The sequence below is a fragment of the Schistocerca gregaria genome, chromosome 10, assembly GCF_023897955.1.
Source record: "Schistocerca gregaria isolate iqSchGreg1 chromosome 10, iqSchGreg1.2, whole genome shotgun sequence".
In the NCBI taxonomy this organism is placed as follows: domain Eukaryota; kingdom Metazoa; phylum Arthropoda; class Insecta; order Orthoptera; family Acrididae; genus Schistocerca; species Schistocerca gregaria.
The window spans coordinates 200,921,110-201,065,288 of NC_064929.1; the positions used below are offsets into that span (position 1 = coordinate 200,921,110).

The 144,179-nt window shown below is 41.4% G+C and overlaps 1 protein-coding gene across 5 annotated transcripts; it reads right to left on the bottom strand.

The window, feature by feature from the left end:
* Window positions 1–31,612: 31,612 nt before the first annotated feature.
* Window positions 31,613–103,973, bottom strand: LOC126293632 (F-box/LRR-repeat protein fbxl-1-like). Of its 5 annotated transcripts, none has more exons than XR_007552327.1 (9): window positions 103,364–103,770; window positions 100,230–100,679; window positions 90,687–90,888; window positions 82,126–82,430; window positions 66,589–66,774; window positions 62,658–62,837; window positions 57,392–57,507; window positions 38,562–38,876; window positions 34,549–34,635 (listed from the first exon to the last, which is right to left on the bottom strand). XR_007552327.1 is itself a non-coding variant. In XM_049986907.1 (8 exons), the coding sequence occupies exons 2-8, from the start codon at window positions 100,601–100,603 to the stop codon at window positions 34,389–34,391; spliced, it is 1,719 nt and encodes a 572-aa protein (XP_049842864.1). In that variant the 5' UTR covers window positions 100,604–100,679; window positions 103,364–103,973; the 3' UTR covers window positions 31,613–34,388. The 5 variants fall into 5 exon arrangements, 3 of the variants coding, with proteins under 3 accessions (XP_049842864.1, XP_049842865.1, XP_049842866.1); XR_007552326.1 differs by having other exon boundaries at window positions 57,283–57,507; XM_049986907.1 differs by lacking the exon at window positions 38,562–38,876 and having other exon boundaries at window positions 31,613–34,635; window positions 57,283–57,507; window positions 103,364–103,973.
* Between the last annotated feature and the right edge of the window lie 40,206 nt (window positions 103,974–144,179).

The window sequence follows — 144,179 nt, forward strand, 5'->3', positions numbered from 1 at the left end:
GCTGTGTCAAGAGGTGTGGCACTGCACTTTGGCAAAATAAGACAAAACAAAATGAACTTTTCACTCTGCAGCGGAGCGTGCGCTGATATGAAACTTTCCTGGCAGATTAAAACTGTGTGGCGGGCCGAGACTCGAACTCGGGATCTTTTCCTTTCGCGGGCAATTGCTCTACCATCCTTTTTTTTCCTAAGGTTCTAAATAATTCGTTGCGTTTTTGGTCTGGGCGGACGTCACAAGACATCCGTTCAAGTTGATCGTTGATTCCGATCGAACACACTGAGCTACCGTGCCGGCGTCATCTGAGCTACCCAACCACAATTTACGACCCGGCCTCACACTTTTAAATCAGCCAGTATCACGAAAGGCAAAGGTCTCGAGTTCGAGTCTCGGTCCGGCACACAGTTTTAATCTGCTAGTAAGTTTCACAAGACCAAATAGCATATCTTACATTTCCTCAAACATATATGTATTCACCTAGTAGTGCGTGGAAAACCGCCTGAAAACCACATCCAGGCTGGCCGGCAGACCAGCCGTCGTCGTTAATCAGATGGCTCTGAGCACTATGAGACTTAACATCTGTGGTCATCAGTCCCCTAGAACTTAGAACTACTTAAACCTAACTAACCTAAGGACACCACACAACACCCAGTCAACACGAGGCAGAGAAAATCCCTGACCCCGCTGGGAACGACGTTATTCCGCCGGGCGGATTCGATCCGGGACCGGTGCGCTTACCCGAGTCCACGAAGCAGCGCGTTAGAGTTCTCGGCTACCATGGCGGGTGTACATAGGAAGAAACGATAACCATTATATAGTAAGGGAAATCAGAGCTCGTACGGAAAGATATAGGTGTTCGTTCTCTCCGCGCACTCTCAGAGATTGGAATAATATAGAATGGTGAAGTTGGTTCGGTGAACCTTCTGCCAGACACTTAAATGTGATTTGCAGAGCATCGACGTAGATGAAGATGTAGACGAACGTCGACCGAAAAACCCAACACAGAAGCCAACAGGCCGTTTGTCAACAAGTAGCCAAGAAAGCCTTAACATTTTGTAATTGTTTTAAGTTTCTGATTTATTACTGTTACCATAATTTCCTCCCTCATTTATTATTTCGTAGAAATTGCAGACAAATCTGTAACCTTTTAAGCAAACGAGGCATTGTACTTCATTGCTATGTGACATTATAAAAACATTTCCAGGCTAGGGTTGGTGCTATTCTACAATACAAAGGTTGTACCGCGATGATATCGAGAAATTACCTAATAGACCACGTGGGGGGAAACTCTCGCACACTGCACGCACCCGCCTACCTCAGGCTGAGTTCTCAATGGCACCGACAACAGTTGTCAGACGCCGTCGCCAGAAGTTGCCCAGTAACATCAGCCAACAGCTTGGTCACTGTGCATCCCATCTCATTTGTTAGTTTTTGACGATATCGAGGAGGTTCGGTTAGGTTAGGTTAGGTTTTGCGACTTTTGCTATTAAATGATGCATGTAAATGAGCTATACAGGGTCATTCACGAAGATATGCAAATATCCTTCTGAATCTGCTTAGTGTATTCATCTCTCGGTCTCCCTCTACGATTTTTACCCTCCACGCTGCCCTCCAATACTAACTTGGTGATCCCTTGATGCCTCAGAACATGTCCAATCAATCGATCCCTTCTTCTAGTCAAGTTTTGCCACAAACTCCTCTTCTCCCCAATTCTATTCAATACCTCCTCATTAGTTACGTTATCTACCCATCTAATCTTCAGCATTCTTCTGTAGCAGCATATTCCGAAAGCTTCTGTTCTCTTCTTGTCCAAATTATTTATCGTCCACGTTTCACTTCCATACATGGCTACACTCCATGCTGGAAATTGTGAGCTTCGTTGAAACCCAATGCACAAGGCTGATCTTCTCAATCTTTTCTGCCAGCTTCTATTCTCTTCTTGTCCAAACTATTTATGTCCACTCTTCACTGCCGTACATGGCTACACTCCATACAAATACTTTCAGAAACGACTTCCTGACACTTAAATCTATACTCGATGTTAGCAAATTTCTATTGTTCAGAAACGCTTTCCTTGCCATTGCCAGTCTACATTTTATATCCTCTCTACTTCGATCATCATCAGTTATTTTGCTCCCCAAATAGCAGAACTTCTTTACTACTTTAAGTGTCTCATTTCCTAATCTAATTGCCTCAGCATAGCCCGACTTGATTCGACTACATTCCATTATCTTTGTTTTGCTTTTGTTGGTGTTCATCTTATATCCTCCTTTCAAGACACTGTCCATTACATTTAACTGCTCTTCCAGGTCCTTTGCTGTCCCTGGTAGAATTATGATGTCATCGGTGAACCTTAAAGTTTTTATTTCTTCTCCATGGATTTTAATACCTACTCCGAAATTTTGTTTCCTTTACTCCTTGCTCAACATGCAGATTGAATAATATCGGGGATAAGCTACAACCCTGTCTCACTTCCTTCCCAACCACTGCTTCCCTTTCATTTCCCTCGACTGCCTTCTGGTTTGTTACAAATTGCAAATAGCCTTTCACTCCCTGTATTTTACCCCTTCCACCTTCAGAATTCGAAAAAGAGTATTCCAGTCAACATTGGCAAAAGCTTTCTCCAAGTCTACAAATGCTAGAAACTTAGGTTTGCCTTTCCTGAATCTATCTTCTAAAATAAGTCGTAGGGTCAGTATTGCCTCACGTGTTCCAATATTTTTACGGAATCCAAACTGATCTTCCCTGAGGTCGGCTTCTACCAGTTTTTCCATTCGTCTGTAAAGAATTCGCGTTAGTATTTTGCAATAATTTTCCAATAAATCTGCGATTACAGTCCGTAGATTCCGAACTGTATCTGTGTTATGATGAGGATGCCACAAACTTCGCCTTTGACTAAACGTATCAGTTTCTCATAGTTAATGTTTCGTGTCGTGTCGGGTCGGTCATTATGACCAAGAAAACAAACTGATTTGAATTTCAGCGATTGTCGCCCGAAATGTGTACGCTCGGACGATGAGATCGGCTACATTGTGGCGGCACACGTAGTGGCGTACTGATTTGGAACGATAAGCTGTCTTCGACCGAATCCGGAATATATCGATGTCGGTGTCACTGTGACCCAGTGGCAGATACAGAAAACTTCAAGGAGGGGGCGCTCCAGATTCCTTGAGCTATCTTTACTTTTAAGTTGATAAAAAATAATCAAGTCACATGCAGAGTTTAAGAAAGTTTTATTTCAACTGATTATACACATGCCGTATACAAATGCAACACTAGTACACTTATCACTAAAACACACACTCCGCGTATTTCTAATATCACAAAGAACAACACTGACTGAAGTCCGTGGTAATAGCCAACAACCGCAGTTGTTCACTTTTTATCACGTCGTAGTTTTTGCGACGATTGTAGCTTCCAAAGTGACAACCTGGCAGCGACTCTGCTTCCCTTATATTTATATGTGGCTCGGTTGTTTCGACAACATTCGCTGCCAGAAATTTCGCTTCCAGACTTTTCTTGAGTGTGAACAAATACCTACTGTGAAAGCGACAAGTCAATATGTACCTTATGACGTAAGATATAAGGGCGAGTTTCCAACGATGACGTCATCTGGCAATTTGTGTATGTGAAACCTTTATTGTCAATTCCGTTCCTTTCTAGTGTTTTCAGTAGAGGGCCTGTATAGTAACAATGCGTTTTTAGTTATCTTCTCGGGAGTCACTATTACTGGAGATACAGGGACCAATAGTTTCCCATATTTAACTCGTATGACGAGTTAGGTGTGGGAAACTATTGTTACGTTATTAGTAAAAATATTGTTACGACTCTCACTCTTGACTAATCTTCACACCTGCACTTCCTACAACTAGGACTTTTTACTTATTCATTCTTCAGTCTTACTGAATGTAAACTAGCTTCCTATTCGGCAAATTATTATAAAGCTACGTATCGAAGGTTCTCTGTACAAGCAAACAGTAGAATATTCGCGACTTTTCTCGAACAAATGCCAGACAGAAAAACGTACCGAGATCACTAGAATGGCCGCGACTTTTCTCGTGGGTATGTGTTAGCTACCTCTGTGGCAACTTGATTCAGTGGAGTCGATTGACAATAGAAGATTGAAACGAACCAATAGCGCGTGGCTGACTGGCGGGGGCGAAGCGGGTGGCAACGCTGGCGGCCACGCAAAAAAAGGGGTTGTGGCGGGGGGGGGGGGGGGGGGCAGCAGCTCTCCACGCGTCCTGACCCCCCCCCCCCCCCCCCCATGCATCCGCCAGTGCTGTAACCGCAACCTGAAGTCACGACACACACCAGCAGGGTCATTATTGTCTTAGCAATGCACCAATCCTTATGCCGTGTGTTTGTTACTTGTTTCTGTTGGCATTGTTATTAAAATAGTACTGATCGCTTTTCTTTATTTTCTGTAATAACTCACTATTTCAAACCAATACAAATTTTACGAATAAAAATGACAGCTTTTTTTAGAAAAAGAAAGGTTTATTTGAACCGAAAAATCTTAGCGGTGCAGCTATGGCTAGTTGATATTTTATTCAATTATTAGTACAAAATAGAAAATGTGTAACTGAGACCAAACACATACCGAAAAATACCAGTTATTCAAAACTAAAATTCCAGTACCGGTTTTAGCATATCGCTTTTTTCCCATCTCTATTTTGCAGCCATTGTTACGGTTGCTGCGATCCAAGCCTATATCAGTGACACTGTGTGTTATTAAACTGATGGTTTTAATGCTTTGTGGTCACCTTCACGCATTTAAGCCGTTGCACCCCGAAAAATGACTTGCACCAATGTTTACAACAGTAATCGTTGTGTATTCATATTATTGGTTGTTTCTTTTTGTTTTCTGCCTTCCGTCATAGAACCATTTCCCATTGACACACATGCTCAACGGGTCATATAACATCTATGAACGTTTAGTTTCAAGTTTTACAATAGTAATACAACAATTGAATCATTGATTGGAAAAAAGAAGAAAGTCCATTTTTTGTTTTCGAAAAATAAGCTGAGATATACATTTAATTTTAGAACTGTTCACTCATTTATAAGTGGAAACGGGAAGAGAAAACCAATAATAATACGGAAAGTACAGCCTTTTAAAGTTTGTAATTAGTGGAACGGAGAAGAATGTCGGGACATTCATCCGTTTCCCACTCACTAGTGTAAGCAACTTCACCAAATGTCAGGCAAAGAATCTTGCAACAGTGGCATTTAAACAGTCTTTCAGTTTCACTGTCCCACATTATTGTCAGTGTGTTCTTGTATATTGCTGTTTGTAGACTCGTAGCATAATGAGTGAAACTTCATTCAGGAATGTAGATTTATTTTTGGCTAGGATCTTCTCACAGGCAGAACATACATCTACTTCTAGGTGACTGAATCTATAATCAAAATTTTCATTGAAGTATTTGAGATAATATTCATACATCATTGTCAATTCTGGGATTTTATCACAAAACAAGTCGTGCCTCTTTTTCACATTTAAGTTTGTATTCAAATACGAGCGTCCAATAGTTTGGCCACTGTAGTGTGATTGGTGGGTTGGGAAAGATCGAATATGAGCATCAGTCTTATCAATGACGTCAGATCCCACTGTATTTCCCCTGTTAATATACTATCCTCTACAGTCATCTGGAGACTGACCATTAACAAAGAGCAATGTTAAGCATACAACAGTCCTGTCACTCACAGCATGCAAGCTGCAAAATGCTCTGTGACAGACCAGTATTCTTTCGGCCTGACAAAGAATCTGTATATAAGTTTCTCCACAAATATCAGATTTTCTTTTCTGCTCCTTTTCAGCATCACTGACCGACCATTGTTAGTCGAGTAGCGGTCATGTACCAAACAGTTTTATCTTGTGACTTCGGTTTTACATATCTTATGGAAAAGAATGACCATGAGAGTAGTTGCTTTTTATTTTGTGTGACAATGATTTTATATCAGATGGGCTGCCTCATGTATTGTTATATCCAAATGGGTTATAAATGTTAATCTACATTCAGATCCGATGGTGGCACCTTTAGTGTGTTGAAACCAGTTATCCAGTAAACAGTACTTAAGCAATCTTAGCTTTTGAATTATTTCTTGTGCAGAATGCACACTGATTTAATTATGCCAACCACTGTGTGTGTGTAGTTTGAGAATGAATAGGACTGCTCAGGACTTGGAACTTCTGTGTCATCATTCCAAATGCGCATTCTGCAGATTTTCTTCCTCTGCTTACTCTGTAATTATAAATTCTCTTCACATTATGAAGTGTCCTTTGTGGATACAGTCGCATCAAGTAATGTAATAATGGAAAAGCTTCACATTCTACGAAGTAATAAGGGAAATCATGTTCATTTCCATCATCTTGTAATCTCGAAGGTAATGGCAAGTTTAATCTTCCATTTATAATCCAATGTTTGGCTGCTGTAGCTCGAAACATCCCTCCATCATTATTTCTACCTGCATAATAAGTTTCAATGATACCGGTAATAAACAAATGATCAGCATAACTGCATTTCAGCAGCACTATAATGGAGTTGCACAGTCTATAACTGAAGTTACCTGAGACCGTCCCACGTAATTTTTCAATGTATGGTATGCTCCCTGTCCAACAAACCCAGCAATTAGGCATATTCCATACTGAATAAAAACACTGAGCTATCATTTTGCACTGCTCTTAGTTCGTAATAGGGATGTAGGTTTGATTCAAGACGACCCAAATTGTTATGATAGTTTCACGGCTGATGTGTGTAACTGTACTGTGCTCTCTGTCAAACTACAGCGAGAGCGATGCACTGCATCCCGTCGCCAGGTACTTGCAAGAAACAGCACAGTTGTGGTACAGTAACATCCAAACCATAGATACATGTGTGTGTTTCTATTTGACGATGTATGAGTGTACTGCCATATTTTACATCGGTTATTAATCATTACATTATTTATTCATTATACTCTCCCCCCTCCCCCCCCCCCCCCCCTCAAGGAAAAGTGGCAAAAACTACAATCCGTATTTCTACGCCATCTGAAGCCCATTTTTCAGTGGTTCCAGTAGAAGTAAGAAACCATACATTATTTTTATTTCTTTTTCTTATTCATTTTTGTTGGTAGTGGGAAAATATTCTTTCAACTAAATGCAAATACACTCCTGGAAATTGAAATAAGAACACCGTGAATTCATTTTCCCAGGAAGGGGAAACTTTATTGACATACATCACATGATCACACTGACAGAACCACAGGCACATAGACACAGGCAACACAGCATGCACAATGTCGGCACTAGTACAGTGTATATCCACCTTTCGCAGCAATTCAGGCAGCTATTCTCCCATGGAGACGATCGTAGAGATGCTGGATGTAGTCCTGTGGAACGGCTTGCCATGCCATTTCCACCTGGCGCTTCAGTTGGACCAGCGTTTGTGCTGGATGTGCAGATCGCGTGAGACGACGCTTCATCTAGTTCCAAACATGCTCAATGGGGGACAGATCTGGAGATCTTGCTGACCAGGGTAGTTGACTTACACCTTCTAGAGCACGTTGGGTGGCACGGGATACATGAGGACGTGCATTGTCCTGTTGGAACAGCATGTTCCCTTGCCGGTCTAGGAATGGTAGAACGATGGGTTCGATGACGGTTTGGATGTACCGTGCACTATTCAGTGTCGCCTCGACGATCACCAGAGGTGTAAGGCCAGTGTAGGAGATAGCTCCCCACACCATGATGCCAGGTGTTGGCCCTGTGTGCCTCGGTCGTATGCAGTCCTGATTGTGGCGCTCACCTGCACGGCGCCAAACACGCATACGACCATCATTGGCACCAAGGCTGAAGCGACTCTCATCGCTGAAGACGACACATCTCCATTCGTCCCTTCATTCACACCTGTCGCGACACCACTGGAGGCGGGCTGCACGATGTTAGGGCGTGAGCGGAAGACGGCCTAACGGTGTGCGGGACCGTAGCCCAGCTTCATGGAGACGGTTGCGAATGGTCCTCGCCGATACCCCAGGAGCAACAGTGTCCCTAATTTGCTGGGAAGTGGCGGTGCGGTCCCCTACGGCAGTGCGTAGGATCCTACGGTCTTGGCGTCCATCCATGCGTCGCTGCGGTCCGGTCCCAGGTCGACGGGCACGTGCACCTTCCGCCGACCACTGGCGACAACATCGATGTACTGTGGAGACCTCACGCCCCACATGTTGAGCAATTCGGCGGTACGTCCACCCGGCCTCCCGCATGCCCACTATACGCCCTCGCTCAAAGTCCGTCAACTGCACATACGGTTCACGTCCACTCTGTCGCGGCATGCTACCAGTGTTAAAGACTGCGATGGAGCTCCGTATGCCAAGGCAAACTGGCTGACACTGACGGCGGCGGTGCACAAATGCTGCGCAGCTAGCGCCATTCGACGGCCAACACCGCGGTTCCTGGTGTGTCCGCTGTGCCGTGCGTGTGATCATTGCTTGTACAATCCTCTCGCAGTGTCCAGAGCAAGTATGGTGGGTCTGACACACCGGTGTCAATGTGTTCTTTTTTCCATTTCCAGGAGTGTAGTTCATCTAATAACAGATAATCATCCTCTGTGACTGTGACTGTAACTGTAACTGTTAGTGTAAACCTCTGAAGTTGTCGCACAAAGTATACATCCGTGTCTCAGTGACCTGCATATATTTGCTGGAGAAATATTTTGCAATAAAATTGGACTCTCATGAACTATATTATTTTATTTTATATCTTTCCTCTCCCCACGAACCATGGACCTTGCTGCTGGTGGGGAGGCTTGCGTACCCCAGCGATACAGATAGCCGTCCGTAGGTGTAACCACAACGGAGGGGTATCTGTTGAGAGGCCAGACAAATGTGTGGTTCCTGAAGAGGGGCAGCAGCCTTTTCAGTAGTTGCAGGGGCAACAGTCTGGATGATTGACTGATCTGGCCTTGCGGTGCTGGTATTGCGAATGGCTGAAAGCAAGGGGAAACTACAGCTGCAATTTTTTCTGAGGGCATGCAGATTTACTGTATGGTTACATAATGATGGCGTCCTCTTGGGTAAAATATTCCGGAGGTAAAATAGTCCCCCATTCGGATCTCCGGGCAGGGACTACTCAAGAGGACGTTGTTATCAGGAGAAAGAAAACTGCTGTTCTACAGATCGGAGCGTGGAATGTCAGATCACTTAATCGAGCAGGTAGGTTAGAAAATTTTAAAAGGGTAATGGATAGGTTAAAGTTAGATATTGTGGGAATTAGTGAAGTTTGGTGGCAGGAGGAACAAGAGTTTGTCAGGTGAATACAGGGTTATAAATACAAAATCAAATAGGGGTAATGCAGGAGTAGGTTTAATAATGAATAGGAAAAGAGGAGTGCGGGTAAACTACTACAAACAGCATAGTGAACGCATTATTGTGGGAAAGATAGACATGAAGCCCACGCCTACTACAGTACTACAAGTTTATATGCCAACTAGCTCTGCAGATGACGAAGAAATTGATGAAGTGTATGATGAGATAAAAGAAATTATTCAGATAATGAAGGAAGACGAAAATTTAATAGTCATAGGTGACTGGAATTCGGTAGCAGGAAAAGGGAGAGAAGGAAATGTAGTAGGTGAATATGGATTGGGGCTAAGAAATGAAAGAAGAACCCGTCTGTTAGAATTTTGCACAGAGCATAACTTAATCGTAGCTAACACTTTGTTCAAGAATCATAGAAGATTTTTGTATACATGGAAGAATCGCGGAGATACTCAAAGGTATCAGAAAGATTATATAATGGTAGGAAAGAGATTCAGGAACCAGGTTTTAAGTTGTAAGACATTTCCAGGGGCAGATGTGCACTCTGACCACAACCTATTGGTTATGAACTGCAGATTCAAATTGAAGAAACTGCAAAAAGGTGGGAATTTAAGGAGATGGGACCTGGATAAACTGACTAAACCAGAGGTTGTAGAGTGTTTCAAGGAGAGCATACGGGAACAATTGACAGCAGTGGGGGGAAAAAGTACAGTAGAAGAAGAATGGGTAGCTCTGAGGGATGAAGTAGTGAAGGCAGCAGAGGATCAAGTAGGTAAAAAGATGAGGGCTAGTAGATATCCTTGGGTAACAGAAGAAATATTGAATTTAATTGATGAAAGGAGGAAACATAAAAACGCAGTAAATGAAGCAGGCAAAAAGGAATACAAATGTCTCAAAAACGAGATTGACAGGAAGTGCAAAATGGCTAAGCAGGCATGGCTAGAGGACAAATATAAGGATGTAGAAGCTTATCTCACTTGGGGTAAGATAGATACTGCCTACAGGAAAATGAAAGAGACTTTTGGAGAAAAGAGAACCACTTGTATGAATATCAAGAGCTCAGATGGAAACCCTGTCCTAACCAAAGAAGGGAAAGCAGAAAGGTGGAAGGAGTATATAGAGGGTCTACACAAGGGTGATGTACTTGAGGACAATATTATGGAAATGGAAGAGGATGTAGATGAAGATGAAATGGGAGATTCGATACTGCATGAAGAGTTTGACAGAGCACTGAAAGACCTGAGTCGAAACAAGGCCCCCGGAGTGGACAACATTCCATTAGAACTACTGACGGCCTTGGGAGAGCCAGTCCTGACAAAACTCTACCATCTGGTGAGCAAGACGTGTAAGACAGGAGAAGTACCCTCAGACTTCAAGAAGAATATAATAATTCCAATCCCAAAGAAAGCAGGTGTTGACAGATGTGAAAATTACCGAACTATCAGTTTAATAAGCCATAGCTGCAAAATACTATCGCGAATTCTTTACAGACGAATGGAAAAACGAATAGAAGCCAACCTCGGGGAAGGTCAGTTTGGATTCCGTAGAAATGTTGGAACACGTGAGGCAACACTGACCTTACGACTTATCTTAGAATAGAGATTAAGGAAAGGCAAACCTACATTTCTAGCATTTGTAGATTTAGAGAAAGCTTTTGACAATGTTGACTGGAATACTCTGTTTCAAATTCTAAAGGTGGCAGGGGTAAAATACAGGGAGCGAAAGGCTATTTACAATTTGTACAGAAACCAGATGGCAGTTATAAGAGTCGAGGGGCATGAAAGGGAAGCAGCGGTTGGGAAGAAAGTGAGACAGGGTTGTAGCCTCTCCCCAATGTTATTCAATCTGTATATTGAGCAAGCAGTAAAGGAAACAAAAGAAAAATTTGCAGCACGTATTAAAATCCATGGAGAAGAAATAAAAACTTTGAGGTTCGCTGATGCCATTGTAATTCTGTCAGAGACAGGAATGGACTTGGAAGAGCAGTTGAATGGAATGGACAGTGTCTTGAAAGGAGGATATAAGATGAACATCAACAAAATCAAAACGAGTATAATGGAATGTAGTCGAATTAAATCAGGTGATGCTGAGGGAATTAGATTAGGAAATGAGACACTTAAAGTAGTAAAGGAGTTTTGCTATTTGGGGAGCAAAATAACTGATGGTAGGGTGCAAAAAAGGGCAGCTCGTTTTGTATTATCACGTTATAGGGGAGAGAGGGTGGCAGATAAGATACACGAGTTGGGATGGAAGTCATTGAAATTTCGTAAAAAGGTCTCGCTGCGACGAAAAACGTCTATGCTTTAGTCACCAACTTTCTCTTCCGAATGCGAAAATATTTTGTTGAGCCCAACCTACATAGGTAGGAATGATCATCAAAATAAAATAAGAGAAATCAGAGCTTGAACAGAAAGGTTTAGGTGTTCGTTTTTCCCGCTCGCTGTTCGGGAGTGGAATAGTAGAGAGATGGTATGATTGTGGTTCGATGAACCCTCTGCCAAGCACTTAAATGTGAATTGCAGAGTAGTCATGTAGATGTAGATGTAGATGATCGAAGTAGAGAAGATATAAACTGTAGACTGGCAATGGCAAGGAAAGCGTTTTTGAAGAAGAGAAGTTTGTTAACACCGACTATAGATTTAAGTGTCAGGAAGTCGTTTCTGAAAGTATTTGTGTAGCCATGTATGGAAGTGAAACACGGATGATAAATAGTTTGGACAGGAAGAGAATAGAAGCTTTGGAAATGTGGTGCTACAGAAGAATGCTGAAGATTAGATGGGTAGCTCACATAACCAATGAGGAGGTACTGAATAGAATTGGGGAGAAGAGGAGCTTGTGGCACAACTTGATGAGAAGAAGTGACCGGTTTGTAGGACATATTCTGAGGCATCAAGGGATCACAAATTTAGCATTGGAGGGCAGGGTGGAGGGTAAAAATCGTAGAGGGAGACCAAGAGATGAATACACTAAGCAGATTCAGAAGGATGTAGGTTGCAGTAGGTACTGTGAGATGAAGAAACTTGCACAGGATAGGGGAGCATGGAGAGATGCATCAAACCAGTCTCAGGACTGAAGACCACAACAACAATATCTTTCATGTATTTTTCAATCAATATTACCATTAATGCACCCAAAACTCGAGAGTAACTATAAACTCAGGGTGAGCTGAGCACATGCACCACTTCCCTACTTTCTCATTCCCACTGCTTCTCCACTTCCCACCCCTCACCTCAGCTTGCAGTCAGTGCTGCCACCACTTCTTGCCGCCAGCCTAGCAGCTGCCGCTGAGAGGCAGTGAGGAGTGGTTTGTTTGGATCTCATTCTTAGAGACTGTAGAAGCAGTGGCTGGAGACAGCAGTCACGGATGCATGTGTTGTGTTCGAGTGATTGTATGAATGTGTGTGTGCTGTTGTTTTCTGACAAAAGGCTATGTTTGAAAATTTAGTTGTGAGAGTGTTATTGTCTTTCCTATGCATCTGTCTGTGGCTAAGTGATCATCTTTGTAGTTAGTTGCTACCTATCCTCATTATTACTGATAACTTATGTGCACAAGTTATCTGTTGCATGGATTGATCATCGTGGTCCCATTTTATCAATGTGCTGTCCGTGACTCCTGAATAGCTAGCCACACTAGCAGATTTCCGCAACAGGTCAAAAATGCCAGACACTTCTGCGGGTATCTCTTAACGGAATGTGCCTGCTGATCTGAAGCCCTTCGTTTCCCATCATTGTGTAGGTCCTGCCGATCAGATGTAGTATCACCAGCCTACCCGCAGGCCGGTCTGTTTGTGTGTGGCTTAATGCAGTGGATTTTAATGATTTATCCGTGCACCCCGGACTGCAGTGCTCCTCGGTAGGCCAGAGGCTATGGGAATGAATTTCAGAAATTCTGACTGTCTCACCACAAGTATGTTGCAAGGTGTCGCATTTTATAGACATTTACTTATTTAGTTCGTTTTGGCTTTTAGAAAATAATATATATATAAGAAGAAGAAAATTGTGTCAGTTGTTGGCAGTTTGTATGCTATGTACTCAAATATTCCTCAAAAGAAAAATCACATACCTGTAAAATAATAGCTGTCACACAGTGAGTTATAACAGACAATAATGAACATAAAACTTCCTGGCAGATTAAAACTGTGTGCCGGACCGAGACTTGAAATCGGGACCTTTGCCTGTCGTGGGCAAGTGCTCTACCAACTGAGCTACCCAAGCATGACTCACACCCCAGCTTCACTTCTGCCAGTATTTCATCTCCTACCTTCCAAACTTTACCGAAGCTCTCCTGCAAACAGGTCCCGAGTCCGAGTCTCGGTCCAGCACACAGTTTTAATCTCCCAGGAAGTTTCATATCAGCACACACTCCTCTGCAGAGTGAAAATCTCATTCTAGTAATGAACATAGTAGAACCAACATTTTATTGGCAGTCACCTATATTGCTGGTTTACCCAACTCTTTCCCCCCTTATACACCCCTTTCAAGTGCCCTTTTTTTCTGTGGTTATTTCTGAAGTCGGTAAAGGTATTTGAAATCTACCTTGTGACTCCAAGGAAATGCGTGTTTTTGTCGCCATATTTGTTTCGTTTTGTTTCTTTTTTAAATAAAATAACATCAGTGCTCTGAATCACACACACATACCATTTGGGTTGCTTTCTCCATTCAGAAACAGTTCATTGCAAAAGATGTTGATGTCGGTACTTAAGATTTTTGCCCATTTTAGGAAACGCCGTCTGCTTGAAAGTTTTATTTTGGGGATACTTGTGGGAACTGGGCAGCTGTCATGGGTGCTCTTCAGTGAAGAAATCTAAAAGTGTTGCACATCTGTAGACCTTAGTTGCAGTTTAATTAGATGAAGATGCTATTCATTTATGAAATGCACATATTACATGAGTATTTTGAAGTGTTACTAGTTATTCATTAATCCATTCATTAATTACTTCCATGCTCTTGGAATATGGACTACAGTATTGTGGCAATAGCCCGGCCTGTTGTATTAGGGAGTGCTGTGTTCAAACAATGACCATTCTTACCATGGACAACTGTATTTTCTTCATTACTGTCTGAAGATTTGGTAGACTGATCAGTTTTGCTAGTGTCCATAACTGCTGCTAGAGCATCAGCTTCAGAATCAGTTTCATCACAAAAATGTTACTTTCGTAACTGAGTTGTTCTAACAGCATATAGCATCTCTCATTAGTAAAATGTCATTCCTCCATGCCATTTTCACATAAATGTGCTTCACATTCGGTGATTGGTAGTTACACAGCGCTGTCAAATTAATTAAACAACAGTGTCTCACAACTTTGAACGTCCATCCTCTACTAGATTTCTCTGAATGCTGAATTTACATTGTTAGTGGCGGCTTGTGTATACACAGTGCAACAGGCTCAGTAACAAACAAGAAATTCAAGGGTGTACACTGCTAGGGTTATTAATGAATAGTAAGATACATTGTAATGTAAATTTCATAATAGCAAAGAGTCTTTTGCAATCCCAGTATTACAATAGATAGCTTGTAATGGTGCTGTGCCAGCATACAGATGTGAAGTACAAATGTAACATACAAGTATTATGTGGAGAGTCTTTGGCATTGGGCCTCAGAAACTTGCCAAAGGTCAAGAACTGCACCATCCCCACATCAAGTGATGCTTAGCATATCAGTATCAGAATTGAGCAGAGATCTACATATAAAACTACACAATTCAACACATCTTCACACTGCCACAAGTAACTGACAAGAAGCCAAGCTACTTCCTTAAATGCTGATCAGGATCCAGATTTGACTGAAGCAAATTGTGTATGCTCACAATGTGCACTGCCAAACACCTACAGAAAGGTAAATACTCGTGAGCCTTAACAGAAGAATCACTTAAGGAATACAAATTTGGGTGAAGATGCAATGGTTTTTACTCTGTCCAGTTCTGCTGCTCATTTTTTGCACATGGATTAATTAGGTCATTGTGCACCCATCTGTGCTGTTTCTCCTTAGCAGTCTTCATGAAATTGAATTACTGGTAACGCATTGTTTATTAGTCTGGCAGTATGTGCTGCACTGTTGTAACAGAAGTAGTGCAAACACTTGACCGCTTTGACACTGAATAGGAGTAGAGCAACATTCATGAGAGAATGAACAGCATCAGTCCAGCACTGGAATAGGCCTTTACTTCTCTCTGCAACTCATTGCAAACCCTCTGTGCTGATATTTCTTTAATACCCCAGCATCTTATGCTGTTCTTAAGACAACCAAGACTTTTTGTTGCTCCCTAGTCATAGTGCAAAGACAGAGTGAACCTGTCCACTTGTGGAGACTAGGCTGATACATCATTACTTATAATTAGAACATACTCTCTAGCATCAGGCTCTTTACATTGTGGAATATATGTGCTCCATTCTATGGTTGCAAATAACGACCGGGTCATATGATAATAATTGGATACCACACCCATCATGTATGGATGTTATTATCCTATTGATGTCATCTACATACCAGTTTCCCTTATTGAAGCACCTGGCTTAGTATTTTCATTCTTTGCTGCCACCTCAGCTGTCCTATCCTACCTTAACATGTCTAGACCTTCAGACATCATACCTTATACCTTCTCTGTGCAAACCCTCTGAGAAATCCTAGGTGCATTTTGAAGTCCATTAAGCAGTTCATTAGCACTGCTCCTTTCCTTTTCAGAACAGGATGTATTGGACTCCAACTTGGTCCATCCACTGCATCCAGGTACCATTCACATATGTTTGCACGTAACTCACGATGTCTCTATATCCATACTTTCTCTACCTCATCATCAGGGGAAAGGAGGGGTAGCCCCTCATGTACTGTTTCAACCACTTTGGATTAGTGTGGATTACCCTGTCTCAAAGTAGAATCTTTCAGAAATCTAGATAGGGCATTTCTGTAATTCATCAATTTGTTGGAGATACATCAATCAAAAGTCTTTACTGTACTCATGTAGATTTCCCCCCCCCCCCCCCCCAAGCAACTAGACCTCTTGTATCACAGCCCAGAGAGGGAAGGCCATAATAGAGGTATGCAAAGTCTAGTGAAATCCTGCCCGGTAAATCCATCAGTTCTTCTTGCCTTTATTTGTCTATCACCACAGTCTGTAATTGCAGAGTCCAGCTTGACAGATTTGTCCCCATATCTTATGTCTCTTACATCTACATATCTTTCCTTGTATGTACATCTTGCAACTTCATCACACTTTTTCCCCTTCGTCTAGGGATATATACAATAAGTATTCTTCCCTTGCCTCATCACTGTTGTAGAACCTTCTTCCTCAGTGTACCTACAGCATCCCCCCCTCCCTCCTTCCACTGCCCACGTTGAGTCATACATACTTATACTTGGCAAGTAAGTACAAGAGTTTGTGTGGTTTCATGTTGTCTTTATGTTCTGAGTGACCTTCTATATCATATTTACGTAGTCTTCAAAGTTCTCATCTATGTAATGTATGCCAGCAATCCTTGTTATTAATTTACTTCTTGTAAACTAATATTAGCATGTCATAATGATATTTTATTTTTAATTAAGATATTGATGATAGCACATCATAAACTATGCTTTCAGTCAGCAACCTTGTCAGTGTGACACTGCAAACATCAGACAAATATCTTGCTTTCTGTATACTTATTAGTGTCACATTCTAGCATACACACTGTGTGTGAAAAGTTATAACTTCGGACGACCTTTTCCATCAGCAACCCTGCAAGTGTCTAAAATTAAACTGTATAATGTCTAAAAATTAAAGACTAGTCTTTATAGATAAAGCTAGGTAAAGAAGATCAAGGATTCTACAGCTGAGGTATGGCTGCCAAATATCCCCAAAATGTGACACCTTAAATATTGTCATCAATTTTGTGGTTGTGTATCCTTTGATAGAGGAGGACAGGCTACTTGCAAAAAGTGCAAGAAGACAGCACAGCTGAGTCTGATACTACAAATTCTTGGCCATATCCATGTGGTCTCATACAAGTTTTCAGAAAACTCACAATGTCTGTGTATCCATACCTTCTACAGCTCATAATTAAACAAACCACTTTGATGCTGTCCCATTCTATACATTTGTGGGTGGCTCCAACTAAAATGTTACAGAAATGTAGAGCTTTCCTGTAATTCATGAATGTGTTGAAGGTACTCCAGTCAACTCTTATTCACTGTACTCTTGTGTATGTCTGCCCTTACAATTAGATCTCTTACATCACATTCTGAAGAGGTATGCCACTCGTCAGGAACTGCTAGAATGCACCTCATACTGTTTCAGTTTTTTACTGTGTTTGATGAATGTCACTATTATGCTCAATTTTTTTTAATTATTTTTATTTATTTATTTATTTATTTATTTATTTATTTATTTATTTATTTTTTTGGCACTGACAAATTCATTTGCCACAGAAGTTGTGGAGAATTTCCATTCTAATCTGTTATGTGATTGTGTTGTTGCTGGTCTTGGTGTGTAATCCAAAAACTTCATCATTAGCTGAATCCAAGAGTTTTGTGAAATAATGTTTGCAAAGACAAATGGCAGATTGGAAACTTAATCCTTTGGAATATTGATGGACAGAAGTTTTTATCACCTAGTGGTGCATAATGTCCACTAGCAGCCCATAACACGTTCCTTATCTTTAGTTGGAATGGGATGGAACATTACCTGCCTGTGTGAGTGAAAAGATAAAAAGCAGTCTACGTTTATGTTTGGCCATGCCCACCAACTTCTGACTGGGTATAATGTTATACTGGAGGATTTGACTGGGAGACAAAATGACTTTAAAAGGTGGATTCCAGAACACATTTTTTTTTAAATATTCATTTTTGTTTGTAGAGGAAAAGTGTCTACAACACAAGTGCAGATACATCATCTAGTGTAAGATGATTGCCCTCTGTGCACCCAACGTTATCATAGGTAGGTTGCATTGTAACTACGATAATAGTAAAGTGTGCCCCTGTGACCCAGAATTTATCGTAGATGGACTTTAAAGTAAATACCATAATCGCAGTATTCACTGTAACCATAACTCTCTGAATATAGTATGTCTAACTATTCCTGCCTTAATTGTTGACATATATTGATGGGTTGGGTCTGTCACATCCACCATGTTGATGTCTCATTTATTTGAAAGCCCTCTATACACCCCGACTTTTGCCATATTCTGCCCGTAGACAAAATTGTGTGTGGAGTTGTCTACCATCCAACAGGTATCAAATGTAATTGCCATAGCATATAAGTGCAATGTGGAGACAGTTCAGCTTCAGGCAACAGATAATCATGCCCAAGGTCAGGAACACAAGCCTGCCTAGTTACCTAGGTGCAAATCATGTGATAATTACCACATGAGTATTAGCAATGTGCAGATATCTACATGTCATACTAACCAATTCCATACGCTTTCACACTGCCACAAAGTAACTGACAACAAGACAAGCTCCTTGCTCATATGCTGACTTATAACATCCAAATATGTAATCAATTTGTGAGTATGTGAAAACAAATCTCCTTGTATGAAGTACATCCAGCAGGTCATTAGGACTGCACCTTTCCCTTCCTGAGTGTCATAGTAAGGTACAAAGCATCCACCTTGGCCACATCACCAGTATCCGGATACCATTCACATATGTTTCCAGAAAACTTACAATTTTTGTTTATCTGTACTTTCCTCGCCTCATCATTGAGGTAAGGGAAAGGTGACTCTTCATGCACTGTTTGAACAATTTTGACTCCTGGAAGTTGTACCCTTCTACCCATTTGTAGTTCGGAACTATTGCCTTTAGCTATAATGTTACAGAAACTTCTGAGAGCTTCCCTATAATTGGTGAATCTGTTGAAAGTACCACAATTCACCCTCTTTACTGTACTCATGTAGAGTTCTCCACTTGCAAATAGATTTGTTACATCGGAGAGGAAGTTGTATCCGGGATTGCTAAAATGCCCTCATACAGTAAAACACTTTGTATCAGGTGGTACATTTTGTTGTTCAATGGCATTATTATGTTCAGTTACAGGGTCTTCGGTGTGCACTGAGAATTTCACTTCCAAGAATAATTGGTGAAAATTTTCATTCTAATCTGTCGTGTGATTGTATTGCTTTTGTCTTTGGTATGTAGTATGAAATCTTTAATAATATTATGAAAAATTATTGAATGCAACTCTGGATATAGAGGAGATGTTAAGTCATATACATGCACAACAAAAAGCGTGCTATTCACGAAAAAGTACATGTAAATTTATGGGGAACAATTTATGGAAAAAGAACATACAAAAATTTACATTAATGCATACAAAATTGTACAAAAAACTGTACAAAGAATAATACTTGGTCATACAAGACACAGTAATATAACTTTTTCTACATGTATACTAACAGTATTGTAACTGCATAGTCTGCTGTAAGGCTTTACTTTTGTCTTCCCTGAACTAAAATCCGTTATATTCACTACAATAATTCAGTAAATATTTTACCATACTCAACATTTGTCCATCAGCTATACAAAATTAACAGAAACTTTAGGGTACCAAGTAAAAAGTAGAAATTGTTTAAATCTGACTTTAAATCTGTCTTCATCTTCTAACTTTCTCATGTTGGCTGGCAGTATGTTGTAGAGTTTTATACCAACATGGCTCACATGCCTCTGTGTGTGTGTGTGTGTGTGTGTGTGTGTGTGTGTGTGTGTTCTTTCTGTATGCTGAGTATGGAGTGCTGTGGTATTTCGGGTATTGTCGTTATGCAAGTTAGCATTTGTCTGAAAATCTAAAAGGTGGGCCCTAACATATAAAACCTATTTGTATATACACAAGGAAGATATTCTTAGAACTTTGAGCTTGTCGAATAAGGATTTGCATTGTGTCTGTGACTGACTGAGAGGTGTTATTCGGATAGCTGTCTTCTGTAACAGAAACATTTGTTTTACATGGTGGAACACCAAAATATTATTCTGTTAGGTGCAAGAGACTGAAAATAGCCAAAATATGCCATCCTGCCAACCTCTGAAATGTAAACATTTGCAATAATTCTAAGAGCAAAACAGGCTGAGTTAAGTCTCTGCACAAGTTTCATTACATGGTCATTAAAATTAAGAGTTTCATCTACATGAATCCCCAGCAATTCTGTTGATGCCACTGTGTGTATGGCCTTGTCACCAAACTACAGATCAAGACATTTGGGAGGACGATGGTTCAATCCCGCGTCCAGCCATCTTGATTTAGGTTTTCCGTGATTTCCCTAAATCGCTCCAGGCTAATGCCGGGATGGTTCCTTTGAAAGGGCATGGCTGACTTCCTTCTCCATCCTTCCCTAATCCGGTGAGACCAATGACCTCACTGTCTGTTCGCCTCCCCCAAACAACCGAACTGAACCGAACACATAAAGATCTTCATTTTGAGTGTGTATGAATTCCTAAGGGACCAAGCTGCTGAGGTCATCGGTACCTAGACTTACACACTACTGAAACTAACTTATGCTAAGAACACACACACACACACACACACACACACACACACACACACACACACACACACACACACCCCTGGCAGGTTGATAGACACACAAACACACACACAAAATTCAAGCTTTTGCAACCAATGATTGCTTCATCAGGGAAGAGGGAAGGAGAGGGAAAGGATGTGGGTTTTAAAGGAGAGGGTAAGGAGTCATTCCAATCCCGGGAGCGGAAAGACTTCCCTTAGGGAGAAAAAGAACAGGTGTACACTTCTTGTGTATGTATGGATGGATATGTGTGTGTGTGTGTGTGTGTGTGTGTGTGTGTGTGTGTATACCTATCCTTTTTTCCCCCTAAGGTAAGTCTTTGCACTCCCGGGATTGGAATGACTCCTTACCCTATCCCTTAAAACCCACATCCTGTCATCTTTCCTTTTCCTTCCCTCTTTCCTGACGAAGCAGCCGCCGGTTGTGAAAGCTCAAATTCTGTGTGTGTGTTTTATTCATTGTGCCTATCTACTGGCGCTTTCCCGCTTGGTAAGTCTTGGAATCTTTGTTTTTAATATGCAGGACTCGAAACTTATATATATGCCCGAGGCAGGACTCGAAACTTATATATATGCCTGAGGCAGGACTCGAAACTTGGGTGGGAGGGGTCGTGCAATCAGTGACATGGTGCCTCAAACCGCATGGCCATTTTGACATATTTTCCCAAACTGCATATAATTTGATTCATTTGCATTTAATGTCAACCGGTTTGCATTGAACCAAATGTGGACTTTTGTATTACTTGATCAGAAGTTGTTTTGAGCATTTGCTTTGGCACACCTATTATCACACTAGTGTCATCTTTGCTGCAGCATTTGAGGTATGAATGTCATTTATGTAAAGGAGAAACAATAAGGAACCTAGAATACTGCCTTCTGGCACTCAGATGATACTAAATTTATTTTGTGGTTGGTGTAATCTGACATCAGTTCTACAATCTGTGTTCTATTTTTCACACAAGTACATCCCACACATAAATGACCAGTGTCGCCACCCTTGAGTTGTTTATCAGAATTTCTTCTCTTTGGTGTGCAGCCACCAGCATGACATGGTTCCTAGGTGTACTGCACATTCCAGATTTCTTGGATTCCTGCATTGAATCTTTTCATCTCGATTCTAATGGCCTATTCTCATGACAGGGCAGTGGGTGCTTGACACTGAAGAGATCCTCAGCTTCCTTACCAGAAGGAAATTGGTGCCTGGTGGATGCATACCTGACCGTAGCCCTAAGGCCAGCAGCTACTGATTTTCCATTTTGGATTTCACATCAGCTTTATATGGAAAAAACATGAGCTACATTTTGAGATTTAGGCACTGAAGGAAATGAACCTGGAAGTGGCTTAAAAACTTTCTCACATGGCAGATATTTTGGCTGCACTGTGGGCTGTGACTTGACAGACTATGCTTCAACTAACAGTGCTAGAGTCATAAATCTGTGACAACATCTGTGAGGACTTCCAGAATAAGTAAGTGCACAGCAAGAAACATTATGTTGTCAGTCATCCCTTACTGGAGGGAGAATCATCATTCTGCTCTCTTGGTTCACCAGATTTGCAGTACTGTGTGACTGTGGAGTGAGCATTTGCTATTACACTGGTGGCCGGCTGCGGTGGCTGAGCGGTTCTAGGCACTTCAGTCCGGAACCACATGACTGGTATGGTCGTAGGTTTGAATCCTGCCTCAGGCGTGGATGTGTGTGTTGTCCTTAGGTTAGTTAGGTTTACGTAGTTCTAAGTCTAGGGGACTGATAACCTCAGATCTTAAGTCCCATAGTCCTTAGAGCCATTTTTTGCTATTACACTGTAGGACACGGAGTGACATTAGCATGACAGCTAAACTGCTTTCTAGTATGCATTAGCAGCTTTGCAGACACACTATCCTTCGGCAACTGTGTAGGCACAACAGTTCATTTCTCTATTTATGCATTTAGTGTGCCTTTGTGTTATTTGAAGGTGCTCAATGCTGTGCTTCTAAAAAAAATCAGTAATTTTGCATTACTTGTGACTTTTCTGTTTTAAATGCTTGGAGAGAAAAATTTTCTATAATGCCATCAAAATTTTGTACTTGTGTTTAAAGTTGTTTGTTTAATCACACTGTAATACTGTGTCCTCATCATTGAATATGTAATTGCATTATGTGAGTAACGATTAAGTACAATGACATTAATCATAGGAACAACAATAATAATACTAGTCTAGTGAATGGTCAGTAAATTGGGAACTATTTCTTAATTACATCAGACAAGTGACTTGTTAATTAATGTAGTGTAACCATGCCTTGTTTGCCATTTGAGCTAACTTCAAATGAACAAGATAATTATATTAAACAGTTAAGTTTTAGTGTACAAATTTGTTACTGCAGCAGTATTTCTATATTTCCACAACTATATTAAATAAAATTACATAATCTAATTGTCTGTTTGATGGAATTGTGTATTCATTTGGGAGTACACCATTTCTTTAATATCTTGTTTGAATATTTGTTACTAAATCAATTTTTATCTTGGCCTTGCACTCGCTGTTGTCAAACTTGTTTGTAATTTGGTTTTGAAAGGGGGACTGGTAGAGAATTCACAGGTTGCTTGTGTTTAATGCATTGTGTAAATGTTAGTATATCCTAGGCATCAATAATCCTGTATTTCCAATCCAGTTTCTCTTTTTCAAAGTTGTACTCTGTGTTGGCTTGCAGTATTTGGTTTTCCTCTGTAATATGTATATATTGATTTACACTTATATACCTCTCACTTATTACTTTGTTCATGACCAGTGATTGTATGTACTTATTAAACTCTTTCTACATGTATATTTTCTATTTCTGCTGCAAATAAGTGTCCCCATTGGCAGAATTATCTATGTAATCATTCAATATGAAATAAAGTACTGTTTGATGCGCACAGCTGTTGTCATTCCATTATACTGTCAGCACAAATATCTGGGGTTTGATTCCTAGTTAGTATTTTTAGATGTCAGTGATCACTTCTTTCACATCTGGGAATGTTTATTAATGCGGTGAGATAATCTGGTAACAAATGTCAAGGTGCAAAACAAACCATTGTAGTATTTTTGTCCATAACATGTAATGGACAAATGCCTCTGTTACATACTAGAGCAATCCCAAAAGTAAAGTATTTTGGATATACAAACAACCATTTATTTTCTATATAAATTATATCAGTTTCAAGGTTTAAGAATAATTTATTTCTCTTTATTATAGCCATTTTGGTTCATTTTTGTAGATGCTGTGGCAGTATTACAATGCCCCTGTCATACTAGTTCACCTCTGTGTCCTTCACAAAGCACTGAACCTCACCTTTCACCTCATCACTAGAGCAGACTTGCCATCCACACACATTTTCCTTCAACATAGGGAACAGGTTGTAGGCACTTGGTCCCAAGACTGAACTATAAGGTGGGCTGATATTGACGTTCCAGCCAAAGTTTTTCAGTAGATCAGCAGTTTGACAGCTGATGTTTGGTCAGATGTTGTCATGGAGAATATTTACACATTTGCTCTTCTCCAGTTTGAATTAACTTTACTTGCCTTTTTTCCCCAGAGTACCTGTCACCATTTATTGTTGTCCCATCAGGCAGAAAGTTGACTAGCAGTACCACCCTCTGGTCCCAAAACTCAGCTGGCATGACTTACCGGCAGATTATGTTTGCTTGAATTTTCATTGCTTGAGCAAAGAGGGCTGCCACCACTCATGGGAATTGTAAAGTGTGATGCTCAGGTTTCATCTCCTGTGATAATCTAGACAAAGACAAGTCTGTGAAAAAATTTGCAGGAAGAATCAACTCACCATTTATGGTCTTCTGTCAGAGTACGTGGTACATATCTTGCACACATGTTCTGATATTTCAACTCTTCCATTAACATCCTGCGGGACCCTTAGGATACAAAATCCAAAGTGTGTCCAGAGTGATCCTCAAATTTAGGCCCATCTCATCAGAAATTGAGAGCCTACCATGCCTTCCTTTGTTGCGAATTTCGGTATGTCCAGCTGTGACCTCTCTGCATTATTTGGAGATGTTTTGACATCTGTGCACAACTGTCCATATGCTTCTGTCAATTTGTGATTAATTTAAACCAGTTTAACACGTTTTTATGTTCAAAGATCAAATGACTCTGTGAACTTCATACTTGTCGGTAGTACTCGACGGAAGCTGCACTCTGAATGGTTGCCAAACTGAGACTGAGCATTTGAGCAAAGCACACGTGTGTTTGCTTGGGAACAGTGAAAGTGCTAATCACAACAGTGTGGCCACCAACTGTATTAACTGTATCTCTGCATCGCCAAAAAACAGGAGACTTTACTTGTGGGGTTTCCCTCATACTAGCATACACAACCATGAAACACTGGTATTTGTGTGATTAAATGCTGCATTAAAACAGATTTTCCCAGTGAGTAACCCAATCTTTTTCAAAAACATTCTCAAATAAAATTTCCTCAGTTTCCTCCCCACATCACAGCACAGAAACAATTTGAGCTTTCGGTGACTTTCTCCGTAGTTATTGTCAGAAGCTGACGGTCATAACTAATCCAATGGAGGTGTTTTACACGTGTAACAGGTACATATAAAAGACCATGACAGATATGACAGGCAGCTCCTGGCGGTCAAAGAAAAGTTGAAATCCAATGGGGAAAGTAAACCTTGGAGACAATATCTAAGGTTTTTGTTATCGTTTTAATTTGTTTGTATATTAGTTTGGAGCAGTTAATGAGAATTTGGATTTTAGGAGTTTTATTTACACTGGCACAGTACAGAAACTGTGCTGTAGTAAGTAAAAGGATGCTGATGTCCGTTAGAGTGGCAACCTCTTTGCAGTCACGTACAGTGTTCTGTCGCCCTGCCCATTTGTAGGGTGTAGATGCTGAAGCTTCATGTGTTCCCTCACCAAAGAGAGCAACTGAGGCACAGGCTGGCCCACCTGGAGCAGGTACCATCTCTGCTGCCATTCATCTTACTCATTAGCTTGTCTCTCAGGGGAAGTTTATTATGCATTGCACCCGGGCTTGTTTCACCCAGTAGGTTCCTCTCTTTCTGAACATTAAATCTAATGGCGTGATTACAGCAATGGCAAGCAGCACATCAAGAGGAATCCTACTAAATACGCCAGTGAGGCATATCGACACACACCTTCGCATTTGCCTCACAGCCAGCACCTGCTCAGCCTATGGGCCTAGACACTCGCAACGTATACTGCAATTGAAACCAACAAGCTGTAGTGATATATACAGTGTGTACAGAGTGGTAGTCCAAACTGCTGCTGTGATATTTTTGCACCTTTTTTTAAATAGTGTGAGTGCCTTCTCGTATCCACTTTCTGTGTGCTTCCTGTAGCACCTGGACTTACTGACAAGGCCTCAGAGATACTTTGTTACTGGCTCCTAGTGTCCCTATCCAACCCCTATTTGCAGGGTCAGATCTCTGTCAAGTCATCCCTTTGAGAACATAAGCCATCCTTTCAGGACACAGTTTACACTCTTCCACTACAGATGTAGGATGTGAAGCATATCATTGCATCTCTGATTATTATAGGCTTGGACCACCAGTAATATGTCATGAGCTCATGCAACCACACCCTGCAGCTGCCGGACTCTATAAGTTCAGCTAGCGCAGGTTTTAGCCCCATGTCCCAGAATATTGGTCTGCAGACCGGTCACTATGGACATCCCTTTTAAACACTTCTGCACTATCAGCCCAGGCCATTGCTGCTTCCTAAGGCTGTCGAACAGAGCTGGCCCCTGTAGGTTATCAAAAGCCCTTGTGATATGTACATACTGGGCTGCTGCTTCATCTACTAGAGCCATTGCTTTGTTTACCATGTCTTCTGTGGACAGTCTTTTTCTTGAAGCCAGTCTGGGCTCATACTGATGATTCTCCTTTGTTGTTCTAGGTGTGAGCACAGCAGCTTTCCTTGTGCCTTCGCGGTAGTATTCAGTAAGCAAATCGATGTGTGTGACTTTGGTATAGCCTCATCTTTTGTTGTTGCCCTTCTTTACAAGAACTTTGTTTGACATTTTATATATATTGGGCACTCAACCCTGTTTCAGGTGTGCATTCAGTGATGTTGTCTGGTATAAGGCTTACGTGTAGTGTGTGAAGAGCCTCCACAATGATCCTATCCGGTCCTGTCGCTTTCTTGTGGTGCATTCTGAGAATGGCCAGTGTGACTTCATGGTCAGAAAATGGTTCCACAGGGTTAGCATAGCTGTCAATAAGCCTTTACTGCAGAACCCTACAGTTGTCATCTTCACGTACCGTGTTGTCTTCAGACAGCAGCATGCCCCGAAGGACCTTCTCAGATTCACCCCAGCCACTGGTATACGAACCGTCCTGTTTCCTTAGGATGTACGAGACAGTAGATCTTATTTAAGATGCTACTCTCTTGTAGGGCGTGACCCACAGGTCTAACTTTAACTCTGTGCTCACAAAATTTTCCCAGCATTCCTCTATTACTGCCATCAGTTTTCACTCAAATGGAGCTTTCACTTCTTTTTATGTGGTGCAAGTCGTACTTACCCTTCATCACCTATCTGGTAGTGTTCACGAGATCTCTTGCTAGTGTACCGAGCGAGGTGGCGCAGTGGTTAGCACACTGGACTCGCATTCGGGAGGACAACGGTTCAAACCTGTCTCCGGCCATCCTGATTTAGGTTTTCTGTGATTTCCCTAAATCACTTCAGGCAAATGCCGGGATGGTTCCTTTGAAAGGGCATGGCCAATTTCCTTCCCACATCCGAGCTTGCACTCCGTCTCTAATGACCTCGTTGCCAATGGGACGTTAAACACTAATCTGCTCCTCCTCCTCCTCCTCCTCCTCCTCCTCCTCCTCTCTTGCTAGTGGTTCTGGGCCACTCCATTCCAAGTGGCCCGACTATCGGTACAGTTCCATCTGCAGTTTGGTGGGTTGCTGCTATCAGTCGCCATGCCTGCACGTGTGTGTTCACTGTTTCTCAGGCCAGTTGGGCCCAACCTTTCTTTGAAGCTATCCTAGTTTGCTTTATGCTGTTTGTATCTCTTTGCATTGTCCATCTCTCCTGACAGAAGTGCTTCCTCTGTGACTGTGGACAGTTTGAAGTTAATCGGGTCATGTTCACCTGAGGTGACCCAGCGTAGTACTCTCCAGTTATGGACCTACTTGTTCCCCTTTCTATGTGTCAAGGTTACATCTAGGTTTCATTTGCCACGGTATGTTTTTGGGAAGTTGAGACACTTTTCCACTGTCAGTCTTAACTCACAAATAACTTCTCGTAGGCTTTCATCTCTCTGGACTGCTCTTCTTCCTGCACACCGGTTGAGCTCATTGTACCACAGCTCAGAACTCACATTGGCATCCATCGTGCACATTGACATTTTGTCATCACAGGTAACTGTGCTGCGTCATTGGTCAACAAATCTGTCTATAGTGTAACAATAGTGAAAGCACATGTTCAGAATGAAGATGTCCGAAAGAACAGATACCATCTTCATATAGATTAGGCGTACTTGCCAATGATCTTCTTGAGTGTGAATGCACTCACATTGCCTGAACTCTTACGGGAATCGGTAAATTGACTGTCATAAGTAATGAGTATAGTGGGCAGGGGCACTACAAATGTTGTGTGTGGACAGTGAGTTGGAAGTGTGGGTTTCTCTGCTTGTGCCAGAGATAAGTCTCTGTAATTGCACTATCCTCTGTGTCCTCAGATAGAGCGTCTGCCATGTAAGCAGGAGATCCTGGGTTCGAGTCCCAGTCGGGGCAACATGTTTTCAACTGTCCCTGTTGATATTTATCAACACCTGTAAGCAGTTAAAGGTCTGGATTTCATTGTAATTTTATGTTCCAAAATTTGTTCTGTCCTCTAGGCTGGGTTAAGTATGACGATGGTAACTTTCTGTTGGCACCACTTGCACTCTTGCTGGCATATATGATATTTTTCCGTTTCTTTCCCACGGTTACTGTAGGCGAAGTATGTCCAAGTCCAATTTATTCACAAGGCATCTTGCCTCTTGCACTGCTGTCTGACTGCCCACAGTTCAATTGTCTATGCTTACTTCAACCTCAACTGCTGCACCTGTATGTTGGTGCCTTGTGGGGTGTTGGACTCGTGCCCGGCTGACTGTTTCTGTGGTAACACCACTCATGCAGCCATTTATATTTCTACTGGCAGAGCTGGGGAGTGCCACTGCAAGGAATATAATGTCTTCGGAGTAATTCATAAGTCGGGCAGCCCGGACCAGGAGATGCTTGTGGCGGCTTTCCCTGGCTTATACAGGGTATGCACATTGATAGCAGTTTGCTGTCCTTTCTATTGGTCCTCAGGTGGCTTCCCTCTCAGCACTGCCCATACACCACTACCGTATCCAGTAGTCTACACCATTTTACTGTGGGTGATGGTGGCTAGTGTTTAACGTCCTGTTGACAACGAGGTCATTAGAGACAGAGGGCAAGCTCGGGTTAGGGAAGGACTGGGAAGGAAATCAGCCATGCCCTTTCAAAGGAACCATCCCTGCATTTGCCTGAAACGATTTAGGAAAATCACGGAAAACCTAATCAGGATGGCTGGAGACGGGATTGAACTGTCATCCTCGCGAATGCGAGTCCAGTGTGCTAACCACTGCACCACCTGGCTCAGTTTTACAGTGGGACTAACATCCTGGCACTGATTGAACTTTTGACAGCACCAAGTGGTCATTTATTGCCATAAATTGGTAAGCCATACATATTTGCTTCTGGTGGAGCAGTGTGCACCTTAATTTATTTCTTGCTTCGGTTATTACTTATGACATACTTGTCATGCCTGGCCATCCTATACTTCGGAATGAAGACCTCGGAGAACTACTCCTCCGATAGTACACTTCCAACCTCATTTTGTGCCTTGACATTGTGTGCAGCTTGTTTGTGCGACTATCCTTTGGGAACTTTCTAGGTTACCAAAAGCAGATTTCTCTTCTGCTGTACTTCACATATCGTGTTTTCACTCAGCAACTTGTGCTGTATAGTTTTTCCCCATCATCTGTAGTTGCTGAATCAACCACCATAGTTTCTCTCTCTCTCTCTCTCTCTCTCTCTCTGTCTATACTGTTCAGACCACTGGTCTTACTAGGTCAGCTCTTTATGAGGGCGTTTTCCCATTTCCAGTCCACTAGACTTGATAAAAAGTGTTGCTGTATCAATCTTTGCACCCTGGATAGCTTCACCCCTGCTTGGGGCTGAAGAGTTTAGGCACCACTGCCACCTGTGTACTTAACGGAACTCTGCTAGTTGCTCTTCTAGTGATCTGACTTCACTTTTTGTAGCCCTTTGCTCTATTGGCCATTCACTGAGGTGTCATAATTCCCACTTTAAATCCAGTACACCTGACAGGGAGATCTTGTCAGCAACAGGATGTGACTCTTCCACAAAATACATAACCTCCTCTGACTTTTATTTTTCTTTCTTAGGCAGTGCACAGTCTCCTCTCTCACTCCTTTCTGTATTATCATCACCAAATGCAGATTCCCTCTCACACAGGGAGCTGCCCTCTACTTCCTCTGCTTGTGCTCTCAACTGTGGCTTAGCATTTTTTTAGATCCTAGCAGAGATGAGAATGATGAGTATTCAATCAATGCATTTCCAAATATGGACAGATGTGGAGACTGCAGAGGTAAAATTCATGAAGAAAAAATGAATTTTGTTAGGTAACACATTGATTCTTTATCAGAATATGTAAAACATATGATGTTAAAATATTGCACCAGTGGAAATGATTGTATATTAATCTATTTTTTAATACAGAGGTCAATATTACAGTGATGTGTGTGAGGTTTGTGATAGTGTTGAAGATAAGGAAGTACATAATCTACTGTGTGTCACTGTGCCAAGATAAGGCAACTAGTTCATACAATATGTTGAAACAGAGTACTTACCAAGTAAACAGGCAGATAATGACCCTTGCATTCCAGTATTTTATTTACAGCTGGCTCTGCCTACTCCGACTTTAAGTACAGAGGCTGTATTTTACATTAGAAAACTATGGATGTATAATTTAGGCATGTGTAGGTGTTAAGCTAATGTAATTTACACACGTGTCTGAAGTGAGAGTGTAACATAGCAAGGTAGTGATGAAATAGTAACCTACCTATCAGAAGAAAGAATGGAAATTGCACATGGAAAAAAGAAGATGATAAAGTATTCAGACTCCTACCCTGGACAAAATAAAAACACTTGCTTCATTACCCTTTGCATTAGTTCAGTCTGGACTATATGAGGAGGTAACTCACAAATTTTTAGTTCCTAACCACACTTTTCTGCCATGTAATGTTGACTTAGGTCAGATCAGAAAAGTGAAGAGGGAAACTGTTTGTTTTCTCAGCTGATGGTCGGTGTCAAGTTATACAGAAGCTGAGGATAGCTAAATCTCTTCTAGTCTGTATAATCATTGCTGAGAATGTAAGAACCTTTGAAGAGTGTTAATGACATCACTACCAAACAAAAACATGACATATATCGTAACAGCATACATTTTAGAAATTTTACAATGATGAAGTTTTCAACAGGTTGCTGGGGACTGTTGTTCGTCGGACTCTTGAGCGGCCACCATTTTCTCCAAGTCATGGCAAGGAAACTTCAGTCTGTCATTTCCCCAAGTTTGCAGATCCATTACAAAATTTAGTGTTCCAGTGTGTAGGTGGATGACAATTATCAACCTTGAAACACAGAGACTTAACAGAACTGTTAAATTTCATGCCTGAAGTGTACAGACACTTTTGTCTGAAACTAAAGTCATAGAAAATGCTTCATGAAAAGATGATAAAAAGGACTTCGAAGTCTTGGAATACATCATAATTGTGTATGTGGTGCATATAGTATCTCTTCTTTATATTATGGTTCTGGTTTGACATTAATTACAAACTTTACAACTGTCATAGGACACATTATCACTAGCCTACATAACAAACTTTCATTAATTAATATTAACAATGAATATAATTGTCCCAAATAATTTAATATTTCATAACAAAGTGGGTACATTATGTTTTTCAACAGAAAATATAGAATGTTGAGATTTAATTAAAAAACTGACGCAACACGAGCAGGACCCGTGCACTGAGTGTTCCACTCAAACTTCATTATGTATATAAATATAGTTCATCCATCTTGAGAATTTTTATGTATGAGGGGCGTTTGAAATGTCTGGGGGAAAAAAAAAAATAAATAAAATAAAAAAAAACTTACGTGTTTGGGGTAAGCCTTTTTTATTTTTTGACATAGTCTCCTTTTAGACTTATACACTTCATCCAATGCTGTTCTAATTTGTTGATCCCTTCCAATAATAGGAATTGTCCAAGACAGCAAAATAGCTATTAGTTGCTGCAATCACCTCCTCGTTTCAATAAAATCTTTGTCCCGCCAGACATGTCTTCAAATTGGGGAACAAACAGAAGCCCAAGGGAACCAAGTCTGGAGAATAGGGAGGATGTGAAATGAGTTGGAATCCTATTTCCATTAATTCTGCGACCACAACTGCTGAGGTGTGTGCTGGTGCACTGTAGTGATAGAAAACGACTTTTTTGCAGTCCAATCGCTAGCATTTTTCTTGCAACTCGGTTTTGAATAATATTCAGCTGTAATAGTTTTACCCTTTTCCAGATAATCGATGAGGATTATCCCTTGCCAATCCCAAAAGACAGGCACCATAACCTTTCTGGCCGAAGGAATAGTCTTCGCCTTTTTTGGTGCAGATTCTCCCTTGGTAACCCATTGTTTAGATCGTTGTTTGGTCTCAGGAGTATGGTAATGTATCCTTGTTTCATCCACAGTGTTAAATGATGCTTAAAGTAATGCAGGTTCTTCCTGAACAGCTGCGAACCATCCTTGCAACACTTCACACGATTCCGTTTTTGGTCAAGTGTGAGCAGTCACAGAATCCATCTTGCGAATAGCTTTCTCATGTCCAAATGTTTATGCAAAATGTTATGTACCTGTTCGAGATGCACAGCACTAGCAGTCTCACACACCTTAACTCTTCTGTCATCCATTGATTTTATCAATGATTTCCGGATTCGTAACCTCCACGGGGCATCCAGAATGTTCAGCATCACTTGTGCCCATATGGCGACGGAAGGTGCAGAGTCACCGTAATGTTTATCAAGCTTCTCTTTAGCCTCCTGAGGCATTTTGCCTTTCATAAAGTAATGTTTAATCACCACACAAAATTCTTTTTCGTCCATTTTTTGACAATCACTCAACTTCCTTGATTCACATGAATGCCAAACACAAAGAAATAGACCAATATGGTTGAAACTTCGTATGCGTTCTTTCCAAAGATGCTACTCACTAAACATGACCTCGATAGCACCAGTGGTGCCATCTCTCAGACTTTGCATGGACTTTTCAAATGACCCTTGTAGATACTGGCAAGACAGCAGTTCCGGGAATTCCAAGACTGTATCAAAATCTCCACAGTAGTGGGCTTCAGTTCATACAAGTAGATGTAAAAGATTTAATATAATGATTTTATTTACTTACCAAAACATGACTAAAACTTGCATTTTATGTTTGTATGTAGGACTGTTCTAAAGTGGCCTTATCTTTTGACTGAATGAACTTAGAAGCTTAAATTTTTTACACTGCCAAGGGACCACAGGTCTTGGTAAGTGACAAATTTGAATTTGATATGCCAACCTCTTCAAGAGATAAAGGGTTCTGGACAGCAGTTGGACAGACACAGACACCAAGGCAATTCTCCCAGGCTCTGCTTTTACCGATTGAAGCACGGAACCTTAAAAACAGTTCAGACCTATGAGAGTGGTGATTTACTTACAAATTTGATTTTCATAAACATCTATTCTTCTCAAAACTTTGTTTTTGTGTTTTGGGCTCTTATCATTCTCAGTGCCTCATTCCATTCAATTAAAACATCACATATGGTTGGGTTGTCTTGCCCGTTTTAGGCTTACAACAGGGAGGTGATGTTTCTGTCCATGGTTCACTAGAACTTTCTTCTTTGGCACAGGTACGTAAACAAAAAAAATTCAAAAAACTGGAACATCCCATAAACAGCACACACAAAAACACAACAAGGCTGACAATGAAATCTGGTAGTAAGGCTAATAATGCAAAACAACAATACATGACAAATATTTACAACAAAAACAAATAAGCTAATGTACCTTTTTTTTTTTTTTTTTTTTTTTTTTTTGAACGCTATATGAAAGGGTCATTTTACAACTCTCATTTACTAAGATCACATTAATGCACTGAATTTAAAATTATTTTTTTATTTATAAGGTTAAAAATTGAAGATGGGACTTCCATTGTAATTACAGTGGAAGCTCAAACAACAGTGATGTACATGAATTAATCTGCAACAACACATTTCCTAAATGATTTACAATTACCTTTCTTCAGAAGAGTTTTTGCCACTGTTAGCATGACTTTACAGAAAAGCCAATGTAATCACAATGTTACAGAAATACATGACTAGTTTCACAGCATTCGGCAGTCCACTATGACATATGTTCCAGTAATGACAGTTGGGGAGTATCAAATTCTGGTCGAGTTACACAGTTCCAACTGAAATGCTACCAGTATTGAGAGTTGTAGTTCCCTATAAATATCACATCACTTTTGTACATCCTCTAGGAAGATAAGAGATTTACCACTTTCATCCCACATAATGTTATCACTGTCACTATCAATGTTACTGCTATTGTCACAATCACAGTCTTTGTCAATCTCCATACTGTTGCCCCACTCTCAAGTTCCTCTGTGCCTACAGTATGTTCCTCTACTTCAGCTTTGCCATGGATTTCAAGATTGGGCATCCACTCGGCCAGCCCATCTGTAGCTTTAAGGTCTCCTCGACACCAGGCAATACTCAGGTCCCTGCGATGAGAATGAAATCATTGGTGTAGTACATGCTAATGTAAAAACAAAAACTACATGTGAACTTTAAGAGACTACAGTTCTGTAGGATGTACCATAACGCCAATATTATCTGTAGGGACAGCACTGGAGGTCAAATTTGCTCTTAAACTGGTTTAAAAAAATTGTCTAAATCATTATATTTTATTAATGACTAGTTTCAACTTCATGTAGAACTTGGTGTCAATAAAAAGAACACTGTAAGAAAAAGAATACTAGTGTTACGGAAGGATTGGCAAGTATGGTGTCAGAGGAAAGTACAAAGAAGTAGCGATGTAGCATTTTCCCATCTGGCTGCTGCAGGCAACTCCTCTATGCTTGTGTAGCAATACAAAAGTGAACTGCTGACTAGTACCTACAGGGCCATGGGTTCAATAGTGTGCAAATTTTGTGCCAAAAATGGTTTAAGTCAGCCCCAGCCAATAGTAATTGCTTTACAAAATGTGAGATGTTAATGTTACATGAAATTATCAAAATAAGCTATTATAAACTAGTTACGGACATATAAGTAGGTAAATAGTTACAGTGCAGACAAGTACTCTTTCTTATGTTAAAACAAGTGAGCTTACAGATATCAAGCATCAGTACGAGTTACAATTGCATTGCTCTTAATAGTTTGTAGTCAATAAGAAAACAGAACAAAAGAAAAAAATTATTTTTATATGCTTGATGGTATAACATGACACAATGCCTTCGTAGCTTGCACCAATGCCACAAGGTGACACATCATTCTCTTTCAATCTGGAAGCCCTTTAATTTTAACATAAAAAACTACATGTCTGATCTGTAATTATTCAACACTGGAAAATCCAGGATGGAATGTAACAGTATTATGAGAAGGAAAGTTCCTATTCACCATATAGCAAAGATGCTGAGTTGCAGATAGGCAAAACAAAAGCTTTCGGCCTTCATCAACAAAACACCACACACACACACACACACACACACACACACACACACACACACACACAAAACTGCAGTCTCAGGCAGTGTGGTTTCAGTTGCCTGAGACTGCAGGGGTGTGTGTGTGTGTGTGTGTGTGTGTGTGTGTGTGTTGTTGATGAAGGCCAATGGCTGAAAGCTTTAAATGTGAAAGTCTTTTTGTTGTGCCTATCTGCGGCTCAGCATCTCTATCATATCGTGAGTAGCAACTTTCCTTCTCATAATATTGTAACTATTTACCTATTTATTCAGGGTGAACATTAATAAAACCCACAAGCTGCAGGGGTGGATTGCTAATGATAAGTAGAGCAAGAAAGGTCCTATGAACATGTATCCAGAAATGGACAGTTTGCGTGCAACAACAAAAAATTGTCCAGGAACACAGCAAAGAACTGCATCACATCCATGTCACAACAGATGTTCAAAGTGGCCTCTGTGGAATTGCAGGTGACAGGGTCATGTTAGATACATGTAACTGTACTTTGGCTTACACCCTGTAAGCAGACCAATTGTCTGGAGCTTGAACTCGGGTTTGTTTCAATATCCTGTAGGATCCAGACCTCCAGATCTGATGAATGTGCACTGTGGCACCACACTGCATATTCATATGTCTGAAAAGGCCCGCAATCACATAAAACACCCAAAGATGGCTTGAACCGTTGTGTGATGTGGTTGGTGTCTGTTTTTTTTTTATTTATTAATGTGCACCCTGTATATCAGCCTGTTTACAATAACATGTTGTTGTTGTTGTTGTGGTCTTCAGTCCTGTGCAAGCTTCTTCATCTCCCAGTACCTACTGCAGTCTACATCCTTCTGAATCTGCTTGGTGTGTTCATCTCTTGGTCTCCCTCTATGATTTTTACCCTCCACACTGCCCTCCAGTACTAAATTGGTGATCCCTTGATACCTCAGAACATGTCCTACCAACCGATCCCTTCTTCTACTCAAATTGTGCCACAAACTCCTTTTCTCCCCAATCCTATTCAATACCTCCTCATCAGTTATGTGATCTAGCCATCTAATCTTCAGCATTCTTCTGTAGCACCACATTTCCAAAGCTTCTATTCTGTTCTTGTCTAAACTGTTTATTGTCCATGTTTCACTTCCACACATGGCTACACTCCATACAAATACTTTCAGAAACTACTTCCTGACACTTAAATCTATACTTGATGTTAACAAATTTCTCTTCTTCAGAAACGCTTTCCTTGCCATTGCCAGTCTACATTTTATATCCTCTCTACTTCGACCATCATCAGTTATTTTACTTCCTAAATAGCAAAACTCCTTTACTACTTTGTGTCTCATTTCCTAATCTAATACCCTCAACATCACCTGACTTAATTCGACTACATTCCATTATCTTTGTTTTGCTTTTGTTGGTGTTCATCTTATATTTTCCTTTCAAGACACTGTCCATTCCGTTCAACTGCTCTGCCAAGTCATTTGCTGTCTCTGACAGAATTACAGTGTCACTGGCGAACCTCTTCTCCATGGATTTTAATGCCTACTCCGAACTTTTCTTTTGTTACCTTTATTGCTTGCTCAATATACAGATTGAATAGCATCGGGGAGAGGCTACAACCCTGTCTCACTCCCTTCCCAACCACTGCTTCCCTTTCATACCCTCGACTCCTATAACTGCCATCTGCTTTCTATACAAATTGTGAATACCCTTTCACTCCCTGTATTTTACCACTGTCACCTTCCGAATTTGAAAAAGAGTATACCAGTCAATATTGTCAAAAGCTTTCTCTAAGTCTACAAATGCTGGAACTGTAGGTTTGCCTTTCCTTAATCTTTCTTCTAAGATAAGTCGTAGGGTCAGTATTGCCTCACGTGTTCCAACATTTCTATGGAATCCAAACTGATCTTCCCCGAGGTCAGCTTCTACCAGCTTTTCCATTCGTCTGTAAAGAATTCATGTTAGTATTTTGCAGCTGTGACTTATTAAACTGGTAGTTTGGTAATTTTCACATCTGTCAGCACCTGCTTTCTTTGGGATTGGAATTATTATATTCTTCTTGAAGTATGAGGGAATTTCGCCTGTCTCATACATCTTGCTCACCAGATGGTACAGTTTTGTCAGTAATGGCTCTCACTAGGCCGTCAGTAGTTCTAATGGAATGTTGTCTACTCCAGGGGCCTTGTTTTGACTCAGGTCTTTCAGTGCTCTGTCAAACTCTTCACGCAGTATCGTATCTCCCATTTCATCTTCATCTACATCCTCTTCCATTTCCATAATATTGTCCTCAAGAACATCACCCCTGTATAGACCCTCTATATTCCTTCCACCTTTCTGCTTTCCCTTCTTTGCTTAGAACTGGGTTTCCATCTGAGCTCTTGATATTCACACAAGTGGTTCTCTTTTCTCCAAAGGTCTCTTTAATTTTCCTGTCGGCTGTATCTATCTTACCCCTAGCGAGATAAGCCTCTACATCCTTACATTTGTCTTCTAGCCATCCCTGCTTAGCCATTTGCACTTCTTGTCGATCTCATTTTTGAGACGTTTGTATTCATTTTTGCCTGCTTCACTTACTGAATTTTTGTATTTTCTCCTTTCATCAATTAAATTGAGTATTTTGTTAATTTCACATATCTCTTGTTTTTTGAAGCATTTATCATTGGCTGGAGCTGATTAATCCATTTTTGGCACAAAATTTGCACACCTTTGAACCCGTGGCTCTGCAGCCATCAGTCAGCAGTTTAAGATTGTGTTCTGCCATGAGCATCTGAAGAGCTGCAGCAGCAGTCAGTTGGTAAACGCTATATCACTACTCCATTACACTTTCCTCTGACACCATTCTCACCAAACCTACCGTAACTTCGCCATTCTTCTTCTTACAGTGCTCTTTTTCTGAAGACGACTCCTACGTGTAGTTGAAAATGGCCATTAATAAAATGTAACTATTATATAGATGGCCATTTTAACACAGTTGTCTCACCATATTGCTGTTACTCCTGTGGACCATCTTGTCCAAATTTTTGCTCTAGAATGCAGTTGATGCTGGCCATTCATTTGCATGTACAGCTGACTACTTGTAATTCCCGGGTAACAGGCTGCACCAAATTTACAGCAGAGCTGGTACGTGACCACACATTGCCCAGACTGTGATACGGTAGGATATCCTGACATCTGTCGGATTAATGCTCGTAGATGCCCAAGTTCGACTGGAATGAGTGTAGTCGTAATTATGTTTAGTCTTCGTGACTACTTATAACACACCGATGATAGCTGCACTATCAACTGAAATCTAGATCTGCAATGCATAAAAAAGAAGAGGATGTTATGACCAATGCTGAGCTAGACAAAAAAACTCATTTCTGACAAGATAATAGAACAAGTAAAATGATTTGACTATCTTCGAAATCAAACAAGCTATCTAGAAGTTCAAGATGCAAAAAAGAAAAAAAAAGCTAAATTCCAATAACTGTATGGCAGTATAAAACGAATTTTAAAAAAGAAGGCAAGGAAAGAAAATATAAATTTTGTAAAAGTCAATTCTTGCATTTCTTTATGGCATTGTGACTTGAACACTAAGCAAATGACAGAAGTGTCTGAAATGAGATTCCCAAGGCTTATGAAAGGATGTATAAAATCACACAGAATAAAAAAACAGAGTTAAAAGTTTACTCAATGAAAGATATAATAAATGAATATACACTGAGTCATGTGATAGCAATATACACTCAAATCCCATGCCACTTTCCTCGACGTTGACCTCCATTTGTCCAATGGCTAGCTTCACACATCCGTCCATATCAAACCCACTAACAAGCAACAGTACATCCATTATGACAGCTGCCACCCATTCCATATCAAATGGTCGCTTTACCCACCAGGCCTCAACGTCCGCTAATTTCAAGTTGCCGCCGCTCATACCTCACCTGTCATTCAACAACACCTTTGCCTCTGTTCTTCCGCCTCCACTGATGTCTCTGCCCAACCTCTGCATTTATATATGTTTGCCTGTGTCTGTGTATGTGCGGATGGATATATATATATATGTGTGTGTGTGTGTGTGTGTGTGTGTGTGTGTGTGTGTGCGCGCGCGCGCACAAGCGTATACCTGTCCTTTTTTCCCCCCTAAGGTAAGTCTCCCTTAAAACCCACATCCTTTCGTCTTTCCCTCTCCTTCCCTCTTTCCTGATGAAGCAACCTTGGGTTGCGAAAGCTTGAAATTTGTGTGTGTGTTTTTTATTGTCTCTATCAACATACCAACGCTTTCTATATATATATATATAACAGAGATGCTTTAACTTACCAAACGAGAAAGCGCTGGTATGTTGATAGACACAATAAAATAAAATAAAAAAACACACACACATTCAAGCTTTTGCAACCCAAGGTTGCTTCATCAGGAAAGAGGGAAAGATGAAAGGATGTGGTTTTAAGGGAGAGGGTAAGGAGTCATTCCAATCCGGGGAGCGGAAAGACTTACCTTAGGGGGGAAAAAGGACAGGTATGCGCGCGCGCACACTCACACACACATATCCGCACATATGCAGACACAGGCAGACGTGAAAATGCAGAGGTTGGGCAGAGGTGTCAGCTGAGGAATGTTTCTCTCTATTATGTTTCCCTAATGGCAACAGTATGTATTGCTCGCACAAGGTATAAAACGGCAGTGCATTGGTGGAGCAATCATTTGTACTCAGATGATTCATGTAAGAAGGTTTCCTACGTGATTATGGCCTCACGGCGGGAATTTTGACTTTGAATGTGGAATGGTAGTTGGAGATAGACGTGTGGGACTTTCAATTTTGGAGATCATTACAGAATTCAATATTCTGAGATCCACAGTGTTAAGAACATGCTGAGAAAACCACACTTCAGGCGTTACCTCTAACCATGGACAAAGCAAAGGCTGCACACATGGGAAACTTAGGAAAACATCTTTGCAACACAGTGTGACTACTTCTAAGAGGCATATGTTGCATATTTTTATTAGCAGGATCTTATCACATGCTTTAGTTCCAACTTTTTATTTTTCTGCCAAAGAAATAACTCTTATTACTTAATTAAATAAGTGTATTACATAGTGTAAATACAGTGGGTAAAAGTACAAAACACTGCCCATACAGACTTTTAACATGATGTTAATAACTTTACACACATTTCAATCTTAGAATATGTAATGTATCTGGAACTGCGATTTCTGATACAGTCCAACATATGGAGTGACACACACTAAAATCTGTTACTTTATCAAGTTCATAACAGAAAAAACATTTGCACAGGGGTTGAACCAAAATTTGAAATAACCTAAGTGGATTGTCTGTACAATCAAGGATATTGCTCTTGGGGTGTCATTCTATAGAAGTTTTAAATTCCTGGATTGGACAAGCAGGACATTGAGCTGGGTGCTGTACATCTATGAGCTCAAGTTGGGAGTAATCAGGTACATTGGCAGCCAAAAGTGAAACAAACAAATCGAAATCAGTTACAGTTGTGCAGTCTTGGAATCTCTTTCAGAATTCATGATAAACTGTTGCTATTACTAAAATATAGTCAGTCATGGTTGGTCCACATATAACCATTCAGAGTTCAGGAAACGTTCCGTGTCATGAATTTGAAGCTGATTTTTCCATGAAATTAATTTTTGTTCTAATGGCTCAATCGTGTCTGCCATATCTGTTACCAAATAGTCAGCTCCACTCCCCCCAACACCTCAAAAAAAAAAAAAAAAAAAAAAAAAAAAAAAACAAACCAATGAACACACCCGTCAACTCCTATCCCAAATCAAAGTCCTCAATCTTTCCTCTCCCACATCCACACCGGCTGTACATAGCATCCAGCATCCTCCTACAGGCCAACCGCAAATTAGAACAACATGCCACCCTCCACCTCAAAAAACTATCCAATCTCCTGGTTTCCCACCTCCGGAAAGGCAACTCACTCACCCTCCACAACCTTTCCAACAAACCTCAACCTCCTCTCATTGCACACAGACCCAGTCTCTCCCATCTACTCAATCTCCCACTTCCAGCTCCACTCCCCCCAACACCTCAAATAGTTATACAGTTGCATTAAGACCTTTAATGAATTCAAATTATTTGTTTATTTGTTAGTGTCGACTATAAAACATTTTGTCACCACTACCCACCGTTACCTGTAAAAACTATTTTGAAAAAGAATGTGAGGAAAGAATATCTAAATTTACTGAAATGTCAATTTTTGTGCTTCTGTATGGCATCTGACTTGAACACTTAGCAAATTACAAGAGGGGTCTGAAATGACGTTCCCAAGATTTGTGGAATGATGTATAAAATTACATAAAATAAGAATATAGAACTAAAAATTGATTCAATGAAAGATAAAGATGAGGAGACAAAAGCCATAACACAGGAATAAGCACATATACAGATGGTGGTAGTATTGCGTACACTAGGTATAAAAAGGCAGTGTACTGGCAGAGTTGTCATTTGTACTCTAGTGATTCATGTCAAAAGGTTTCCGACACGATTGTGGCAATACGATGGGAGTTAACAGACCTCAAATGTGAAATGGTAGTTGGAGCTAAATGCTTAGGTCATTCCAAATAGGATATCATTAGGGAATTTAATATTCCGAGATCCAAGCAGTCAGGAGTGCGCCGAGAATTCGGGCATTACCTCTCACTATGGACGAGACAGTGGCCAACAGCCTTCACTTAACAACCGAGAGCCGTGGCATTTGCGTAGTGTTACCATTGCTAAAAGACAACCAACACTGCATAAAAATAACTGTAGAAACCAAAGTGAGATGTATGATAAATGTATGTGTTATGGCAGAGTGGTGAAATTTGGCTGTAATGTGCTCTGGCAGTAGACAAGAGACACAAATGCCTTTGCTGACAATACACCACCTGCAGTGCCTTTCCTGGGCTCGTGACCATATCGATTGGATCCTAGATGACTGGAAAACCATGGCCTGGTCAGATAAGCCCCAGTTTTAATTGGTAAGACCTAATGGTAGAGTTCGAGGGTGGCACAGACCCCATGAAGCCGTGGACCCAAGTTGTCAACAAGACAATGTAGAAACTGGTGATCGCTCCATGTTGGCTGTGTTTACATGTAATGGACAAGGTTCTCTGATCCAACTGAACTGATCATTGGTTGGAAATGGTTATATTCAGCTTCTTGGAGATCATTTGCAGCCATTCATGGATTTTTCATTCTCAAACAACAGTGGAATTTTTAAGAGTGACAATGCACCATGTCACCGGACCACAATTGTTTGCAACTGGTTTGGAGAACATTCTTGACATCGCATCAAAAATGTATGGCACATAAACGAGGGCTCAGTTAGTGCACAAAATCCTGCATTTGCAACACTTTAGCAATTACGGAAGGCTATAGTATCAACACGGCTCTGTAACTCTGCAGGGGAAGTGCACAGTTAAGTGGAAGGCCATTGCAAGCTCATGAAATACACAGAACATGAAAAAGGAGGTGTTGGAAGAGCCAAGAAAAAAATAGTATGAATAAGGTTGAGGAGACTGTTAAGCTACTACAAGCGGGTTGTTTTAAGTTGACGGATATGGCGTATAGACGTTTATTCCCAGAGAGGAACCCAAAAGTGGGACTGTGTACCTCGAAGCATTCATTTCCAAAGCAGTTCCTGTTCTGGGCACACTGTGGTGTGGCAACCAAAATGCACGTTTTCTGTTTTATTGGTGAAAATCTGAAAGCCACGACAGAGTACCTAAGGAAACGATTCTGTACAGCTCTTTGATGTCGACAGTCTGCTAAAGCCACAAACTGAGAGTTGTACCGTATGAAAAATTCTTCAACACAGAAATCAGGAGTAACCACTGACCCACAGATTTCTGTTAAGTCTATTAATGGCTATAAATAAAAGTATGACACCCAATAGCAAGCTCTACCTGACACTGTTTTCCTCAGTAGAAATCAGGAAAGAGCATCTGAAACTCTAGCCGTAGAGTGTGGCCACAATACGGCTGGGAATAGCCGAAAGGAATAGCCGACATCTTGAAAGTAGGTTACAAGATGAACTTCACAATAACAGTAAAACAAGGATAATGGCGTGTAGTCAAATTGAATCAAGTGATGTTGAGAGAATAATGTTAGTAAATGAGACAATAAAAGTAGTATATGGGCTTTGCTATTTGGGCAGCAAAATAATTGACTTGTGACCAAAGTGGAGAGCATATAAAGTGCATTTTTGCAAACTGTAAACTGAATGAAATTTAAGTGCTAGGAAGTCTTCTCTGAAAGTATTTGTCTTGAGTGTAGCTTTGTACATAAGTGAAACTTGGACACGAAAACAGTTCAACAAAGAAGAAAGAGTAACTTTTGAAGTAAAATGTTGTTCTAGATGGGATAAATCCAATACCTAACGAGGAGATACTGAATGAAATTATGGAAAAATGAAATTTATGCGACAATCTGACTAAAAAAAGGATTTAGTTGATAGGTCACTCCCTAAAGTTCCAAGGAATTGCCAGTTTGGTATTAGGGTGAAATGTAAGAGGTAAACATCACACACGGGCACAGAGACTGAAATAGATGGTTGGTGAAAGCCTACCGGACTGCCATTTCCAGCTGGACCGGGTGATCAGTTGTGGATCAGCCGTTCAAGACATCACACTGATAGCTGAACAAAAATTTTCATAATGCGCAGATTACCATCATCTCAAGTAATTTGCATAGCATATTAGTGAGACTGGTTAGCCTACAGCTGTCATTGGAAGCTGAGGTTTTGTCTGGCTTAGAAATTGGGATGATTGCATGTCCTGCTACTGCAAGGGGAATTCTTCTCTAAGCCAGACTTGATTGGTAACTATCAGCAGGTAGTGTTTACGTCTACATCCAGGTGTTGGATCGAGCTCTAGAGCCGTATCGTGGAACAAGTCGAGGTCGCTGTGCAATAAACTTAGAGTATTATTATTATTATTATTATTATTATTATTATTATTATTATTATTTATTCTTTCTCTTCTCAGATGTTGTGTCTGGTCAAAAATGGAAAGTTACGTGGACCTTGATCAAGGGTGACTTCCTTTTAACTATTCGGTATATGTTATATTGCATTTAGGAATTTTCGGGTAATTGAACATGTATCAATAATTACAGAGATCTGTAGTTGTATATATACGTTTGGATGTCGCTGTATTGCGTTGATGTACTGGTGGATATTGTGTGGTATGACTCCTGTAGTTGATAGTATAATCAGTATAATGTCAACTTTATCCTGATGCCACATATCTTTGACTTCCTCAGCCAGTTGGATGTATATTTCAATTTTTTCTCCTGTTTTCTTCTGTATATTTGTTGTATTTGGTATGGATATTTTGATTAGTTGTGTTAATTTCTTCTTTTATTGCTGAGTATCATGTCAGGTTTGTTACGTGGTGTTGTTTTATCTGTTATAATGGTTCTGTTACAGTATAATTTGTATTCATCATTCTCCAGTACATTTTGTGGTGCATACTTGTATGTGGGTACTTCATGCTTTATTAGTTTATGTTGTATGGCAGGTTGTTGATGCATTATTTTTTGCTACATTGTCATGTCGTCTGGGGTATTCTGTATTTGCTAGTATTGTACATCCGCTTGTGATGTGATCTACTGTTTCTATTTGTTGTTTGCAAAGTCTGCAATTATCTGTTGTGGTATTGGGATCTTTAATAACATGCTTGCTGTAATATCTGGTGTTTATTGTTAGATCCTGTATTGCAATCATGAATCCTTCCGTCTCATTGTATATATTGCCATTTGTTAGCCATGTGCTGGATGCGTCTTGATTGATGTGTGGCTGTGTTAGATGATATGGGTGCTTGCCGTGTAGTATTTTCTTTTCCCAGTTGTAAATAGCCTATCGCTCCCTGTATTTTACCCCTGCCACCTTCAGAATTTGAAAAAGAATATTCCAGTCAATATTGTCAAAAGCTTTCTCTAAGTCTACAAATGCTAGAAATGTAGGTGTGCCTTTCCTTAATCTTTCTTCTAAGATAAGTCGTAGGATCAGTATTGCCTCAAGTGTTCCAACATTTCTATAGAATCCACACTGATCTTCCCCTTTCTTTGTATCTGTTGATGTTATGTGATCTAAAGGGTTGTAGAAGTGGTTATGAAAGTGCAGTGGTGTAGCCGATGTATTTATACGAGTGATTGCTTTGTGTATTTTGCTAGTTTCTGCTTGTTCCATAAAGAATTTTCTTAAATTGTCTACCTGTTCATAATGTAGGTTTTTTATGTCGATAAATCCCAATCCTCCTTCCTTTCTGCTTAATGTGAATCTTTCTGTTGCTGAATGTATGTGATGTATATTTGTGGCATTGTGATCATGTAAGTGTATTGAGTGCTTCTAGGTCTGTGTTACTCCATTTCACTACTCCAAATGAGTAGGTCAATATTGGTATAGCATAAGTATTTATAGCTTTTGTCTTGTTTGTTGCTGTCAATTCTGTTTTCAGTATTTTTGTTAGTCTTTGTCTATATTTTTCTATTAGTTCTTCTTTAATATTTGTATTATCTATTCCTATTTTTTGTTTCTATCCTAGATATTTATAAGTATCTGTTTTTTCCATCGCTTCTATGCAGTCACTGTGGTTATCCAATATGTAATTTCTTGTTTAGTGTATTTTCCCTTGACTATCCTACTTTTCTTACATTTGTCTGTTCCAAAAGCCATATTTATATCATTGCTGAACACTTCTGTTATCTTTAGTAATTGGTTGAGTTGCTGATTTGTTGCAGCCAGTAGTTTTAGGTCATCCATATATAGCAAATTTGTGATTTTGTGTGGGTATGTTCCAGTAATATTGTATCCATAATTTGTATTATTTAGCATGTTGGATAGTGGGTTCAGGGCAAGGCAGAAGCAGAAAGGACTTAATGAGTCTCCTTGGTATATTCCACACTTAATCTGTATTGGCTGTGATGTGATATTATTTGAATTTGTTTGGATATTAAATGTGGTTTTCCAATTTTTCATTACTGTGTTTAGGAACTGTATCAATTTAGGATCTACTTTGTATATTTCCAATATTTGTAGTAACCATGAGTGGGGTACACTATCAAAAGCTTTTCGGTAATCAATGTATGCGTAGTGTAGCGACCTTTGTTTAGTTTTAGCTTGATATGTCACCCTGCAGCTATTATCAGTTGCTCTTTACATCCTCATGCTCCTTTGCAACAGCCTTTTCGTTCTTCATTTATAATTATGTTCTGTGTTGTATGTGCCATTAATTTCTGTGTAATTACTGAAGTTAATGTTTTGTATATTGTTGGTAGGCATGGGGGCAATACTTAGCTGGGTTTGCTGTGTCTGCTTGATCTTTAGGTTTCAGATAAGTTATTCCATGTGTAAGTGTATCAGGGAATGTGTATGGGTCTGCAATGTAACTGTTAAATAATGTATATTAAAAACAAAGATTCCAAGACTTACCAGGCGGGAAAGCGCCGGTAGATAGGCACAATAAATAAAACACACAAACACACACACAGAATTTCTAGCTTTCGCAACCAACGGTTGCTTCTTCAGGAAAGAGGGAAGGAGAGGGAAAGACGAAAGGATGTGGGTTTTAAGGGAGAGGGTAAGGAGTCATTCCAATCCCGGGAGCGGAAAGACTTCCCGTAGGGGGAAAAAAGGACAGGTGTATACTCGCACACACACACACACACACACACACACACACACACACACACACACACACACACACATCCATCCGCACATACACAGACACAAGCAGACATTTTCCCCCTAAGGAAAGTCTTTCCGCTCCCGGGATTGGAATGACTCCTTACCCTCTCCCTTAAAACCCACATCCTTTCATCTCTCAGTCTCCTTCCCTCTTCCCTGAAGAAGCAGCCGTCGGTTGTGAAAGCTAGAAATTCTGTGTGTGTGTTTTATTTATTGTGCCTATCTACCGGTGCTTTCCCGCTTGGTAAGTCTTGGAATCTTTGTTTTTAATATATTTTTTCCATGTGGAAGTTTCTTTCTATTTTATTTACATCATCATTAATTTGAACCCAACAATTAAGTTTGTTAAATAATTTTGTTACATGTGAATGTGTTGAGGTGAACTTCTTTAACCAGAAATTTGCTATTTTATCTTTTCCAGGGGCTTTCCAATTGTGAGTGGAATTAATTGCTTGGGTGACTTCATGTTGCAATATTATCACTTCAGGCATTTGTGGTATCATCTTGTATGTGTCTGTTTCTGCTAGTATCCACCGTGCATGCCTGTTGTATTGTATTGGGTTTGACCATATGTTGCTCCAGAAGTGTTCCATGTCTGTTATGTTTGGTGGATTGTCTATTTTAATGTGTGTATTATCTATTGTCTGGTAACATTTCTTTTGGTTTGTGTTGAATGTTTGGTTTTGTTTCTTTCTGATTTCACTTTTTTTGTATCTTCTAAGTCGTTTGGCCAATGCTTGTAATTTCTGCTTCTTTTCATGTAATTGCTCTATCGCTTCTTGTTGTGAGATTTTACCTAACCTTTTTCATTTTTTCTCTGATATTTCATTTCTTATAAATTGTGTTAGCTGTCTGATGTCTTTTCTCAGTTTTTCTGTTCTGATCTGTAGCCTGTGTTGCCATGCTGGTTTTGTGGGTTTCTTCTGTGTGTTGGTTGGTTCTGATCTCTGCCTAGTGTGTATATTTAGTGTAGTGAGTGCTCCTATATAAACCAGTAGTTGTAATGCTTCCATAGTTGTGTTTTCATTTATTTTGTTGTGTATGATTGTGTTGATAGTTGTTATTGTTGTTTCGACTTGTGGTTTATTTGGCGGTCTGTGCAAGAATGGTCTAATGTCTGTATTTGTGTCTTTGTATTCTATATATGTCAGCTGAAATTTTTCTTCTATATCTAACACGTGTGCCACTTCGTGTTCTATTTGTGCTTGTTCTGGTGGCTGTCTTAAGATTTTGTTTTCCTCTGATTGTTTAATTGATGTGTGTTGTTCTTTGTTTGTTTGTTCTGGGATGTTTGAGTCCATTACTTTATTTTCTTCTTCTTCTGATTGCACATTATTTTGTTCCAGTATTTGTTGTACTTGTTGTTTGATGTGTTCTAATTCTGACTGGGGTATCCTGTTATTTTTTATTATTACACGGATCTGAGCAGCTAGTCATTGTTCTGGTAATAAATGTTGTGTATACTTGTGATCTGTATCCAGTTGTGTTGGTTCCTAGGTTTGTTGTTTGGTAATAACAGAACTTGAGGTGTCAGTTAACTTCATCTGACCATCTCATCCTCTGTCTTTGTTTTCCTTCTAGGGTGGTTGCAGGAAGCATATCCTGCAAAAGACCTCTATTTGAAATTAAATCATTTTCCAATTGGCTATCAGTGTCGTTACCATTGTGGGCGGGCATAGGGTTCAAGCGTCGTCCCCGACCATGACGGCGCTTGTCCGAGGCTTCATTAGTTCTGTCCTGAACCAACTAATCACACTAAAAGGGGGGTTAGCCCTATTAGTGGTTTGTTCTTTTCGTCGCCTTTTACGACTGTCAGAACATACCGGCGGCCTATTCTTTTCCCGGGCCTCCACGGGGTTATTATTATTATTATTATTATTATTATTACTATTATTTACATTTTATGGCCTTCATTGGACCACTCTAGCCAATTTTATACAAAGAGTTTTTCAGTTTCCTGTCACCCCAGTACTTCTTCATTCTCTCGGATCCCATCCTTTTTTCTTCATCAGAAATCACCCTTCCTGTTGTCTATTTGTTGATTCTCGTTTGCAATCTGGTTTGTTTGCTTGTTTGTTTGTGAGTTTCCTGATTTTGTTAGTTTTGTTTCTTAGGTCTTCCAATGTAATCTGTAGCTCATCCATATCTTCCTTGATTCCTATAATCCACTTAATGTTGCATTTACTATTCCACAATTTTTCTGTTAATACATGTGTTCATTAAAACTGCACTTAATTGTTTGTTTGCTTGCTTGTCTGTCTTGATCAATATGGTTCTTAATTTCATGGATTTATCTTTAATAAGTATGACTCCCAAATATTTCTAATAACCAAGAGACCTTACTATCCCGAAATTTAATGTCAGATATGACCCACTCCTCCAACAATGAAATACTCTGTTTCTGGTATTCTCTGTACAACATTCTATGTGGCTCATGTGATCCCCACCCTCTGCAAAAATGACTTGGTCATCAGCAAAATGCAAAGCAAATAGCTTGTCATCATTTGTAGACATGCCAACATTACAGCAGGAACATTTCCATAACCTTAAGGAATAATTCAAGTAGTAAGTAGTAAGTGCTATTGTGCATCTTTGTCATAGCTTTTGGCCTCTGGAATCCCTCCAGATATTTTTGTAACTACTTTAATTCTACTAATTGCTATCATGGGGTTTCTTAAGGTGAATGAGAATAGTATGGGTCTCTACATTCCTGGCCAGTCTTTTTTTCATAACCTGTTTAAGGCAAAACATTATGGTCTGTGTGTGAACTTCCAGCATGGATGCCATTCTGTAGTTCTCCATCCATAATTTACATTTTGATTCTCACCTTTCTAATTTTCACTTATAATCTAGGGCAGCAACTTTGGTGACCTGCTGGCCTGACAGATGTAATTAATTACAACTCACAAGCTCTATCATAGTGTGGCACAACGTTAGCAGTCCCAGCACATAAAATCGAAACTACAGCATATGTGACATAAGAGGTATGTGAGCATGGTAATGAGAATGACAACACTGCAAGTGATCCAGTAATGCTGTGTTGTTCTACTTGTGTAGTGTGCTGTATTCATCCTTTCCAGATCTTCAGTCAGAGTTTCACCTTTGCACAGACATCACATAATTTTTGAGAGCACCTTCTGTGAAGCTGTGTTTTTGTTGTGTGTTATGAAAATGGAACAGCGGAATTTAGAGCAACATTATGCAATCAACTTTTGTGTTAAACTCGGGGAATCCACAAGTACGACTTTCAAAAAGTTGAACATGTCTATGGAGAACATTGCCTATCAAGAGACCAAGTTTTTCACTGGCCCAAATCTGTTTTGGAAGGCCAAGAACACAATGAAGACAAACGTCGCTCAAGAAGACTTCCAGTCTCAAAAACGAATGAAAACACAGAATGTGTGTGTTCTTGTGACCCATTAGACACTTTCACCGTATATCAAATTTTGATCAAAGATTTGCACACCTGCCAAAATGGCGTCGAAAAACATCACAACTAAGCAGAAGGACAATTGAAGAAATGTGTGTGTTGATCTCATTGAGAGGATTGTCAGTGGCTGTGAATGGTTCAGCTGCGTGGTCACAGGTGACGAATTCTGGATTTTTTAGTGCAGTCCTGAGACAAAGCAGCAAAGTGAGGAGTGGCACGTCGAGACATCTCCTACACCAAAAATGCTCGAATGAGCGAATCAAAGATCAAAACAGTACTGATTTTTCTTTTGGACAGTAGGGGCATGTTGCATATAAAATTTGTTCCTCCAAGACTGTCAACTAAGTGATCCAAAAATATGTCCTCAAAAGGCTCTGGGAAAGGTGAATCGAGTGAGACTGGACACCCAGACAAGTGGATGCTGCATCATGACAACACCCCTAGTCAAACGGCCACTTCCATCGTGATATTTTTTACTCGAGTGGTATTCCTGTTGTTCCAAAGGCTCTCTATTCACCTGATCTAGGTACTTGAGACTTTTCTTTTTCCAAAATTAAGGACTGTCTTAAAAGGATGTCATTTTGGCACTCCAGAGAACATCCAAAAGAATGTGACCATCATATTAGAGGCCCTACCAGTTGATACCTTTCAGCACTGCTACCGAGACAGGGAATGACTCCACCAGTGTAAGGACAATATTGTTGTTTCAGAAAAATAAAAATTTTGGCAGATAAAAATCAATCTCATTACTTTCTCATACAAGGTCTTTCATGAAATTATAATTGTCAACTTTCTCCTTCGAATGCCAAAATACACTGCTGGGAAAAAATTAGTACACATGGAATGATGATCGATTTTGATCCGATGATGGCATATGTCATCTGTGGGATAGTAGATGTACTGATAATGGTTTCAACACTATCCGCCAACTGATGGTGTAGTGACATAGTTACCACAGTGCAATCTGTGTCTACCCTTTAATAGGGAATGCTCACAGCCAGAAGGTTCAGTGTGTTGCAAATGTGTGAAGCAATCAGCAACCATGCCACTGAGACACACTCGTACTTCCTACAGCCAACTGAGTAAATTTGAAGGGGCTCAAATAGTGACCTTCCGGGTTGCAGAATGGTCTTTTTGGAGAATTTCTGCCCAAGTTGGACATGCTGCGTGAGTTGTGCAACAATGCTGGTATCAGTGGTCACGTGAATGCTCTTACACCCGTAGACGTACTTCTGGGCATCCACGCAGCACAGACACGACCGAGAATCATCATATTATAAGGGCAGCAGTGGCAGATTGTACAGCTACCATGCAAAGATAAAAGGGCTTGTGCACAAAGATGTGTCAACACGAACTGTTGTGAACTCGTTGTTAGCAGTAAGACTACAGGCGCACACACACCTCTAGCTCATCTTCCACTCGTGCCATAGCATCAATGTGCTGCACAGCTTGACTGGTGCCATCAAGCCTGCATGCAAGTGGCGACTGTCTCTGCTTACAACATAGACCTGGTGAGCACATCTACATCTACATGGATACCCTGCAAATCAGATATAAGTGCCTGGCAGAGGGTTCATCGAACCACCTTCACAATTCTCTATTATTCCAAACTCGTATAGTGTGCAGAGAGAATGAACACCTATATTTTCGTACTAGCTCTGATTTCCCTTATTTTATCATGGTGATCATTTTCCCTATGGAGGTCGGCACCAACAAAATATTTTCGCATTCGGAGGAGAAAGTTTATGACTGAAATTTTGTGAGAAGATTCCTCTGTAGTGAAAAACGCCTTTGTTTTAGTGATGTCCATCTCAAACCCTGTATCATTTCAGTGACACTCTCTCCTCTATTTTGCGATAATACATAACACGCTGCCCGTCTTTGCTTTTTCAATGTATTTTATCAATTCTATCCGGTAAGGAGCCCACGCCACACAACAGAATTCTAAAAGAAGATGGACAAGCATAGTGTAGGCAGTCTCCTTAGTAGATCTGTTACATTTTCTAAGTGTCCTGCCAATAAAACACAGTCTTTGGTTAGCCTTCCTCACAACATTTACTGTGTTAAGTTGTTAGTATTTGCAATTCCTAAGTATTTAGTTACATTTACAGCCTTTATATTTGACTGATTTTTGTGTAACTGAAGTTTAATGGGTTCCTTTTAGCACTCATGTGGACGACCTCACACTTCTCTTTATTTAGGGTCAACTTCCAATTTCTGCACCATACAGATATCTTTTATAAATTGTTTTGCAATTCGTTTTGATCTTCTGATGACTTTACAAGTCAATAAATGACAACGTCATCTGCAAACAACCTAAGATGGATGCTCAGATTGTCTCCTAAATCGTTTATATAGATAAGGAACAGCAAAGGGGCTGTAGCACTACCTTGGGGAACGCCAGAAAAGTCACTTGTGTGGTACACTGTCAAAAGCCTTCCAGAAACATGGAATCAATTTGAAATCCTTTGTCAATAGCACTCAATACTTCATGTGAATAAAGAGTTCATTATGTTTCACAAGAACGATGTTTTCTAAATCCATGTTGACTGCGTGTCGAGGTAATTCATAATGTTTGAACACAATATATGTTCCAAAACCCCTCTGCATATCGACGTTAACGATATGGACCTGTAATTTAGTGGATTACTTCTACTACCGTCCTTGAATATTGGTGTAACATGTGCAACTTTCCAGCCTTTGGGTATGGATCTTTAGTTGAGCGAATGGTTGTATATGATTGTTAAGTATGGAGCTATTGCATCAGCATACTCTGAAGTGAACCTAATTGGTGTTCAGTCTGGACCAGAAGACTTCCTTTTATTAAGTGATTTAAGTTGCTTCACTACTATGAGGATATCTACTTCTGTGTTACTCATGTTGGCAGCTGTTCTTGATTCGAATTCTGGAATATTTACTTCATCTTCTTCTGTGAAGGCATTTCGGAAGGCTGTGTTTAGTAACTCTGCTTTGGAAGCCTGTCTTCAATATTATCTCCACTACTATCACACAGAGATGCCATTGATTGTGTCTTGCCACTAGCATACTTCAGATACAATCAGAATCTCTTTGGATTTTCTGCCAGGTTTCGAGACAAAATTTCATTGTGAAAACTACTATAACCACCTTGCATTGAAGTATGCGCTGAATTTTGAGCCTCTGTAAAACACCGCCAACCTTGGAGATTTTGTGTCTGTTGAAATTTGGCATGTTTTTTTTTTTTTTTTTTTTTTTTCATTGTTTCTGCAACAATTGTCTGACTCGTTTTGTGTACCAAAGAGGATCAGATGTGTCATTTCTTAATTTATTTAGTACAAATCTCTCAACTGCTGCCAATACTATTTCTCTGAATTCGAGCCACATTCGGTCTACACTTGTTAACTTGGAAGGAGTGGAGATTGTCTCTCAGGAAGTTGTCAAGTGAATTTTTATCTGCTATTTTGAATTGGTGTAGTTTTTGTTTATTTTTGTAGGATTTAGGGGTTGCAATGTTCAATCTTGCTATAACAACCCTGTGTTCACTAATCCCTGTATCCCTTTTGATGGTCATTATTAACTCAGGATTATTTGTTGCTAATAGATCAAGCGTGTTTTCACAACTATTTACTATTCGAATGGGCTCATGAACTTAACTGCTCGAAATAATTTTCAGAGAATGCGTTTAGTACAATTTCGGATGATGTTTTATGTGTACCACCAGAATTAAACAAGTTTTTTTGGCAATGTATTGAGGATAAATTAAGGTCATGACCAACTATAATTGTATGAGTTGGGTAAATGTTTGAAATCGAACTCAAGTTTCCTTTGAACCTTTCAGCAATTGCATCATCTGAATTATTAGGTCAGTAAAAGGACCCAATTATTATTTTATTCCCGTTGCTAACAATGACCTCTGCCCATACTAACTCACAGGAACTATTTACTTTAGTTTCGCACCAAGATAAAATACTTTTAACAGCAACAAACATGTCACTGCCAACTGTGTTTAGCCTATTCTTTCGGAATACCATTAGAGTCTTTGCAAAACTATTGGCTGAACTTATCTCCAGCTTTAGCCACCTTTCAGTGCCTATAACAATTTGAGTATCAGTGCTTTATATTTGTGCTTGAAGCTCTGGTACTTTTCCAACTCAGCTATGACAATTTACAACTGTTATAACAATGCTTCCTGTATCTATGTTCTTCCCATGTTTGGCCTGCAGCCTCTGTGACTGAATCCCTTTTTGCATTTTCTTGAGACCCTATGACCTAAAAAACCACCCAGTCCATACTGCACAGCACCTGCTACCCGTGTAGCTGCCTCCTGCTTGTAGTGGACTCCCGGCCTATTTGGCGGAGCCCAAACACCGACCACCCTATGACCGTCTTATAGAGTGGAGTCATCTGTGACACGCTGTCCTTACTCCAGGTCTTATGGTCTGGGGTGTGATAAGGTACAGCTCTCATCCATCTTTGGCGTTTCTGGAGGGGACGGTAACCAGTATTCAGTACATGCAGAATGATGTTAGACCAATTCTTTTGCCATTCTTGCGACAGGAAAGTGATGTGTTGTTCCAACAGGATAATGCTCACCCACACACTGCCTGTGAAACTCGAGGTGCTCTGCAAGATGTGCAGCAACTTCCTCGGCCAGTACGATCTCTAGACTTAGTTCCAATTGAGCATGTGTGGGATACGATGGGTCGAGACGTGTTTGTGCAACCGGTTGAACAACTCTTACAAAACTACAAAAACAGGCCGTGCAGGCACGGCATAACATACCCCAGGACAGATTTCGCCATCTGTATCATCAAATAGATGGCAGCATCAGCACCTGCATTGCTGCCCCGTAGAGGCTACACTACATACCGATTTGGGTATTTCAGCATGGGTCAATACCTGATGCCTCAACACCGATCGTAATCAGTTCATGTACTCCCTATTTACTGTTGCAACAATAAATTCTGAGTGAATTGGAAACCTCTAAAACAACATACTACTCTTTATCTCGCAGTGTGTTTTATTCACTCCTACCCACATAGGGAGAAATGACCGTGATAAAATAGAAGAATTTGGAACTCAGAGGAAAAGATTAATATGTTGATTCTCCCCACACACTACTTGAAAGTGTAATGTAATGAGAAATACACTACTGGTCATTAAAATTGCTACACCATGAAGATTATGTGCTACAGACACGAAATTTAACCGACAGGAAGAAGATGCTGTAATATGCAAATGATTAGCTTTTCAGAGCATTCACACAACATTGGCGCTGCTGGCGACACTGACAACGTGCTAACATGAGGAAAGTTTCCAACCGATTTCTCATACACAAACAGCAGTTGACCGGTGTTGCCTGTAGAAACGTTGTTGTGGTGCCTTGTGTAAGGAGGAGAAGCGCATACCATCACGTCTCCGACTTTGATAAAGGTCGGAATGTAGCCTATCGCAATTGCAGTTTAACGTATCGCGACATTGCTGCTCGCGTTGGCCAAGATCCAATGACTGTTAGCAGAATATGGAATCGGTGGGTTCAGGAGGGTAATACAGAATGCCGTGCTGGGTCCCACTGGCCTTGTATCACTAGCACTCGAGATGACAGGCATCTTATCCGCATAACTGTAACAGATCGTGCAGCCACGTCTTGATCCCTGAGTTGACAGATGGGGACGTTTGCAAGACAACAACAATCTGCACGAACAGTTCGATGACATTTGCAGCAGCGCGGACCATCAGCTCAGAGACCATGGCTGCAGTTACCCTTGACGCTGCATCACAGACAGGAGCACCTGCGATGGTGTACTCGACGACAAACCTGGGTGCACGAATGGCAAAATGTCATTTTTTTGGATGAATCCAGGTTCTGTTTACAGCATCATGATGGCCGCAACAGTGTTTGGCGTGTATTAGTCATCGCCATACTGGCATACCTCCCGGCGTGATGGTATGGGGTGCCATTGCTTACACGTCTCGGTCACCTCTTGTTCGCACTGACGGCACTGTGAACAGTGGACGTTACATTTCATATGTGTTATGACCCGTGGCTCTACCCTTCAATCGATCCCTGCGAAACCCTACATTTCGGCAGGATAATGCACGAACGCATGTTGCAGGTCCTGTACGAGCCTTTCTGGATACAGAAAATGTTGGACTGCTGCATTGGCCAGCACATTCTCCACATCTCTCACCAATTGAAAACGTCTGGTCAATAGTGGCCGAGCAACTGGCTTATCGCAATACACCCATCACTACTCTTGATGAAATGTGGTATCGTGTTGAAGCTGCATGGGCAGCTGTACCTGTACGCACCATCCAAGCTCTGTTTGACTCAATGCCCAGACGTATCAAGGCTGTTAATACGGCGAGAGGTGGTTGTTCTGGGTACTGATTTCTTGGGATTTATGCACCCAAATTGCGTGAAAATGTAATCACATGTCAGCTCTAGTATAATATATTTGTCCAATTAATACCCATTTATCATCTGCATTTCTTCTTAGTGTAGCAATTTTAATAGCCGGTAGCGTATGAAAACGATCTATGGATCCTCTACCAAACACTTAAGTGTGAACTGCACAGTAATCATGTAGTGTAGATCTTTCCTTACCTGAGACCGACAAGCTTTCCTGGAAACTTATCAAATGGCACTCCAGTAACAAGGGAATGGTCGAGTTTCAGGCAGCGCAAACTGGACATTTCAAGGATACTGCTCAGACCTGGTTGCAACTTTGGAAAATCCATATTTTCCATAAGCAATGTGTGAAGTCGTGGTAACCCAGCAAGGTACGGGACCAGGGCTCCATCGAGACCTCTGCAGCGCGATACGTCCAGTCTGGAACAAACCACAAGTGTGCTTTCATTTATCTGAGAACAAATTGGTAGAGAAAAATGTAATGAATGTTACTTCCAGTTGTCAACTGAGAAACAGAGCTTCTTAGATGTAAATTAAAAAAATCATGAATGGCTAAAAGTATAAGTGCTATAAAAACTTCTATTTAATAGACAGTTTGGTAATTTTTTTGGAGAGGGGGGGAGGGGGGGGATTGGTTGTGGAGCTGACAGACATATTATGAGGAACGCTTGATAAGCAATACAACACATTTCTCTCCCCTGCCACTTTCAGTTGCAGAAATGAGGAATTTGTTGTAGAATATTCCCGCTTCAGCTCTTACAGTTTTACCAACCCCCTGTCTCAGAAGATATAGTTGCTGAACAGTTTAAAGAAAACTTGAGTCTCATTTCAAATAGGTACCCCACTCATACAATTATAGTCAGTGGTGACTTCTGTATACCCTTGGTATGCTGGAAAAATTATATGTTTAAAGCCAGCAGCTGGCATAAAACATCATCCGAAATTGCACTGAATGCTTTCTCAGAAAATTGTTTTGAACAATTAGTTCACGAGCCCACTTGAAGTGTAGGTGGTTGCGAAAGCATACTTGACCTCTTAGCAACATCCGCCCCATTTGCTGAATGGTCAGCGCATTGGAATGCCGTGTACTGGGGACCCGGGTTCAATCCCCGGCTGGGGTGGGAGATTTTCTCCCCTCAGGGACAGGGTGTTGTGCTGTCATCATCATTTCATCCCCACTGGCGACACACAAGTCGCCCAATGTGGCGTCGCACTCAATAAGACTTGCACCTGGTGGCCGACCTTTCTGCCTGGGAATTCCCGGCCACTGACACCATATGATCATTCACCTCTACGACTAGCAAATTTTGTCCAACAGTTTCATTTTCATGTGTCTCAGGGTTTATGACATCATATCTCTTGAACGAAGTGTCATGCAATCGTATGTCTTTGTAGGTACATTCTGTGGCATACGTGGATACCATCTGCAAAATGTATAGTGAACAGAGTCAGAAGTAATAAATTAAAATGTAATTTATAATGTGGTAGCTTTTCACACATGTAAGTGTTTGATTTCATGTCTCCTACACTAAGTGTCATACAATGATGTAATTCTTTTGGTACATTCAGTAGTACATCTGAATACTGTCTGCAAAATGTGTTACAGGTACAGTTCATAGTAAAGAAGCAATAAATTAAAATGACGTGCTTCACGTGACAGTTTTGCACGAACAGCAAAACGCAGTATGTGATAAACCTTTTTTACTGCATCACTTTGTAGGGTTCTCAAAGAGAAAAAGTTTCATAAAGGTTTTAGCTTACGTGAATGCTCTCATTCTCAAATACTGAATGACTAGAGTAGGGATATTCTCACATCGTGGGCTACACTGACTTTTTACCCCAACCCCCTCCCCTTGATAAGTGGGTCTTCTTGCCCCCAGAGTGATTCTCCTTTCCAGACCATACATGGTATGTGTTCCAAGTTTAGTGGAAATCGCTTCAGCAGTTTAGGAGAGGAGTCAAACTCCTGACCCCACCGACACCTCGCACTCCTGCCTTCTACCTACTTCCTAAAATTCACAAACCCAAACATCCCGGCCGCCCCATTGTAGCTGGTTACCAAGCCCCCACAGAACGTATCTCTGCCTACATAGATCAACACCTTCAACCCATTACATGCAGTCTCCCATCCTTCATCAAAGACACCAACCACTTTCTCGAACGCCTGGAATCCGTACCCAGTCTGTTACCCCCGGAAACCATCCTTGTAACCATTGATGCCACTTCCCTATACACAAATATCCCGCACGTCCAGGGCCTCGCTGCAATGGAGCACTTCCTTTCACGCCGATCACCTGCCACCCTACCTAAAACCTCTTTCCTCGTCACCTTAGCCAGCTTCATCCTGACCCACAACTTCTTCACTTTGGAAGGCCAGACATACCAACAATTAAAGGGAACAGCCATGGGTACCAGGATGGCCCCTCGTATGGCAACCTATTTATGGGTTGCTTAGAGGAAGCCTTCTTGGTTACCCAAGCCTGCCAACCCAAAGTTTGGTACAGATTTATTGACGACATCTTCATGATCTGGACTCACAATGAAGAATAACTCCTGAATTTCCTCTCCAACCTCAACTCCTTTGGTTCCATCAGATTCACCTGGTCCTACTCCAAATCCCATGCCACTTTCCTTGACGTTGACCTCCATCTGTCCAATGGCCAGCTTCACACATCCATCCACATCAAACCCACCAACAAGCAACAGTACCTCCATTATGACAGCTGCCACCCATTCCATATCAAACGGTCCCTTCCCTACAGCCTAGGCCTTCGTGGCAAACGAATCTGCTCCAGTCCTGAATCCCTGGGCCATTACACCAACAACCTGAAAACAGCTTTCGCATCCTGCAACTACCCTCCCGACCTGGTACAGAAGCAGATAACCAGAGCCACTTCCTCATCCCCTCAAACCCAGAACCTCTCACAGAAGTACCCCAAAAGTGCCCCACTTGTGACAGGATACTTCCCGGGACTGGATCAGACTCTGAATGTGGCTCTCCAGCAGGGATACGACTTCCTAAAATCCTGCCCCAAAATGAGATCCATCCTTCATGAAATCCTCCCCACTACACCAAGAGTGTCTTTCCGCCGTCCACCTAACCTTCGTAACCTCTTGGTTCATCCCTATGTAATCCCCAAACCACCTTCCCTACCCTCTGGCTCCTACCCTTGTAACCGCCTCCAGTGTAAAACCTGCCCTATACACCCTCCCACCACCACCTACTCCAGTCCTGTAACCCGGAAGGTGTACACGATCAAAGGAAGCACCCACGTGATTTACCAACTGACCTGCCTACACTGTGACGCTAGAAAGAAATGTGGGAATGACCAGCAACAAACTGTCCATTCGCATGAATGGACACAAGCAGACAGTGTTTGTTGGAATGAGGATCACCCTGTGGCTAAACATGCCTTGGTGCACGGCCAGCACATCTTGGCACAGTGTTACACCGTCCGGGTTATCTGGATACTTCCCACCAACACCAACCTATCCGAACTCCGGAGATGGGAACTCGCCCTTCAGTATATCCTCTCTTCTCGATATCCGCCAGGCCTCAACCTCCGCTAATTTCAAGTTGCCGCCGCTCATCCCTCACCTGTCTTTCAAGAACTTCTTTGCCTCTGTACTTCCGCCTCGACTGACATTTCTGCCTGAACTCTTTCCCTTTACAAATGTCTGCTTGTGTCTGTGTATGTGCGGATGGATATGTGTGTGTGTGCGCGCGAGTGTACACCTATGCTTTTTTCCCCCCTAAGGGAAGTCTTTCCGCTCCCGGGATTGGAATGACTCCTTACCCTCTCCCTTAAAACCCACATCCTTTCATCTTTCCCTCTCCTTCCCTCTTTCCTGAAGAAGCAACCGTCGGTTGCGAAAGCTAGAAATTCTGTGTGGGTGTTTTATTTATTGTGCCTATCTACCAGCGCTTTCCCGCTTGGTAAGTCTTGGAATCTTTGTTTTAGAGAATTAAGTTAAATTTACAAATTTGTTTTTGGTTTTCAATTTCGGAATGTAAAAGAGTCCTTACATTTCAGGCCAATAAATGTTCAAAGTGGTGCCCATTATTTGCTGCACACATTTGCAACCTACCGCGTAATGAATGTCTTACATGATGCAGTACATCTGGTATAACATTGCCACAGGCTGCCTCAATACAATGTTTCATAGCTTCTGGGATTGTAGGCACATAACGGTATGTGTATTTTTTTAATGTAACCTACAGAAAGCAGTCTAAATGTGTAAGAACTGGCTGGCCAATTTATGCATCTCCTATGTACTATGAAACGCCCATCAAACGTTCTGTCAAGGGTCAGCCTAATGTTCACTGCAGAATGTGCAGGTGCACCATCATGTTGATACCACATATGTCTACATGTTTCCAGTGGGACATTTTCTAGCAGGGTTGGCAGATCATTTTGTAGAAACTTGGATGTATTTTTCATCTGTTTGGGTGCCTTAACGTAAGCAAGGACCAATGAGATGGTTGCCAATTACTCCGCACCATACATTTACATTCCACAGTCACTGTCGCTCTATCTGCCAAAGCCACAATGATGTAGTGACACATGATACAGGTGAAATTTGTGACAATGAAGTATGCAAATTACACTACTTCGACTCATTGCACTGCCTCTAGCGATGTCACGTGAACTCGTGTGGGTTCACAGCAACAGCAGCTAATACACCAACTGTACCTGCTTCTCCTATGATGGGTTTGGTATGGATTCGTTTGTGTGTTATGACCATACCTGTTGCATAAAATTGTTTGTAGATGTTTTGCAATGTGCGGCACGTTGGATGCTCTCTGTCCGGGTACCTTTCTGCATACAACCTGCAGGCTGGAACCTGCATTGTGTCTACACTTGTGACATAGATGAGTATCATCTCTGCCTTTTCAGTGTTACAATAAACCAGTTCTTACAACACTGTACACACTGTTGTACTTGCGACCTTCTCACATTCCTACTGTGCATACTTCTGTTCTTACTTGTGTACAGTACACTACCACAAACATCCGGTAACACAGTGTACTACAGTTATTCTGAGTGCAAGGACTAATTTATCAAGCACTACATGCAGACACTGAGACTGCCAAACTCATAAACATTGTAGTCTTAGTAAACATACCCCTACGGATCTTGTCTGTTACAACATACGACTGAACATCTGAGGTTTCTAGGGTCAACTTTACATTACAAATCACTCTGGATGTACTTAACCTTTTACAATGTAACAAATGGCACTGATTAAGCATTTGTTTCTATTTCCAGTTGTGCTAAAACAATAACAGGTTTCCATTAAAAAACTATAAGTACATTTTGAAAATCAGACTTCCGTGCATTTCTCAATGGTTTGTGTTAACCAATTACAACAACCCCTCTCCTCACTTTCAGTCTGAGGAATTAGTTACTGAATGATTTTTGTGGTTTGTAGGGTTTTCCAGCAGTAATGTTAGGTGACTCGCCATGTATATAAAAAAGTAAAAGAACTGTTCACCACTTCATGAGTTATGATTTGATTACTCAGTTACTTTGCCTACATAGCACTGCAAAGCCAGCAACATTCCTTACATTTCAAGCTGTTCCAAATGGTAGATCTGAGAGAAGGCGGCATCAGATAGCAAATGACAACCTCTGACAATGAGTTCCCGCAAAGCGGGACACCCGCGACTGATGGCAATTACTGTGTCATCATCCAGACCGTAGCCTCCTCGTAGGTCCAGAAGCCTCAGTTTTGGCAGTCCACCGTCCCTTAAAAACATAAGCAAGCAGACAGTTCATATTGAACCAGATTATTTTTTCTTCCTAATAGAAAAAATTAAAAAGAATAATTTTACAGGATCTGCTAACAAGGTGAGGGCAAACCCTGATCATAAATTTTGACGACTGACATGCTAATCGAGTGCCACTCAAAAGTACCTCTTGTGGGAGAATTTAGAACATGACACACTATTCAGTTTGGATCAGGTAGAATTATTGTTGGAACACATGCAAATTGTATTTTTGTGTATCAGATCAAAAACATGATAGTTTGCCGGATTTTGACTGGCTTTAGATATATTTGACAGATAACCAACAGTGACATTTTGAGATGATCATTATACAGGAAAGGGGGGGGGGGGGGGGGGGAGAGGAATGGGGGGAAAGGGGGGGGAGAGGAATGGGGGAAAAGGGGGGGGGGCACAATAATAAAATTAGAGTAGGGCGCACAACATCAAATTAAGCATAATTTCCTCATAACCATAGGTGACAAATGTGCCACCTTGATGACAGGGCCACAAAATGGCAGCCAATCAGAGAAGAGCATGTGGAAGTTTGTCTGGCAAGTAAGAGTGAATATCTGTGTGTGTGTGTGTGTGTGTGTGTGTGTGTGTGTGTGTGTGTGTGTGTGTTTGTTTGTTTGTGTCCAGTAAATGCAGGTTTTATGAATAAACTGCAGTTGTACTTTTTTTTAAAAAAAAAAAAAGTTAATTCACACTGCTTTACGTCTGCAAAAATCAAAACTTGTAGCCTTTGGAACTCATGATTGAGAACACTGCAACTCCCAGTACCACCAGTCCACTGTCTTATGGCAGTACAGTTTCTCCAGTACAGTTTATTATCTTAATAAATTAATGGGTTACAGTATTATTAGTGTAGTAAACATCACAGATAATTCATGTCTAATGTAAGTACCATTGGATAGGAATTCGAAGTTTGCACAGATTTGACTGTTCAGCTGAAATCTTCAGTTTCTGTTTATTTAAATAGTAATTGCACTCTCTGACATAACTGGTATTATATGGGGCAAGTTAGTTCAAACACATACACTTCCACACACTCACTGTTGATTGCTTGTGTTTATGGAAGTAGCTCAACAATGGTGCATTTTCAACTGCTACATCTTCATTTAAATCTTGATCTGTACACCAAAAGCCACCTTACAGTGTGTGGAGGAGGGTACTTGGTGTACCACTGTGATTTCCCCTCTTTCCTGTACCAGTCACAAACAATTCACGTAAAGAATAATTCTTGGCAATACTGTGTGAGTGCAAATCTCTTTCTTTCACCTTCGCAGTTTTTTCACAAGACTATTCTAGGAATGTACACTCTCAGAACTTTAACAGTAAGCAACGCTGGGGAACAGCTCTTTTGCAGCTTCTGCCACTGAAGATGGCTGAGCACATCTGTGACACTTTCACACTCACTAAACAAATATGCAACAAAACATGCTGCTCTTCTTTGAATATTTTCTATTTCCTCTATCAATCCTGTCTGGTACTGGTCCCAGACTGAAGGGCAACACTCAAGTATTGTTCGAAAGACGGTTTTATAAGCTACAACCTCGTGGACTACACTGAGGTTGTAAGTCACGAGAAAGAGGTACGTACGTATACACATGTCAGTAGTATCATGTACACAAAGTATAAAAGGGCAGCGCATAGTTGGATTATTCAGGTGATTTGTGTGATAAGGTTTCAGACATCAGTATGGCTGTGTGGCAGCAGCTAACATACTTTGAAAGTGAAATAGTAATTGGAGCTAGATGAGTGGGACAATCCACTTTAGAAATTGTCATGGAATCCAATATTCCTGTATCCACAGTGCCAAGAGTGTGCCAAGTATACCAAATTTCAGGCATTAACTCTCACAACAGGCAACACAATGGCTGCCTGCCTTGAGAACAGCGCCTTCTGCTCAGAGTTGCCAGTGCTAATAGACAAGCAACACTGTGTGAAATACCTGTAGAAATCAATGTGTAACATAGGACAAATGTATTAGTTATGACAGTGTGGCAAAACTTGGCATCAACGCCCGACGGCAGCAGACGACGTACACGCGTGCCTCCGCTAACATCACATCGCCTATAGTGCCTCTCCATAGTGCCTGGGCTCATGCCCGCATCAGTTGGACTGGAAAACTGTGGGCTGGTCAAATAAGTCCCAGTTTCAGTCAGTAAGAGCTGACAGTAGGGACTGAGTGTGGCATAGATCCCACCAAGCCGTGGACCCACGTCGTCAACGACGCACTGCGCGAGGTAGAGGGTAGGTCCGTAATGGTGTGGGCTGTGTTTACTGGAATGGACTTGGGCCTATGGACCAAATGAACAGATCATTGACTGGAAATGGTTATGTTCAGCTCCTTTGAGACCATTTGCAGCTGTTCACAGTCTTCATGTTCCCAAACAACAATGAATTTTTTATGGATAACAATGCGCCATGTCAGCAGGCCACAATTGCTCGTGATTGGTTTGAAGAACATTCTGGACAATTCGAGCAAATGATTTAGCCACTCAGATTGCCTGACATGAATCTCAGTGAACATTTATGGCACATAATCAAGATGTCACTTTGTGCACAAAATACTACATCGCAACATTTTTATACACTACCCATTTTTATAATATGTTGCATATCTCTTGTTGCTGGCAATGGTCCACCAGGATTTAAAAAAAATTAAAAAAGTCTGAATCATCACAGTGTAGCTTTGACCACTGTTCTGTCTTTTTCCACAGAGTGAATCACCTTTTCATGTAATGTAGAGGCATTGACAGTCTGTGTGGGACTAAAGTCTCCCCTCGGCATACCTAAATCGTCATCCTGCAGGATGTCAAAGTTGAATTTCCTGGCAGGCAGACCTCATCTGTACCAAAGTTATCCACACACCTCAGGACTACACAAGCTCGACCTATTCTCTTACGCTTGCTATATTACCACGCAGAGAATGTACAACATATTCATCCCTTTAGTGGATTCCAACAGCTCCACAGCACTCATCATCTCACTTGATAAGTCATTACCCATATTCACCAAGACTATCAATTCTGTATCTGTCGTTATCATACTGTAAAAACTGAACTTCAGTGGACACATCTGCAGTGTATTTGGTACCACCTTCATTATACCTGAAACTTGTGACAATGTCACACTAACAGTTGTCGTTCACAGCTGGACTGTTCACCCATATCCAGAAAATATAGTCAAGGACAACACAGTATCCATCACCACCAAGTGGCACTACTTCCATATGGTACTGAAAATTTCATATTCCAACAATGAAACTGAGCCATGTTGATCCCAAAGACACCACATCATTGTCCCTCACTCCACACAACATATATTGTGTAATCTCGACATATCACCTGGAAATGCTCGTAAAATTTTTGTAGTTTAAGACTGTTATAGAGGCAGCATGGCTCAGTATTTCTACAGGGGACTTGCAACGAGTTGTCATGTGCACGCTATGTAAAGTTGCTGCAGTATGGTGGGCAGAAGGAGATCTGACACAATATTAAGAGGTATCCCATGACCTTTACAACCTCAGTGTACAACAAATTCTGATAAATGTAACCAAACAAAAATGCTGTAAAACATACAAGAGTGAGTAGCTACTACTTATCAATGGCTGGAGAACTCTGTGCCATTCAACCCAGTTTCATTAGCTGGAACCTCAGTAATTTTAATTACCTCTAATCCTAACAGATTATAGGTTCACGAAAAATTTTGTTCACCACGTAACTTACGTAAATGCCAGAGCAGCTGTGCCTGGTGGTGCCGGTTTGATGATCGCCATCTTAAGTACCTTCAAGTTCTTCAGACGTCCCAGGGCAGTAAAAGCCTCCCTCGCGTCATCGCGGACTATGTCATAACCGTAAAGTTGCAGACACTCCAAGCTGTCAGCACAGACTGTCAGCAATGGTAGAACACACCTATTAACAACATGAAAATTATTTATCACATTTCAGAAGTCCAAAGAAACACAGTACCTTCTGTTCTAACTACAAATTGACGGTTCTTACCATGTCACTACTATGTCAGTTACCAATGGAATATGCAATATCATTACTATTACCTTCACATCCATTTTTTCAATAAGGACAGAAATTGAAGCACTGAGTTAAAATTTGTGCTACAGCCTTAGACCTGAACCCGGGTCTTCTGCTTATTACGTTGATGTGCGAACGACTACATTGCCATAGCATTGTCACTATGACAGCTGCACACCCTTGTCCAGTGCCCTCCCTGATACAAATTTTAATTCACATCTTCGGCCCATTTCCCCCTGCTCAAATTGTCAGTATTGCCGAGACTCTCCGACATTGGAATAGCACCCCAGCTTAGTACATAATGGGGAAATCCTGACCGTACCTCAGTTGTAGGTAACCTAGCGATCTGATTTTTATCTCCGATAAGGATAGAATCTGAAGTAATGGATTAAAATTTGTGCCACAGCCAGGACTTGAAGCTGGGTCTCCTGCATAATAGGCAAGTATGCTAAACACTATACCACTGTAGCATTTTGGTTACTACAGCTGCACGCACTACCCTACTCCAGTGTCCTCCATAATACAAACTGCAATCCCACTTTCAGCCCATTGTCCCCTTTGGGCGGGAGGCAGGAACTAAAGTTTGGCTTAGGGAGGGAATTGGAATACGGTAGTCTGTGCAACTCTGGTAGCCACAATGTTATAACAGTATAGTGGTTAGCACACCTGCCTACTAAGCAGGAAACCCAGGTTCGGGTCCTGGCCATGGCACAAAAATTTTATTCATTACTTCAGCTTCTGTTGTTGTTGTTGTTGGTGGTGGTGGTGGTGGTGGTGGTGGTGGTGGTCTTAGGTCCTGAGACTGGTTTGATGCAGCTCTCCACGCTACTCTATCCTGTGCAAGCTTCTTTATCTCCCAGTACCTACTGCAACCTACATCCTTCTGCATCTGCTATTCATCTCTTGGTCTCCATATATAATTTTTACCCTCCACCCTGCCCTCCAATACTAAATTGGTGATCCTTTGATACCTCAGAAAATGTCCTACCAACTGATCCCATCTTCTAGTCAAGTTGTTCCACAAACTTCTCTTCTCCCCAATTCTATTCAGTACCTCATTAGTTACTTGATCTACCCATTTGATATTTCAGCATTCTTCTGTAGCACCACATTTCGAAAGCTTCTATTCTCTTCTTGTCTAAATTATTTATCGTCCATATTTTACTTCCATAGATGGCTACACTCCATACAAATACTTTCAGAAATGACTTCCTGACATTTAACTCTATACACGATGTTAACAAATTTCTCTTCTTCAGAAATGCTTTCCTTGCCATTGCCAGTCTACATTTTATATCCTCTCTACTTCGACCATTATCAGTTATTTTGCTCCCCAAATAGCAAAACTCCTTCACTACTTTAAGTGTCTCATTTCCTAATCTAATTCCCTCAGCATCGCCCAACTTAATTCGACTACATTCCATTATCCTCGATTTGCTTTTGTTGATGTTCATCTTATATCCTCCTTTCAAGACACTATCCATTCCGTTCAACTGCTCTTCCATGTCCTTTGCTGTCTCTGACAGAATTAACCATACAGTAAAGCTGCATGCACTTCAGCTTCTATCCTGATCAAAGATAAAACTGAGCCAGACTCATGTCTCCAGAAAAATATAATTCCATCAGATGAATGCATTTATTTTTGTAAAAAGTACACCCATAATTAACAAATTCTATCTCTATACATTAAACATAATGGCCCCGGATAGACTGTTAGAAAATTCCATTCATTACAAAATAGTTTGCACTGCTCAGTTTTTAATACTACTACTAAGGCATCATATGTGAACAATACCTTTTTGCCTCTGCAAAGTGTGTATTCAATATTTAGTGTGCACATGTGATACCTAATGAGTCTATGCTGTCACCTGTCAGTTGCTCATGTCCCGGAGTAAAAAAAAAAAAAAAAAATATAAAGTACCATTTTTAAATGGTATTTGAAGTACATAGGCACAAATTACTCTATGCTTCTATAAAAAGACAAGTCATCATTTAAAGCTGTTAACAAAAATCTCAAAAAGTTCTTGACTGATTTACTTCAGATTTTTACAGGATTCTCTAATAAACGTATGGACGGACATACTCTGCAAGAATTTTAACCGTACAGGTTTTCGAGAAAGAAAAGTGCTGTGCTGTTAAAATATGCATTTTCATTTTTCTTTGCAGTCAGTTTTAACTATGATAAAAGTGCATTTAAACCACTAGACACATTGTTTCTGCAATACATATTCTTCCCCCCTTTTATATATAAAGGAGAAAGAATAAATGTTGGAGAAACTATATATACCGGGTGTTCATTTTAATTGAAGACATTAAAATATCTCAAAAATTACACATTGTATTGAAAAAAGTTATTATTCCAATTTCTCCCCATTCTCTCTCTCTCTCTCTCTCTCTCTCTAGATTAAGACTCTGCAGCAAGGTTTACATATGTTTTGACTGAAGCATTTTCTTGATTTCGTCACAGGCAGTGCCATAATTGGAGGAACAGAAATGGGTACACAATCATAATTTACAGTACATTTCTCGATGGCCCTTGAATATCCAGTGCACGTGGTCCCACACTTCCATACTGCAAGGGTAGGACAGGCCAGTATTTGCCAATTTCTGACTGGAAACCCCATTCACAACATTGTATTCCTCCAACAGAGAACTACTCGATACACCACTTTGGGTGTGGCTTGAGGTGAACACTACTCTCCTTTTCCAGTTAAAGTGTTCAAATGTAGTACCACCAACTTCAATACACTTAGTGATCAGCTTTTCAAATAACTCTACAAGGACAGAAGCATATCTGCAGGAATGTCACCACAGACATTTTTGATGATGTGGTCAACCATGTTTTTACAGCCTATTGGCACCTGTTAGCATACTTTATCTTTTAAACATCCCCATTGAAATAAACCGTGACCTAGTGAGCCAGTTAGTAGAGCCACCTCTTTTCATAAACTGACCAGTGTAAACACGGCCTAATCTATCCTTTCTTCATTGGCGTAATGCACTGGGCAGCCATCATGCTGAAACCACAAATAATGTTTAATGTACAGGGAAACATCCTGCATTAGTACTGGTAGTTCCTGTTTCAAAAATGTTCGATATTTGCGGCCAGTCATCGAGCCATTGATAAAATGCAGACCAATAAGTTTGTTCTCCATGACGCCACATCGTATGTTAACTGACCGAGGACATTTATGGTCAGCTTGTCGTAATCAGTGGGGACTGTCTACACTCCAGAATGCATGTTATGCAGGTTAATACTACCATGGTTTGTGAATGTAGATTCACCAGAAAATAGTACTTCAGCAAAGAACGTAGGGGTCATTTGCATTTGTTGATGTACCCATTCATGAAACACTACTCGATCGTGGAAATCGGAGCCACGAGGTTCTTGATGCAGTGACAGGAGGTGTGGATGATACTGATGACAATTCAGTATTGTGACAGTACTGCCTACGGACACATCAGAGTCGCAGTGTAACTGCCGGGTGCTGATCCGTAGACTAGTGCACTGCCGCTAGTACAGCTATTTCATTAGTTTCTCCTATAACATGTTTGCTTTGGTCCCTTTTGCCAGTTTATATGCTGCTGTCAGACAAAGGCATTCGCAGCCTTGTAAAAGAATGAATGAGAATGAGCTCTCTCTGGAAAATGCTCGGCATACGAGGAAACAACAGCCTCGACATTTCTCCTACATTCTCCGTAAATCAGGATTGTTTCAGTTTTTTCTTCCCTCATCGTCCGCTTGCATTTCTGTTCCCCAAACGATAGGTACGTGTGCAGGCAATAAACACTGTAGAAGTATCGTAATGTTTATAGTCGCTTCCTGCTCTACGTCTACACGATACGTGAGCTCCTGTTGCAGTGTGCAGCCTGTTAAGATACATCGTAGCTCTCTGCACAGCGACAGTGGTGTGTCGAGTAGGCCCCTGTTTGATATGTCAGAGGAATACAACATTGCAAATGGGGTTTACAATTAGATGTTATGAAATACTGGCCCGTCCTACCCTCGCATCATGGGGGTGGGTCCCACGTGTCACTGGATACTCAAGGGCCACTGAGTACCACGTTGTAAATCACGACTGGGCACCCACTTCTGTTCCCCATTACAGCACCATCTGACGTAGATTCTGACTACGTAGACTTCCCAGCATGTAAGGAGGCATAATTACAGAAACCAGTACCTGTATGTTAGAAGTACTGAGCCTGGCTGTTGAGACACTTATCCCACTGTGACACAGAGCAGTGAATGACTGCCTCATAAAATTCCTGGGACTGCGATGTTAACCAGTTATGCACGTACAGCTGGGTGTCGCCATCCACATGAGTGCAGGAAAGGTTATGCTGACCTTCTTTGACCAAGATGGCCCCCTTCTGATTCACTTACTGCAGCACAGGACAACAGTGAATACCCAGTGTTACTCACAAGCCTTGACCACCCTTGGCCAAGCTATCGAATCAAAACGACCAAGCAACCTCACCCGTGGGGTCATTCTGCTCCAAGACAATGCAAAGCATCATACGGCCGACACAGTCGAGGCACTCCTCAGAAATTCAAATGGGAGGTTCTCGGCCACCCTTCATACGGCCCGGACCTCTCTCCCTGTGATTACGTTTTGTCTCCTTAAAAAGGGTCTGAGGGACAAACGATTCACCTCAGATGACGATGTCCAGCTGTACGTGCAGATCTGTTTAACATTTCAGCCCTGAAAATTTTATGAGACAGCCATTCACTGCCTTGTATCACAGTAGGACAAATGTCTCAGCAGCCAGGGTCAATATCTCTAACACATAGGAATTGGTTTCTGTAATTATGCCTCTGGCTCATTTCTTTTTGAATGCCCCTTATATTAACAGATCAAATTCTTGCCAGGTCTTCAGCTGGCTCACAGTCATCTGTACACAATATTTCCACGATCTACTTGGCCACCATCATATGGTGAGAAAAGCTGAGCCACTGTCACCGATAACTGATTCAAACCGAGAACGACATAACCTTTATACGCAGCATGTAAAGGTTCCGTCATTCATGGCTTGAATCAGTTATCGGCGAGAGCAGCTTAGCTCTCACCACCAGATGATGGCAGCCGAGTGGACCACAGAAATTGTGTGTGCAGATAACAGTTTGATCCAGCTAAAGACCCAACAAGAATTTGATCTGATGTAGATTTTGCTGTAGAATTGTAATCTGCACAAAAAAAACAGGGGTTCCTATAAAATATTTCAAAGTTTTCCTGGCCACCCTTGCATTAGGTAGCATTGGGTGTTGAGTGGTGGTATCGACGGATGTCTCCCTGTGAGACAAAGAAACTGGAATTATAACTTTTTTTAATTGGATGTGTAGTTTGAGATATTTCGGTTGCTTGGTTGATTTGGTGGGAGGTACGAAACAGCAAGGTCATCAGTCCCATTGGATTATGGAAGGAAGTCAGCCATGTCCTTTCGAAGTAATCGTCCCAGCATTTGTCTAAAGTGATTTAGAGAAATCACAGAAAACCTAAATCAGGATGGCCGGATGCGGGTTTAAACCATCGCCTTCCCAAATGTTTGTCCAGTGTGCTAACCACTGCGCCACCTCACTAGTTGCTGCTTTGTTTTCTTCATCACAGTCAGTTTTAACAGGAAATGTGGAAGCTGTGTGTTGGCTTACTGCCTTATGATTCAAACAGTGTAAAATACTGTCACTGAAGCTACTATCGTCACAGGTCTAGCAGCATGAGAGATCCCACCTAATGCACTCATTTATTTCAAATGATTTCAATTCCAAATCAAGTTTTCACTGGCTATAAACAAGGCTCTAGATCAGAAAGAAAGAAAGGGAGAGGGGCAATGGAGATGAACAGAGAGTGGGGGAAGGAAGAGGAACTCAACATACAGAGAGAGAGAGAGAGAGAGAGAGAGAGAGAGAGAGAGAGAGAGAGAGAGAGAGAGAGGGGGGGGGGGGGAGGTGGAGAGTGGTGGGAGGGGGGGAGAGGGGGAGGGGGAGAGTGGAGGAGGGGGAGAATGGAGGGAGGGGGGAGGAGGGAGGGAGAGGTTGGAGGTGGAGAGCGGACGGAGGGGGGAGGAGGGGGGAGAAGAAGATCAGGACATATATCCAGTCCCCAAATTTATCAACTGCAAGGTACTGTCAGGTTCGCTAGTCTCTGTACCAAACATCTTTGTCAACATCGCACCAAAAATTTAATTCTCACAAACTGCAAAGGGCAGAAGCACAATTCCATTCCAATGTCCCTGAACAGAGGAAGGTTAAGATATGAAGTTTCAAACATTTATGTACCCAAGGTGAGCACCATATATATTACATGACAAATATCAGAAAGGCATCTCGTTTTTTGTCACAAACAAATCGGCCGTCCCTAGTTATTGAACTCACTGCTTTGACAATTTGATATCTTACAGCTGAAGAGCAGCAGGCATACTTAGGACAAAACCAATCTTTCATGGTCACCTGCGAGTAAAAATCACAGGGCATTGGGTCCACTGACCATCAGTGATGAAACTCATCATCTGATCACCTCCAAACCAGCATTCAGGAATGGTGTTATTGAGTAATGTCTGATGTTGTTTGAGAAGTGAAGCATCTTGCATGCAGCTGATGTTATGTGAATCACTCGGTTGGGGAAACAATCAGTTATCTAGACCATTTGGATGTGACATTCCTGTGACGCGTTTTCAGAAAAAAATATGGGTTGAACATAAACTTTGTTCTCAGACATCACACAGCAGATGATAATCTTTGGTGTGTATCCTTCATATGGAGTAATTACAATAAGATTTCACTTATCCAAAATCTAACATTGTGTCGATTAGCTATTCCGGAGCAAGGAAAGTGGATTCATCTAAAACAATTATTTGTTTGGAAATGTGTCTTCTTCCATATCCTCTAGAATAGCAGTACAAAATTTGTAACTTTTGGTGTGGTCATTAGGATACGATGCATGCAATAACTGCAATCTGCATGGCTCATGATGTAGGTGGTGTTGTGGTTTTCCTGGAGCTCCTTTTGGAATTCATATGGATACAAACTATATTTTGATCTGATGTATGACAATGACTCACACCTCCCCGTATGCAGACACAACCATCAATCCCGTTCATAAATGCACTTTTAATATTAACAACAGACTGATTTTACTAACCGCAGCACACAAAACTATTATCCCTGTGGTGTTGCCATTTTCCTGCAAATAAACTGTGGTGTTGATTGAACTCTTATGTGGCCTCTTCAAAACTTCCTATCTTTCTCAGTTTAGAAGTGTCTGAGTTGCATTTCTACCTCCTACAATTCTTTTGGAATAATCCTGCACTTTGGCATGTTACCAAAAAACACACAACAGGTGTGAGACTGACTGCTGGGCATTCATTAATGGGCAATACTAAGAAAATGATGTGCATGCTGGGAAATGCCCGTACTAGCACTGGAGAAATTGTGTGAGAGAACTTGATGTGGCAGCAGCATTTCATATAATACAACTACTACACTTAACATGCCAACTGATTGCTGCAATTCAGTTGGGGCTTACTCAGCTGACAAAATCCAGTAAATTAATAGCTTGTTAATTTCAGAATATACTGATTTTGATGAAATAAATATGTATTTAAGGGTGAATAATTATTCCCTGTCTGAAATCTGTCTCATTGTCCTTAATAGTAGCAAAGGACATGAGCCAGAATTACTATTAACATTCTTGCATTTAAAGTATCAATTTTGCAAATAAAAACAACCTTCTCTTGCTGCACTGTATTTTATTTCCCCAGATGTGTTTCACCTTTCATACTTTAAGGCATCTTCGAAGGGATCTAGAATGATACAGTTTTGTATTGATGTGTATTATTTGTAGATTATAAAATAACCCACTTCTTGTTTTTTTATGTGAATGAGTGATAACTTACAGTGCTTACCTCCTGGATGTCCAGCATGTGACCAGATGAGGGGAAACACAGATGCCAATCAAAAACGCGAAGAACTGTAAGTAATCATTTATTTTACATAAAAAACAAGATGTGAACTATTTTATAATCTACAAAACACATATCAAAACAAAACTGTATCATTTTAGATCCCACTGAAGATGTCTTAAAGTAAAAAAAGGTAAAACACATTTGGGAAAATAAAATAAAGTGCAGTAAGAAAACGCAAGTTTTATTTACAAAACAAATATTTCAATGCTTGCTGTGGAGGATGGCCACACAAACAAACTTGTTAAAGTAGAGGTATTTATTAATTTTGTTAGTTTTAATCCTTTAGAATCATGCCCGACTTGTCCTAATCTTGATGTGATTCTTCAACTTCTGCCAGAGTATTTCTCACTCAAACAGTCCACGGGTGTACTGGCGGTCCATAGTGTCCAACGGGCACAATATTTCGGTGATCAGACATGTCGCCATCATCAGGTGCACTGATGAACTGAGCTCCTGAGGGTGGGTGGCCATCCTAAATCCCCTTCCCCGCGAGGCGTTCTCTCCGTGCCCGCTGCTGCGCGTCGGCGGTCGCTGAGAGGCTGGTGTCGGCATCTGTGATGGTGTCGGTGTAACTGCCTCGTCCGCCCTGGTAGCTCATTCGTTTTCTTTGCTGTGCCTCTTTTTAATTAGACTCAGTGCTGGTTCCATGCCTTGCTGAGGTTATAGCCACAATCTCTGTTGAGTCCGTCCCTGGTACGAATTTCGATAGCCTCTCTTAATGACGCTGTCCCAGTATTTAGATGTCTGTGCCAAGACTCTGGTATGTTGGTAGTCCATATCATGATTTTCGGACAAACAGTGCTCTGCGACTGCTGACTTGTTGGGGTACGTAAGTCGAGTGTGCCTCTGATGTTCTCAGCAACGATCTTCGATGGTGCATACGTCCTGTCCAATGTAAGTCTTCCCACACTCACAGGGAATCTGGTATATGCCGGCCTTCTGCAAACCGAGATCATCTTTGACACTTCACAATAATGCTCGTGTTTTATGGGGCGGGCAAAAGACAGTTCCTACTCGTAACTACCAACGAAATTTGTACCAGGGACGGACTCATCAACAGAGATTGCGGCTATAACCTCAGCAAGGCATGGGAACCAGCACTGAGTCTGCGACCAGGGCGGACGAGGCAGTTACACCGATGCCACCACTGATGCCACCACTGATGCCGACACCAGCCTCTCAGCGACTGCTGCAGTGCAGCTGCGGGCGCGGAGAGAACGCCTCGAGGGGGCAGGGGATTTAGGACGGCCACCCACCCTCAGGAGCTCAGTTCGTCAGCACACCTGACGGTGGTGACATGTCCGATCACTGTAATATTGTGCTTGTTGGACACTATGCACCGCCAGTACACCCGTGGACTGTTAGTGTCCTAATTTTGATTCTGGTATCAGTACTGTGACCATTCGGTGTGTACCTACAGCCAGACCTATCTTGCACTGCTGTTTATAGATACTCAGTTGTTTAATAATGCTCCCCGACTTCTTTCATCCAATTGTTCCCTGTCTAGCATGTTGTGTCCTCTACCTTCCTGGTCAATGTCTTGTCAACCATCCTCATGAAGTACTTGGCAAATGTCAGTCTTCTCTTTTGTATGGGCCTGAAATTGGTTATAAACTCTCATACAGGGTCTGACTTGATCTGTTGGTCCAAATGCCACTTCATTTTCTTTGTACCACAAATATCTCTCGAGACCTTTTGTTCCTCGTCCTCCAGCTGAATGCGCCCTCTCTCACCATGGTGGACGTCTCCATAGTATATGATGCAGAATTTCTCACTGCTGACATATAATAACTCAGTCTGGCTTTCCTAGACAGGTTTTTCTTTTAAACAGCTTGTCTTTGCAACATATCATTGTTTATGTAGTGTTTGGGACCTGTCTATTTTGCACTTGTCGGTTTGTAACTTTCCCATTACGTTTTCCCAAGATAACGAAAGCTGTTCACATTCCCCACTACTTGTCCTTCAACCTTCCAGTTCATCTCTGCATTCGTGACTTCTGTCTTACTCTACACTAGCTTCTGGCTGGCTTTTGCTGCAACAAAAGCAAGAGTTTTCCAGTGCCATTTGTGCACCTTTTTCGTTCTCATGTAGCAGTGCCATATCATCGGCAAAGCCTAGGTAGCCTACCGTGGTTTTGTTTTATTTTGTACACAGTTTGAAGGGTAACAACTCATTTCCTCAATGAAATCTTTTATTTATTTAAGTATTTCCAACACTAAGCTTCACTACTCGACCCTAGCAGTTGTGCCCATCAAGGTGTCCTTAGCACCAAGGGGCATTCAATAAGTAATGCAGTCCTTTTTTATGAAAGCAGGTTGGTTTTATTCAGTATTCCAATATCCCACATTATTCTCATTCTTTTGAAAACAAAACCCTATTTTTCAACAATCTGCATTCAACCCCAAATACCCCAATAGACACTCTAACAGCATAAACAGCCGAATAAAACACTTCTACGTTAATTTAGACTAAAACATTTTATCTTTAAGTGACATCTGTATGCATAAACATCTAACAACAAGCAGTACATGTTTGAAATGAGTTACAGTGTGTTGAATCAGTAGTTTCAAACTTTTTTACTCAAGATCAAATACTGAAATTGGAGGGGAGGGATGGGGGGGGGGGGGGGGCATGGGGCATCACCTTGGGCTGCGTATGTATCAGTCTTATTATAAATTGATAAACTACATAAATTAGTATGTTAAAAACAAAGATTCCAAGACTTACCAAGCGGGAAAGCGCCGGTAGATAGGCACAATGAATAAAACACACACACAGAATTTCGAGCTTTCGCAACCGGCGGCTGCTTCATCAGGAAAGAGGGAAGGAAACGGAAAGATGAAACGATCTTTCCTTTTCCTTCCCTCTTTCTTGACGAAGCAGCCGCCGGTTGCGAAAGCTCGAAATTCTGTGTGTGTGTTTGTGTATTTTATTCATTGTGCCTATCTATCGGTGCTTTACCGCTTGGTAAGTTTTGGAATCTTTGTTTTTAATATATTTTTCCCATGTGGAAGTTTCTTTCTATTTTATTTAAATTAGTATGTTGTTAGACCCCAACAGAGTGACTATAGAAAGGGCATGATAAGTTGGCCACCAACTTTCAAGTATAGACTGTTAGAAGTCTGCACCATTTGGAACACTTCATGTTGACTGGTCTCTGTTAAATGTAAACTTTCATGGCTGGAAATGTCACAATTGATTAAATGTTCTGGACTGTTATGCCATGGTTGAATGGATTTCACCTTAAAACCATTCAGTCACAGCATAATAGCCCAGAACAGTTTATTAACTGTCTAGCCTATGATGCGTTACTGCAGTCTACGGTGCCAGTAAACTTGAGTTGAAAGTGATTGGTGTTACCGATAACAGTACAATATTTTTCTTAGTAACTAGTCTTGTAATGGAAAAAATAAAAGGTATTCGTGTGATGTAGGCTGTAAATTGAAAGTAATAGCACATGCAGTAGAACATGGAAACAGAGCAGCTGAGTGGCATTTTGGCCCTCCACCAGCAGAAAAAAACCATTCATGATTGCCGGGCTACTAGAGAAGAACTGAAAAAATGAGGAAGACTAACCCTAAATGTGCAAATAGAGGACTAAATACAAAATGGCTGAAAGTAGAAGGTGATGTATTGAAATAGATTCAAGGGCACTATCAAAATGGCTTTGAAATTACTACAAAAATGATTCAACAGTCATAAGTGGAACTTAAAAAGACTTTAAGGGTGTAGTTAGTTGGTGCTACAGGTTTATGAAGTGTCATGGACTTAGCATGTGAACAAAACATAATATTTCAGAAAATGCCACACGAGTATGAGGAGAAAATATTACCTTTTCATTGCTTTATTATTCAATATCAAAAGAAAACCAGATTGGAACTAAGTGAAATAGCGAATATGGACAAAACTCCTCACACATTTTATGTACCAAGTAACAGAGCTGTTGTCATGAAAGGGGCTACAACTAACTATAAAAATATGAATATAATAGAGGGAAACATTCCATGAAAACCCACATCCTTTCATCTTTCCCTCTCCTTCCCTCTTTTCTGACGAAGCAACCGTGGGTTGCGAAAGCTTGAAATTTGTGTGTGTGTTTGTTATTGTTTCTATCAACGTACCAACGCTTTCGTTTGGTAACTTACAGAATCATTGTTTTTAGATACAACTATAAAAATAAGTGGACATGAAAAATGTGCTACACTGTTGTCCTTTCACGTTGTGCTGACAGTACTAAACTTAATCCAATGGCCTCCAATAATCATTTCCAAGAGCAAAACAATGTCAAAACCTTCTGAAGTACTGTCAGGTGGTGGTGTTCATGTACATGACAAAGGTTGAATTGACGAGGCAGTTATGAAATTATGGATCACCAGTAACATAGTGTGGGAGAGAAGGAAAGGCACTTTATCGAAGAGGAGTTCTGTTCCTTTGCTAGATCAGTTTAGTACTCATTTGACAAATTGTGTGAAAGAGAACTGAGACAGGGAAATACAGAGTTTGCTGTTATTCTGGGAGGACTTACTTCACAACTGCAACCTCTTGATGTCTCAATAAAGAAACTATTTAAAGTGTTTATGAGAGAGGAATGGAACAAATGGATGATGAATGAAAGCCAACATGAATTCATGCTGAAGGGAGCTTTAAAATGACCTACAGTCAAACAAGTGTGTCAGTGTATAAAACAGTCATGGTCTAGAGTGAGAGAAGAAATTATTGTTAAATAAGTGTTGCATAAGTAATGCTCTAAATGGCAGTGAAGACCATCTAACATATGAAGAGGACAACAATGATAACGAGGAGGAGGAGGAGAAGAAGAAGAAGAAGAAGAAGAAAGTTCAAATGACAGTTCTCAAGGATTCTAAAGATAAGTTCAGGTTCATACACTAAGAATTTTTCTAACCTGGCTTTGCAATCTAATAATAAAAATGGCAAAAATTTTATTCTCTTAAGAAATTGCTTAAAAATTAAGGTGCATCTTATAGTCTGTAGTGTCTTATGGCCCAGAAAATACAGTAATAACATTAATTTTACCTAAATTTAAATTCATTATGCAATAGAAGACACTGTTAAAAACATTTACTAAAGTTGTGAATGTCATTTTTTTTACTCATTATATTGTATTACAACAATCTCATGTCATACTCCCTGTTACCAATATGTACTGCATTTGAGGGTGACCATCTCTGTAATGTGCATTCACAAAACTGTGTTACTGCCAAATGAAATTTATACCACAATAGCTCATCAGTATGATACATGATGCTCACATGTCCATGAGTTCTCAACACTAGAAAACAAAATGACAAACGAGAAAACATTCCACCTAGAATGCTGTGTAAGCTCGCATTGGCTATCTGCCCCTGAGATAAGTGACCAGCTTCACTTAGCTCGTGGCCAAATTCACCAATGTCAATTAAAATTAAGCACCTCTTCAAGTATTATTGTCTCTCTAATTATTTTGGTTTATCACTGATCAGAAAAACAATCTCCTGAAGAAGTGCGTAAATTTTTTTTTGACGACTGCAGGCTGGGCAAATACTCAATTTGGGACACATGCAGGGTGCAGTTTAACAATCACGGTGTTAAATTAGGCATAAAGTGGAGTAAATAAATGTAACCAGCAGCAGAAAAAAACAAAATAACTAGTTAATAGCAATATTTGTTAAATTTTATGCGTTCATTTCCAAATGAGTTAAGTGGTGTCAAAATGGGCGTGTTTTATAGTCTATAAACACACTGCAACACACTATCTGTGTACTACAAATCGAGAAAAGCTAAGGAATGCAAAATTTGTAGATGACGAACAGGTCTATTACTGACTTTTGCACAGTACAGAAATGACTTGAGTAAAAGCATTAAATGCAATGGCTCAAAGAATGGCATGATTGCTTAAGATTAGAAGTAGCGGTACCAAACATTACTGAAGATGTTTAAAGAGTTACACAATTTTATTAACCTCCAACTTTCCTAAAAGTACCTAAGTAATAATTAGATGTCCACAGTAACAGGAAGAGCAGTATTAGTTGTAAATTTTTAATCTGTTTATTGCACATCAGTTTCAGCTACTATATAGCTATCTTCAGTGCAATTATATCCAAGTCATGATGACTCATCATAAATAAAATTGTACATGGTACCACTGACATTGCACATGAAAAGTGTTTAGTTTAATTGTTTGTTATCTGTAATGTCAAGTGCTACCATGTGGGATTTTATTTATGCTGAGTTGTCATGGTTTGGATGTAATTGCAGTAATTTTAACGTAATTGAACTATGTCAGTATGTTGCATTTTTAATTTAGTGCCCTCCATGCCATAGATTCCACACTAATACACTTATTGGCTTGTTGCTCGATCAGCATTATGGTCTTTATATTTATTCGTTATGGTGTGAGAATGAGTGAAGGGGGGAGGATGAGAAAGAGCATGGGGGAGGGAGGGGGGTTGGTTATTTAGCTTGCATGGTCCCCAGCTTTGATCTTCCCATATTTATGTCTTTCGTTTTCACTCATTGTGCTTCTTTATGGTTTCTTCTCATAGTGCACCACTGCACTATTTGTCCCACTGTCCTGTTTTATTTATTTTGACAACTTTCCTTTTCAGGTGTTTGATTTTTCACTACGAGCCTTGGGAGTGTCTTGGTGTGACACTATGAACTATTGTAAGTACATTTTAATTCTGATTTTTTTTTCTGCCTGTTTACAGGCTTTACATAGATCTATTAAAATCTTTTAAAAAATTCATACAAATTCTCAGAAAAATTTAATTTTTTTGAAAAGATTCATATGCTATTTTGATCATATGTATTACATGGGATCCTTTACTTCTTATGTAGTTCACTTGAAGACTCTGTTTTAACACAGTGAAACCAGTTGTGGCAGTGACAATAAAAAAAAAATCACCAGTTACAGCTGTCTTGAGGTTCATTTTACTTCCATTCACTATGAATTGCACTGAAGATAAGAACAAATAGCTGAAATCTATCTACAATAAACAAATTAGAAACCTTCATTATCTTAAATCTTATTAATATGGTTGTGGAGCACACTGTTCCTGATTGAAACAAACCTGAGTAATTAGATGTATTTTCAACTTTTTGTATCTAGTGGGTACCTATAAGTACATGAGAATGAAATATGCTGAATCTCCATCTGTCACAACAAAAAACCTACACAAGATATGATGTAAAGTGAAAATATTCACTACATATCAATCAAAAGTCAACTTGATGAGAAGTTAAAACAATGATATGAGGAGAGGTTACAAGACTCACTTTTTTCCAGCCATTGTCCATTTTATGCGTATGGACTTAAGGGTGTTCCTCTTGGCATTTAGAAAGCATCTCAGATCGTCCATATCAACAACTGTGGATCTCAAGTCAACCTCGGCCAGTTGCGGGCACCCGTCCCCCAAGGGTCGCAGTACGGGAGTGCTTTTTGTGAAGCGTAGGACCACATTCAGCACACGGAGGTGCTGCAGATGAGACACTGCCTCCGAAAATTTCTCCGACTTCAGCAGTTCACTGGGTATCCTCAGCGTATGTATTCTGGAGCACTTCTCGACCAAATTCTTCAGCACCTGCAACCGGACAACAATTTCCCTACTAAACAAGCATTTCCAAACAGAGGAATGAGAAACCTTCAGAGGAAAGAAGTGCCTGTACTAGTCATTTAAGCAGATGTTTTCTGGCTGTTCTGATGCTCGTAACTAGTGTCCCGCAATAAGAGTTCCAAAATAGCATTGCAGATGGATCACTGCAGCAAAGAAAGGTAAATCAGTATTAGTGGTGAATAAAAGACATGCACCCACCTCATCCACAGCCACCAAACTGACTACTTGCCACGTAAGAGACGGGCTGGTATTCACTGTCAACAGGTTTCAGTCTCATCTGTCACAACTGGTCCAACCACCCTGGTTCTTTTCCAATCCGTGCAAATACTCTGTCTGAATGAACTGCAGTTCAAGACAAGCTAACTTAGCCTTGCTTCCTTGTTAACTATGTGCCCTCCCACTAACCGTACACACATCAGAGCAAAATTTTTACTGGGAAAAAAATATTCTGTAATGGAGCAGAATGGAAATATACTTATTTAGGAAAGAGGTTTCCACAATGATAGTAATCACTGGAAAATGTGTTTAGCATCTGGATCACTGAGTATCAAATCTGACAACTGGGGTAACAATAGCATATGTCTATGGTCCCAAGGCGATATAATAAAATGAAGTTTCTAAGTCGATGCAATCAAAAGATCCAGCCACTTACGTTCGATATTTTGATACTTGCAAACTCACTCATCAAAATCTATAGGGTCTTCCCGTTCACCTGGAATTGTGACATTTAGCAAGAAGCAAGGTTTCACAGTACCAGTATATGGAAAAAACCAAAACTGTTAATTTATAGGTATATCAAGTGAACAATTTTTTTTCATCATTTGTTATGTGACGTCTCTCTGACCATCTGTCTGTTAAGATGCCTTTTTCTCAGGAATGGATAGAGGTATTAGGCTGAAATTTATGTAACATGCTAAGGTCTATGAACCCTCAGTGATGTAAAAAGAAAAAAAAAATAATAAAGATTTTATGTCAATGCAATCAAACGATATGGCCATTCATGTCACATATTTTGATACTTGCATGCTCACCCCTTAAAACCTATAGGGTTGACTTAGAATTTTGTTGATAAGCAAGGTTTCACAGTGCAAGTAAAGGAAGAAAAAACAGAAAATTCTTATTTGTTAATTACATCACTCAAAAAGAGATTTTTTTGTCTTAAAATTAAAACGTTCCTGAAAGTCTTGAAATTCCTGGGATCAATATCTTTCCAGTATTAATGTCGAGAACAGGCAAAACTTGTAGAGATCCTCAATCCTCGTGTTGGATCAACTGTCTTCATACATAATTACGTTTGTACAGAACCCTCATAGTACGAGTCCTACTCACACCTGACCAGTTTACATTACAATTAGGATTTAGAGGTTGTAACAACTGCAAATAATAAGGAGGCAGCGGGAAGTGACTCCTTAAGTCTCCACACAGATCACACTGGAATTGCTGATTCACGACTAGCCTCCCAAACTGATTTCTTGTGGCTTGTGCGAAAGACTCTCGCTCATTCAAGAGGTTCTTCAGTCACTCTTGGTCATTCCATACTCTTTCCTTTGTGCACAAGTATACAAACAAAACTGTTTGAGTTGCACTTTCATTTGATGTATTATTTATAACTGTATGTTGAATGTAATAAATGCTACAAAACATTAATTTTCAAACAACCTGTATCAAATTAATGAAACTTCAAAGAGATTTTCTACAGTAAAATAATAGAGCATAAAACATTCACCAACATTCTGATTGATTATTCAAAGATTTGCAACTAATTACTGTCAATAATTACATGTAATTATAAGTCTAATATTCTGAAAAGTTATTTGTGAAAATGTTGTCTTTGGTGGCACTGAAGATAAATCAGTGTCTTTTACAATTAAAGACACAAATACTATCTTTTCGCAAGTATCCAGACACCTATATACAATACGGAATTGATGACTAGATTTCATGTGTGGTGGACCCTCGGACTGTCACCACCCTCTTGTAGCCCAACAATTGATCTATTAACTCTGAAGTAAATTAATAATTTTCACAGCACTTTGCACACTTAGTGATACACTGTGGAGAGAGGTAGGAACAGTGGAATTTGAATAAACAATTTTCATAATACTCATCTTTTAATAGTCCTTCGTTGTTGAAAGTTATAGGCTCGTATTCCATTCTGAAATGCAATTTTTTATACTTATCTAAAGGATGCTGGGCTTCATATTGTTAAATAATATGAACACTGGTGGACTTTATGTTGTTGAATACATATACTTTGTCATTTCACTTCAAAATACAAATTAACATTAGCCACCATGCTAACACAACACACACAACTTGTAGTCCATCCTCAGGCTTCAAACTCATACTTTGTATGGGTGCTGATGACTGTGCAGTTGAGCCCCCCACAAATCAATCATCATCATCATCATCATCATCATCATCATCATCTTTATTTGAATATTTATTCTGTCTTCTTTGGTGAAAGAATTTTGGAAACATGTATTTAGAAACTCTGCTTTAGCAGCACTTTTATCATTTTTGGAGACAGAGTTTTGGTGTGGAAACTGTTATAAGCATCTCACATTGAAGACCATTCTAAATTTTGAGCTTCTGTAAAAGATCACCAGTCTTGGGGATTGTCTCTGTTCTGTGACTGGATTCATGATTTCCTATCAGAGGTGTCTCAGTTCATAGTAACTGACAGAAAGTCAATGAGTTAAACAGAAGTGATTCCTGGCATTCCCCAAGGAAGTGTTATAGGACTTCTGCTGTTCATTATCTATATAAATGATTTAGGAGACAATATGAGCAGTCATCTTAGATTGTTCACAGATGATGCTGTATTTACCACTAATACCTTTATTTGCTGGAGTGATCCATTTTCAATGCTATTTTGGAACTTGTAAAGTCATTAGAAGAGTAAAACCAATTGCAAAACAATTTACATAAGATATCTGTATGGTGTGAAAATAGGAAATTGAGCCTAAATAATGAAAAGTGTGAGGTCATCCAACATGAGTGCTGAAATGGGTCCATTAAACTTTGTTTCCACAATGAATGAATAAAACCTAAAGGCTTAAAGTCAACTAAATACTTAGGAGATACAATTACAAACAACTTAAATGGGAAAGAAAACACAGAACATGTTGTGGGGAAGACTGAATTTTATTAGCAGAATGGTTAAAAGATGCAACAGATTTACTAAAGACATTGCCTGCACTACGCCTGTCAGTCCTTTTTTGGAGTACTGCTGTGTGGTGTGGGATACTTACCAGATAGTTTAACAGGGTACATCGAGAAAGTTCAAAAAAAAAAAAAAGAGCAGCACATTTTATATTATTGAGAGAAAGAAGATTAGTGTCACGACACAATACAGGATTTGGGGTACACATCATTAAAACAGGCATTTGTCATTGCGGTGGGATCTCCTCACAAAATTTCAATCATCAACTTTCTCCTCCAAATGCAAAAATATTTTTTTGACACTGACCTTCATAGAAAGAAGTGATTGTCATAATAGAATAAGGGAAATCAGAGTTTGCATGGAAAGGTATAGGTGTTCTTTTTTTGGGCTGTTTGAGAGTAGAATAATTGAGAATTAGTTTGAAAGTAGTTCAACAACCCTCTAGCAGTCACTTGAATGTGATCTGCAGAATAGCCGTGTATATACAGTGTGGTCCATTGATCGTGACGGGGCCAAATATCTCAAGAAATAAGCATCAAAAGAAAAAACTACAAAGAACGAAACATGTCTTGCTTGAAGGAGGAAACCAGATAGCGCTACAGTTGGGCCGCTAGATGGAGCTGCCATAGGTCAAATGGATATCAATTGGTTTTTTTAAAATAGGAATTCCCATTTTTTATCACATATTCGTGTAGTAAGTAAAGAAATATTAATGTTTTAGTTGGACCACTTTTTTCACTTTGTGATAGATGATGCTGTAATAGTCACAAACATATGGCTCGCAATTTTAGATGAACAGTCGGTAACAGGTAGATTTTTAAATTAAAATACAGAACGTAGGTATGTCTGAACATTTTATTTCGGTTGTTCCAATGTGATACATGTAACTTTGTGAACTTATCATTTCTGAGAATGCATGCTGTGACAGCGTGATTACCTGTAAATACCACATTAATGCAATAAATGCTTAAAATGATGTTCGTCAACCTCAGTGCATTTGGCAATACGTGTAATGACATTCCTCTCAACAGTGCATTGACATGCATTGACCCATGTTGTCAGGCATTGTCGGTGGATCATGATAGCAAATATCCTTCAACTTTCAACACAGAAAGAAATCCAGGGACGTCATATCAGGTGAACATGCAGGCCATGGTAAGGTGCTTCAACGACCAATCCACCTGTCATGAAATATGCTATTCAATACCACTTCAAATGAACGCGAGCTATGTGCCAGACATCCATCATGTTGGAAGTACATTGCCATTCTGTGGCTAAGCCATGTCTCCACAGTATCCTTTCTTTCAGGAGTGCTAGTTCTGCAAGGTTCGCAGAAGAGCTTCTGTTAAGTTTGGAAAGTAGGAGACGGATACTGGCAGAAGTAAAGCTGTGAGTACCGGACGTGATTCGTGCTTCGGTAGCTCAGTTGGTAGAGCACTTGCCCGCGAAAGGCAAAGGTCCCGAGTTCGAGTCTCGGTCGGGCACACAGTTTTAATCTGCCAGGAAGTTTCATCTTGTAATAACATTGGTAGAACATTACATAGGAAATCAGCATACATTGCACCATTTAGATTGCCATCAATAAAATGGGAGCCAATTATCGTTCATCCTATAATGCTGCACCATACATTAAACAGCCAAGGTTGCTGATCTTCCATTTGTCGCAGCCATCGTGGATGTTCCATTGCCCAATAGTACATATTATGCTGGTTTGTGTTACCGCTGTTGGTGAATGATGCTTCGTCGCTACACAGAACACTTGCAAAAAATTGTCATCATCCCGTAATTTCACTTGTGCCCAGTGGCAGAACTGTACATAACATTCAAAGTCATTGCCATGCAATTCTTGGTGCATAGAAATATGGTACGCGTGCAATCGATGTTGATGTAGCATTCTCAACACCAACGTTTTTAAGATTCCCAATTCTCGTGCAATTTGTCTGCAACAGCAGCTAAACCACCTACTTGGGAATCATCATTTGTTTCAGGTCGTGGTTGATGTTTCACATGTGGCTGAACACTTCCTGCTTTCTTAAATAACGTAACTATCCAGCAAACGGTCCAGACACTTGGATGCACACTGGACTTGCATTCGAGAGGACGACAGTTCAGTCCCATCTCCAGCCATCCTGATTTAGGTTTTCCGTGATTTCCCTAAATCGTTTCAGGCAAATGCCGGGATGGTTCCTTTGAAAGGGCATGGCCGATTTCCTTCCCAATCCTTCCCTAACCCGAGCTTGCGCTCCGTCTCTAATGACCTCAAAACACTAACCACCACCACCACCACCACCACCACCACCACCACCACACTTGGATGGTGTTGTCCAGGATAGTGAGCAGCATACATAGCACACGCCCATTGGGCATTTTGATCACAATAGCCATACATCAACTCAATATCGACCTTTTCCGCAATTGGTAAATGGTCCATTTTAACACAGGTAATGTATCACGAAGTAAATACCATCCACACTGGCGGAATGTCACGTGACACCATGTACTTATACGTTTGTGACTATTACAGCTCCATCTATCACAAAGTGAAAAAAGTGGTCAAACTAAAACATTCATATTTCTTTATGTACTACACGAATAAAAAATGGGGGTTCCTATTTTAAAAAAAAACACAGTTGATATCCAATTGACCTATGGCAGCGCCATCTAGCGGGCCAACCATAGCGCCATTTGGTTTCCCCCTTCAACCTAGACAAGTTTTGTTCTTTGTAGTTTTTTCGTTTGATGCTTATTTCGTAAGATATTTGGGCCAGTCACTGTCAACGGACCACCCTGTATATATAGATAAAGTTCCATGTGGCAGCATATTTTGTACAGGCAGCATCAAATGTGTGGATGTTGTGCTTTCGTGTTGAATTATCTCTCTCTGGGATCCCAAGTCTGTAAAACGTCTGTCAGGAAGACAACTATTCAGAATTGGTGTCTTCTGTGAAGCCTCCTCAAATTCTGATCTGGTGCACAAATCTCTACCGTACTAACATAAACCAGCTTAACTGGAAGACACAGGACTTCAAAAATAGACTGTTTTTACCAGAAGTGTTGGTTACTTATTTTCTGCCCAATCAAGCTTGGCCCACCATTTCATCAAAATTTTGTGTATGTGTCACCAACAGAAGTACAATATAAGAAAATATCCATTAAGGTAAGGCAGGTAAGTTCACAGATTGCAGTGCCACCAATGTGGGCCGAATGGCAGCAGCAACCGGGCACATCCACTTTAACACAGGATTCACTTTCACCCGGAGCTCGGTCAGCTGACATTTCAGCGAGTTCTTGTCATTTATGACTTTGTGAATGTTGTACATTTTGCTTAACTTGGCAAGAGTGCATAAGTCTGTGGCATTTTTCTGTAAGATTAATAAACACAACAGCTACACATAACAGAGACTTCAGTCATCAATAATACAGCTTGCTTCAGTATTTACAACAGTTTGCCAACACTGGAGTAGCCCTGCAATTCCACGACTGTAGAAATCATACGGTTCGAGCTGAAGAACTAGTCAAGGCATGTTTGGAGTGCATGTTCATCCAGTAAGGAAGTTTCTTGAAGGTTGTTCATTAGAGAGCAAAAAAGTTGAAAATCTGGGGATGCGAGATCAGATGAATAAGGTGCGTGAGGAATGACTTCCCAACCCAACTCCTGTATAGTGTTCTTTGTCAGTCTGGCAGAATACAGGCGGGTGTTACCATGGAGTAACATCACTTCATGCATTCTCCCTGGTTGCTGTTCTCAAATTGCATCTGAAAGACATCACTGTTGCTGGCAGTATCAGCAGTGATGGTTACAACTTGGGGAAGTGATTCATAGGACACCCCACCATCACTGCTCCACCACGTGTGTAACATTATCTTTTGTGGAGTGCACAGGTCTTTGTATGAGGAGTTGCTGCTCCGTTTGGGCTCAACCATTCCTTTCTTTTTCTTTTATTAGCAAAAGGCCTCCATTTCTCATCAACAGTAACAGTAGAGGATAGCAATGGTAAGTGTTGTTTATGAGCCAATTGATGACGAGAAAGCAGAGATGCACATATGGCCACCCACAGAGCTTTGTGATTTTGGCTTGGAGCATGTAGTACCCTTACACCCTATTTTTGAACATTCCCCATTGCATGCAAATGTCAAATGGCAGTGGAATAATCACAGTACACAACATTTGCCTGTTCTCAAGTACACTGATGTAGATAATTGTAGACCTTCATCAAACCTCATATGTCTATACGAATGTGGAGAGTCACTAATGTCGGAATGATACTCTTTAAAACTAGAAAACCATTTTCCTGTCATGCTCTCTCCATTGGTATTATTCCTGTACACAGTGCTAACATTTCTGTCAGCCTCCACTACTGTCACCCCTCTACTGAAGTCAGATGAAAGAATATTTTGGAAATGTTCTGATTTCTTCACTTGACACTCCATGTTTCAGCATCCACCACTCCATTCAGTGTCTCCAAATGACAAAATGTAAACTCAAATAACTACAGTGAAGTAAAATAAAAAATGACATTCGATAAATAAACCGATAGCAACCAAATTCCCAAAACACAAAACAAAAACACAAAGAACTTATGGATTAGCCTAATACAAAGTATGCCAGTGTTCTTTCATTGGTAACATCTGCCTTTTGGGACTACATATGGTCGTAGGTATGTTTTGTTTCCTGCTGTGCAGAGCACAGGAACTACAGGCGTACATGCTCAAATTGTTTAACAGTTACCAGTTTCAAAAGCAAATACAGTGGAAACAGAACCAGTAGATATTGTTAAATATTGCAACTTTAAGTCTATAAACACTGGAGCTTAGACACCTGTTCCACTGTCTCTTGCCTCACTCTGCCAAAGACCAAATTTTTGGCAGAAAATTATAGCTCTAACAGAAGCTCGGTACAAAAAATCTTATATCTCCTAAGAATAAGGCTCAGGGTGTGAATGAACGCACTGTGTAACCATTGGTGGGTTTAGTTACTTACAGATATTTAGAAGAAAAAAAGGTGATAACCTCCAGTATGAAGAGCAATACACTAATCCAAATAAAGTAACACTTACAGAGTAGCTCAGTTTTTGGGTGACATGCATCTGCAGCTCCGAGAGCTTCTGGCAATTGTTGTAGAGAGCACGGAAGACACGGGACGTGGCACCGCGCCGCATGCACACAATTCGCAGGTTTGGGGTGTCGCAGAATGTCTGTATTGCCTCCCGGTCAGTCATGCCACCCTTACAGCTGTCCGAATCTATTGCACTCGAGTCTCTGTAACAGAAATACACTAATGGAAAAAAATCGCAACACCAAAAAGTAATAAATGTAAATGTAAATGTCATGTGACTAGAGGCTCCCGTCGGGTAGACCGTTTGCCGGATGCAAGTCTTTCGATTTGAAGCCACTTCAGCACCTTGTGCGTCGATGGGGATGAAATGACGATGGCGATGCAACACCCAGTCTCGCCCCGAGTGGAGAAAATCTCCAACCCAGCCGGAAATTGAGCCCGAGCCCTTAGGACTGACATTCTGTCACACTGACCACTCGGCTACTGGGGAGCGGGCACCAAAAAGTAATTAATGTAGAGTAATGAAAGTTTGCAAATACATTGGTTTAGATGACATATTTAAGTGATTAACATTGCAAGATCACAGGTTAATTTGAGTACAAGATAAGCCACTGCAAATGTGAAATGCTGGTACATTAATAACTAGTGTAACCACCAGAATATTGAGAATGCAAGCATGCAAACATGCATGTTTGTGCTGTACTGGTGCCAGGTGTCAGTTTGTGGAATGGATTTCTACATCTGTTACACCTGGTCTGTCAATACAGGGACAGTTAATGCCAGTTGTGGACGACACTATCTGACGATGCCCTTACGTCTTCTAACGGAGACAGATCTGACGATCGAGTGTGTCGAAGCGACGTGTTGCCACTCTGTAGAGCACGTAGGTCTAGAACAGTGGTATGAGAGTGAGTGTTATCCTGTTGGAAAACGTCCCCTGGAACGAATGGCAGCACAACAGGTTGAATCACCAGACTGAAATGCAAATTTGCAGTCAGTGTATAAGACAGCTACGAGAATGCACTTGCTGTCTTACACAATCGCACTCCGGTCCGTAACTCCAGCTGCAGCTACAGTGTATCTAGAATAGACACAGGTTGGTCGTAGGCCCTCTACTGGCCCCCTCCTAATGGACACACAGCCACTACTGGCACCAAGGCATAACCAGCTTTCAGAAACAACAATAGATTAGATTAGATTAGATTAATACTTGTTCCATAGATCATGAATACGACACTTCGTAATGATGTGGAACGTGTCAGGTTAATAAAAGATGTCTGTACAAGAAATTACATTACACAAAATATTGCATCACACTAATGATTAAGTTTTTTTTTTTTTTTTTACTTAGTTTATATCTAAAAATTCAGCCAATGAGTAGAAGGAGTTGTCATCTAGAAATTCTTTTAATTTATTTTTAAATGTTAGTTGGCTATCTGTCAGGCTTTTGATGCTGTTTGGTAGGTGCCCAAAGACTTTTGTGGCAGCATAATTTACCCCGTTCTGTGCCAAAGTCAGATTTAACCCTGCATAGTGAAGATCATCCTTTCTCCTGGTGTTATAGGTATGCACACTGCTATTACTTTTGAATTGGGTTGGATTATTATCAACAAATTTCATAATGGAATATATATATTGTGAGGTTTCTGTGAGGATCCCTAGATCCTTAAATAGATGTCTGCAGGATGACTGTGGGTGGGCTCTAGCAATTATTCTGATTACACAATTTTGTGCAATGAATACTTTTCTACTCAACGATGAATTACCCCAGAATATGATGCCATACGAAAGCAGTGAATGAAAGTAGGCATAGTAAGCTAATTTACTGAGATTCTTATCACCAAAATTTGCAATAACCCTAATAGCATACGTAGCTGAACTCAGACGTTTCAGCAGACCATCAATATGTTGCTTCCAGTTTAACCTCTCGTCAATGGACACACCTAAAATTTTGAAAATTCTACCTTAGCTACAGACTTCTGTTCAAATTCTATATTTATTACTGGCATTGTGCCATTTACTGTACAGAACTGTATATACTGTGTTTTATCAAAATTTAAAGAGAGTCCGTTTGCTGAGAACCACTTAATAATTTTGTGAAAAACATCATTTACAATTACATCACTTAGTTCTTGGTTTTTGGATGTTATTACTATACTTGTATCATCAGCAAAAAGAACTAACTTTGCATCTTCATCAATGTGGAATGGTAAGTCATTAATGTATATCAAGAACAGTAAAGGACCTAAGACCGAACCCTGTGGGACCCCATGCTTGATAGCACCCCAGTTTGAGGAATCAGCTGTTGTTTTAACATTACACGAACCACTTATTTCAACTTTCTGCATTCTTCCAGTTAAGTATGAATTAAACCATTTGTGCACTGCCCCACTCAAACCATAATGATTTAGCTTATCTAAAAGAATTCCATGATTTACACAATCAAAGGCCTTTGAGAGATCACAAAAAATACCAATGGGTATGTCCGGTTATTCAGAGCATTTAATATTTGATCCGTGAAAGCATATATAGCATTTTCTGTTGAAAAGCCTTTCTGAAAACCAAACTGAAACCAAACTGACATTTTGTTAGTACTTTATTTTTACAAATATGGGAGGCTACTCTTGAATACATTACTTTCTCAAAAATTTTTGATAGAGCTGTCAGAAGAGAGATTGGGCGGTAGTTGTTGACATCCGACGTATCCCCCTTTTTATGCAATGGTTTTACAATGGCATATTTCAGTCTATCAGGGAAAACACCCTGCTCCAAAGAGCTATTACATACGTGGCTGAGAATCCTACTTATCTGTGGGGAACAAGCTTTAAGTACTTTGCTGGAAATGCCATCAATTCCGTAAGAGCTTTTACTTTTCAGTGAGTTTATTATTTTACTGATTTCAGAGGAAGAGGTTGGTGGAATTACAGTTGTTTCAAACTGCGCAGGTATGGCCTCTTCTATTAATAGCCTTGCCTCTTCTAGTGAAGATCTAGATCCTATTTTCTCCACAACATTTAAAAAATGATTATTCAAAATATTTTCAATTTCTGATTGTTTGTTAGTGCACTTGTCATTCAGTTTTATTGCACTAAAGTCTTCCTGTGCTCTTGGTTGCCCTGTTTCCCTTTCAATAATATTCCAAATTGCTTTAATTTTATTATCAGAGTTACTGATCTCAGACATGATACACATGCTTCTGGACTTTTTAATAACTTTTCTTAGTACCGCACAATAGTTTTTATAATATTGAACAATTTCGGGGTCAGTACTCCCTCTTGCTGTTAGATACAGTTCTCTTTTACGGTTGCAAGATATTCTTATTCCTTTAGTTAGCCAAGGTTTTTTATATGTTTTCTTGGAATTATGTTTAACTATTTTCTTGGGAAAACAATTTTCAAATACCCTTAAAAATGTATTGTGAAATAAGTTATATTTCAAGTTTGCATCGGGTTCCTTATACACTTCATCCCAGTCTAGCTGCTGTAGGCTTTCCCTAAAGTTTGCAATATTTATATTGTTAATTGAACGCACTGCTTTGAAAGTCTGATTTATTATACTGCATGGAGCTATGTCATGTACTGTAACAAGCTGTGCACTATGATCTGAAAGACCATTCTCAACAGGATAAGCATTTATGTCCTTAAACTTATCTTGGTCTATAAAAAAGTTATCTATCAATGTACTGCTGTTCTTTGTTATCCGAGTAGGAAAATCAATGACGGAGCTCAAATTGAAAGAACTGAGTAATACTAAAAGGTCATTCTTCCTATTACACTCTTTCAGGGAATCAACATTGAAATCCCCACAAATGATAATTTGCTTCCCCCTGTCTGACAGATAGCACAACAAAGCATCCAAGTTTTCTAGAAATAGCTGGAAATTCCCTGAGGGGGACCTATACACTGTTACAATTATGAAAGTGCCATCATTTAGTTTAAGTTCAGTGGCACATGCTTCCATATGTTGCTCTACACAAAATTTTTTAGTTTCTAAATTTTTTGCACTGTGGAAGCTTTTGACATATATGGCAACTCCTCCTCTCATCATATTATCGCCATCCTGCTCTCACAGGGTTCAGTGGAATGCACGCCATAGGGTGTCTGACTTGGACCTGTCCTTCAAGTAACCTATTTGTAACAGTAACACATAGTGCCAACTGCTGCTGCAGATGCAGTACAACGCACCAGAGCCGTACGCCTAAAATGACAGTCTTTCCTCTCAGTAGTGGCCATCCGGAGCTGAGTCTTTTCGCAACTGTACATTCTCGTGACCACCACTGCCAGCAATCCTATACAACGGCCACATTCCTGCTGAGCCTTTTTGCAGTATCAGAGAAGGAACACCGGGCTTCTCGTAGCCCTATTACACTACCTTGTTCGAACACAGTGGGGTGTCAATAATGATGTTGTGGCGCCGATGATGTCGACACCAGCATCAATATACATTTGTCTCTAGACTCCGGGCACCGTCTTTGGACGCTAAGCTAAGATTATCTTTGCTCTCTTCCGCCATGACTAGTTCTCTGTAAGTCTTGCTTGTGTAAAGAGGTGAATAAATGAACTACTGTTAAAAAGGTGTTGTTTGGTGTAACTGACCCGAACATCCACCTCAATGTCTTTGTCACCTTAAAGGTATTCTTGACTAGCATCGACTCACCTCACCACTCCAAAGGAACTAACACTCGTGACCATTACAGTGTGTATTTACAGCAAATATGATACACATCCTCAAGATGTTGCAACTAGTGCCACTCTTAGATGACTGGTGCAAAATTTGAAAGGACACGATCTTTCCAATGTGGAAATATGCCTACCAACATTTTTCTATGTCATGCAACTCCTTCTTGGTGTTGCAGTTCTTTTCTGTCGGCTCATTCTTCAATAGCATCTCAGACATGCAAAAGAGACAGTCTGTAGTAGCCAAAATTTTTGTCACAAATTAAGCCAGAAGCAAATGGATAAACAAAAACTAAATGATAATAAACATGCACACATAAATGTTGGAGCAAGACCAACATTAACTTCCAAAATCACTGGTTTCTTGACACCACAGAAATGAAAGGCTTGTAGGAAAGAGAATTAAACACATCCAATACTCACACAATTAACAGGCTACATTAAAATTTAAGTTACAAATAAAATAGCAAAAGTGTCTTAAGATTTTTACAGAAGACAGCAAAAATGAAAATAGACATGTGGAGTGAAGCAGTGAGCTAAGTTATGCTAATCAGTCCTATCTTCAACCACTTTCTACCTCTGTCTACACACCTTTTTATTGTTTTCATGTTTCATTATTTTAACTTTCTATCACTATATTTTGCAGCTACTCAGAGTAACCAACTGACTCACCGTGTGGATCTCTGCGACAGAGTATGCCGTATCTTGATTTTATTTATTTACTTACTTCATTCTTATTTAGAGCCTGACAATCAGGTTATTGTAGCTGGAATAAGCAGCAGAAATCAGAAGACTTGGATGACAAAGGATATGAAGGTGTCACATACTTGAAAGTATCACAGTCATCTAATAGCTGGAGCAATGTTGATGCAAATGACAAAACAAATCAAGTATAAAAAGAAACAAGATATCTCACTCCATTTCCTGGAGTAGCAATAAGACAAAAAGGCACAAAGAACAATGTTGTTGTGTGTTTATAGATTTTCCCCATGACTAAGCTGTTCAAAGGTCTCTAGGAAAATCACTGTTGACAGTACTGCTCCATACAGTGCATGAAGACGAAGGGGAGGAGTTGGGGCATTACAAGGATGGACCAGGTGAAGAATAACACAATAAGAGAGATTATGGGAGCCAGCAATAACTGTCTCAACAGAAACAAAATAACTATTAGGGTTGGCCATCTAGAAAGGCTACATGACCACAAGTGGGCAAAATTAATTTGGAAACACAGTGCACAAAAAAGGAAAAGGAAACGTGAGTACTATCTTGCAATATGGGGCGATGGGGACTAGAGGCCTTCAGGAAGGAGTCTGGCTACACAAAAAAACTGGGAAATTGGAAGCAAGAAATGAGAGGATCAGTAAATGATACTAATAGTAATTTAACAATGGAAAACCCAGGATGGAATGTAACAATATTCTGAAAAGGATAGTTGCTACTAACCATATAGAAGAGATGCTGAGTTGCAGATAGGCACAACAAAACAACTGTCAGAGAGTAAACTTTGGGCCAGCAAGGCCTTAATCAGAGACAGTTGACTGAAAGCTCATTTTCCAGCAGCTTTCTGTTGTGCCTATCTGTGACTCAGCACCTCTGCTATATGACAAGTAGCAACTAATGGTGATTTATTTCATGTCAGAAAAAAACATTTCACAAATTTCAGTATTCAGGTGTATCTAAAGAACATCCTCTTTTCCTACTCAGTAACATTAACACAGATTCATTCAGATTTGCACACTGTCCTAAGCTTTAGTAGCATAATTAAATGTTAATATTTGTCATGTTCACCGAATAATTTTTCTAAATTCACATTTATCTTCTGTATCTCTTCAAACATGATGAGATAATAGATTAGTTTTGATTTATAATATAGTTTTTACAATTCTAGGTGTTTGTATTCCATTTAATAACATAGACCTACAAATAAAAAAAGTAATGAAATATCTTCGAACTCAGTGCTGAATGCAATTTTAGGTGTTTATATTCCATTTAATAACAAAGGCCTACAAATCAAAAAAAGTACTGAGATATCTTTGAACTTAGTGCTGAATGCAATTTTAGATTTCGCGGTAAGTGCTTGTTCTTGAAAGCATGTTGTTTGCATCTTTTTAAAATCTGTTACTCTTTCAATCCTGAATTTAATGTTCTTTATTATAATGCATACTTTATTAATGATTATATGACTTTTTTGTAAAAAGAGAGCTACAATTACTTGGTAAATAAGCTTTTTGTCTTCGGTGAATGACAGGGCTTTATTTTTTCTTTCTTATCTGAGATGACCACAGCTATTTTCCTGACCATATATGGTTTGAACTACCACCTACAAATGATTGTTGTCTTCTATTCTACAGGAAGAGAATTAACTCCAGTGCTACTTGTTTTGTTTTAGTCCTGTTGTAGTCCAATAAATCTTACCAATCTCGACAGCAGAGAGATTCTAACCTGTAGTAAATTTATCCAAATTTATCCATGCAGTGGATTCTTGTTATCTTTATGTACTTAGTGAATTCCAATTTTTAAACATATTTGAAGGTGTTAACAACAAGAAGATCCCAGCCCGTACCTCCATATTCACAAAGAGGTCCCAATACTGTGAATTTAAAGTGTGTGACACTATGTCATAGCTACCATTCTGGTTGGTATTATTGTTGGGCACAACCTACTGGCTGTATCATATTCTTCAACACTTCCAGGTTTTCGACACACACACACACACACACACACACACACACACACACACACACACACGTGCGGTAGAGAGAGAACACACCTCAGTTGTAACAGAAAACAGATCTCACTGTAAACTTCACAATTTTTTATAAACACATGTATCTTATTTTGTCCCAGTCTGGTGAACAGTAGTTGCTGGAATTGGGCAGAAACATATTTAAGGTGCACAGTCAGCCCCTGACTTTTTAGAATTTTCTAAAAGTCCATCAGGATAAAAATGAGGATAAGAAAAATGAATGGGTAGATGCACACACATATAAAAGGACAGAAGGGAAAAGAAAGAAACACTCGCACTTTCTCTTTGTAAATGTTTCTTAACTCTGTGAAGTGCACACATCATTGCAACCTACCACATATGTACAAACGGCATTCAAAAAGTTTTGCACAGTCGTCTCTAATTTTTTTTTATTTTTTGCAGGAGGAGAATGAAATTTTTTGTGAACATACTTGGAACATTTAGCTATAAGTTGGTATATAAAAGTATTTTCTTTATAATACAGGGAAACATTCTACATGGGAAAAATATTTCGCCAAAGCTTGAAATTTGTGTGTGTGTGTGTGTTTGTGTGTTTTTTGTCGCTATCAACATACCAACACTTTATGTTTGGTAAGTTACAGCATCTGTGTTTTTAGATATAAAGTATTTTCTTTTATGTGCAGTTGAGCCATAATGGACCATGAAGTAGATGTCAGGTTGCGACAATAGTCAGTGATGCAGTTCCTCTTCAAGACTGGCGATGACTCTGCCACATCAATTCACAGAAAGTTGCTCCCTGTTTATGGGATGGACACAGTGGATCACAGCAGTATCCAGCAGTGGTTGCAGAGGCTTAAAGATGACGATTTCTCCCTACTGAACTATCAATGATGCGGTAGACCACTGACGGCAGTGAGTGATGTGAATAAGGATAGCATTGATCAAATAATCCAAAAAGACAGATGTGTCATGACACGACAGCTTGCTGAAATGACTCGTTTGTCATTGGGTAGTGTGGTATCAGATTATTGACAAGAGAAATGGAAATGAAAAGGAAGAATGTGTGTGAGGGTCTCATGAAGACCTTTACTGAAGAGTGAAAACAGTGTTTTGATGGCGTCATTACCCAGAATGAAACATGGTTGTTTTGTCTGAACCTGAGTGCAAAACCCAACCCATGGAGTGGCATCATCCGGGTTCCCCTCGGAAGAAGAAAGCAAGACTTTCACAAACAGCAGGCCGAAAGGTGGTGGCTTCCTTCTTCTGGGATCAGTGTGGTGTCATTTTCATTGACTTTTTGGAACATGGCTCCACAATTAACCATGACTGTTGCTGTTTTTCACTGGACAAGTTGTGATGTGCCATCAAGACCCACAGAGCACAGCTTCAGGGTCAGCTCATCAGACTACACCATGACAATGCCAAACCCCATACAGCCATTAGACGCAAGAGAAAATCAGGAAAATGGGTTGGAAAATTGTCCCTCATCCTCCCTACAGTCTGGATTTGGCTCCATTATATTCCCTGTGTCAAGCGATGGTGTGAAAGTCAATCCCCAGAATTTTACCAAAGGGCATTTGGATCATGGAAAGAACATTGAGCCAGATACTTCACAGCTGATGCAGGCTACATTGAGTAAGCTCAATGTATAGCTAAATGCTCCAAGTACAGTCGTCTCCATACATGCCATGCATGTCCCTGTGAATTTCGCTTGGTTTATGCCCTCTGGCTGACAAATATCTAACTACAATTTGTTGCTCTTCACAAGGGCATCATGATTGTTTTGTAGCTCAGGCTTCTTTCATTACAGCTGCACACGAAAACAAAATACCCTCCATTGCGCAAACTTCAAACTATATCATCATGAAAGTTCAACACTCCAGCTGCAGTACCGGGAGAGGAAAAAAAGTATTGTGTCATTTTCCGATTCTTCTCCTAGATATTTTATTGTGGTGTTTTTAATCCATTTTAAAACTGTGGTGTTTTTAATCCATTTTAAAACTAGAATATTGCAATGATCTGAAGTGAGCTGACAATACTTTCAGATCCAAAGATTACCACATTCAAGGTAAAATATATGAAATAAAGTATGACCCCACTATGTATCTTTAATGCAGAACGAGTGCACAACTCACATTTTATATATTAGTACATTTCTTACCTAATATGGTACTCCTTGTCAGCCCACAACTCCAAATCTTGGGATAGCCTTCTCCAACGAGAGCACACTTTCTGTACCACATCTACGAGTTCACTGAAAGACATGTAAGAGAAGATCTTTATCAGAATCTCATCTGGTAAGTCATCAATGCTTGGACACCAGGTGTCATGCACTGCATCAGAAACTGCAATTTCCAACTGCTGAGTATTCAAATTAGTAGCTGATATATCTGAATGGGAATGTGTGTGCCCAACATTTTGCGGAGCAGAATTGGCAGTCGGAGGTGGTGGTCCAGGTGGTGAACAGTTCCGACACACTTCAACATCTTCACCAGCCATATAGCACCCACCACTACGCTCAGGTTGTGAAGCCATTTTTCTGCTGTCTGCCTTCAGATGCCTTGCAGTTGGAAGATTCTGGTGATGAAGTTGTCAGAGATTCTTGCAGGCACTGAAACAAACAAAGAAAACAGTGAATATATATATATATATATCTCTCTCTACACACACACACACACACACACACACACACACACACACACACACACACACACACACACACACACACACACACACACACTTATTAATGCCTTCAAACCCTTTAAAATATATGACACACAGTAGGGAAAACAGGGCTTTTGATCATGGATGTAGGTATCATTATGGAACACACAATGTCTAATAATAAGATTGTCATGCCAACTCACATTCTTACCATCACTTTACAATCTAACCCAGGCTTCAGGCTACACTACTGATCAGTCTGTGACCACAAACTCCATTTAACAAGCAAATTATCAGCTTTCAACCTAATCTATCCCTCTCCTACACTACACTTCCATTTATTACTGCTACTTCGACACGATTGTTCCCTTTGATGGATGAGCACCATCACCAGACATGTAAAGATCTAGTAAACAAAAAGTTCTAAGCCACCACCCACAAGAATTGAATAACATTTGGTATGGCAGAGAGCTTATGCAAAGCCTATAAGCCAGGAGAAGCTGTGAGGGCAGATCATGGGTCATGCTCAGATAACTCAGTCGGTAGAACACTTTCACTTGAAAGGCAACAGTCGAGTCCTGGTCTGGCACACTGTTTTAATCTACAGTAAGTTTCAACTTCAGTGAACAACATACTAGTATTACAAATAAACATAAGACCAACATCTACAACTGAAAAATACAATCAAAAATATCTCAGTTGTCATTTACATAACATAAGGCATTGCACTTCAAAGCACCACATACACATGCAAATGAAAAAAGAAAAACATGAAAATATTTCACTCCAACATTAAATTGAAACTAACGGGAAAACAATCGGAAGTAGGAGGGGGTTAAGGTAGGAACAAGCTACATATATGCCAATAGAAAAAGACCATCACCACCCCAAAACAAACGACATCCATCAAATCAAACAAAGAAACTCCCAACATATAACATACCACCTCAAATGCAAAAACCACAGGAATCTAACATTTCACTTGACTTACGTAGCTGCAGCGGAGCCCTCGATACCAAAAAACCAACAAATACAGATTCAGAAATGTGGAACAGGAAAATTCTCTTCACAAATATAGCTCAAAAGAAGCTCTCGACATCAAAGAACCAACACACACAAATTTGAAACACACAATCTCAAAATCCCATTCACTTAACCAGTTCAAGTGAAACCCTCGATACTCACAGCCCAAACACAAATCAATAATCTGAGTACAACAAACTTCACACAACCTACATAGCATGCAAGCAACTTCAGGGTCAACACATGTTGTCATCCAAAGTATCACATAACAAATAGCTTGTAAACTTACTGGTCATATCTATCCCTAACAAAAAATCATAAAAACTAAATTTCATTTCACATGAGAAAAACCGAATTAATCGTGCCTAACAAAAATGCCAAATGCGTAAACCACAGATATCAATAGATTATAACGAACCACTGGAAACTAAGCACCCACATTCAAATCCACATTACCACAATGATTACAAAGATGCAAATAAACCCAATACCACATATTACACAAACAATTCTGCACATCAACATCCACCAGAAGAATGAGCTACCAAATACACCACCCATGTCTACAAACACAAACCAACTGAAAAACCACCAGTCACATCACACACCATGACACCTGGCTAAAGTTTATAATGGACTGCCTGCAGGCTGATGTTGGCAACACCTATGCATGTATGATTAAGAATGAATGTGATATTACTTTTGACATTAAAATTACCATTACATCATGCGTCAAAGCAGATGATTGGAACCTAACACTTCCAATGACCCCCAATTGCTGGGTTCTTCACGGGACCCAATGTTTCTACATTAGTCAACTTGGAGCTTTGAGTGTAGATGATTCACCCCCTCATCTTATCCCTCATTTTGTATTCACAGGGCAGTTATATACTGTGCACGGAGTTTATGTACCTACATGTTTATTTTTTTTTTAAACTAATGCTGTAATAATTAATCTTTGATCAGTAATTTTTTTTTCCAAGTATGTTGTATGTGAATATGTTGTTACAAAAATCACAGCAATGGTTTCTTATTTCCATACTCAAAAGCGAAGTAGGAAAAAATTATGCTTCTTCAGTTTCCTTAGAAACGCACCAGTCATACCAACTATGATCAACTGAAGCTCCTCAGTTACGTTTTGCTGTGACCACTGCAGCTTAGAAGTTAGGTCTCTAAGCAGGGCTGAAACAAGATAATAAAAGAGAGAGGGGAAGCACAAGTGGAATTGTGTAATATATGTGGCACACAAACCGCGCATTGCAGTACATTTCTGCCCCCCCCCCCCCCTCCCCTTTTACAGATGAAAACAGTATTCGCTGTAAAAACAGGTGTCTCATAAAGGAAAATTGGCTCTTCATCAGGACTTTTTTTTTACAAAACATTTACGGTGACACTGCTTCAACAGCAAATTGTATGGTCTTCTGCCCACTGTGAAATTTTTGTCGCAATTGTTTCCCAACAGATCTCTTGCAGTCCAATAAACAGGCCTCAAATAGAGTCAGTGTCTCTTAAAGACGTTACTTCTTAAGCATATTTGTGTAATATTTACTGAGAGTAATTCTTGCGCTGCGAGTACCGGTTAGAATCAGCTGTAACTTAAATACTTACTTGTTAGCATTGTCCGTACTGATGGATGTCAAGAATGGCATGCAGAAACTGACTTGTTCCACACCTGCGAGAATCATCTCATTTTTGGATCTCTGGAATGAAAATTGAATCTAATCTAATCTAATCACAAACGTAGCTCCGACACGCCACCTCTTACGTGTTAGTGCGTAGGAGTTAAGTGTTTGCATACTATGTGAACGTCACTGTGTCCCGCAGTTTATCAGGCCTTCAGCTGAAACGCAGCTGTCAACTTAGTTCCACGCCGGCCGCCAGAAGCGCTTTGTTTCCGCGAGTAACAAGTGAGTTGCGATAGTAAAAATAGTTCCGGGCGCGGCCGCCAGGGCCACCATCGTCAGTCACGCGCTGGCCGCAGTTGAGAGTAGGTGTGCTATTGCCGCCGCTCCACTGAGATGAGTTCGTGGATGCGTCCTGGCGCGCTGGTCCCGAAGAACGAGGTGAAGGATCGCCGATCGGTTGAGCATGCTCCCGAACGTGCATCATCGGAACACCCGAGTGCAGCGGCAGGAGACGATGTGAGAGCGACAGTCCGTCCTCAGGCAGAGCCTGCTCCACCAAAGGCAGCGCCTGTCCCGACCACTGCAGAGACCGCACCTTCCACAGAGGTTCGTCCGACAACGACGACGTGCTGGTGCATAACCCAGCACTTGGCACGCTACCAGCTGGAGAGAGGGAGCGTCGCAAGACCGCCAACGTGCTGTCGCGCCTTGGAGGCGAGCGGGACAAAACGTCTGCTTCGGCGCAAACGGGTGTCCTTAAAAAGACACCCAAGAAGAACAATTTGTCTCATCTACAGGCCGCAAGAAGAGCGCCATTGCCGACAAAAGCGTGGCAGGACTCGCATGGACCACCGTTTCACCTAAGTGAACGGCAACGCCAGCTGCAACCCCTTCCCCACGGCCTATAACCACAGCCAACCGCTCCAACGCGCTGACGGAAGACGAGGTGCCAGTGCAGCCACCACCAGAACAGGAGAGGAGTGCTACCGCTTCCCAAGTAGACTACCTTGCACAAGAAGAAGCACCTAACTCCCGCCCAACAACAACATCATCATCATCGTGTCGGTCGAAGACAAGGTCGCTTCCCATAGTCCTACAAGTGAAGGAGGACTACCGAGGATTCCTGCAGCTCCTCAATGAGTGGAATTCCTCTGATTACACAGTGAAGACAGCAGGAGACAACCTGGTGCGACTGCAAGTCGCAAATTCTGCGGATTACCGGACTGTGACGGCCGAGGCATCAGTAAGGCCGATGTTACTATCAAATTTCTTTGTCCAATATCTTTGTCAAATGTCTTTCTCGAAGAAATTTGATGGTGTAATAGGGAACTTTGTCAAATGTCATCAAATATTTGATCAAATCTAGGGCCTCGCTGTAGATTTGATCAAAGAAGTTGCTTGTCTTCTGTTCACTGCAATGTGACATGTTACCACATGGAGCGCTAGCATCGCTGCAGGGTTCTGTCATCTGTAGTGTTTTTATAAACATTGCTTGTAAATATAGTTGGTGTGTACCGACAACTGCAAAATTAATAGAGATGTGCAAAGCTGATGAAGCGCTTTACAACGTGAGGCTCCCTGAATACAAAAACAGATTAAGAAGATTGGAGACTTCACCTGACCTAACCATACCTAACTCTCGCCTGTAGCAAGGACTCAGTGTGTTACAGTGGGCCTGTCTTCTGCAGATATAGCAGTTGTTGAGTTAATATTGTTTTTTGTGATATGAGGATACACTTCACTGAGCACATGCAGAAATATATGCTCATCCAGTCTTAAATAATTCGTGTACGACTTGACATCCTCCACTATAAGCTCACGTAACAAGTTTTGTTGAATGCTTTTATCGTGTCGTCGTAAAACCCACGGCTTCACCCTGGTATGTTTCATTGTTTTCCCCCCCATTTCTCTTCCATATGCGCACACAGTGCAATTGTGGTACACGCAACTGTTGCGGTTGATAACAAGTTGTTGTCAGCCATCTTGAACTCTAACGAAAAATATGATGACAGTGTAATACGCCTTTTAGCGCCACATCGAAGATCTTTGTCAAATATATTTGATCACATCTTTGATCAAATCTTTGACAAAGAAATTTGATAGTGTAATACTGGCCTAAGAGCAATCTACAGGGTACTCGCACGCCTCACATCCAGAAAAACTGCTGTAGATTGTATTCAAGGGCTTCCCCAAGGCGGTGGGCCCTGAATTCCTAAAGAAGGCACTGTCTGACACGAAATTTGGCGCGCGCAATGTGACGCGCATCAAATCACATCTCACACACACAGAGACGCCACAGTTGCTGATCCTCACCACCAATAAGCCTGACAACAGGCAACTCTCCTGATTGAAGCGGGTCACCAACACGAAAGTAACAGTGGAAGCACTGAAGCAGACAAAAGGGATAGTGCAATGCTTCCACTGCCAAAGGACGGGGCACATGGCTCGGCATTGCTCCTTTCCGGATGTATGCGTAAAATGCGACGAAAACCAAGTGGGTGTGTTCTGCCCGTACTTGAAGAAGAACACTCCAAAGTGCGTAAACTGTGGCAGTCCTCACGTGGCGAGGCTTGCGAAGTCGTAATAGCAGCAGTAGCCTACCAATGCGGCAAGTCACCACCCAAGCAGTCAGCCGGCTGTCCCTCTGACATCTCCATCCAGGCGAACATGCAGCAGGTCGTCACAGAGATGACGCCGGCCACCAGAAACAACGTTATGGCCAGCCAGCCGATGCAACCAGGAGACACATCCATGCCACCAAACGTGTCTGAGAGAACACTCCACATGACCAGTGTGCCGATCTGCCAAGAGGGAAGGCTCGTCGAGTAGACGAAGACAAATCTGCAGCAACGCTCGGACTGCTTCCTGCATCCCCGTTGCACCCAGCCACTGCACAGCACCTGCTGCGGACAACAGGGTCCTGGCTGCAGTCACTTCCTCACTCCCTGTGGTGCTCAGTCAGGTGTGACATCTGACAGAGACGCTGCAGAGTATCTGAGGCCCCATGGACAACTTTGGCCACGCCAGCTGCAGTGCAGTCGACTGCACCTACATTGCATCTGGAAGTCATCCATTCCAATCCGCTCCTGGGGCGATAAACGCGCCCTGGCGTTGTCCAATGTAAAGGCCTACACTGGGTCCAAGCCGATCCGGCAACAGCACGCAGATGTTGCACGTGGGACGGAAAGAGTTGAGCGTCAACCCAGTGTACAGTCGTTATTCGTGGGTTTCCGCATTGGACTCACACTATAGGTTAACAGTTGCAGCTGTTGAGAAGCTATCCTGAGTGATTCAGGACTTGGGTGCATTGTTTTAATGAGGTCAGATCTGCGGAGGAAATTTTTACAACTCGTCAGTCACTGCCAAATTTTCCAGACAAGTTCGAAGAGTACTACCACATTTCTACAGGTTGGTCCATTTATCGTGACAGGACCAAATATCTTACAAAATAAGCGTCAAACGAAAAAACTACAAAGAACGAAACTTGTCCAGCATGAAGGGGGAAACCAGATGGCGCTATGGTTGGCCCACTAGATGGCACTGCCATAGGTCAAACATATATCAACTGCATTTTTATTACATATTCGTATAGTACGTATGAATGTTTTAGTTGGACCACTTTTTTTGCTTTATGGTAGATAGCGCTATAATAGAATGAGATTTTCACTCTGCAGCGGAGTGTGCGCTGATATGAAACTTCCTGGTAGATTAAAACTGTGTGCCCGACTGAGACTCAAACTCGGGACCTTTGCCTTTCGTGGGCAAGTGCTCTACCATCTGAGCTACCGAAGCATGACTCACGCCCAGTACTCACAGCTTTACTTCTGCCAGTATCTCATCCCCTACCTTCCAAACTTTACAGAAGCTCTCCTGCGAACCTTGCAGAACAAGCACTCCTGAAAGAAAGGATATAGCGGAGACATGGCTTAGCCACAGCCTGGGGGATGTTTCCAGAATGAGATTTTCTCTCTGCAGCGGAGTGTGCGCTGATATGAAACTTCCTGGCAGATTAAAACTGCATGCCCGACCGAGACTCGAACTCGGGACCTTTGCCTTTCGCGGGCAAGTGCTCTACCATCTGATCTACCGAAGGAGAGCTTCTGTAAAGTTTGGAAGGTAGGAGATGAGATACTGGCAGAAGTAAAGCTGTGAGTACCGAGCGTGAGTTGTGCTTCGGTAGCTCAGATGGTAGAGCACTTGCCCGCGAAAGGCAAAGGTCCCGAGTTCGAGTCTCGGTCGGACACACAGTTTTAATCTGCCAGGAAGTTTCAGCGCTGTAATAGTCACAAACGTGTAAGTACGTGTTATCACGTAACATTCCGCCAGTGTGGATGGTATTTGCTTCGTGACACATTACCCATGTTAAAATGGACCGTTTACTAATTGCGGAAAGGTCGATATCGTGTTGATGTATGGCTATTGTGATCAAAATGCCCAACTGGCATATGCTATGTATGCTGCTCGGTATCCTGGACGACATCACCCATCCGGACCGATCGCCGAATAGTTACGTTATTTAAGGAAACAGGAAGTGTTCAGCCACATGTGAAACGTCAACCATGACCTGCAACAAATGATGTTGCCCAAGTAGGTGTTTTAGCTGCTGTCGCGGCTAATCCACACATCAGTAGCAGACAAATAGTGCGAGAATCGGGAATCTCAAAAACGTTTGTGTTGAGAATGCTACATCAATGTCTATTGCACCCGTACCATATTTCTATGCACCAGGAATTGCATGGCGACGACTTTGAACGTTGTGTACAGTTCTGCCACTGGGCACAAGAGAAATTACGGGACAATGACAGATTTTTTGCACGCGTTCTATTTAGCGACGAAGCGTCACTCAACAACGGCGGTAACGTAAACCGACATAATATGCACTATTGGGTAACGGAAAATCCACGATGGCTGCGACAAGTGTAACATCAGCGACCTTGGTGGTCAAACTAAAACATTCATATTTCTTTATGCATTACACGAATATGTAATAAAAAATGGGGGTTCCTATTCTAAAAAAGGCAGTTGATATGGCAGGGCCATCTACCGCGCCAACCATAGCACCATCTGGTTTCCCCCTCCAACCTAGACAAGTTTCGTTCTTTTTAGTTTTTTCGTTTGACGCTTATTTCGTGAGATATTTGGGCCAGTCACAATCAATGGACCACCCTGTATAGAAACGTTTGACTATATACTTGAAAGTTTTCATCTATGCTATATTGTGTGAATTTTTTATCAAACTCTTTAACAAACTGAGGCATATCTGAGCATTAATTGTCAGGTTTTGCATCATTGTACTTAAAGAATTAATTTTGATTAGAACTTTGTACCAGATTACAACAAAACAAATGAGTTTATAATTTTGAACTTTTAAAGCAAGTGACTTCGCTTATATTTCCAACAAGGTATCAAATACGTTTCCTGTGTAGAACCGTAAGGGGTTCATTGCTTCAGTTGTGCCAGACCATTTCATAGCCCTTAAAGGTTTTGGCTTTAGCTCTGATAAATGTTTACAAATGACTGACTACCTAATTGTTGATGATGAATTCTTGAATTTCGTCGAAGAAATTGATGGTCTCATGAGAAAAATTTGCTGCATCATTTACCACTAAGTTTAAGCTATGAGCTGAGCATGACACGTAAAATGCATGCTTATTGATATCAAAAATTCTTTTCTGCAATCCTTTGTGTTTTCCATGCATGTTAGAACCATCATCATAACATTGTCCTCGAAAACTTTGAATGTCCACGTTCAATTCAGAAAACATATTCAGAACGAAATTTAACAACCCCCCCCCCCCCCCAATTGAACTGATAATCTGGTACAAACCAATGAAATGTTCACATACATCTACTTTCTTGTGTGTGTGATTTAGGTAAACATGCCTAAATATTACTGTTATTTGTTCTGTATGGCTTGCATCTGGTGTGCAGTCTAATATGATGGAAAATATTTAGATTCTCTTACTTTCTTCAAAATATGTTTTTTTTTATCATTGTGCCTCGTTTTTAATCAATTTCGTTTTGAATGTGGTCTTCTAAATAGTGGGCCTTCCCCTTCCAACTTGAGTCAGATTTGATTCAGTTCTGCAAATATGTTCACATATAACTGAATCAAAAGATGCCAGCATCTCCACTGCTTTTAAAAAAATTCCATTATCATCTTCATATTTTTTTGGAAGAACCGCGAAAATCCAGGCACTGTCGCGACAGAAACTTAACAATAGCAATAATCCTTTCTAGTACATCACAGCAGTGCCTTTTTCCCCTCTCTATCAGTCTCAGTTGCGTCTGATTTACAGTGTTCTTTGTTTGTAACATTATTCAGTTGTACCCATTACTTTACATTTTCATTGTGGGAATCACTCGTTTCGTTTCTTTTCAGAGTCAATGATAAATACTGTCAATCTGAAAATCCATTCATATCACACAAACTTACACTTTTGGCAAACATTTTACAACAGAAACCATACACTAAATCCTTACTTGAAGAGTGAAGAAGCCAGTCTCTTTTAACTTTTGCGCCGTTAGAAAGATTTCTGTATTTGTAACTGCCAGCAAACTTTCTTCCATCGTCGTTAATGGGATAAGTATGATTATGTACTTGAACAAGACCACATGTAACTAAAATATTAACAAGATCACTATTTAATCACTTTTTAGATATTAATTCCGATACTAATGACGTAGGCTAATGATGTCAAAAACTCGTATGTGTCCGACAGTTTAATATGTGAAAGTAGCAAGTCATGTATCAATGACACAACGAATGAAATTTACATAGTATATGTAGGTGTGTGGGGCGATGGCATTGACTTTATCCTATAGGGTGCCAAAATTCGTCAAGACAGCTGAGCATGTATACGAACCTATTAATGATAGATTAGAAATCAGAAAGCTAGAAATCATGATTGTATTACTGACAAAATTTCATAAAGCCACTTTACCACAAGAATCAGATGCGCATTGACACAAAATTACGTCCTCTTTCCTTAAAAGGAGATAAAAAAACCTACATTATTTTGAGTATTAACTGTGCTATTATTGTTCAAAAGTCCTTTGTTCAGACACTTGCTTACTGTGTGTAAATGACGTTTTCCAAGACCCGTTACTAATAAAAATATTATTACTCCAAAAAGACAACAGGAAAGGAAATTAGATTATTAGCCTAACTGACTGCTGCACAAAGGTTATAAACACCAGCGAAAATTTAATTTCTAGCGTCAAAGGTGAATTGTGGCCATAAACATCAGCGAAAGTGTAGTTTGTAATGTCAAAGTTGAATTTCGGCCACTTTGAGGGTTTAAAGTTCTATATAGACACTGCTTTAAGCAATTAACGTGTTAAGACAGCAATTATAAAACAGGGAATATTTAGAATTAAAAATTAGTACAATTAAAATAGAAAACAGTACTCACCATATGGACGTTTCTTTCTGCACCTGTATTTTATAAAACTAAAAACAATATGCACTGATACCACTCCTAAGTTGCAGCAAACAATCAACCGGCAATGTGCGGCTTTGTGTCTCGCCCTAATGGCTCGGAACAAGTGAATGGAGAGCACAGTTCTGTCAGACAAATGCACCCGCGAGAAGCCACGGGGATTCCCTATATGGGAACCAGCATCTACAGGGCAACTCTGTCAGCTTCTACTTCCGCGGATTAAACAGACCTGTGACCATTCGTGCTGCCCTTCTCTGTGTACATTCAATATACCTTGTTAGTCCTATCTGGTACAGGTCCTACACACGTGAGCAATATTCTAGAACCGGTCACACAAGTGATTCTTAAGCAGTCTTCTTTGTAGACTGATTGCACTTACTCTATCATCTGCTTCACCCACGAGTGAACCTATGTGATCACTCCATTTCATACCCCTACAAAGTGTTACACCCAAATATTTGTATGAGTTGGTCGATTCCAACAGCGACTACTTGATATTATAGGATACTACGTTTTTTTCGTTTTGTGAAGTGACTCAGAATATGTTAAGCAAGTTGCCAATTTCTGCACCATGTTGAAATTTTATTAAGATCTGGCTGAATATTTATGCAGCTTCTTTCAGGTAATACTTCATCACACATAGCTGCATCGACCACAAAAGCTTGATTTTCCTATTAAAATTGTATGCAAGTACACTAATATACAATATGAACAGCAACATTCGCAACACACTTCCCTGTGCCACACCTGATGTTACTTCTACATCTGACGATGCCTCTCCATCCAAGATAACATACTGTGTCCTCCCCACTAAAAAGTCTACAAACCAGTTACAAATTTCACTTGATACCCGATATAATAGTACTTTTGGCAATAAGTGTAGGTGCAGTACTGAGTCAAATGCTTTTCGGAAATCAAGAAACATGCCCTTTACATGGTTGCCTTGATCTAAAGCTTTTAGACTGTGCTGTGAGAAAAGTGCGAGTTGAATTTCACATGATCGATGTTTTCGAAATCCGTGTTGGTTGGCACTGAGAAGGTCACACTGTTCAAGATACCTCATTATGTTCTTGTGTGTGTGATTTAGGTAAACATGCCTAAATATTGCTGTTATTTGTTCTGTATGGCTTGCATCTGGTGTGCAGTCTAATATGATGGAAAATATTTAGTTTCTCTTACTTTCTTCAAAATATGTTTTTTTTATCATTGTGCCTCGTTTTTAATCAATTTCGTTTTGAATGTGGTCTTCTAAATAGTGGGCCTTCCCCTTCCAACTTGAGTCAGATTTGATTCAGTTCTGCAAATATGTTCACATATAACTGAATCAAAAGATGCCAGCATCTCCACTGCTTTTAAAAAAATTCCATTATCATCTTCATATTTTTTTGGAAGAACCGCGAAAATCCAGGCAGTGTCGCAACAGAATATGTTGTAAGATTCTACAACAAATCGATGTCAACGATATTGGGCGGTAGTTTTGAGGACCACTTCTACTACTGTTCTTACATACAGGTGTGGCCTGTGCCTTTTTCCAAGAACTGTGCACAGTTTTTTGTTAAAGGAATTTACGATAGATTTAAGCGAGAAGAGGGGCTAACTCATCCTTAGTTTCAGTATAGAATCTGACAGGAAGTCCATCTGTCCCTGGAGCTTTCTTCTATTTCAACAATTTAAGCTGTTTCTCAACACAAGTGACACTAATACTTATTTCATTCATCTTTCCAATGTTACGAGGATTAAATTGGGGCAGTTCTCCAGGGTTTTCCTTTGTAAAGGAACATTTGAAGCCGCACTGGATTAGCCGAGTGGTCTAAGGCGCTGCAGTCATGGACTGTGCAGCTGGTCCCGGCGGAGGTTCGAGTCCTCCCTCGGGCATGGGTGTGTGTGTTTGTCCTTAGGATAATATATGTTAAGTAGTGTGTAAGCTTAGGGACTGATATCCTTAGCAGTTAAGTCCCATAAGATTTCACACACATTTGAACATTTTTTTGAACATTTGAAAATGGAGTTAAGCAATTCAACTTTTGCTTTGCTGCCTTCAATTTCAGTTCCTATCCCATTCGCTAGGGACTGGAGACTAACTTTTATGCCACTATACAACCTTTACAGTTGACCGGAATTTCTTTGGGTTCTGTGAAAGATCACTTGATAATATTGTCCAAACGTAGTCACTGAAGGCATCACACATTCAGGCATCTGGAAAAAATAGCATTTGTGGCACGGGCTGGGGGAGGCACGAGCAATTTATTTTAGGATAGTCACAGGCTGCAATTGGTGCAACGGAAACAGTAATCCAAGGGTTGTGTGCTTAAGTCCCTGTGCAGCAACTTCATTTACTCTTTTATTCTTTTGTTCTTTGTTTTTACACTACTTACAATGCAAATAAACCAAAACAATGATGAAAATACTTTATTTATTAATATTTTCATTAACAGTATGAGAAGAAAGACCAATAAAAATTTTGGATTGCAAATACATGTACAAGAAAGGGTTGTATTCAGAGAATCCACTAGGGCTCTGCAAATATCTTTACAAGGTGGAACTGTAATAAACTCATAGTAATTTGTATTCATTTGGTTGCTGTTTGACCTTGAAGCAGCTCTCAGCAGCTGCATGTGAACAATAGATTCCCAGTGCAGGTAAAAAAGTACTTGTAACGATACAGCCTTCCCCAAAAGTCATAGGAAATGTCTGATACCACCCTTTTTGTATGCATCCGGGTGGTTGTTGGACGATTTGGTGCTTCCTAGGACGTTATAGAAATACACATACAAGTGTCAATTGACTCAATTTTCTAGAAACCAGAATATTTTTTGAAGACTTGTAAAATGTCTTTGAAAGAATGCATATTGTCATCATTATCAAGAGATTGTTGTCATTAACAAAATTACCTACAAATGCTGCATTGAATGTATAATAAAGAAATTGAAGGGATATATATTTGGCGGAAAATATTAAAATGCTGTGTAAGTGTTGGCATAGGTGGCCAACGCCTATAATTACCATAATTACAATCGAGTAACGAGTTAACACAGAGAACACCTTTCTCTTAAAAAAAACAGCTTGAAAGTATTTTCATTCGTTATTTATTTTTATGACTTCCTCTGCAATTAATAGTCCTTGTAACTACATTTATAATTAACTCTTCAATCGCTTACATCTCACAGTTTTGGAATTTACAGAATTTGAGGCTTTATTTGTACATTCTAAGTATTTAATCGGATAAAGCACAAGCTCTGTACTGAAATTACATGTTAGTAACCAAATCCATAATGTAATTAATTATGTAACTAAAATAATATGAGAGACATTATTGTAATTAAAATTCAGAATGATTTTCTTATGGAAAACTAAAGATATTACTAGAAAAGATTGTTATTCAAATATTGTGTTTTATAGCTTACTCGGCGTAACATCAATTTCTTTACAGTTTGTAAATTGCATATCACCAGCTATTCTCACCAATACTTGCTGGAATAATTCTTTACACATGGTTTGGTGCCAAACTGTGTAATGAGATAACCTTTTGTGGATGTGCACCAAATCTGTTTTTTCTGGAATAACCTTAAAACAACCATGTAACTGTAAAAAATGTGATGGTTATAAAGTGTACAAGATACAGAGGCAATTACTGCTTCCAGTTTTATGATGAATGTCATCTCTGCATATGTTACTCATTAACTGTAAAATATTAAGAGCATTTAATTTTATATATGACGTTCTCATGTACACCTCACAGTACCTAGCTAGAAATTTATTTGCACTCCTTAATTTTCGTCTGCCTGTCTTTTTCATGACTTTTAACAGATTTATAATAAATACTATATATTCTGCATCATTTCAGTTTATTTGCAGTGTAGGTAAGAAAATATTCGAAATATAAATGTTACAGCCTTCTGATTACTGTTCTTACCATTTCTCCTTCACCAACCAGAACCTGATAACTTGTGTATGGACACATCCAACTTGGACAAAAAATACTATTTTTTCCAACACTTGGCCATCTAAAACTCTTACTTCTGTTACTTTCATTTGTGGCCAAGCCCTGCAGGTATCGCAAATTTGGATGAAATCAGTGTTGATGACTAGGCGCAGTTCCCCTGACATGCCACTTTAATGTGCCAGGAAGTTTCATTAGTGAACTGTAGATATGATATCAGGCCAATGCTGACAGGCACCAAGCCATTCCCTGTCAACAGGACCATGTTAATAAATGTATACGAAACTCTCATTTCCATACTATCTTGCAGTCAGCAAGTATTTCTAAATAAACTTAGCTCACAAAACAAAGTACTGCTGTGATGTGGAGATTTTAATATTGACTTTCTATAAGGTACTTAAAGGTAGAAGAAGTAAGTATGAAGTTGTTGCATGTTGCTAATACATTGAACTGGACTCCAACTGTAAAAGTTCCAATTAGCATAACTGAAAATGCTGAATTAGATTTTTATCAGACTTTTTGAAAACATAGAAACTCAATAATATTCAATTTTAGTCATTAATTATATATAATGAAAATAATGTTATGAAACGTTTGAGTCCTATCATAAAATTTTACTTCGGTATTACATTTTCATTCAAACTGAGAAAAACTGTAATTAATGGAAAAACTGCTGGTTAATGAAAGGGATATAAATCTCTACCAAAAAAAATTGCAGCCTAAAGAACTGTATAAATATTGCAAAGCAGGTAAGTTAACAGTATACGGTAAAATGTGCAGTGCAATGTACAAAATCATAATGTAACAATGTAATACATTATTTAACCAAAATATAATCAAATAATGTAGGAACACAATGAAATTCATTTGGAAAGTTGTAAAAATGAATCAAAGGGCAATGTATTAAAAACAAAGAGTGTGATGTTCAAGATGCATCAGATTTTCAGGAAATAGTAAATGCCTTTTCAGTAACTACACTCCTGGAAATTGAAATAAGAACACCGTGAATTCATTGTCCCAGGAAGGGGAAACTTTATTGACACATTCCTGGGGTCAGATACATCACATGATCACACTGACAGAACCACAGGCACATAGACACAGGCAACAGAGCATGCACAATGTCGGCACTAGTACGGTGTATATCCACCTTTCGCAGCAATGCAGGCTGCTATTCTCCCATGGAGACGATCGTAGAGATGCTGGATGTAGTCCTGTGGAACGGCTTGCCATGCCATTTCCACCTGGTGCCTCAGTTGGACCAGCGTTCGTGCTGGACGTGCAGACCGCGTGAGACGACGCTTCATCCAGTCCCAAACATGCTCAATGGGGGACAGATCCGGAGATCTTGCTGGCCAGGGTAGTTGACTTACACCTTCTAGAGCACGTTGGGTGGCACGGGATACATATGGACGTGCATTGTCCTGTTGGAACAGCAAGTTCCCTTGCCGGTCTAGGAATGGTAGAACGATGGGGTCGATGACGGTTTGGATGTACCGTGCACTATTCAGTGTCCCCTCGACGATCACCAGAGGTGTACGGCCAGTGTAGGAGATCGCTCCCCACACCATGATGCCGGGTGTTGGCCCTGTGTGCCTCGGTCGTATGCAGTCCTGATTGTGGCGCTCACCTGCACGGCGCCAAACACGCATACGACCATCATTGGCACCAAGGCAGAAGCGACTCTCATCGCTGAAGACGACACGTCTCCATTCGTCCCTCCATTCACGCCTGTCGCGACACCACTGGAGGCGGGCTGCATGATGTTGGGGCGTGAGCGGAAGACGGCCTAACGGTGTGCGGGACCGTAGCCCAGCTTCATGGAGACGGTTGCGAATGGTCCTCGCCGATACCCCAGGAGCAACAGTGTCCCTAATTTGCTGGGAAGTGGCGGTGCGGTCCCCTACGGCACTGCGTAGGATCCTACGGTCTTGGCGTGCATCCGTGCGTCGCTGCGGTCCAGTCCCAGGTCGACGGGCACGTGCACCTTCCGCCGACCACTGGCGACAACATCGATGTACTGTGGAGACCTCACGCCCCACGTGTTGAGCAGTTCGGCGGTACGTCCACCCGGCCTCCCGCATGCCCACTATACGCCCTCGATCAAAGTCCGTCAACTGCACATACGGTTCACGTGCACGCTGTCGCGGCATGCTACCAGTGTTAAAGACTGCGATGGAGTACCGTATGCCACGGCAAACTGGCTGACACTGACGGCGGCGGTGCACAAATGCTGCGCAACTAGCGCCATTCGACGGCCAACACCGCGGTTGCTGGTGTGTCCGCTGTGCCGTGCGTGTAATCATTGCTTGTACAGCCCTCTCGCAGTGTCCGGAGCAAGTATGGTGGGTCTGACACACCGGTGTCAATGTGTTCTTTTTTCCATTTCCAGGAGTGTAGTAATGTAGTTGAGGATATAATAAAATGTTCTGCCAATGATCCTGTATATTTGGATCCTACAGCCATTAATAAAACAGAACATACAGAAACTGAAAAATAAACTCAGATGTCATATGAGAGTTAACTGGAAGGACAAGCTGCATTACACAAAATATATAATTTTAACTTACCCATTCTGGACTATGAAGCTGCCGATGTGATAGTGGACCCTTGGTACTGATGCCGTGATCTGACGCTTCATAATGCTCTGTGAAGCTTTTATTCTTCCATTAGCTAACCTTTAAGCGACTGGAAGCTTCTAGGAGGGAAGAAGAGTCATCTGGTAGCTAGGGCATATCGAGACACAGATCAGAACAATCTGTAAAAAGAATACAAATAATAAACAAAGCACTTGTTTCAGAGGAGTTGAGTACTTTCAGAAAGGACACGTTTTGCACCGATTTTTCCTGTGGTAGTAAGGTATTTGGGTGAATTGAAATCAGTAATTCCCATAAAAATTAGAACTGCAAAATTTTCTGTACCTGCATCGATGACAAACGAGTGTCTACAACTAATTATACTGCAATTTTTATGATAATTAAATAGCATAGAAAGATATTAATTATATGTATATGATATCTTTTATTTGTTTTGAATTGTACTATTTTTTGAGGTACTCATTGACTGATGTGTGGCAAACGAGGTTCATCAGCTGACATCTGTACATCACAGTAGATGCGATGTGGAGTTAACAGCATGATATGGTTTGCCAAGGATGACTTCAGAACACTTTGTGACATCAAAGAGAATAAGAGCAACAAATATGAAAAATATGAGATGTAAAATACTTTAATTTCAGTATGAGCTTAGTCACTGCTAAAACCACATAACCACTACTCAGTCATGTAATAAAAAAAGTCGTTATTTGCATCTGATGGAATTTAATCCAAAAATTAATAACAGAAGACAATTAATTGCGATTAAAGGAGGACAATGTGCCAGAATTGGTGCCACCTTTCAATAAAAAGACTGAGATAGAAAAGTGTGGGGTGTCAGTGGAATTGGTAAAGGATTTGCATATTATGTGAAGATAAAATGTTGTACTGAGCTGGCACAATGTACTTGTACAGGTTTTTTCCCTACTTCTGAAGAACGACTCTGTCTGATAGCTTATGAGATCTTGCAGTCTACTATTTATTACCTGTCTGCAGCTCAACCCCTTCTATAAGAGGTGAATAGCAATCTGTGCCACTTCGTATTGTTATTCCATTTGAGATCTCCCATTGTTTGATTTTGTGGAATGGTTTAGGTCATTAATTTTAGTTTTTTTGCATGTTCCACTTATCATATTTGCGACAACTTGCTGTTAGTGATGTAAACCACACAGAAGTCAATAGCTACTACTTGGCAGTGGGTGAAGAACAATCAGCTGAAAGTCTGTCCTATTGGAAACAATTTGGTTAGATGGAAACCTGAGTAATTTCATAAACTCATTTTGTATAGATTATACATTTGTTCCATACCAACCATGTTCCTGGATATACTAATAAATTTTCGAAGTTATTGTTCACACAGAGTGTAAGGATTGATGCGACTCAGACCATGAGTCATAATCAAAAGCAAGAACATGTGAAGGGCGCTAATACGGCAAAAGCAGGGCAACACTCTTAACTCATTGACATGCTGATAGCAGAGCCATAGCAAGGAGTGCATACAGTGCAGTACGACAACACCCGGAACAGTGTTCTGCAAACTCTACAATACCGAGTAATAATATGCAACATCCAAGCTCCACCATGCCAATGTCTTATAGTACCAATGAGAACTGCAAAGACAGGGACAGCAGTCAATAATTGAGACAACATCGTGTGTGGCAGGACCTATGGTCAACTGATTGCAAATGGCTGCCAAACTTGATCTTTGGCTTTAAACACCCCTATTTCAGATTCATCGTCCTCACTGCCTGGTCATTCTGTTAGCATGACAGATCTGGTTGATTACAGGTTAACTCTGCTGGCGAATCTTGATGTGCTGCTTGCTGCCCATCTGAAAACTTCGACTATGAGACAGCAACCTGCTGGCTGTGGCCAGGATTCCCAGCTCCATGCTGCTACTACCTAAGGGTCACAGCTATAACTGATAGAATATGCGGACCTATTGGACCTCAGATGGCCATACCGACCGACTAGAGGTGCCGTCTTCTGCTTGCTGGATGGGCACCTCAGTGTTGCCTTCCAGGCTGTACTTGTACTGCCTTCCTAGCGGTATGCTGTGTGTGCTGAGGGAATCCTGTGCTCCCACCTTCACGACAACCAACATCAGAAGATGCTGTGGTTATAGGTCTAAATGTGTGCATCTTCGAGAGTGTTGCGATTCATCACTGCTTTAATGAACATTAGCTACACTCGTGCTCATAAATTAAGGATAATTGCAGAATGTGGTGCCACACAAAAATGACACTAATAGCATAGGTACATAGGGAACAAAACTCGACACAGATCTGCAAGCTCACGGTAGTGGCGATAAGTTGAGAAAACCATCCTGAAACACATGTGCTACAAAACGCCAATGTTTCCTGCGCATGTACCCTGACATCAATATCGGATATGATCACCATGCACACGTACACAGGCCGCACAACGGATTGGCATACTCTGGATCGGGTGGTCTAGCAGCTGCTGGAGTATAGCCTCCCATTCTTGCACCAGTGCCTGTCAGAGCTCCTGAAGTGTCGTAGGGGGTTTGAAGACGTGCAGCGACACGTCGACTGAGAGCATCCCAGACGTGCTCGATGGGGTTGAGGTCTGGAGAACAGGCAGGCCACTCCATTCGACTGATATCTTGTGTTTCAAGGTACTCCTCCACGATGACAGCTCGGCGGGGCCTTGCGTTATCATCCATCAGGAGGAAGGTGTGACTCACTGCACCCCTCAAAAGGCGGACAAACTGGTGCAAAATGATGTCCCAATACACCTGGCTTGTTACAGTTCCTCTGTCAAAGACATGCAGGGGTGTATGTGCACCAATCATAATCCCACCCCACACCATCAAACCACAGCCTCCATACATGGCTCTTTCAAGGACATTAAGGGATTGGTATCTGGTTCCTGCTTCACGCCAGATGACAACCCGACGAGAATCAGTGTTCAGACTATACCTGGACTCATCTGTGAACATAACCTGGGACCATTGTTCCAATGACCATGTACTGTGTTCTTGACACCAGGCTTTATGGGCTCTCCTGTGACCAGGGGTCAGTGGAATGCACCCTGCAGGTCTCCGAGCGAACAAACCATGTCTGTTCAGTCGTCTGTAGACTGTGTGTCTGGAGACAACTGTTCCAGTGGCTGCTGTAACGTCCCGAGCAAGGCTACCTGCAGTACTCCGAGGCTGTCTGCTTGCACTGATAGTGAGATATCGGTCTTCTTGTGGTGTTGCACACTGTGGACGTCCTGTACTGTAGCGCCTGGACACGTTTTCTGTCTGCTGGAATCGTTGCCATAATCTTGAGACCACACTTCGTGGCAAACGGAGGGCCCATGCTACGACCTGCTGTGTTTGACCAGCCTCCAGTCGCCCTAGTATTCTATCCCTCATAACGTCATCAATATGTGTTCTTTGAGCCATTTTCAACACATAGTCACCATTAGCACGTCTGAAAACGTTTGCACACTTACTCACTTCACTGTAGTTTGACATGCACTAACATACCAACGCGTATGTGGACTGCTGCCAGCGCCAACGTGCGGCGACCACAGGTCAAATGCACCGCATGGTCATACTCTGAGATGATTTAAACCTGCAAACCGCCTACCAGAGCGTTGTTTCACCATGTATCAGCATTATTCTTAATTTATGAGCATGAGTGTATAACTATCACAAGAAATACTTCCACAGGAGCCTATTTTTTACTGACAGTCCAGTGCTTACGTACTAAATTAAATACGTGATCACGAAAACTGAAGTACCGATTTTTAATATTAATTGTACTAGGAGGCCAATGACCCTTACATAATTCGAAAGGTACTTTGTCACAGATGTGCACAAATAAAAAATAATGTGTGTATGCAGCCTTTAAGAGTTGTCAAAGGACGTAGAAGCTTTCACATTTATAATACTGATGTTTCTTTCTCTGCGATGCGTTGAAATCACCAAAACCTGAACATCGAAAACTGAAGAGCTACCAACCTCTGCCCCGCGCACCGATCAAATGCTTTGATAGGAATGACACACGAAAGTAACATCATTTCATGAAATTTCGTTCTAGGGGCACACACGTTTACATGGTTCATTTCCAGTAAAACGTGCATACCGGGCAGCTACGGTGTGACAACTGCTAGGTCGATGATGTTGTCAGCAGTGAAAACCAGCATATAGTAACGAAGCCTGCAAATAGGGTTGTACACTGGCGTAGTTATGTCGCTTATTTTTTTGTAAGAGTAATGGTGTGGTCGTTTGCTGCCACTGCCAGCAAATTTAAAATCAGCTCCTAATTTTTAATTTTTTCATTTTGAATAATTACGACTTCCGACTTTCCTTATTATGAGGAAACTGTATTTTTTAGGGTATGTCTAGAAGGAGAATGCCAATGGTTGAGAGGGAAAGACGCAGAGCTTGACAGACACAATTTTTGCATAGAGAAAGCATTGCCAATGTGGATGTTCATAATGATAATGCATCGTTACTATTTAACGACCATAATATTAATACCTGAACATCGAAAAGTGAAGTACCGATTTGTAAAATTAATTTTTCGTGTAGGGCAATGAAATCTATATAATTCCAAAAGAACTTTGCCATAGTTGTGCACAAAAGAAAAAAAATCATTTCTATACATAGCCAATAGGAGAGGTAAAAGGAAGAAGACACACACATGTCTTCGTCTCTGACATTGCTACCATGCATAATGATCAGGTGCCATGGCAGAGACGACACACGAAAGTAACAGCGTTTCATGAAGTTGCATTCAAGGGACATTCATGTTTAAATATTGCAGATAGTCCACTTGGCGGTAACACATACATACAGGACAGCTACAATGCCGCAACTGCTACGTCGTTGACGTTGTCGACAGAGAAAAACGTAGGAACGAAGCTACGGGCACAACAAACGTTGTTTACTAGCACTGTTTTTCCACTTACTTTGTCTAAGAGTGACAGAACTGACTCTGTGTTCGCTTGCCGCCGTCACCATAAAATTTAGTCTGTTCCTAATTTTCAGTATCTCCATTTTGAGTTGCCATAATGCCCTTTATTTTAAGAAAACTGTGGTGTCACCGCCAGACACCACACTTGCTGGGTGGTAGGCTTTAAATCGGCCGCGGTCCGTTAGTATACGTCGGGCCTGCGTGTCACCTCTGTCAGTGATTGCAGGCCGAGTGCCGCCACACGGCAGGTCTAGAGAGACTTCCTAGCACTCGCCCCAGTTGTACAGCCGACTTTGCTAGCAATGACTCACTGTCTACATACGATCTCATTTGCAGAGACGACAGTTTAGTATAGCCTTCAGCTACGTCATTTGCTACGACCTAGCAAAGCGCCATATTCTTCAAGAATGTATTCTGAACAGATAACTTTGTGAATCGTGTACCGTCAAGAGCGACGTTCATCATTAATGGATTAAAGTTAAGTATCAGACTAATTACCTCCGCTCTGTGAGTTCTCATTCCTTGTCATGTTCCAGACCTCATGTCAGTATAGTACTTCCCTCCTCACGGCAGTCTGCGTGAGCTAAAACGCGTGCATTTCGGCCTCCACTCGTAACACGGTGTTGGCTCCTCTGCTAACACAAAAAAACTATGTTTGTTCTGGGCTATGCCTCAAAGAAGAGCACTAACGGGTTGGACTGAAAGAAGAAGAGCTAGGGAGACACAGTTTTTGTGTTGAGAAAGCCATAGGAATAATGAGATGCTGATATCGGTAATTATGCATGGTGTCCCACGCAAACCTCACTGATTTCAAAGACCCAGGAAAAAATAACACAGTAGATATGACAATGAAAAATGCACCACACTGTAGAGCATCTGAAAGAATTTATTTATCACCAATACACCACTACATGTGACTCATTTGTAGCACAAAGAATATCGAATCTATATTCAATTTCTTGCCAAGTTCTTTCTAACATTTCCTCTGTTATTGTTGCAATCACACTCGTGATACAGTGTCTCAACATAGGAATATTGTCCACTTTGGTTGCATACATGTGGTCCTTCACAAACCCCCACATGAAGAAATCAAGCAGGGTAATGTTGAGTGAACGTGGTGGCCAAGCAATGGGTCCTCCACAACCGAACCAACGATTGGAAAATTTCTTATCCGGGAACTTGAGGACAACTGTTGACCAATGCGGCGGAGGTCCATCTTGCTGTAAAATGATGTTGGCCTGCAAGTCTTGTATCTGAGGGTACACAAACTGCTCCAACATATCCAGATACACTCCCCATTGACTGTTTGCTCCAGAAAGAAGAACGATCCAACAATCCTGCTGTGCATTAGCCCACACCAGTCATTTAGTTTAGGGCTATCACAAACACGTTCTATGACAACGTGCGGATTTTGCGAACCCCAAATCCGAACATTATGCCTATTAACCCTTCCTGATAGATGAAAGTCTGCCTCATGTGAGAATAAACATCTTTCCAGGAAGCTGGCATCCATATCAATACGCTGCACCATATCTACAGCAAATTGTTGTCGGCACGGTTTGTCGTTCGGCGTCAGATGTTGCAGAATTTGCATTTTGTAAGCACACATACAAAGACGCAGGTGAACTGCACGATGCAATGTTGATTGAGGTACATCAAGTTGCCTAGATGCCTATCGGATTGACTTAAGTGGGCTTCTGAGAAACGTTTATCTAATGTCCTCCACTGTCTTTTCTGAAACTCGTTTCAGAACACTTCCTGTTGCCAGAACCGTCTTACATCATTCCTTAGTTGTTTACACATCAGGTGAATCGCACTCATACACACGACGGTGATTTCTTTGCACAATAATCAGCGATTTTGTTTCTGCAAACCACACGACTGCTAACATGCATTGCAGTGGAGTCGCCATTTTCACTTCATGCGACCATGCTGCACTCTTGCGACGATGCTTAGCACTTCTGACACGGGAATATAAATTCTTTGAGATGCTCTACAGTGTGGTGCATTTTTCATTGTCGTATCTACAGTGGTTTCTCTTCTGGGTCCTTGAGGTTTGAGCAGGACACCCTGTACTGCTGTTCAGAAAAATGCGTTTAAATGTGAAGTGGACATAATTCCACATAATTCTGAGAACTGTAGTTGCGGTTTGATGAATTTACGGTGTATATTTTGTAATGCAAATCAATTCGCATGTGACGAGACTATGCGATATAATGGCATTCACATTGTGTTGTCATAAGGGAAAAGTTAATTTGCCACCATCAACACAACATTTATTTTTCAGAGTAATGAATCGAAGTTTCCTTCAAATGATTGAACAATTAAAGAGAAATCAAGAAATATTTCAAGCAGCATTTGCTAGGATCAATTCAGCAGCTAAAATTTCAGACAGTTTAAGATACGTGACATTTTCTATCACAGATCAGGTCCACTGACGCAACTGGTTGAATTTAGACCACAGGTGGTACTAAAATGTGTATATTAGACCAAGATGCTTATCCAATCTCTTGGCTGCTTACTGCTCATATGGGGATCATGCTAACTTCACGTCCCAAGACATATACACAGTATGGCACTTTGTGCTGCTGACAAGAAATAGAGCTCGATAGAGGAAAGTGTCTATCTGTACAAGTTGTAACTTCTCTTACCTTCCTTCAGATGTATGCTGGTTAAAATGTCACTGCTGAAGAGTTTTTTCGCGAAAAGATCGTAGTCGTATTCGAGTTCGTGTAATACTAACATGTTCATTGAAGTTGCTAGTGCTAAGTCCAGCATTATGTCATCAGTCGTTTGGGAATAAATCTTCTACTTGTACGAGTAGTAAGGTGTGCGTCACAGTGGCAAAAGATTCCCTGCTACGAAGTGTGACCAGCAGCCTTATAAAGCACACGAGCTGATCATAGCTTGTTTCTCCTTCTTTGTACGAAACTGTAAGTGACGCAGTCTCGTGATACATCAATCATAATTTAACACTACATATATTGTCAGGGCACATTTTCTTTAATGACTTCCATCACGATGGTCAATATTACACAAGTTGCTGCATATGTGCTTCAGAATGTGTTTTTCCTAGTGCAGTCGACTTAATAAAATCTTGCTGTGCAGGTAGATTCTGCTACCGCCAAGTATTAGGATCCAATATTATCTGATTTGCGATTCGTCATCGATGAGAATGTCGTAGACGGGCTGCTGTCGGAGCTCCAACGATATGTAAGATGTGGATTCGGTGTAGAACCTTAACGTCTAAAACCTGCTGCTACTATAGTAACCAGTACAGGTTTGGAGTGGCTTGACTGGCAGCTGCTGCGAATTGGTGTGTTTGAAGAGCTCCCGATAGCAGTGTACCTGTGATACCTGTACCAGGGGTACCTCAAGTACTATCGTCTCCTGCCGATCATGTCTCCTCAGCAGAAAGTACAGGATCTGTCATTGCTCGTTCACTTGTTTGCAAGTAGAGCCAGGAATCGTGTACAGGTTGACGGGAACCGGGAAGGACTTGGGGTGTTGTACCAATCCCACTAACCAACAAGTTTGAGGTGCTGTCTTTCAATGAAACTGAGCCAGTGGAACGCACTTCACCTGGTTTGGGGAAATCTGTTTTGTCCGGCAGCAGGACAAGGCAAACGCAAAAGGGTAGGGGTCCATTAATTGTAGACAGTTCAAACGTATGGCAAATGATGGTACCCCTCAGGGAAATGGCAGCAATGGGCAGCAGGTGCACTCATTGTGTATACCTGGGGACCTCGTTCAGCATACTGTAGAGGACAAGGGGTTATTTTACGGAAGTATGGTGCGAAATTGTGATTTGGTGTGTTTCAGTGAGCGATGCGCCAGGCTCACGGCAGACGAAGGCTGGCCGGCGCGTTATACAGGAGACACAGTTTCGCAACGAGTGTCGGTATGTGTGTGCTTGCACGGCAGCCATCAACAGCCAGAACGCAGCATTAGCAAAATTACGCAGGCGCAGGCCGCGTGTGGGGCGGTTGCGTTAGCTAAATCATCGAGAACATTCTAATAGAGATGGCTCCGCATAACCAGCGGATTCAGCAGCGGTCTGGACTGTTTAAGAGCATCAGAGGTGGGTGTCCGCATCGGTTTGACCGACTGGGCGTTTGGTCGCTGTTACGTCGTCGTCATCAGTGACGCTGTCCCCGAGGACCGGCCGGCGGGGGGGCGTTGCCCGCTGCTGCACCGGCGACTCCCGGCGCCGTCACGAGCCACAGCGCCTGCAGGAGGCGAGCTGGGCCGGGTCTCCTACCGCCTGGGCAGCCGCTGACCGAGCGCGACATCGCGTTCGCTGGGTTGCACGCATCAGCACGTCTCCGCCACGACACAAGCGGTGGGGCTTAGCTACCGGAACATGTATTGGAGGAACCAACAATAAAGAGGGAGATTGCTAAAAACAGTCACCTTCTTCTACCCAGCCACTCCCCACAACCCGGACCACGTGACCCGCTCCGGTCAACGTATTACAAGTAGTTTCATTCGGGCAACCTGCGCATCACACACTCCCGTTATAATTGGTAACAGTAGTGATCTTCTCCGTGGATCTGAAGGAAATTGTGGCTGGCAATCGACGAGGATATGTGGCACCTGAGAAGGGCAGCAATGGATCAGCAACTCCTGGAACATGGCAAGTAAGTGCCAATCTTTCGTTTGGTGGTTTGTCTGAACCTGTAGCATAGTCCATCTTCCCTTCCTGTTCTTCTTTCTGGGCTTACTGTAGTCCTGATTCGATAGCTGGTAGTGATGCAGCAGTCTGTGTCAGCCAAGGTGGCTATTCAGCAGCTACTTGAGTCAGTGTCAGTCTAAAGAAGCGCGCAAGGAGCGATTTCCTGTTAATGCAGTAATTCTTGACACTAACTCTGCGTCTTTGGTCACCCCTTTCTTTTGGAACCTTAGCACAGCCGGTAAATTGGGAAATTGGGGTGCACAAACACCTTGCATGTGGCTAAGTTGAAAGTAACTGGGGATGCCAGAACGTACGTTACATGCCATGAAGAATTAAGAGATGCTCGGATATTTGAAGCATTCAAAAGAGGGTTGCTGGAAAGGTATCGGAGGAAAAATACGTCTAGATATTATCGGGAACAACTGAATAGAACGTACCAAAGGAATGGGGAATCAATAGAAGCTTTTGTAGGTCGAATTCGAAATTCGAAAAAATACCTATGAGCTAACGGTTTTCGATAGGGTTAATGAAGCCATTCTGCAGGAAGCTGAGCACAGGGCACTAGGCGCATTTTCTGGGGTATACAACCCGAAACCTCCAGCAAGATTAGGATGGAATTCCCTAAGACTCTCAATGAGGCAATCGGAATCGCTGTATCGTTAGAGGAAGTTGAAGCAGTAACAAAAACGCGGGACAGAAAAGCAGTATTTAATGCAGAAATACACTCCTGGAAATGGAAAAAAGAACACATTGACACCGGTGTGTCAGACCCACCATACTTGCTCCGGACACGGCGAGAGGGCTGTACAAGCAATGATCACACGCACGGCACAGCGGACACACCAGGAACCGCGGTGTTGGCCGTCGAATGGCGCATAGCTGCGCAGCATTTGTGCACCGCCGCCGTCAGTGTCAGCCAGTTTGCCGTGGCATACGGAGCTCCATCGCAGTCTTTAACACTGGTAGCATGCCGCGACAGCGTGGACGTGAACCTTATGTGCAGTTGACGGACTTTGAGCGAGGGCGTATAGTGGGCATGCGGGAGGCCGGGTGGACATACCGCCGAATTGCTCAACACGTGGGGCGTGAGGTCTCCACAGTACATCGATGTTGTCGCCAGTGGTCGGCGGAAGGTGCACGTGCCCGTCGACCTGGGACCGGACCGCAACGACGCACGGATGCACGCCAAGACCGTAGGATCCTACGCAGTGCCGTAGGGGACCGCACCGCCACTTCCCAGCAAATTAGGGACACTGTTGCTCCTGGGGTATCGGCGAGGACCATTCGCAACCGTCTCCATGAAGCTGGGCTATGGTCCCGCACACCGTAAGGCCGTCTTCCGCTCACGCCCCAACATCATGCAGCCCGCCTCCAGTGGTGTCGCGACAGGCGTGAATGGAGGGACGAATGGAGACGTGTCGTCTTCAGCGATGAGAGTCGCTTCTGCCTTGGTGCCAATGATGGTCGTATGCGTGTTTGGCGCCGTGCAGGTGAGCGCCACAATCAGGACTGCATATGACCGAGGCACGCAGGGCCAACACCCGGCATCATGGTGTGGGGTGCCATCTCCTACACTGGCCGTACACCTCTGGTGATCGTCGAGGGGACACTGAATAGTGCACGGTACATCCAAACCGTCATCGAACCCATCGTTCTACCATTCCTAGACCGGCAAGGGAACTTGCTGTTCCAACAGGACAATGCACGTTCGCATGTATCCCGTGCCACCCAACGTGCTCTAGAAGGTGTAAGTCAACTACCCTGGCCAGCAAGATCTCCGGATCTGTCCCCCATTGAGCATGTTTGGGACTGGATGAAGCGTCGTCTCACGTGGTCTGCACGTTCAACACGGATGCTGGTCCAACTGAGGGGGCCAGGTGGAAATGGCATGGCAAGCCGTTCCACAAGACTACATCCAGCATCTCTACGATCGTCTCCATGAGAGAATAGCAGCCTGCATTGCTGCGAAAGGTGGATATACACTGTACTAGTGCCGCCATTGTGCATGCTCTGTTGCCTGTGTCTATGTGCCTGTGGTTCTGTGAGTGTGATCATGTGATGTATCTGACCCCAGGAATGTGTCAATAATGTTTCCCCTTCCTGGGACAATGAATTCACGGTGTTCTTGTTTCAATTTCCAGGAGTGTAGAATGTTTCAGATGTGGTCGGATGGGACACCTAAGACGCGATTGCAAGGAAGTGCAGTGCAGCAAATGCAGACGTTGGGGTCATCGGGAGCGTAATTGCAATGGGTCCTGGCAGAAACATGATAGGAAACCGCAATGTGGGTCTCATCCCCCCCCCCCCTCAGTTAAACGGGGCATGGGGGAGGTGTGTCCACTGTGCAACACCCTCGGTAAGGATTAGTGCTAGTGCAGAATCAGTGGCAGAGTTTTTTCTGGCTGCCTTTGTGAGGGGCAGACCGTGCAAATTTTTATTGGATACCGGATCTCAGGTATCTGTGACGAGTAGAAATGTACTCGGTGAAGTAGAATTAAAACCACCATGCTGGGCCTTAAGTGGCGTGGGTGGGGGACAGGTGAAGTCACTCGGACCAGCGGTGTTAAACTTCAGAGTGGAAATGAGGAACTTCCAGGTGAAGGCAGAAGTTCTTCCAGTTGTTGGCAACAGCTATGATGTTGTACTCGGATTGGATTTCCTGGCTGCGCATCACGCAAAAGTTAACCTGGAACGGCGTACAGTAGAACTGGACGGAATACAATTTCGCCTAGGTTCTGCGGCCGAAAAACCATTACTGTCGCAAGGAACCGCCCAGACGACCGGTTGGGCCACCTAAACTGCGTACAGTGTCCTTTAGGGTTAGCTCGCGAGAGACTATACCGGAGGGTACAGGGCAAATAATCTGGGCAGATGTTGGAGCTAGCATGCCGCTAAATTCGTTGTGTGCCATTCTACCTTTGGCTGAAAATGAGCCGCTGGATAAAATGAAGTGTTTTACACGCCGTAGCGTGTCCTACGTGCGGGAGATAGAAGGGGAAAAGGTTGTGCCTGTGCGTATTGATAATTTTGGCCTTGAAGAGTTGCAGATTGCTCAGGGTACCGTAATAGCGAATCTGGAGATAATAGGGGAAGACGAACTGAATAAGGATTTCGCAGCAGATTACGCAATGCCAGGAGAGTCTGGCAGCTGGTCCGCACTGAGGGGCAAAGTAGCACATTTAGAAGGGCAAGACAGAGAAGTAATGGAGAAACTTTTGACGGAATATAAAGAATTATTTAATTCTCATGGTCCACTGACCGCCACACCGTTAGTTCAGTATTACATCCCCACTGGGAATGAAGCACCGTTGTATAAACGTCCATATCGTGTTCCAAAAAGTTTACAGTCTGTCATGGAAGAATTTATTAATTGACAGCTTAGGGATGGGATAATAGAAACCAGTAGTAGTCCCTCGCCCGGTCCTGTCGCAATAGTGAGTAAAAAATCACCTGATGGGGGTAAGGCATATCATTTTTGTTGTGATTATCGTTTCCTGAATCAAAAAACTGTCTAGGATGCATACCCAATGCCTAATATCACTGAAACTCTGGATAATTTGGGTAAGTGTTGGTACTTCACGACCTTTGATCTTCGAAGCGGGTACCACCAGTTGGAGGACGCCCCGGAAGACCGACCGAAGGCAGCTTTTTCAAGACCTACAGGTCATTTTCACTATCTGCGAATGCCTTTCGGACTCAATAATGCTCCGGCAACCTTCCAACGGTTACTAGATAGCGTGTTACGAGGGCTGAAACCTAATCAGTGTATGGCATATTTGGACGACATAATTGTTTTCTCAAAGGACGTGCAAGAACATGTGCGCCGTTTGCGCGAAGTTTTCGGTCGTCTGAAAGCAGCGCGGTTAACTCTTCGTATGGAAAACTTTCATTTTTTGTTGCAAGAAGTCCGTTATTTATGTCATATTATAGGATGGGAGGGTGTCCACATGGATCCAAAACTTGTAGAGGCGGTAATGAATTTTTCGACACCTACAAAAGTAAAATAGTTGGAGTCTTATTTAGCTCTCGCCCGTTTTTACAGGAGGTATATTCCAAAATTTGCGGAAAATGCAAGGCTCCTCACGCAGTTGTTGAAGAAGGGAGCAAAATTTCACTGGTCAGCAGAATGCGAAGAGGCTTCTCAAAAGTTAAAAAAATTGTTAACATCTAGTCCGGTTTTGGCTTTTCCAGATTTTAGTAAACAGTTTATATTATATTGTGACTCTAGCAATTTTCTTTGGGTATTGTATTCTCAGGAAATAGATGGGCAGGAACACCCGATAGCATATGCTTCCAGACAGCTAAACAATGCAGAAAAAAATTACTCAACAACCGAGAAGGAGTTATTGGCATTAATTTTCGGAATAACCTATTTCCGGTGTTCTTTGTACAGACAACATTTCAAGGTGATTGCTGACCATGCAGCACTTAAGTGGTTGTTAGGGCTTAAAGACCCAATGAGTAGATCAACTAAGTGGGCTTTGCCTCTTAGTGAGTACGACTTTGAAGTGATTCATCGACCACGTCACCCGCTCCGATCCTCCTATTACAATGCCGAAGAGGCTATTCCAGCAGCCACTGAGCGAACAGGGTGCAACCAGCTGCAGATTGTGGCACACAATGGAACAAATCACGCCTGTCGTTTGGGCTCTGCGGTCATTCTTGGGTCATTCTAGTGACTGGCAGAAAAGGTTGAGAAGATCAGCCTTGTGCATTGGGTTTCAACGAAGCTCACAATTTCCAGCATGGAGTGTAGCCATGTATGGAAGTCAAACATGGACGATAAATAGTTTGGATAAGAAGAGAATAGAAGCTTTCGAAATGTGGTGCTGCAGAAGAATGCTGAAGATTAGATGGGTATATCACATAACTAATGAGGATGTATTGAATAGAATTGGAGAGAAAAGGAGTTTGTGGCTCAACTTGACTAGAAGAAGGGATCGGTTGCTAGGATATGTTCTGAGGCATCAGGGGATCACCAATTTAGTATTGGAGGGCAGCGTGGAGGATAAAAATCGTAGAGGGAGACCAAGAGATGAATACACTAGGCAGATTCAGAAGGATGTAGGTTGCAGAAGGTACTGGGAGATGATGAAGCTTGCACAGGATAGAGTAGCATGGAGAGGTGCATCAAACCAGTCTCAGGACTGAAGACCACAACAACAACAAGGCTGTTGAGATCTTTGCTTGTTGGAGAAAGAGTGATGCCTTTGCTCAGTGGTTAGTTTTTGCATTGTAAACAATGAGATCACATGTAAATCACATGTCCGAGGTTGTAACTGACATGATGAATATTACAAAGTGTTTGTTTAACATGTAACACAATGGTTTGTTTAGAAACTATGTGCTGTTTACATTTCACCACTTTATGCATCGCCTGAAAAGGCATAAGGACCAAAACAAAACACAGCACCATCCACTGCAACAAACTTAAGTGTGTATAATTCTTTCACTTTGTGTTTTATCAAATACAGGCACTTAAGCATGTTTCCTGCTATCCACACAATGTAATAAGATTTTTATTCAGTGCAAGAGCAGACAGGATCTTTCTGACAACTAAGTTACTGTAATTAAAACGCCAGTCACCTGAAGGTAAGTGTGAGAGCCCAAATATGGTAACAGCATTACAATAAAACTTTGTGAAAGTATTTGTGGTTGGTTGCATTCTTCACCAGTAATCCTTAACATTTAGTTTACAACTGGTTTCACAGTGAAACTATCCTTTATTTAAAGTCTCAAGAGCCATTTAGTGGCTGTTCTTTAATACCACAGATTGATTTTATTGTGCTAAAGTCATGTCAAGAAATACAACTCATTGTATGCTTTGGCATTGTGGTGCCGATGAAATCGACACCAACATCGATATGCATTCATCTTTGGAATCTAAGCATTATCTTTGGTTGTTCCGCCATGTTCAGTTTAGTTCTTTGTGATCCTTGTATGTGGTGCAACCAACCCGGTAATCCTCCTCACTGGCGTCCCCGAGTTGTAACGTCTTCCGTTTTCGCCGTTTTACTTTGTCCGCGACCTCTGTGTTGGTTATTTTCGCGTGTATTACATTGACACAGCATTCGAAAATGACTCCGACCCAGCGCCTAACGCCGGATTTAGTGATCGACATGCATCATGTTGCAGGAGATGTACACCTGGCAGGACTGCAACATGATGCCTCTCACTCGATGATTCCACCGATTTCGCCGGACTTTTTCGAGCCTGCAACAATAAGTGAGGTTAGGAGTGCGTATGACTCTGGCTATCAAACGCCTTTGTTCTCACCACATGTGTCCTCCCTCATCGCCTGCCAAAGTGGCCGTGCGGTTAAAGGCGCTGCAGTCTGGAACCGCAAGACCGCTATGGTCGCAGGTTCGAATCCTGCCTTGGGCATGGATGTTTGTGATGTCCTTAGGTTAGTTAGGTTTAACTAGTTCTAAGTTCTAGAGGACTAATGACCTCAGAAGTTGAGTCCCATAGTGCTCAGAGCCATTTGAACCCTCCCTCATCGACTGTGCAGTTACCTCTTACGGATCTCCGTGCAGTGCGGGACCAATGCTGATTTCAGCAAATGCTTCGTCGGACAACCTACTACCGCCAGGACAACGATTTGCCACGCTGCAATCCATGCAGTACCACGCAGATACCTGCCACGTGGCTGGAACTGCTTTGTCCACAGGTCTACCTCCTCGGCATCCGACCATGCTTGCGCCTGCCCCGGTTTAGCATCAGCACAGGCCTTCCTACTTCGATACTTCGGCCTGCTACAGGAACAATAACTTGTTATCTGTGCCTGACCTCCACCTCCGTCCCACTGCTACACCTCAGTATTTCGTGCCACAACATTCACCTTATCTGCTCACCGTTTTAAGTGGAATGACCATGAACAGTGAACGTTCACACACTCCGTCCCACATTCGACATCATTTCCCACACTGTGGTTCTGGACAGCCCGCACCTCTGCAGCCTCCCTGCAACACAGGTGTCCCGGCTCTGATGATACGTCGAGCTTTCTGCAGACTAACACGCATTCTCAAACTTTGAACATTTTCTCACCTGTCGCCCTCGCTCCGGCTCCAGTCGAGCTTCCGCTACCGTTCTCGGCACATCTCGGTGCCTCATCTGCGTCGGACTTCTGCGACATGTCAATCCGAACATACCCGCAACGTGTTGAGCTTCTGCAACCGCAATCGACACATTACATTGTCTCACCTGTGTCGGCCTTCTGCGTCGCGACGGATCACGCTCAACCACGACATGTCATCTTCACGCTGCCACCCGAACAGCCGTCGTTGCCATATCCTCTGGAGGCACACTCTCCTGGAATATTACAGCAACAACAGCTCAATTCAGGCAGTGCCCCAACAACTCAACCTGTTCTTCCGAACATTCTACAATGCTTACCAACACTGCCGCTGTTTAATCCCGACAGAGCAACAACTTGATTCAAAATTGTGGACGAAGTGTTCGACCATTACAAACTCGACAAGTCAACCAGGTTTCTATGCCTCATCACCCACCTGCACGACCAGGAGGACTTGGTTGCTGACCTGGTCGACGCCCCGGACTCATCTACCCAGTACGCTCTAGCCAAAAAGACAGTACTACATCGGCTTGCAAGCTCAACTGAGGCAGCAATACGGCAAGTGCTCCACGTCGAGTAACTAGGCAACGACAAACCTTCCCAGCTCTAGAGGCGGCTACGTGCCGTGGTCAGTGTCGATCTATTCTCTGACACAGCTCTAGTCGCCATCTGGTCGGATAAACTATCTCCTCACATCCGCTTTGCTCTGGCTCAAAGGTCTCCTGAACCTGTCGAGCAATTGCTGACAAGCTACACGATGCATCACTGCTCTATTTCGCCAGCCACTGCCTACCTGATAAGTCTCAGGTTCAGGCTCATCGCCCTGCGGCCGGATGCGGTCCGGGCCGTACTGTGCCAACCATTCCGCTCGCTCCAGGAAGCAGTAAACTAGCAACTGGGACGTCACCGGCTCTGCCCACAGTCACACCCCCTCCTGCAACCGAACCTGCTGCGCCCATCGAACCTCAGCCACCACCACTGGCAACGAACATTCCGCAGGAAATGCAATCGCACTACCCGTACTGTTACTTCCACACACGGTTTGGTGAGGCAGCACGGAACTGCAGACCACCCTGCTACTTCCCAAACACCAGTTGCAGGTAGGTCCATGTGCCGCCTTCTGTGCACAACATGAGAGGCACCCTCCAGTGCTTCATGTTGTCCGGGACGACTTTACATTAAAGACATTTCGTCGGGATACCTTTTCCTAGTGGACACAGGCGCCGATGTTTCACTGCTGTCTACGCCCTTACCGTCGCCAAACATCTGCCCTCATCATTCTTTACTGTAAGCTGTGAATTCAACTAAACTACAATGCCCAGGTTCAACTTCCCATGTCTTCCCACTCTCCACAAACTGCAAACCCGAGTGGAACTTTTTAGTATGCGAAATTGACGAACCTATACTAAGCATTGACTTCTTGCGACACCACAAACTTTCACCAGACCTAGTGTGAAACACCATGTTTCATCATCCGTCCGAGCAACCCCCCCCCCCCCCCCCCCCCGTGACACATCGGTCCTGGCAAATCTCACCCGTACATGCTCGTCTCTGTCGGTGGCGTTTCAAGAACCACGCACAGGTGCCTCGTCGAGCTTGAACAATGTCGCTCACCTACACAAGGAAAACTTCGAGCTCTCCCTCCAGCTCCACGAAACACAGCTCCAGCTCTCCGATGTAGCAAAGGAATTACAGACACTACAGCAAGGAGAAAGCAAGGTCAGTAAGTGCGCCGAATCTGCTTGCAATCTCAGCAATCGAGCCTCTGTGTGTTCACCTCCCACTACCGCTTGCAACTGTGCAATCAAGACTGCCATAACGTGTACTGACAGTTCCGCAGGGCCACACCCTTCTAACGCGGCAGCATTTGACACTCAGCCGGACACAAGTGCACATGCGCTATGAGGGTCACATATTCCCGTACAGACGACTTCTACCCTGCCCCTCGCAGACAGCACCTCGAACTATGCAACTCCGGCTTCCGTGCACTGCCGTGCGACCGCCGCTGACAACACAAACAGTGCACTTGCACCAAGTGTTTCGCCCTCGACTGTGCTGCCACAGGCCCCGCCCTCGGACAATGGACTCTCTAACGGCTCACGAGCTCTACCGAACTCACCTGACCACGGTGTCACTGCTTCGGGCTGGCGGCCATCTTGTCACGTTGACTCCTGGGACACTTTGCCGCCTCGGCTCCCGTTAGATCCGCCGAGTGCCTCTGAACACCACGACCACGCTTCGCCTGCCCCGCCCGCCACAGATTGTAAACAAACCGCCTCCCCCCACCAGCAACATTTCCGGCATCACCAGCGGCACGGTTCACAAGCTTCGCCTCACACCAGGTCCCCCGATCTCCAGTAAACCATGACGACTTTCCCCAAGCGCCTCTCTGACCTTATAAATCAGATTTCTGAACCACTAAGCCCCGGTGTCATTGAACCCTATGCCAGTAGCTGGTCGACGCCCGTACATACGACACCCAAGAAAGATGGGTCCTGGTGCATGTGCGGAGAACACGGTCGACTAAATGCATGAACAATTATGGACACCTATCCCATACCCAACATTGCCGACTTTACCAGTTCCCTCACAGGTGCGACCACTTAATCTGTCATTGATTGCAAATGGGACTACCATCAGATCCCCATGGTACCTGATGACATCGAGAAGACAGCACTCACCACCTCGATCAGATTATTTCAGTTTCGATTCATGCCCTTCGGCCCTGGCAACACTTCATCAACGAAGTGCTATTCGACCTAAAATTCTGCTTTGCATATCTTGATGACATTCTTGTGTGCAGTTCCTCCATCGAGGACAACATTCGACATGTGCAAACTGTTATGAGCTCTCTCGCAGCGCCGGCCATTGTAGCCAAGCGGTTCTAGGCGCTTCAGTCTGGAACCACGCAACTGCTACGGTCACGGGTTCGAATCCTGCCTCGGGCATCGATGTGTGTGATGTTCTTAGGTTAGTTAGGTTTAAGTAGTTCTAAGTTCTAGGGGACTGATGACCTCAGATAGTCCCATAGTGCTCAGAGTCATTTGAACCACTTGAACTCTTGCGGAAGCAGGCATCGAGACCAACCAGGACAAATTGCAGCTACATCAACCGACTGTCACTTTTCTTGGTTTTCCGGTCTCTGCCGACGGCATTTCACCACCCCCTGAGAAAGTACAAACAATACTAAACCTACCCAGACCTTCGTCATTCAAAGAGCTCCGGCACTTTCTGGGGACGGTTAATTACTATAGTCGACATCTACCTCAGGCTGCAGAGATTCAGGCTCCAAAGACGGATGCCTTGGCAGGCACCAACACTTCTGGATCTCGGCCCATTCCATGGACCCCTGCTTTGACTGACTCTTTCACTGCCCTCAAAAATCTTCTTGCTGAGGCCTGCACCATCACGCATCCTCATCCCAATGCGCAGCTTTTCATCACCACAGACGCGAGTGATACTGCCATCGGCGCTGTCCTTAGCCAGACAATCGAAGGCCAAACTTCGCCTCTACAGTTCTTCTCCCACAAGCTCACCAATGCACAATGGAAATAATCTGTGTATGACAGGGAGTTCCTCGCGACCTACGAAGCGATTAAGCATTTTAAGACTGACGTTGAGGGACGCCCTCTCTATGTTTTACCGGATCACAAACCCCTGGCTGCGGCTATTACAAACCCGCCAGCTGACCCACCTCCTCGCCGCTTCAGATACATAGACTTCATATCTCAGTTCACCACCGATGTCAGATACATAAAGGAAGCTGATAATATAGTTGCTGATTTCCTTTCACGAGTCAACGCTGTTCATTTGCTGTTAGACCTCTCTGAACTGCCTAACCTCCAACCAGCCATCGCGGAAACACAAAAAACCTGATGTCAGACTCTACTTCTTCACTACACTTCGTCCGCACCACCTTCCCTGGCATTTCTGGTGAGATCTGGTGCGACGACAGTACGGGAACGTTACGCCACCTCATCCCAACCACGCTCCATCGAGCTGTCTTCAGCGCACTGCATAATTTAGCCTACCCCCCTGTTCGTGCGTCCGCCCGCCTCGTAATCCCCCTCCCCAATATTGCTTTCGTCGAGTCATGGGTATAGCATTTCAGATGTTCAGCTATGATCACGACTGACCAGGGCAGACAATTTGAGTCAGCCCTGTTCAACGGGATTTGTAACATTTGCGGCATCCGGCGCATCCATACCACAGCATATCACCCATAAAGTAACGGGCTAGTCTCTGTTTGTGGAGTTACCCCAAAATAAGATACCATATGACATAATGGAGTGAAAATAAGCAAAATACGCCAGTTTTTTATATCTGCTATGTCTGACATCATTCGCATTGCAAACTCAGAATTGTTTAGGCGCTTTAGCAGTTCGTTAGTATGTTGCTCGCAACTGAATTTATTATCAAGTTGTAATCCCAAGAATTTTACAGTCTCAACTTCTCCTATTTCCATGTCATCATATTTTATACACACATGAGAAGGATATCTCTTGGAAAGTCTGAACTGCATATAGTCGGTCTTTTCAAAGTTTAATGACAGTGAATTGGCCACTTATTTTAGTCAGTAAAAATTTGATTAACTGCCCTGTCTATATTTATATTTGATTTACTATTTATTGCAATGTTTGTATCATCTGCAAATAAGACAAACTTGGCACCTGGTAATGTAACACGTGACAGGTCATTAATATACGCAAGAAACAGTAGTGGACCTAGTATGGAACCTTGGGGAACACCACATGTACTTTCTTCCCAGTCAGATGATGTCTGATTGCCTACTGTCGAAGTGTTACCTAATGACAGTCTTTGTTTTCTATTATTAAGTTATGACTGAAACCACTTGGCAGCACTACCAGTGACGTGATAATATTGTAATTTACTTAAAAGAATGCTGTGATTCAAACAGTGAAACGCCTTTGGCAGGTCACAGAATATGTCATATGCCTCTAATTTGTATTCCAATGAATTAAGGACATTTTCGCTGTAAGCATAAATAGCTTTCTCAATATCAGAACCCTTAAGAAACCCAAACTGTGACTTTGACAGTATGTAAGTTCCAGCTTATAATAACGACACTTTCTTGTCTTATCCTCTTGATATATTCTTTTTTCTTGTGTCTGTACATTTCACAGTGTGCTTGAGTATTACATGTTCCACACCTTTGGTTCAAACCTAGCAGTCATGATTTCTCTGTTGATCCGTTTCTTACGGTGTCATGCAGCTGTGTTTGTGATGTGACTTAAGGCTGAGATGGAAGTTTTACAGCTTCCTTACTCATCATCGCAACATCTGGCCATCTAATCTGAGTATTATTCCCAACAATACAATGTTGGGAAAAAAAATCTATAAATAACGAATTTTATCCATTTTCGATATTTGTCCGCTGCAAATACCTCTTCACTACAATTCGGTAACGTTCAACTTCGAGCAATGTCTTCATATATAATAACGATAATAAAAATAGTATTTTTAAACAAAAAACATAACAGTTACGAAAACTTTCCTCCAAAATTCGTCCATAAATGATAATGTAAACCAGTTATTGGCATTTTTCATTTAACCAGACTACAAAACAGGTGAAAATGGTAAGCGAGAAAGAGTTTATTTACAACATTTAGGTCTGAGGCCACGTTTATTTTGTTTGCTATAGTCGCTTTTTCTTTGGTCGCACCCTCTGAGCCGACTGGCGACCAGTGAGCTCAATAGTCCAGTACTTACTGATTAATGACAGGTCGCTGCTCAATTTTGGATTTGCTGTACTTGTTCCTGCTGGAGCTGCTATAATGCCACCTATACATACGGTGTCAGTATGAAATATATGGCGGTATTTACGTTTTAAGTGATCAACGCTGACATTCGTGCTCTACAGTAGGCAAGTTTCATAATTACAGAACATACTGTAAGTTCATCCTCATACGACACAGATTAGCCAGTTATTGCGTTTAGTAGGATTGTGAGTAGTTAGGAAGATTCCTTTGTTGTATCATTACTCATGGTGTCGTAACCGAGAAACTAGACTTAGATGCTTAGTGCCAAATAATGGAAAATACCTATGGTTTAAGAAGTTTTTTAGAAAAAACTAATAAACTCAGTCGTATAACATACTTTTAGCCTTGAAGATACCTCAGACGACAGTTTTAAAACTTACCGAAATAAAGAAAGAAATTCTATTCCTTGAAATAAATATGCACTGGAAAAATTCTATATTCTGGTCATGCAATTTTTATTGAAATTCACTGTGCATTGCACCTCCTTTATTGCTTTCACATTCTCTGTTTTAGTAAATTGGGCCATTTCTAGGCCCTTCGCTCACCTTCTTTTGTTGTTTGCTGCAGAGGAACGTATTCGACGTGAAGAATGAAGTGAAAATGTTTCTAATAATTATATTTAATGTTAAGTGGGTCAACAGCATGTTTTGACAGTATTAATATGACTATAATCGTTCGAATAAATTAAAATTACGTGCGCGAACGTAAGTGGGAGTTTGTGTGTTGTTAGCTAGTATTCGACTGACCTATAACAAATGTAAATGTCAGCCTGTTCTGAGAGGGAACCCGTTGTCATTTCCAATTCTGTATATTAGACATGAAACTTTCAAATAACGTGCTACAGTGCGTCGGACTTCAAAATTGCTATATATGTTAAGATTTCGATTTGTGCTGGAAGAGTGAAGGGCAGTTTGTCTGTTAACTGTCATATAGTAAAGACGGAAGACAATGCAGTCGTATTATTTTATGTTAACTGTTCATATATTAAAACGGAATACGAGCAGCCACACTACTTTAAGGCACTGTAAGTCTTAAGGTCTATATGATGATACTAACTCGCAATACAGAACAGGGAAAAAAACAAGTGCCTGTATTGTGGGGTATGAGTGCTTGATGTAAATTCTCTCACCCATAAAGAATTTGAACCTTTTTGCATAATCTCTCTCCCATAAAGAACTTGAATCTTTCCGCATAATAAATTTTCCGGGTCGACACAAGCGTTCGATCCCACGCGTCGGCTTTGACTCGTTGACGCTGACGCTGGAATGACGAGCCTGTCCTTGGCTCGTGGTGCTGCAGTTCAGACAAAAATTTGTCATTCCTGCGGTTCCTGTAAGAGAGAGAAATATATATTAACACTCTTGTCGATTGGTCCTGTCTGGTTTAACCTGGAAAAGAGAAAGACACACTCTGTTGAGGGATTAGTAAAACTTAATCCCTCAGCAGGTCAGGCCAACGCGTGGTGGATCTTTTGTGTAAAGTGTGGCCATATGCTTTGAAACCTAAAAACATAACATCAGGCTTCAAGAACACAGCAACCTGCTCTAAGACAGGTCACGGTATCCTGTTCATCTACTGGATCCTGAAGAATTAGATATAATATCCAAAACAAAACTGACATGAACAAATCCACAAATATCAGTGAGCCAGACCTCAGCATTTCGGAACAGAACACCCTGTTGCCTTGCTCTGATGACAGTCAAGTTGAAGCTAGTGGTTCTGAAAAAATTACTGTAACCTCTGTTTTCAGCAGTGAATCATCAGCAAGTTTAGAAAATTCACTCTTTCAGAGAATAAGAAAAACTGAGAAACCTGTGACCAAGCGTAGTCGCATCGACCCAATGTCACAAGTAATAACTTCAGAAGAATACAGCAAACTCATTGCTGAAAAAGAATAGCCTCCAAACAACAAAGGATTCGGCTTAAGCCAAAAGCAGAAGACTAGGTAATGTATGCCTACAGCCAAAACTACTGCAAATACACAAAAGCGTAGGCCTAAGGAGACTGATTCAGATTCCGACACCTCTTTGAAGTGTGATGACAGCCTTGATTATGTCGATCTGTTAGAAGAATCCACACCAGATCCTGTTGTAATGAGTATTCCAGCACATGCAGCTGAAGGAGATTATATTTTGGCTAAATATCAAGGAGGGAATAGAAATTCTTACAGCTATAGGTATGTGTGCACCATTCAAAAAACATTAGAAAATGATCTTTAAGTTATGGCTCTAGAGTCTGTAGACAAGGACAAAACAGTTTTTAAATTATATGCAAAAGACATTTCTCTGATTAATCAGAGTGATATGGTAGGGAAATTGCAATTCCCCATGTTGCTGCTGGTTTTGGAAATATCAGACAAGGAATCTGTTTTATGTTTAACGGTCCTGTTGATGTTCATGAAAAAAAAAAAAGAGAGAGAGAGACAGTGATTCTCTTTTGTGCATTTGTTATTTTTGTATCAGTGTCAATATATCAAGTATAATTGTAAACAGTTTCTACTCCTTGTAGATTAACTTAATAATGTCGAAAGGAGAAGAAACCAATAAAGAAGTTTTCGTAGCTGATATCGACGTTCATTTCATGCCATAAATATCCTTAAAAAATCTGTGAAAGGAAACTCCGTTATACATAAGTATCATTTTTTGTGTGCTCTATCTCATTTTTAAGACCTCAGTCTCCTATCTTCATTGTACTTAAGACTATCTCATGTGCATCACATTTTGAACCAGTCTTATCATATTTAAGATTTTCAGTCCAAAAAAAATGAGAGTGTTTTATTTATTTTTTGTTTAGATTTGCAGCTTTAAAGAATTATACACAGTGCCATTTTAAAGCAGCTAACACTGTCTTTCATATACATTTTTTTCCTTTCCAGTATTCTTTTTTAAAAAAAGAAAAACACACCTTACCTAGTGCAAACAAATATCCCAACATGTTTTTTGTTGATGTAACCCACTAATGAATGTCAATTCCACATGTTTTACAGTGCACAAGAACTTCACTTTCTCCCGTGAAAAGTTCACAATTGAAAACTGAAGTATTACTGGTTGCAATGAAAACGCAAACAGGCAGAAATGCAGAGGAAAGCAGAAAGATGAAATAGTAGTGACTAAGTCTGTCCTCTGATACACAAAGGTTTTCAATTTAACGACAGGTTTCATTTATGGAGGTGAGACCAACACCTGCCTCTCTCAAGCTATATCTTTACAGATGATCTTTATCAACAGCTTTTTTATAATGTTAATTGGAAATACGGAAGCGTCCGATCCCGCCCGTCTGCTTTGACGCATGACGCCACAAATATGGCGGAAACGACCATAAACCACGATTCGAATATGGCGCATATAATGTGGTTACGTACACATTATGAGGACGAAAATACATCGAAAGCCACATACACTTTTCACAAAAAGCCTAATGACACTAACGGGACAAGCGCGAGAAATTGGGTGGGAGCAAACTAAATATAAACAAATTTAGACAACCAATCCCACACAAACCCACACAAAACGACGAAAAAAACCGACATCACAAAACACCCCAAACGCCACTAAACACAATATCATTTGGAATCGGACACTTCCCTTGACCTATATAGCTCAACAGCAGCTCCAGATCCCATAAATTAGTATCAAACACTTCCCTTGGCCTATATAACTCAAAAACATCTCCCGATACCAATATCAACATACACAGCCACACATTGGGATCGAACACTTCCCTTGACCTGCGCACTGTTAATTTTATACGTCATATCCATTCCTGAACAAAAACAACAACCGATTAATTTTACCAGAATTAACACACGATGTACAGCGAACAACACCAAATTAACCTTCACACAAAATCGTTAACTCACTGAAACGAATTCCACTACAAACCCAGCCAACACTCTAACAATTCTGGATAATGTGCAACAGCAAACTGAGCCCATTACACCACCCAAACGAAAACCCTGAACATACCAGCAGAGAGCACAATAAACCACAACACGACGACATCTATAAACACTCATCTACGACACTGACAAACCAAACACACAACACCCTTACGTCACGAGTCAAAGCCCATTACACCACACAAACGAAAACCCTGAACATACCAGCAGAGAGCACAACAAACCATAACACGACGACATCTATAAACACTCATCTACGACACTCCCAAACCAAACACACAACACCCTTAGGTCACGAGTCAAAGCCCATTACACCACACAAACGAAAACCCTGAACATACCAGCAGAGAGCACAACAAACCATAACACGACGACATCTATAAACACTCATCTACGACACTCCCAAACCAAACACACAACACCCTTAGGTCACGAGTCAAAGACCAACACAACACAAACGAAAA

Coding starts and splice junctions, on each gene's coding strand:
- LOC126293632 (XM_049986907.1), bottom strand. CDS start 100,603: ATGGCTTCACAACCTGAGCGTAGTGGTGGGTGCTATATGGCTGGTGAA. Junction 82,431..90,686: donor CCCAAAAACTGAGCTACTCT/GTAAGTGTTACT, acceptor GTCCGGTTGCAG/GTGCTGAAGAATTTGGTCGA. Junction 66,775..82,125: donor TGGACAATGGCTGGAAAAAA/GTGAGTCTTGTA, acceptor TGTTGTTAATAG/GTGTGTTCTACCATTGCTGA.